This window comes from Ostrinia furnacalis, unplaced genomic scaffold (assembly GCF_004193835.3).
Source record: "Ostrinia furnacalis isolate ACB-3 unplaced genomic scaffold, ASM419383v2 OfSCF0450, whole genome shotgun sequence".
NCBI lineage: Eukaryota > Metazoa > Arthropoda > Insecta > Lepidoptera > Crambidae > Ostrinia > Ostrinia furnacalis.
In genome coordinates, this window is record NW_021130689.1 from 318812 (window position 1) to 462990 (window position 144179).

Sequence of the window (144179 nt, forward strand, 5' to 3'; positions counted from 1 at the left end):
TAAGTAGGTACGTGCTATGAAATGTATGGCTGGGGGCCCAAGCGAGTGTGTGGCGCGCTCGGCGGACGGCGCGCTGCTCGTGGTGGTGGGATTCCTCCCGCACGTCTCCTCCCGTGCGTCAAGACCGGTCCGCGACAGAAACATTTTTTGGTATTTATAAGCTATATTTTTTTAGCGAATTTTTAAAGCACTATCACCTAGTCGGTTAAATTGTACCACATCAAGTTGTATGGAAATTTACCAACGGATTTTGAAAATTTTTGTATCGTATAATGTGTTTCCAAAGTTTTTTTATAGGCTTGAAATTTATTTAAATCCAATTTAGTAACCCTGCCAGTACAAATTATCGAACCAGTTGGCTAAATTGGACCGAAGCTCTGAGCTCGTATTTTGTTTATTTGTGCTAAATATACAACAATCATGTTGATTAATACCTATAAAATAGTTAGTTGAATAATTTACCTTTTATTATTACAGTGTGAGTCACGTTAAAGTGTACATATGAAAATAGATGAAACTAGACCTATTTTTATCGACAAAAAAGAGGTCGAAAAATTTTTGAGATTTTTTTTTTATTTTTTTATAGAATTTTTTTCTTCCAATTTCTTATTGTAAAGAAAACGTAATAACTTTTAAACTAAGCGGTATATCCTGATAAAATAAAAACAGTAATAATGCTAAATAACAGCAGGCCTCCGTCACTCGCCTATGTCGGCCGAGATAATTACCTACAGCGCGCGACAACTTCAAGTTGCAAATCAGTCCGGGCCGCCACGCGCCTGTTTGCACACGCGTATCTATACACGCTCGGTCGATCATAGTCGCAATCAAGGTTTATTGTTCCAACAGCACTGTTATTCTTCTTTAATGAAAAATTTTAATATTTAGGAATAATAATTAACTGTAGTGATTTAAATAATTAAAAAAAAAACTACACTTTTTAAATAATAAATTATTTTGAAATACTTATGACAAAAACCTATAGCAAAAAAATTATTTTAGCTAATAAAAACATTAACTTTACTTCACCGTGTCTATTTTCCGACACTAAACGTCACGGCGGGAAAAATGACACAGGTCCTGCCTTGACGGGCGCTCGCGCCATACTAATCGATGTCGGCTTGCGCATTGTAATTTATACTGATATTCACATCAATATTTTGACAAAGTGGTTACTAATATTTAAACAATAACTGTAGAAATTAATTCTACAATGAATATTCTTTATTTTGGGATACTTTTATTGCAGTTATTGCTGTGTTTTTAAACCAAAAACCACGATCAAAATGTGACGTTAATCTTCAAATTTGCCAAATTATTTTTAGATTTTACTCAATAATGGTAATGAAATTCAAGAATCTATTTCATTAATGGACTACAAGAATATATGTCCGATGATTACTATATATTTTTAAGCTTATTATATGAGCATAAATAATAGATACAGGACTTTGAAAATGAGTCTGCGGCAATTTTTTCGTAAAATGGTTGTGGGAGATGGGGCACTGTGAATTAAGCAAAAGAGTTTTAGTAAATCCGTTTCATTAATGGTCAACAATAAGGATTGACCTATCTTTCGCAGTTATTAAATAATCTCTGGGTGTTGCTTAAGATAGTAATTCATGCTTCCAAAATCTTAGAAATTCGCACGAAAATGTAAAATGGCTCTTAATAATAATGAAGTTTTTGTGAATAGTGCCACTAAAGTTGACTAAAGTTTATATTTGATCAGCATAGCATAAGTTACGTCGTTGTTACCTTTTTTTAATCCACAACGAGGAAGCTCTTGGCCTGTATCTTACCTGATGGTAAGTGACGATCAGGCCGAAGGTGGAAGCGAGCCACCTGGAATCCTCAACCACGGAGGAACTGGCTATCTTACCTCTAACTTCCGGAACACAACAATGCTGTTAACATTGTTGTTATGGTGACAGACTTAGGTAAGATGGTGGTAGCTAGCCAGGCGGACCTGTTACCTTTGCTACGGTAATCATACTTATTTGTTTTTGCTGCGGTGTTATCCACGCTTAATTCATTCGACCGGATTCGTTTCCAAGCGGATAGTTAATTCGAGTCCAAGATAGAAAACCGGTGGGATTGAAAATTTATCAAAGAACCCCACATCGCGCCATTTGTCTGCGGCGAGCGGTGCAGTTAGTTCGAACTGATTCAGGTAATTTCTTTTTATCAACAAACCCGGACCAAGTATCGTTATGTTAAATGTACATTTTACTTTCATAATTAGTTATTCATTTATCATCATCATCATCATCATTTCAGCCACAGGACGTCCACTGCTGAACATAGGCCTCCCCCAATGACTTCCACATCGCACGGTTGGTAGCGGCCTGCATCCGGCCGACGGATTAGCAAGCTGAAGTGGCAGTGGGCAGGGCACATAGTACGCAGAACTGACAGCCGATGGGGCAGCAAGATTCTGGAATGGAGGCCGCGTATCGGAAAACGCAGCGTGGGACGTCCACCCACAAGGTGGACCGACGACCTGATAAAGGTAGCAGGAAGGCGCTGAATGCAGCTATTCATTCCGTTATTATAATACATGATTAAATAAATTACTTATCTGAAAACAGCCTATGATGATGATATGATGAGATATAATAAAGATGCTAATAAATCACTTGAATTTGTTATTCATTGTTTTGGCTGGGACAGAAAAGTTATCGAGTGGCGAAGACATAGTACCCAGTGTCTGCAGGCCTCCCACTAAGCCCTCGTGGGACACTGGGCACCTAGTTAGTGACTAGGTGGACCGACGATCTGGTGAATGCCGCGGGAAGTAAATACCTTAATGTGGGTATCACAGGACCGGTCATTGTGGAAATCCTTGCGGGAGAGCTTTGTCCAGCAGTGGACGTCATTCGGATGAGACAATTGATGTTTTGCATGCGTATCTCGATCGTAAGATAAGATCGTCCTCCTTTATATGGGCTCTGGCTGTACCCGCGACTCCGTACGCGTGAAAATAGTTTGAATAATATTTCCCGTTTTTGCAACATTTTTCTTTACTACTCCGCCCCTAACGGTGGTAGGGTAATGTTATATACCTTAAAGCCTTCCTCGATAAGTAGGCTATCCAACACGAAAATATTTTTTCAAATAGGATCAGAAGTTCCTAAGATTAGTGTGTTCAGCCAAACTATTTCACATATTGTGTCCATTCTAGCGAAATGAAGAAGCCATCCGTAGTCAACGTGCCAACATCGTTAATGGGGTGGGACGAACGTGCTTAAGATAGCTTTAAACTGATTAATACAGCCTTTCCACTTGGCTTCGCCCGCGGGGTTACACTTCATCGCAGAATCCCTAACAGACCTGTAAAAACCTGTTTGCTTAAGTAACCAGAACTGGCTGTACATACATTCTATATTTTGATAGCTATATTTGAATATGACCTTTGTATTGTTTATTTATATCTGTCACTTCTCTTCTCTCTCTCTAAAAATACACGGTCTATCTCTCATCACTCTCTTCTTTTTCTTTAAATCTTAATTCTATCAGCACTCTGCACTTCTACTAGTGTTTCTAGTTCCTAGAGTTCCTAGAAGAGCTCTCTTCGGGAACTGAATATTTTCCTGAAACAAAAAGGTTCATGTCATTTGAAAGGGTTAATCACCAGTGCATCAGATTATTTTATTAATTTTATATTACTTATTAAAACTTCTAAGTAAACACCTCTTGTGGTGTTTGATCTTTGATCTGAGTCCTATTTTTAGAGCTGAAAAATAACTTGCCTGTAACATGTTTAAACTTTAACTTTTGACCTTACCAGAGTTAAGCTGAACGTGATAATTCCATAACGTCTAAGTAGGTACCGGTGCCTCCCCACATAGGTATAGCACTGAAAAAGCAACCTCATCTCAAACCTACAGAAATCCCCTTGATATAAAATTAGGTAATATTATAACCAAATATTCAAGATTAAATAAAACAAACGAATGTCTCCGCGCGGTAATAAATTCGGTTATACTTATTAAGAACCCTTCTCCTCTGCAGCCTATTACCTAAACGGATAACACCTTCATAACAATTCATAATACGGAGTGTATCATGAGATTTTCACATTAGGCTCACTTCGCAGCTCAAAGAGAACAACCAGTCAAAATAACTTGTTGTGTCTTTGTTTCGATTATATGGCCAGTTTTTAAAGAGACTACGAGTATTAAGGAGAAACTCTTAATTGTACAGGTATGTATTTAAACTACATAAATAAAACCCATCATCTCGCGGTTAAACTCACGTCGACGCAACATGATACATAACATTTGTATCTCTTTCGGATAGTCAGTCTTTACTCCGAACTAAAATGTTCGTAAAGATTTCCATTAAGATCGACCAAACTGCAGCGAGCTGTGGTATTTGGATCACAATCACTTAGGCTGAGTTGCACCACCTAACTTTGACCGTAACTAGGGTAAGTCCAGGATAGATGCCCCACTTTTTGAAACAGCTCTCTAACTCAGTCAGTAAGTTTTTATCAACAATTTGACCTTAGTATCTGTAAACTTTGGTCTTTCGTCTATGATATTACCATAATTATTTCAGTTTAAGTTATACCGATTCTTTGTAAATACCATTTTAATTGACCTCTTAAAAGTGGGATAGACGCCTAATGTGGGGGATAGAAGACTCACTGTATGATTTCTTCTAAGGATAGATGCCTGATGCAGGGATAGATGACTCGTTAATACAGTTTTTGAATTCTAAGGATCAAAAATGCATTTTGAAATCAAACAAGCCAAGTATTATTACTTAAGACTGTTAATTAAAAATGAAATTTAATATTTTGTACTAAAATAATACATACATCCAACCCGAAAAACATAACCCTCCTTCTAGCGCAGTCGGGTAAAAAGGTTATTCGATCAGAAGGGCACCCTATTTATTACTTTCCTATGGTTAGCCGTACTACATTTTTTTTCTTCTTACTTGCTACCTGTGACAAAAAGAGCAGGTTAGGATAGATGCCCCTAGGTGCATGGGACATGGCCCTAAGGGCATCTATACCCAATAAAAATTAGGCAACTATCCTTTTAGCATAGGATAGGTGCCTTTTTGAATAAAAAATATAATAACACTAAAAATCGAATTAAACATAGCTATCCCGTATAATTTATAAGATAGTCTATCAAATTTTATAAAACTCTGCTTCATTTTACAACTGACAAAAAAAATATCCATTATAAGATACTTTCCAATATTATTTCGACGCTCGATAAGGTCAGGCCGCGGAAGATTTTTGCTCTCACTGGCTAAACGAACTCACTCTTTGATAGTTTGCGAGGCTCAAAGTGGTACGGGGAGGTTCCTTTCTATTATACGTACTATAACTTTAGGCTAAGTTGCTTGTAACATAGTGAACTTAAAATCGCGGCACCTATCCCACTGGGGCATGTATCCTGGAATTACCCTATAACGATAACCGGTGCTTTTTGTATGGAGTTTGGAACATTTTTGACGTTTGTCAAAGATATAGTAAGATGGTGCAGCCTTAAGGCGCCATTAATGACGCAACGTGAATTTAACATTCATTTTGAACTGGCTGCTCTATCTGCCGTAGTGTTGGCCCTACGCGCTTCGGGTGTTCATACATAAAATATGTGGCGAAATAATATTTATTCAAATTACTGTTCCCTCGAGCATGTACCTTTTTCACAGATGATCATTTGCATAGCGGGGGTTCGGATGCTACATCGACGTGTTTGCATAAGATATGCCTACTAGAATTGGAATCATAATTGGACATTCCGGTTGAAAAAATATTTTCGTTTTTGGTTATTTTCGACTAATAAAGGCGATTATTGTTATTTCAATAAAAAGCTCTACTATAAAACTCTACTATTAAGACTTCTAATATAACTTTCGACCTTTTTCATCCCATAAAGATTTTAAAGAAGCTTTAATATATCTTTTGAATGGAAGTTAATCATCATTTCCAAACATTGAGGAAAAACATTCCTTTCCCCAGTCTCCTCTCTCAAAATCACCCCATACCCAAAACTTTTCTCCCAGACACATTGTACGAAAAAATAACGGATTACTCTTGCACATACCCTCACTCCCTCCTAAACTTTTATATTACCCACGCAACAGGCATTTGCGACAATTTTATTAAAATCCGACGCATTTCCCCAAAATTGGGCATCGACCGAGTGGACACTGATTGATTAGCTGGCAAACTAACCTGACTCTCCCCTGCAGCGGGGCAAAATTGAATTAAACGCACGGCGAAAAAATTGCGATAAAAGTACTTACGGTAAGGCCTGATTCATTGCCTAGCATTCGGAAGCAAAGCGCACTTGAAATAGTGGTGCTAGTTTTTCACAAAAAAGCTTTTGAAACAGCTTAAAGTACGAGAAGTATTCCTACCCTTTTATTTGTCCTGAATACTATTGATATTGATTTGAATTCATTTCAAATTAATCATTATTTTCCTTCTTTCTTCAAATATTAGTTATTAACGAAAATTAACTTTCTAACTACATTACATCAACAGGCATAGTTTATCAGTTTTTCATTTATAGAATTTTATTTTCAGGTAAAAAAGACAAAAGTATAAGGAATAACTTTTATGTCCGGTCTATGTATTAGCTCACAGACTTCATCAAGCCCCATCTTACCTAAGAATCCCTTCTCTATTGCATATAAATAATGTTTTTCTTCCAGTATCGATACCCTACAACCCTTATTAGCGTAGTAACGAGTACATTGTGCCCGCGGCCCGTGCACAAGAGCTCATCACGAGCCATTCGACTTGCATACTAAGTGCAAGACCCCGTCTAGCGGTGCAGAGATTTATTAGAAACCTGTATTGATAAAAAGTTCTTTGTGAAGTGAACACCATTGAAAATAGCAATAGAGCCCTTAAAGCTCAAAGTCAACGAAAAAACTACTTTGTATTTAGTACTTACTAACCTATTTTGATTAGTAAAGTTTTGTCGTCGTCTATTGACTACAGTTAAATCGGCGTTGTATAAGTCTTTTTAAATATGTTAATTAGAAATCAGTAAGTAGCTATTAAAATGAAACAAAACTGCTGTAATGTAAATTATTCTTGGATGAAATTAATCAGTGAATGTAGGCCTTGTTAAAGCGCGACACAAAAGCTCCCAATTGTACATATTTGCAGAAACTAATTAATAACGTTGAACTCATACCAAATATTTCCTATTCAATAAATAATTTAGTATTTTCAAATACAGGTCATATACCTAACTCAGTTCCAAAATTAGATCGTGTTTAATTGGCCTAAACGTCACAAATTCAATCAGCACCCAGCCTGTTCCACCACCAGTACAGTCAGTAAGTTCAAATTAATTAAAATACCTGCAAATAGGTAACTCTGGTGATTTACGGGGACCACAGAAAAGCAGCGTCATAGACACGGCCTTTGTAACATAACAGTAGAATATGACCTCTCTTAAGCCTATTAAAACAAGCACAAAAAGTATTATAAGTAGGTACGTTTACTAGCATCACTTTCTTATTTTAAAAGTAGGTCCAAACACAAATTGGAAATTATGCGTTTGATAGTTTAAGTATTTAGGACCACTTGCCAAAAATTATAACTTTGACGTTGAGTTGCATTGCAACCCTTTATATTAACCGTAACATTAACAATCAATAACCGGTGCTTTTTGTATGGAGTTTGACAGATTTTTGACGTTTGTCAAAGTTAAAGTAAGATGGTGCAACTCAGCCCTAAATGCATCCCAAATTTTGGAAAATCAGTTTGTTCTTCGGCTACTGACATAATTGCATTGATTTCGTTCTATTTAATAACTATGCGGGGTCTATCAGCAAAGTTTCTATGACGCGTCCAATCGAAATTCATTAGAGGACGCGGCCCCGCAAAACTTATTTATTAGGAAATTAATTTATATGCTAATGCAAGCATCTGAAGTACAAAGGTCCCGCGGAGTTTGCTCAGTTAATGCAGTTTATCGAAGACTTTTATTAGGGATTCAAAGCAGCTTTGTTGAGATAAGGTTTTGTTTATTAATTTACATTTGTTTGGCTTGGATGATGGCATGGAAATTCTAGCCCTGTGCCCAGAAAGGTTTCAAGCACAACCAAGGGGCATGAAAACAAAATTGAGTAATGAACTTTCTAATAAGAAGTTTAGTAAATCAACTGGGGAGATTGCCATTTCTTTTTGAGTGTCTTTCAAGATGCCTATTATATCGCCAGCACAAATAAACTTACATAATAGACATTGTTATTGCATAATATGTATACTCGTACATATTCCTATTGTACTTAATTTCTAAGTTGATATACGCTTCTCCAAATACTTGGATGAGCTTAGAAATCTCATTTTGTTCGCTACAATACCTACTGCTAGCCAACAAAATTGGCAAGGAACAAGCCAATTTGCGATGTGAAACACAGAAACTGGCGTGAATATTAGAGACGTATGCATAAAGGCAATATATTTCAGTATATCAGCGCTGAAATTCATAATACAGTGCACGGGGCGAATGGAGACAAGGAGGCAGGCGGCTTCATTTGACACTATAAAATGAAACGGAAAAGAATAACGAGTTTTATAAGGCAGGGCTGGCATTTTTAATTTTAGCTCGCTAAAATTTAAAGTGCTTTTTTGATATCACTGATGTACCTATTATGGAGGACACATCAAACTTTTAAAAATATTTTAATCAAAGTAATAATTAAGTTACGTACGTACTATGTATTTCGAGACATTACAGTTTCAACGTTATAGTTACTTGTATGAATTTGTAAGAGTTTTCTTTACGCACACAACTTACGTTTTAAACTCTTCGCATCATTCAGGCGACCGTCCGCGTCCGGGTAATCCCCGAAATTCTTAACAAATCCACTCGCTTTCTCAGAGAGATCACGGTTTTATTGTATTAAATTGTCGGCATCACGATGTGGGTTAGCCATAACTCTCGTTGTGCTCCAGACATCCAGGGCTGCGGTCCCATAAATAATGTCCTGGGGGACCAGTTACAGACCTTTACACCCTTTTATAACTCAACAACACTAGACCCCGGCATTAGATTAAGGACAAAGGGTGGAATCCTACTAAATAGGAAGTGTACGCTCGCTGTGGGGGATAGATATGCTTTCTTATTCTTCACTGAAATTTAAATGTCTAATTGTTATCTTGATGCCTAACAATGATGAGTGAACGGAAAATTTAAATAGACTACATTTGAGACCGTATTTTTACGACCCCTTAAAAAGTACGGTATCAAACCAGTGCGCAGTGTGCTTAAGGTAGCCACTGTAAACGTACTAACCTTTTTCGTTTCGTACCTACTTATTTCGACATCATCTCTTCTACAATATAACATTTGACTGAAGGTCACTATAAAATACAACACTTTCATCTCAACAGTAACCAAACCAAATTCTGCCACAACAAACATTACTCTATAGGTAAATTCCGCATCCGCACCCTATTTGTTTCGGCGCTACGCAGTCGGATCACGTTCGTCATTTCACAGAGATCCATCGGCACAGAGTTTTCACACTCTATAAATTTCACCGATCGCGGATATACGAAAGGAAATCCAGGCTCTCCCAATTCAGAAACGGGATTTAGCAGGAAACACGCATTAAGCCTGCCTTGTAAATAAATCCGTTTTCGATTTAGCTATCATTTATTCGTGTTATTCGGAATCGATTCTTAATTAATATTGCGATTTAGGTGTTACCATAAATATTAATGTTTTGTTAGGTTGTTTCATTTCTACATTTATCCCTCTATGAACGACCTAAAATTATAAAATGTAGGCAAGATTTGGAACACTGTTCGTAATTTATTTTGATAGAAGAAATAAGTAGTCTGTCATTATAAAAAAAAACATTAGCTGATGATAAAAACACGAGTAAGTATTTCTGTTTATAAAAATAGAAAGTCGACTACAAAATATGACCGAATTTTCTTACCTTTGTTACATAAATCAACCTCGGTTTCCGATTACGGAGAAATACGTAAAAGCTTTTATTTTTATGTTTAGTTAAGAGGTCACGTCCCGTGTGTTCGACCTTTGTTCGGCCCACGTCGGTAGGCCTATCTCTTGTCTACGGTACACTTTTGTTGGAGCCTTCGGGGAAATTTAATTTTGAAAGCTTTGGAGAAAAAGTCGTTTATTTAATCGATTTGCGATTAACTTTCCTTAAATTGGATTTAAATCAGAATGATTAACTGTCTTTTAAAGAAGGATTGTGTATCTCTTAGTTGAGATATGTAACTTTATAACTTTCTACTAGTGGTAAAAAGTGCCATAGCGTGCACATACCAAGGTAATATTTTCCACTAGTAGTACTTGTAGAATTTGGGACGTAGTCATTGGTACTTGCCATAATGTACTTAATATTTATACATTTTATTTATCACCGAAACACAGACAAGCAGTCGCAATGAGCAAGAAACTTTTGTACAGCCAACAAATTCTGGATGGCCATAATAAATTAGCGGAAATTTTTCGGGCAGCCAAAAACAAACCCTAATTAACTCCCGTAAAATATTTGTAATCCACGTTTAGACTTCCATTCGTACCGAGGACCCACTGACGAATAATTAAGGTAATTAGCAGCCTCCTTTGCGTTTCAGGACTGTGTACCTACTTACCACGCCATAGCAAGAAGTCTTATTTCATTAATAAGCAAAATTGCAAAATTAAGAAGCTTCTCTACTAACTGAGTTTGGACTCTATTAGACCTTTTACGCCATTTATATACAAAATTTTCCTTTAATTTACCTCTAGGAAAACTATAAAAATGCATCTACTTTGTCGTGAAACAGGTTTCCTTAACAAAAAGTACAAATTAATCTCACAGCTTACAATGTAATAAAGTATACACGACTAATCCATAGTAAACCGACCTATGCATGACTGTATTTTCCCATAGAAAAAATAATGTCTCTGATACATTATCAGTCTTTTCGACTTTTCTTGAAAAGACTAAACGATGTTAGCCAAACGTTAACCACGGCGTTAAAGTTTCGATAATGTGGTTTAAACTAGCCGAGGTGCTTACAAACACAGCGGCTAACGCTAACATGCTCGCGCAATCCGCTCGCTCGCCGCAACACAGTCATGCAAGCCGACTGTGCACCGATAGATTTCGAACTCGCGTTATGGTACAAATGTTGGACACTAACTTCGACCGGCATCTACTGGAATGGCCATCAGCCAATCACATTATTTGTACACAGCAAATACCTAGCTATAAGATGTAGGTAATCTGAAATTGAAAGACAGAGAATAGAGACATTTTATGAAATTCAAGCCTTTGAGACTTAATATTGCGAAAAACCAAATGTCCTAAATGCTCTATCATCAATACGGACTTCCACTATTGCACTTAAATTAAATCAATTCGTAATTAAATAAGACCAATATTAAGTGATTTATTCTAAAGGTTATGCTTCTCGTATTGTAACTCAGATTATGCATGCAAATAATTATAATCCATCTAATGTTAAAAAATAGGTAGGAAAGAGTTAAAAAAACGTACTGTGGGCAAAACGTTTTCGACTAAAAGACTGTGGATAAAACATTATATGGGCAAACAGTTCATAATGGGTAAAAAATTCAGCGGGTTATTGGGCGAAACGTTCTTTGGGCTAAGTGATAGTACTAGGTGAAAAATTCTGTGGATGGTATTTAGGCAAACCGTTTCAGACTCTACTTTTCAGCAGGCATTGTCCATTTATTATATTTAATTTATTAGTATTAGTGGTATTAGTTTACTGATGTAATGTAATGCCTGTTTTGCAAAATAAACTGAAAAGTATTCGTATCCAACGCGTCGTCCGCAACGGCAGAACACTTCCAGTTGTTGCCGCGCGGCTGTAGTCCCGCCGGTCGAATGCATCTGAATGGACTTCCGAGCCTTTCAGTCCGCTTTCTTTTTGCTCCCTCCCGCAATCTCCCTCTCTCTCTATCTTTCTGTTCCATAAACCTATTAGAGCGTTTGATGGAAATTTTTTACCGCACTGATTGATGTATGGACGCAAAATCGAATTTTGGAACCTACAATGGCTATGCTTTGCTTTGGTATGGTAGAGGCAGTTCACTTTTGGTAGAAAGGGTTATGAGAAATTCCCAAAACATCGTTAGGTAGGCAGCACGCCAAGCATATAGCTTTCGCCAGTACCAGTAGCTAATGTTCAGATATTATTTAGAAATCCATAATATTTGAAAACAAAAAAGAGATGAAACTTTTGTTACAGCTACTTGAAGCGCAAAATAACTTGATAAGTCAATTTAACTAAACTATACAAAACATAGATTTTTATTTTCAGTTGCGTTTCGGGATTCGTGGTGGCGTTAGTTAACAAAATACTTTTTTTACGCAATGTAGCGTTTACGAACGCGTCAAAAAAGCTATCCAGCAATTCGCTGCTCCAGCAAATTTTTATAGTTAAAGCAAAAAATCTGAACGTTTGCAGTTTTAATTTTAACGCGTTTTTCAATATTCCCTCCTGAGCTTTCGATTAGACGTAATATTTTATTACTAACGAGCAACCGCTGAAAGGAAAGAAGTAAAAACTGTAAGAGAAACATTGAGTATTTCCGCAGACTGAAAATAAAAGCTTGAATCAAAAGAAAGATCAACTGGCGGCAGCGAGCGATACAGTTGGAATAAAATCAAAGTCGCTCGGCGCGTGCAAGCGAGCGTTGAAGGAAAACTTTGCGGTAACATCTATCGCCCACACAAACGAAAGCAGCAAATCGAACGCACACGAACGGGTTTTTATGGTGGTCAAGCTGCAGATCCTGGCTACACAGGAGTTGCAGTGGTGGGAACGAGAGGTGGGAATAGTCTCGAAAACCGAACGCACACCGTTGAATAGAGCTCTGTGATTGGTTCATGAGACCAATGAGACCTAATAGTAATGTTTGTGAATACGGGCGTATGTCTCAGCGATACTACGGTTGTTGCGTTAGCAACATCTAGGTAGGTATTCGAAGATACTTGCTTAACAAATTAATAGCATGATATAAGTAGATAATACCAGTAATACTTTTACGTTGCGCGTTGTGTTTTAAACAGTAAATAATAAATAATAAATAAATATCCTTGGACATTTACACTGCGCTTCTAGTCCCAAACTAAGCAAAGCTTGTACTATGAGTACTAGACAACGGATATAAATATACTTAAATAGTTTTTTTTTTGTAAATACATACTTATTATACATAGAAAACACCCAGTCCAATACAAACAAATATGTTCATGCACACAAATGTTTGTACTGTGCGGGAATCGAACCCGCTACCTCCGGAATAGTAGTCCGTTTCGAACCACTACACCAAACGGCCGACTACTAGTAACTCGTAACATTGTTCGTACAGCCAATATTGGATTCTCTGTAAACCTTTCAATTCCTTTTAAAACTTTCTTCTAATTCGTATTTTAGGGAACTAAGCTTATCAAGGAATTCTTATTTGAATCAGGCTGAAGAATTTACCGTTCCTGAGATTCCTTGATAACTCGACAGACATAGTTTCGTCCATAAAAGGGAAATCTGTGTCTTAAATGCGGGCATACTTAAAAATTCTAAAAATAAGAACATCACCACACTTTTTTAACCTTTTAGCATTTTCTTTTGTTGGTGTGGTTTGTCAGACAGAGATTTAGCCCGTCTCATAAGTTTATTCAAATTAATACAAAGCAGTCTGTGTGTTGACTTCTCTACCACATTTTCCACTTACGAACTTTAGCAGATATTCTGATTCCGAAGTTACAGCTCACTCGTGCAACGACCAACATTTTCCATTACACGTTGCGACTGACACGTCTTATGAAAGTTTAGTGCAATAATTAAGTATAACGTCAACTCACGTCTAAATATAATTTAGTGCTCCCACTCTCTTTATACAGTATATTTATTTTTTATTTATTTATTTAGGACAACCAACAAGACAAACAAGTACAAGCAGAGGGGTTTACATACATATTCTTTCTTAGGACTAGGTGCTATCTTAATTATAGGCGGCCACGGCATGCAAAAGTATACAGTATTTTATCATGATTTTGTGCTTCACTCTCTTTATGATAATAGGTAAATGTAACAAATTATAAAGTCACAGAACATAACTTATAACTAAAACTTGTAACAAAGTCTTTCTTATTGCGTAAAATTGCAATTTTAGTCCTTTCAGACCATGTTTTAAATACGTGTGGAGGCGTAGGTATGAAGTATTTTATCCGTACCTAGGTCGCACAAATGGTTCCGCATCTCGAAATAGCACGACATCAAATTATATTTAAGTTTTTCGCCAAGATCTGGCGAAGCTCTTGGCATTCCTTGGTCCAGCTTTAACGGCGGCCATTAAGGCGGAGTGCTTCTCAGTTCGTTAGCTGTTCATTAAGGCGCGGACAATACTCGCCTCTTACCTCAGCCGACAAAAGATCTCGTATTGCTATGTCGAGTCTTTCGAGCTAGCCAGAGGTGCTCGTTTAATATTGAATTTCCCTTGTTCTATCTGTTTTTCTGATGTCTGGTAATAGTCCCCGGCCCTCAGGTCTTACTCGCATAATTAGATCTTTAATTGAAATCTGTTTTTATACCTACCTACGCGGCTTCAGCATAAGGAATATAGTCAAAGTCACAGTCAATTGTATAGACTAATAATAAATAGTACTTACAAATCGTCAAATATTTTGTACTTAAGGAGCCTCTACATGTCTCATAATCTTTTTACCCTACCTATAAAACTGTTTTCTTGAGATAGGCCATTAAAAAGGTTAAATCCTACCAGCATTTACTAAAAATTTAATGTATTATTGGCAACAATATGTAATTAAGCATAATATTCAATCTTAATACTATTATTTAAAAAAATCCTATGAGCTGAGTGAATCTCCTCTATTTACCGTTAATAAATTACGAGTTGGTTGAGAATATTAATGAAACTGTGCAACTATCGTCCATGTACAGGCGACAACGTGGACCTAAACACTGTAGCTTCTAATGCAGTTGTAATAGCTACTATTTTGGAACAAAAATGTATATTCTGATGTACTGACTGTACCGTAGTTTAAATGTAGTTTGTCTACGTCCAACGTGAGCGGATCGGAGCAATTCGCCAACTTTCTAGATGTTATGAGCACTTATAATTTAAAACATGCCCGAACTAAAAGTACTCATAGCTTAAAAGTTAAATTTTAGTTCCCTTCGTTACACAAGAAGCATCTAAGCTATAAATGAAAGCAGAATAAAGCAACTTTTATAACTAACTAGCTGACCCGGCGAACTTTGTTCCGCCTTAATGGCAATAAATAAGCAGACTTTTTTTTATTTTCAAACGGGATAAAAAGTATCCTATGTCCTTCTCCTGGCTCTAAACTACCTCCCTGGCAATTTTCAGCTAAATCGGTTCAGCCGTTCTTGAGTTATAAGTGGAGTAACTAACACGACTTCCTTTTATATATATAGAATACGAGTAGTTATACAATTCATTCATTGTATAACAAAATTTAAATTCGATTGATCCGTTGATCAGTCCGATGTAGTTACATCTCATGGTCTGAACATATAGTTTATGTGGAGGTGATACCTTATGATATACCGAACGCTAACCATTTTTTTTTCAAGTTCTGTCGTATGTTTACAGAACTTTTTTTTTCAGTCCAAACGTGATCCACTTAAATGTAGGTACCTAAACATAAAGGTTTAACTGTGCTAAGTCTGTTCATAACTCTAACAATACTTGTAGGTATTCTGTACGTAACGACAGGCTAATTCGAATAAATATCACTTATGTGAAGTTTAATTAGTCGGCGAAGTTCTGGCCGGGACGGTGCCATAATGCGCAGTATTTCACCCTAACTGCGCCCAGGGGTGATCGCACAGCAGTCGCTGGCGATAGTTTTATTTAGAGGTAGGCAATGTAGGCTTGCAAACTTCAAAGCACTGATTTGCGCTTGATAGGCAAGCACTACTTTATCCTCCTTGAAATTTGTGGACACTGAAACTGAAGGCCCGGTTTCAGTATAAAAATTCATACCTATGTTGAAGATGAGCACGCTCAAGCTAAAAATCTCAAATCCGAAATCAGTATAACAGTTGAAAGCAGTAGAACGATACGGATGATCATTTACGTCTATTATGCTCTACATTGTCTACATTACGAATTGAAACTGGAACTAACTGAAACTAACATACTTCGCGCACCGATTCCTTTTCTTTGTGAAATGATTCATGCTATACCAACCTAAATATCGTTTTAATCATTCTGGGACTATGGGAACTGTACCGACAAATACAGTTGCATTTCGAGAAATCAGGTTTTCAGAACGTAACCAATATTGGGAACGGGTGAGATGGACTACGGGTTGCGTGTGTTGCCCATTACGCAAGACACGTTCCTATTCGGAGCCTAACGATGACAGATGGAATAGAAATTCCCATGCATGTGGAGTATGTACACCTATCGATATGACCATTGAACATTATTAAATTGAAGCAAGAAATCGTTCGTTCGTTTCAGCCAAATAACGTTCACTGCTGTACAAAGGCTTCCCACCAAGGATTTTCATAACGACAAGTCTTGCGCTGCCAGCATCCTGGCGACCTTCACCAGATCGTCGGTCCACCTAGTGAGAGGCCTACCCACGCTACGTCTTCCGAACCGTGGTAGCCACTCGAGCAAGAAATAACAAGACCTTATTTTCAGCATTGGCCCACATTTCCTAGAGCTAAGCAATGGCAGTGATATATCTGGGGGCACGGCAGTGCCCCCGCCAATCATGATTTTATGTTTACGTTTTGTTTTGGAATACCTACTCATTACCAACATTACCTAAAAGGTGAAACCACACCACACTACTCTACTGCAACCCTATATAGCAAAACTGGTCCTCAAATTTAACGAAATTTAAATTGAAAGTTACATTGTCTACACAGACTTTGAATCACTCGTCCGCCCAAACGGAGTAAAGGTCGATTTATTGAAAGTAACTTAGCGACTACATTCCTACATAGTTGCATTTTTGTTCGTTCCGGTGAAAGTTTTGTATATCACCCTGTATAATTTGTCATCACACACTGTATATTGCTGAAAATTGTTTATATCACAATATCACACAATCATGTGCGTTAAACTATAAATTTTGCATACAAATGTACAATTAAGAATCATAACTGATGCAAATAAAACTCTATGAGAGCAATATCACTCGCGGTCGCATAAAATGTGTGATTTGAATTCTGTGCAGGCCTGGAACAAATATAAAAACATAGTTATGCACCTCCATCAAAAGCCGGCCGGGGGAAAACCGACCTTAAGAGAGTCACGAATAAAGTTCAGTATTTTCAGATAGTGATGTATGTTGCGGCTTTTAGCAAATCCCTTTCGTAGTGATGTAGTAAAGAGAGTGCGTCGGAAAAGCCGCATGCCGCCTACAACGTATTAGGTGGGCTATTCTGAAAACAATATTTCGCAAATTTCCCTACAAAAATAGTAACCTAGTAGTGTACCTTGGTACCTTAAGGTAGGTACTTAAAATAGTGTAAAGCTTCTCAAATACTGTTGAAATGGCAAATGGGATGTGTTCAGATAAATATCTAGAAACGGGAGAATATAGAGACGAATTGTGAGATCTATAAAAAATTCCATGAAGAATACGATTTAAGCTGAAATTCATTACCCTGAAGATAAATACTATAAATGGACAATAGTTTCGACCTTTATGGAAATGTAAATTCAGCGATTAAACGACACCCTTAAGCGACATCGTCATTTTCAACGGCACCTTATGCGCGTTTTCCTACTCCATGCTTTAAACTTACAAGTACGTGTGCGAAATTGCATTCAATCGTAATATTCTCGAGCGATTTGGGAATATCACCCCTGTTTAGAATTCAGTAGCGCAGAGGTCTACCGGCTCGTGCATGTTTCAAGCGTCGTTCGTCTTGGGGATGCAGCACTCATAATTTGTAAATAAGCGGCCGCAGATGTGTAGGCGTCTATTTTACATGTGCGTTTCTTATAGGTTATTATACAAAAAAAGGTTTACAGATCGTTTCATCCACGAAGATATGCCCTACCATTTTTCCGCTAATGTTTGAGTGTTATTGGTACACACTAATGACACTCGGATTGCTCGGATCAAACTCCCCGCACAACGCGCTTCCCTCGACCAAAAATTGGTGGGGCGCGTCTTCGTGGATGAAACGATCTATAAACCTTTTTTTGTCACCTGTAATCCGCTTTGTACTGTAAGGAAGTCGAACCTTAACTTCGAACTCCTTCTATGTTCTTCTGATTCATTTCGTTGCGGATCCAATGACAGTTGAACTTTCCTCCGATACAAACTTGACCTTCACTGGTTGGGTTTTTAATGGCGGTCAAACTGTAGATCCTGGTTACACAGGAGTCCTCACGTGCCTACCATTTCACTGTATGCAGGTCTCTAACACTCAAGAAGTTCATAAAATTGATGGTAAGGAGGTTGCATTGTCTTTCAGCTTTTAAAACAGCGCTTACTCGTATACTTCCCAAGTTGTCATGCGACGAAGATCTAATTGAACTTAACATCGAACAACATCCCATTAGCACCTTCGTAGATGCGCCTTTCATTTGTCATCAAAACAAAAATGTGGTTAAGAAAATTTTAAAGAAATGTAGCCTGAGAAACCTAATTGTCCAGTTTTTATTCTACAACTCCCAGAGCCCCATTCCTGCACTAAGAGCGCTCGTGAAATCTTTATTAAGACTGCAATGAGGGATGAAGCCACTTACCCCGCGAGTACTCCTGCTGTGACGAACTAAATCATACTTGCGGCCTTATTTCAAAGGAAATGGTAAGTATGAATTGTGTAATTTTCCCGTTTTGTATACTTTACTGCTGTTTTACGCTAAAAAGTATTATGGTTAAGTAATAACGAAATGTTCACATACATTCGAGGTTCTTCTGATAAACCTAATTGGTTACGATATTGCCACTGCTCAAAGTTGTATATCACATTATTTTCCGACTATGATCCGTTTCTGGTATTTCACCCTTCTACGAAACGTGCGTGCTACGATAAGTCACTGCGTTTTACAGCCGTAGATGAAAACTCCACCAAAGACGAAAAACAGAATTCAGAATATTATAAACTACCTACTTAATGCCTTTTAAAATATAATAAATCCAATCAACTATCAACAAAGTAACAAGAACTAACAGTAACAAAGTGAACCTTTAAACTTATGAAAATTCCAAGAAGACCCATTTGAAATATTTTCTGAAACACACTTTATCTAGTTTTTATACTTTAACTCAACTAAGAGCACTGTTCAAGCACTAAGAACGCTCGTGAAATCTTTATTAAGACCTGCAATGAGGAATGAAGCAACTAATCTCAAGTACCTGCGCTGTGAATTATAGTGAACTTTATGCAACGGAACTTAAAGTATGAATTTATTATTTAGCTCATTTCGTAGTATTTACTGAGTTGGTTCAGTTTAACTCTTCATAGAACTGGAGAAGAGCAGTGCGCTTGAGATCAAGTTAAATGCAGCAAAAAATGCAAAGGTAGAAATAAATTATAATGAAAGTTTTAGTTTTAAGTTTTTGTGTGATGTTTGTTAATAAGTTTTGGCAATGATAAATTAATGTTCTTACTATTTAATAAGATACTTATTAATAGATTAGGATATACCAACAATATGTACAACATAGTTAAAACTAAATTCGCTAGAGCTGCAAGCCTAGGCTAATATACGAGTACCTACATAATTATAACTGAATGTAGTAAATTGAACATGTTATAATTTCTCCCTGAAATTGACTTCAATATTACCTACCTACTTATTTTATGACAAAATGAAATGCTGATCACAACCGCGTATCGAATGTCACACAGCATACAATGACGGTAGCAAATAAAATGATTATTATGAAACAGCGTCAACAATGCATATCGAAATTAAAACTAAATATTTGCGGCGCGAGTCCATTCGTCATTGTCCAGGGCAGCGCGCGTTTCATTCCCATTATATTAAAATATGCAGCAACTCTATTACTGTGCTGATATTAAAAGACTTTATTTTGGAGAATAACAATGTTTTTGTAGCTAAATAACACTATTTCTATGTCTCCTTTTGCTCTCCCAAGCATCTCGTATTTATAATATGGAAAAATAAACCTCATTCTTATATTTTGATCCTTAGTATCTATGATAGCTTATTGCCTGAACAAGTGGGACGAATTTTCACGAATTTTCTTCATTATTGCACCAGTTAAACTTTTTCAGTGTTCTTTTACAGTACTTATCTGCTGAAACTGACCTTAATTTAAGATTTAATCTCCGTAATACTGGTTAATAACTTCCATTACTGAATCCGCTCTGCCTGCAGAGCCGGCTTTTAGTCGGCTGCATTGAGTGCATTATTTTAATCGGGCGTTCGGAAATGAAAGAGGCGCGGCGACAGTGACGAATAGACTTGCAAATATTTAACATCCATTTCAATATGCATTGTGGATGATCTGTTTCTTTACTATGATGCAGGTGAGATAAAAAATGTTATTGAATTAAACGGGACAAATTACGTTTTTCTATCTCAGAGACCATTTTTATGCGCTGCAAATCTTCGAGTGCCTTTTTCCATCGCTTCGACCACTTGGGATAACACACCGTCATAAATGATGACGTTAACCTGTAAACTCGCAAACTGCAGAGATACACTGGATCGTTAAGTTTCAATGTAATTTTAGTAGAGTCTGTTTAAAGTTTTCTCTCGTGAAAAACGTAACGAAACTGATTTCCTGAAGGCGACAAGCGGCACGTGACCGAGCTAAGTGTTTCCAGTCTTTTGTCTCGACGCCAGTTCTGGCACTGGCGCCTTTCTTTATCAACTGACCCACTAAATTACCGAGAAAATATTCGCAAATTTTTAACTTCTTCTGTATGAAAATTTCTTATTCACTGCATAGGGTTGTAACAAACTCCGCTTTCGCCTCTGCAAATGCGGAACATCCGCATCTCTATGTTTTTCTTTAGATTGTACAAAGTTTTTTAAAACTTATTATTAAAGCGAGTTTACATATTGAAGATTTTTTTTATATTTTGTAACAGCAGCAGGAGAAACCGCAGTATTCACTGAAATCAATAAGAGTACGCACTGTTTTAATTCTTAATGAATCACGGAATAACCTGATACATAAGCAATGGAGCTCAGATTGTGGATTCATACTTTTAAAATCTAAGAAAAATTTAAGTTAACGCTCTAAGTATGAACGTGTGCAGAATATGTATTTTGACTTACATTAATCTTGTGAAAAATGTTGGCAAACTGATTTACTGAACGCGACAAGTCGCACGTGACCGCGGTAAGTATTTCAGGCTTTGTTTTCGCGCTATTTCACTGTGAACTGAGTACGTACTAAACCTAAAGCCTATCTGCTCTCGTATGAAATGCCGAGGTAAATAGCGGTAACTCTATGAACTGAAGGTATGAAATGTTCTGTGTTTAGAAATTCCGTTTTATTAGACTTTAGCTGAAATTTTTCATTGTTAAGGCTTAATTAAACAGTAGATTGAAAATGATACAATAGTACTATAATGCCCAACATCCAGGATGCTCTACATTTTACCTACATAGTTAATGCTTACAACGTTATTGGCTTTTGTTTCTCATTATTTATTTACAGACGCTGTAAAGCCCGTCACAGACTTAGCTATAATATATATTAATATTTTTATAGCTAGGCATACTACTATACATTTTCTATAGTGACCACACACTCAGCTATAAATATATTTCTGTGACTATATGGTGTGCTATAAAAATATTAATATATTATAGCTAAGTCTGTGACGGGCTTAATTCTCTTAATCCAAGCCTTCATAGTAGGTAATCATAGTTTACACGTGCGTGAAGGCTCTGCTACTTAACGACTTCTATTTGATACTGTTTGAAAGTTAATATCTTCATGAAATCTTAACGAAACTACTAGTACATATTATAATCATCTGTGACGAAATTAAATATTTGCTTACTATTACTTAGCTTTTAAACCAAAAACTACGCCCAAGTTTCGCAAATTTCTAATAAATCGCATAACAACTAAAGCGTTACACTCGGACTGTAAAGTTATTGTACTATTCCCGGAGGTCTTCACGCGAGTTCCACACAAATCTCTTTCGGTCGAACGAACGGTATCCGAATACTATTTCGGCATTCGGGAATCTTGGAACAATGTCCGTATTTCACAAGGCGTTTGTTGAGAATTTCCCTTTTCGACAAAGTGATTTCCAATTTGCATTTTACATCAAATTCTGGAGGATCAAATCGTTTGTTTCTTGGATAATTTCCTGCGACAGACGTTGGAGGAATAAGGAGCAGAATTATGACAATATTGTTATGCCTTACTGAGAATTATTTGGCAATTATATTACCAAATTCATTAGAAACGACGTGACGTTGTTTTAAAATCTCATAGTATGTTAAAGCTCAAATTCATGTCGTTATTCCTGAACTGAATAGATGATTATTTATTGAAGTAAGTAATAGAATTAATTCTAAGGCATGCATCCTCCCAAGGCATCCTCTCATAAGTGATTAAACGTTTATTGAAAATGTAATGGATTCGGAATCCCACTCGCATACCAGGAAATTATTATTCCGACAGCAAACAAACTTATAAGATTAGGAGCGAGTTGAAAAATCCATTTCATGCAATTTTCCTTGCTGACCTAAAAACAGAATCGCACAACCATGGCTATGCATTCTAATTGCATAGTCAATGAACGCAAATAAACTGAATGGGAATCGCAAATACTGCACGTGGATTATTTTCTTTGCTTCCAGTGTATCCGAAAAATACAGGACTAAAAAATACTAGCATTTTTCATTGAGCGCCCGCGTGAAATAAGCCTCTAAGCGCATTGGGAACTTTGTGACTAAATTACCAAATGGCAATGCCAGATTTTGTACGGAAAGTGGCGTCTTTTTTTTTTAATGAAATTGCATGAAATTGCAACAAAATATTGCGCTATTTTTTTATTGCGCTGATTCTGCCCATACTGATGTCTGGAGCCTTTAATGGATGGTGTTGTTTGTTTACACATACAATGTCACTATTTTGTTGCAATTTCTTACAAAACTTTGCGCGCAAAAAGCAAATCTAGTATGAAAATCATCAAACTTCTAATGCTCGTAACTCAGTTCAGACTGAGTTTAGAGGTATACATGTCATAGTAAGTTTGGTTTATTAAACTATTTTGTAATCAAAAAACAAAGTTTGGTCGATGGCCGCGCGAAAAAAAAAGACGCCAATTTCCGGCATTGTCTTTTGTTCTGATGCTACTGAGGGTAATGTGTTTCAGTAGTTAAGGAGTTTAAGGGTGTTTGCTAAACGAAATAAAATATGGACAGCTGATATTAAATCTCAGCTTAACTCTAAATGAGCCATTTTACTTAAAAAGCTGTTGGAAACCGTTTACTTTGTTGCTATTATAAAATTTAAAGTTTATATTTGCGCAAACTAGGTAATCTAAAAACTTATTTCCCAGATGCAAGATTCGTTTTAACGCCAAGATCCGCAGCAAGTTTCCCTCGGTCTTATAACAGTTACTTTAAAAACTTCGTCGCTGCCAAACTGATTTCGATCGAAACTACTAACTTGACGGGGAACGGATAACTTGATTTGCACATCCTTTCAACAAACAACCGAACGGTATAACTTTTTCATTAGGTTAATCATTTATTTTTTATTCATTTATTTATGAATGGAAAGGTAGTAACCAATTAGGTACACTATTCAAACACGTCTCAAAGTCCTATCAAAAAGATCATTTAGGTACTTTGCCATTTCTGAACATATTGTATTAACACAGAATAAGTAATAGTNATAAATCAGTTAGAGTTCTTTTTTATTGAGGTTCTGATAATCCGTTTTTTACTTCTTTAGCATTTCAGAATGCCACCAGTGTCACCCTTAAAACCAATTGCGTAGAATCTTGTAACTTAGTAGGTGACGTAATCGGTAAAATTTTATCTTGTAATTAAGTAGGTATTATGTTATTGCTATTTATCTATGAAAATAAGACATTTACAGTAGTAAAGTTTGAAAAAAATATTGCTGTGAAGTACAGAATCACTTTCGTGGCATCAAAAAATTCAAAACGTTAAAGCTTCCAAACGAGACTTACTATTTGACTGATTTACTGAGAATACAATCTTCACATCAAGCGCTACAATTTTTGTTTAAAAAAAGTTGAAATAAGTTAGAAATAAAATTCGCCACGAAGGTGACGATGAGAACCGTGGCGATGAGAAATACCCATTTGTATTTGGCTTTGCACAAACTTAATCTAATGTTACTCGCTGTACTTTGGCAACAATTTATTTTTTATTGAATATTGTTGGGGTACCTATGCATTATGGTAAAAGAACTAGCTTGTCGTAATTTGGTGTATCTATCTTCCGTTTAATTTACCTACACGGAAAGGTAATAGTTAATATTTTAACGATAAAATTCTTAAAACATCATAAATTGTATTCAAAAGAAATTATTTATTAAAGGCAAAAGATCAAGTCCCGACGGGCGTGCGCGTGACACTCGACTGATATAATACCCGCCGGCGGGGCGCTCCGCTGTAGGTAATTATCGGATGTACCGCGCGGAGTGAGCCAGGCCTGGTATTAGTAACATTAACATATTGTATAGGTGTTGTTATTATGTTTGTTGTTACCTAACTATTTAATTACGTAATAAGGTATAAACCTGTGTAATTAAAATAAATAAATAAATATTATAATATGATATCATTAGTAGTAATATTAGTAACTAATTAGCAACAGTGTTTGTTTTGTGACCTAATTAAAACAATATTTCCCATGACCTAAATATCGTATCAGTTCCTACTTCTTTAACTGGAATAGCAGTTTTCCTGTTACAAATCAATAAATGACTAACGCAACATCTACTGCATTTATCCCAGTACTTATTTAGTCAATGCAGAGCGTGCGTAAATCAGCCATTTGAACCTAAAAGAGTATTGTGTGTTTGTCATCAAATGTAAATTCGTAGCAAATCGTCGGATAATTGCGCCGCGCACTGGAACTTCCTGCGATTTTACACATTTTCGCAACACTCCTGCGAACGCACACGCAACTACGAAAATGCAAACAAATATCCTGATTTGCTTTTTTATATTCGCAAGAACAACTTACGCGCAAATAAACGGTGATTTTTGGTGGTTAAGTGATAAACTAACGAAACTTACAGGCGAAGAACCAGCTCCTCCGAAATTCGAAGAACTGAGTGAGTTTGATACTGATGAATCTGCAAAAATAATATTTCGTGACAACTCGTTATTGATAACAAAAGATAAACTACAAAAAGCAATTTCAGAAAAAGAGAAGTGGAGAAAAGAAAAAGAAATTAATTCAATAGACTCGAATAGTATCATATGGCCGGACGACGATGATATTACAAAAACACGGCCATTACATCAATTGTCTCCTTCAGATCAAGAAGTAAATAAATTAACATCTGCGATTGATGCAAATCTTGTAACTTCAGATACTCAGAAAGTTATATCCAAACCAAGTGAAGATCTGTTCGTATTTAAATATCCAGAAGAAGATAATTTCATCGAGTATCCGTTAAAAACTGAGTTATCAGATCTTTCGACATCTCAAAACAACATTATTAATTCACTTGCAAAGCCTACATCAAAAGACGACTCGAAAAACGTCCCTGTTACAAAAAATACCATAAACGATGAAAACAATGAAAATAGGGAAGATTTATTTTTGTTTAAATTCCCTGAAGACGACACAATATTTTGGCCAACACTTTCCAACACAACTGAGTCAACTAAAGATGTTCCAAGTAAAATGGTGATTCAGATTGACGACGAAAATTTACTCCAATTCGAAAAACCATTAATTGACACAAAAGATAATTTAAACTCGGAGAATATCTGCTCCTACGTTAAGAAAAATGAATGTTACCGAAGAAATGGCGTAATTTACAACCGAGAAAGGTAAGTGACATACCTACCTACTTAATTTTTCAACGTTTTAGTTACAAAAAATAAAATTCATGCTATAGTGTATTTTTAAACCACTTTTTCAGGTCCAATACTAAGAAGCTAATTAGTGCACAATCGCACTTAATTTGTTGCATTTTACCACTAAATACAGAATCATCCAAAATAGTGTTCCCCGATTCTTCAGAAAGCCAACCAAATCGTTTTCGAAGGTCTAATAAACAAGAATCAGTTAATCCAGCATTATCACAGAGAGATTTTCTGTTACGACAAAAATTTCGGCCTCAAAACATTAAGCCAACGACGGTGACGCATACTAGAGTCGTCACTCCAGTTGATGATTATTACGAAGACCCGTATTGGAACATAAAAGGTTCTAATTTGAAGAAGCCAGGAACCCATGGCTCACAAAAACAAGATTACGACGACCCTGACTATGTTGAGGATTATGTAGTAGAGCTGCCTAAGCCAGGCCTAGTCGGTTTATACTCCGACAATCCATCCAAACCGTCATGGTCTTTTGATAGTCCTGAACCATCTTACGGTGCTAGCAGTGATGACAGTGATGAGGATGATGGAACTTCGTTTGGATACTCCACAATTGACCCCAGGAAATGTAAGCGCTTAACTATCATGCAACTTAAAAAAATAATAAACGCATTCAAATAAAAATCAAAAAGATCCGGCACTATTTTACTTCACCACGATATAAAAGAGTATTCTGTTACTCGATTAAAGCAAAAAACGTAATCGGATGAATTCGTTTCATAAATAAATTGGACTCCGGAGCTTTTGAATAAAGACCAACTGAAATAGATTTTTACTTTTACAATTTTATTTTCCAGCAAGTTCTAAAACTCCCAAGCGAGGCAGACCAGCAAAAGTATCAACAGGCTCACCGGAAGACTTCACACGAGACCCTGAGGGTCAAACTGTTAGTTTTCAGTCAAGCCCAAACTTCCAAGTTCTTCAAGGATTTAAGCTTCTGAATTTGGGGCGAAACAAGAATAAGTTTTATGCAAAGAATACGAGACGAAGTACAACTGAAGGAAGCACTGAAGATGACAGCACGGAGCCCATAAAAGTCGACTTGGGCGTTGTTGACGACAATCAACAAGTGTTTGAGAATTGTGGCAGAACTGCTCGGCACCAAATTGAAATAAATAGAAATGGTAAGCTGAATTCGTAGTCTTGCTTTACGTATAGCCGTATAGAATTTAAATTAGTAAGTAGGTATACTTTGAAAATAAGAGATCCCTTTTTGACGATGTTACTAGGTAATTGAATTACTGAGCGCAAACTTTTGCTGAGATTTTTACTTTTAATGACATCAAGCCTAAAATAAATCAACTTTTTATGAAACCATTAGAACTGAATATGCAACAATTTTATATGTAAATCGTAGTGTATATGTCACCGTAAAATTGTGAATTCCGTCAGATTACAATCTGACGTAGTTAAATTACAATCTAACCTAACCTAACCCACTGTTAGTTTACAATCTAACGCGTTATGTATTATAAACTGACAGAGTTTACAATTTCACGTTGACATATATTTACAGTAGATCCGAAGCGGTGCCGGTGCTTTGTGTGGTAATTTTCAGTAATTCAGTTTCATATAATAACGACTTGAAAGAATCTAAATTGCTCTTGAAAATGCTGAGTGTACTTTGTTATTTCAAAATCTTTTGTTCAAGATAAACAGGTCGGCGAAGCGGCTAGCGGGTCGCACCCCTGGATGGCTCTTGCGGTGTTGACTAGGAGACCGCAAGGCATTCTGTGTTACGCCACGATCGTGCATCCCCGGGCCGCGGTCACCACCGGCGATTGTGTCTATGGGTTCGTATGTCGTATAAAGTTAGGTTAAAAATGTAGCAAACAGTTTAGTAAATAGACAAGCACAGCGTAGGATGATCTTATTATATTATCTACTACTACTTATACCTACCTTTAAATACCCGATCTTAATATGAGCAATGAAGATTTTGAATTTGAATTCACCTACACAATGAACCAAGTTCTTTCGTTCGTTTTTCGTTAAATTAATAGCTTTTATTGCTTAATAGAATAATATTATTATTATTATCTGTAACAGAATGTACAACAGAATATCATACTTATTTATGCTTATGAGATGCTAATTAATTCGCGCGTGGGAACTAAAATAGGTAGATAAATAACCCCCTTACTAATATAAAGTTACACAGTTGTTGATCACTGTTTTAAAATGACATTTCCATACTAAACGTCACTTTAAAACACTGATCACCGAGCGTGTAAGTTTTATTAGTAAATCTAGAATCTAACTCATAAAATAAGATCACGTAGGTACCTACTCTGTCCCATACACTACGTGATATTAATATATTAACCTTTATTGCCCTTAAAAATATATTTATGTTATAATGTTTATTCATTTTGTATTTCAGACGAACCTCTTCAAAAGAAATTACTCTGTTAGCTGGCTTGTGGAATCTTAATGACAGATCTCGGGCTCAAAGCCGCTTCGTCGCCGTAACTCTTCACCCTCAATATCGCCCTAAAATTTTGGCACATGATCTAGCGCTTTTGGTGAGACTAAATAAATATTAAGTTTAATTTATTAAAAAACGGAACATTACCTAATATTATTTAGTTAATTATCAGGTAAGGCACTGGTAAAAACACGACGATTACCTACTTACGTAAAATAATACCTTGCGCATGTTAAACAGAAAACTGTTGTTTTTTTTGGCCCAGTAGAATCTGTGAACACCAAGGAAAATATTAAAACTACATAAAAGTATTGCACATACATTTAGCAAATAACTTAAAGCTTAACTAATAGTCGTAATCATTTACTAGTACACATAATAATAAGAATTAACTTACAAAATAATTTATTTCAGCACTGGAACAGTCCTCTCAACTTGAACGCCAAAGTGCAGCCAGCTTGTCTCGGCAGCGCGCCTACTGGTGACGACTGCATGTTCTTCGGCTGGGGTGGTTTTGATCAAGGTAGATCCTCCGATCTAGCATTTGTTCGCGACTTTAATGCCCGTTTTCACCATCAATCCCTAATTTTTAAGTGACGTTATGGTTAAGACATAACAAGAATTTGTTTGTTTTTTTTTTACCCCTAGGTCACTTAAAAATAAGGGATTGGTGGTGAAAACGGGCATAATTCACCTTACCCGATTGAAATGCCTTGAAATGTAAAAGTTGAAGAGGATGACTTAAATTACGCAAAACTGCTGAACGGATTTTGATAAGAAAGCCGAGGGGAAAAGCCAGTCACTTGTAAACTTTTGATGTTTCATGACTTCTAACGTCGATACATAAACAAATATCCTTCCAAGTTGGTGTACCTACGATCCTCGTAAAATAGTGCATTTAACCATCGAAAACAAGATAAATTTGATGTAATTCATAGTTCACTTTCTTGAGTAGGTAAAAATCAAGTTTGGCATTATGCGCCATTTTTGGTACCTATAACTTTAAAACACAATTATTTTGTTTTTAGACGTTCGCCCCAAGCCCCGCTGGCAGAGGGTCTCGCTAGCCTCCGAACAGGAGTGTGCAGCGCGCTTAAAGTCCCTCGACTTTCCGGACGATGGCTTCTGCGTCACTGTAAAGACGCGTGGCACCGTAGTGAGTATCAATATCATGTTTTTCTACACTACAACACTAGTTCGCTAAAACATTCGTAAATCGCACGCTAATTTAGTATTAAAAAATCCGTCTCACATGCCCGTGGGATATGCAATGTTTATGCCAATTTTTCTAAACAAATACTCATTGAAACTTCGTATCTTGCGACTTTTAGCGTATTAATTTATTCTTACATTTCAGGAACTGAATTTAAAGTAAATGAAGTTAACCACTACACGAATTTCAAGTATTTTCTCTGTCACATAGCCAGTATTAAGACCTGGGACTTACTATCCCAAACAATAACACCTTGAATTTTATAGTGGACAATGAGCATACATGATCTGCAAATGTCTGAGCAAGAACGTTACGTACTAAAATACATTTGAGTTCATACTCTTTCCAGACTGGGGTCGGCGGCCCATTGATTTGCAATACCAACGGCCGCAAAACAGCTGTAGGTGTGTCAGTCTGGCGTGACAACGCGTTGGTGCTACTCCCGGCTCAGGATTGGATCGTCCGAGCCTTCGAAGACCTTGGTATTGAATAGAATGGATTAATCATTCGATTTTAAACTTGACATTAAAATGTTGGGCACCCTCGGCAGCAGATTATGGAAGAAATAATAAGTATAAAAGTAGCTTTTACATAGAATGTAATTTTCAGAACATTTTCTCTAGTTTTAGCTATCCATAAATCTTTTACAAGGTCAAAAGTAACAAGGAAATGTAACTTGTTTTCTTATATTTTCTTAGTGTTAACACTTTTAACTGTGTGTTTAGTATAATTAATTAGTGTTAATTGTTAAGGAGGCTAAAATGAAAAGTAGTTGAAATATATTTTATATTCATTTTAATTCAATGTTTTTTTACAATTTTTATATGAGTCCAGCCCTCTCTATGACAGTAATTTAAACAAAAATAATATTAGAAAAAAATTGTCAAAAAGATGACGTGGCTACGAAATTTTATAGGAACTAAAGACTTAAAACGACTATGCACAGTACATTGGGAATGAAGAGATCCTTTACTAAATGTTTTAATTCTCACACAAAGTTCAACACAAACCTTAGGTTGTAATGTTAATTAAATGTACTTATAACGATCTTTGGTGTCGAACTCGAATAAATTTAATGTACGAGATAGTTGCGGTTCTATCCTACGATACGATACATCGAAATGAGCAAGCAAAATGTCTTTTTCTATCAACAATATAAAGTTCGTTGTCATAACGCACAAAAATTTGGCAAATAATAATAATAAAAAAGCATATGGCGTACACTTAACGCGTATGTCGAATGTACAGTATACAACAACTCTTCTTAAAACAACTTAAACATAGACATTTCATAACATAATAATACTCTAGGCGCGTTAAATAAATCAGTACTAGAATAACATTCTTAACGAATAATTTACTCGTGGCTGTGGTTAAATTAGATTACAATAAATCAGTGCATACATTTTGTATTTGTGAAACTGACTTCTGTACTTAAATTTAGTGTGTGACTAAAATTTGAACAACCACATTATTGAATATAATGAGTAAAGATTACCTAGACATGGACAATAAATATAAATACTATGTTACGACAAGATCACGGGTTCATCACAGGCTTACGCTATCACCAGCGGCTCGTCGTCGGAGAAGCCTTGGATGGGAGGCACGTCGTCGTCGTCTGAAACACGAAACATTACTTAATTATGTATTTCAGATACATTACTCATTTCCTTGCTCATTAATTTCTACCTAGAATCTAAGTAACTAATCTAAAATTCGCAGGTAGTATCTACCTATAACCACCTATGAATTTATGGGTTCCGTATTTAAACTATCCATTGTGCCATCGAGAGAGACTAAGCGCATGTATCGACATTTTGAGGCTGCTTGCGAGCAGACTGTTGACAGCGCGCACCGTGGTCACCAATAGTGGTGGCCGATGCGCGCGAGTTGAATGTAAGGAACCTTTTCTATGTGCATAAGGAGCTGCAATCGTAGAGTTCAAAATATCATAGTCGATAACTTACCATGGTCGCCAATAGTGGCCTGCCCGCGGCGGCTATCGTACCGCGGCGTATGCGCAGTGAACCGCAAGAAGGATCGCGCCAGTCTCCTGTGCCTTTGTAAAGCGTGGACTAGTAGCCCGCCTAGTACCACGCACGAGAGAGAATAAGACTGTTGATTGCACTCACCGTGGTCGCCAATAGTGGCCTGCCCACGGCGGCTGTCATACCGCGGCGTATGCGCAGTGAACCGTAAGAAGGAACGCGCCAGTCTCCTGTGCCTCTGTAGCGCGTGGACTAGCAATCCACCCAGGACTACGCAAGAGAGAGAATAAGACTCTTGATTGCACTCACCGTGGTCGCCAATAGTGGCCTGCCCGCGGCGGCTATCGTACCGCGGCGTATGCGCAGTGAACCGCAAGAAGGAGCGCGCCAGTCTCCTGTGCCTCTATAGCGCGTGGACTAACAATCCACCCAGGACCACGCACGAGAGAGAATAACGCTCGTATTCACAAACATTGCTATGAGGTCACACAGTGCGCGTGGACGCACAGGGTGAAAGAAACCAATCACAGAGCTCTATTCAACGATGTGCGTTCGATTTGCTACTTCACTTAAGCAAGCATAGTTTGTAAATACGGGCGTAAGACTGTTGACTGCACTCACCATGGTCGCCAATAGTGGCCTGCCCGCGGCGGCTGTCGTACCGCGGCGTATGCGCAGTGAACCGCAGGAAGGAGCGCGCCAGTCTTCTGTGCCTCTGTAGCGCGTGGACTAGCAATCCACCCAGGACCACCCAAGAGAGAGAATAAGACTTGATTGCACTCACCGTGGTCGCCAATAGTGGCCTGCCCGCGGCGGCTGTCGTATCGCGGCGTATGCGCAGTGAACCGCAAGAAGGAGCGCGCCAGTCTTCTATGCCTTTGTAGCGCGTGGACTAGCAATCCACCCAGGACCACGCACGAGAGAGAATAAGACTGTTGACAGCACTCACCGTGGTCGCCAATAGTGGCCTGCCCGCAGCGGCTATCATATCGCAGCGTATGCGCAGTGCACCGTAAGAAGGAACGCGCCAGTCTCCTGTGCCTCTGTAGCGCGTGGACTAGCAATCCACCCAGGACCACACACGAGAGAGAATAAGACTTGATTGCACTCACCGTGGTCGCCAATAGTGGCCTGCCCGCGGCGGCTGTCATACCGCGGCGTATGCGCAGTGAACCGCAGGAAGGGGCGCGCCAGTCTCCTGTGCCTCTGTAGCGCGTGGACTAGAAATCCACCCAACATTCACTAGAGAGAATAAGACTGTTGACTGCGCTTACCGTGGTCGCCAATAGTGGCCTGCCCGCGGCGGCTGTCATACCGCGGCGTATGCGCAGTGAACCGCAGGAAGGAACGCGCCAGTCTTCTATGCCTTTGCAATGCGTGGACTAGTAATCCACCCAACACTGACTAGAGAGAATAAGACTCTTGACTGCACTTACCGTGGTCGCCAATAGTGGCCTGCCCGCGGCGGCTGTCATACCGCGGCGTATGCGCAGTGAACCGTAAGAAGGAGCGCGCCAGTCTCCTGTGCCTCTGTAGCGCGTGGACTAGCAATCCACCCAGGACCACACACGAGAGAGAATAAGACTGTTGATTGCACTCACCGTGGTCGCCAATAGTGGCCTACCCGCGGCGGCTGTCGTATCGCGGCGTATGCGCAGTGAACCGCAGGAAGGAGCGCGCCAGTTTCCTGTGCCTCTGTAGCGCGTGGACCAGCAATCCGCCTAGTACCACGCACGAGAGAGAATAAGACTGTTGACTGCACTTACCATGGTTACCAATAGTGCTCCGCACGCAAGCGTCAGAATCAAAATGTTCCACAAGTCTGCAGCACGTGACCTTTCACTTGCATAGATACAGGTCACAATGAATAAAAAAGGTATCGAATGCACTCACCGTGGTCGCCAATAGTGGCCTGCCCGCGGCGGCTGTCATACCGCGGCGTATGCGCAGTGAACCGTAAGAAGGAGCGCGCCAGTCTCCTGTGCCTTTGCAATGCGTGGACTAGCAATCCACCCAGGACCACACACGAGAGCGCGGCGCCGCCCACGCCCCACCAGACTGCGTTGCCCATGCTCGCAGTCTCCGCTTCGGCCGCTGCTAAAAACAAATGAAAGTCGATTTAGTACACAGTAAACTGGAGAACACTGCAATAGGGTTGTCGATACAAATGATTTCAAGACACTATTCGAGAGTCGTATTACGACAGCTCAAAAATGGGTACACACGGCCACACTGTTAACTATCCATTTCCGTTTTTGCTCTCGCTCTCATCAAATGGTGATTCTTTGCGATATAACGAGACGACATGACAGGCAATGCACAGTTAACAGTGTGGCCGTGTGTATGTCAATTGAATAGGATGTTCACTACCCACCCTATAGCCTTAAAGAGACAGTCATGCCGCGCTCGGGGCAGGCTCGCACGGGCGTGACGTCACTCACCCTCCATGCTCAGCGTGTGCACCTCGCTGAGGTCGCTGTAGTAGCCCTGCGGCGTGACGGCGCGCACGCTGACGTAGAGCGGGCCGCGCGCCGGCGCCGTCATCAGTAGCGGCGAGAACTCCGCCGACGCCACCTTCATGTCCTCGTCGGGATGAAGCAGGTCCTCGGGGATCTCCTTATCAGATACTATCACTTGGTAGGTTGGCCTGGAAATTAATGTCTCGGTTGAAAAACATACACATTTTATAGTCTGGTCAGTGAGCTCGTAGAATTTTGTCCAATGACCCCTAGCTACCCATCCTTATCGCTCGTGCGTAATTATGTTGCTATCGCGCTCGCACACTCACTGCGGGTGCCAATCGCACAGTCGCGACCACAGATATAGATATACATAGATAACGCAAGTAACACGATCTGTATTAAAACCAAGCGTGCCGACTTTTTAATACCTACTGTGACGTCACAGCCAACTTTTAGTGACGGGAAATCATAATCGATTCAAAGATGCCGATGCCGCCGTTGCCCCAACGCACCGCTACGATCACAGAAATGGCATCGATTATATCTGACAGACGAATGAGATACACAGACTAATGAGATATACAGACGAATGATTTTTTTTTTTGGTTTCGTTCTTTCCTCTTGCAGGAAAAGGCAAAGGCATTCGCCATACAGNCCACCACAGTGTGGAATTATTAATATCCATTATTTTATTCCATTTATTCCAGAAACCGCATAAGAAACGACTCCCAAAGCATCAACACGGAACGCAACGGGCGCGTTATGCGGAAAATAGAGCGGCGGCCCGTCATACACGCGCCCTCGCCTGCCCGGCCCGCCGGCGCCGGGCCCGTCACCTGTGAGCAGGTAAGGACCCCCGTGTGATGGACCTTGGACCCCTAGTGAGAGGAGGGGGGCTGTGGACCGTGGACCCCCAGTAGGAGGAGGGCCATGGACCTTGGACCCCCATATTGAAGGAGGCTGTGGACCCTGGACCCCCAGTAAAATGGACCCCCCGTGTGAGGAGCCGTGGTCCCCCATGTGAGGGGGCCTTTGACCCCCGTGTGTTAGGTCGTGGATGCCCCATGTGATGAGCAGTGGACCCCCCATGTGATGGGCAGTGGACTCCCGTGTGAGGGAGACGTGGACCCCCATGAAAGGAGGCGTGGACCTCGGTGTAAGGGGGGCCGTGGACCCCCATTTAAGGAGGGCTACCCCACCATAGATTAGGCATCGACACAGGTCGCAACGGGTGGGCGATGTGGAAAATAGAGCGGCGGCCCGTCATACACGCGCCCTCGCCTGCCCGGCCCGCGGGCGCCGGGCCCGTCACCTGTGAGCAGGTAAGGGACCCCCGTCATGGACCCTGGACCCCCAGTAGGAGGGGGGCCGTGGACCCTGGACCCCCAGTGAAGTGGACCCCCATATAAAGGGGGACGTGGACCCCCGTGTGAGAGGATGTGAAAGTGTGAACCCCCCATGTGATAGGTCGTGGACCCCAGGGGCCAGTCCACCATAGACAAGTGTCAAAATAGAGCGGCGGCCCGTCATACACGCTCCCTCGCCGGGCCCGTCACCTGCGAGCAGGTAAGGCCGTGGACCCCCGTGTGTACCCTGGACCCCCATTGGACCCCCCATATGATAGGCGATGGACCCCCGTTTGATTGGGTCGTGGACCCCCTTGTGATGAGAGTCATGGACCCCCCATATGAAGGCGGTCGTGGACCCCCATGTGAGGAGGGCTACCACACCATAGAGTAGCTGCATCGAGACAGGTCGCAACGGGTGGGCGATGTGGAAAATAGAGCGGCGGCCCGTCATACACGCGCCCTCGCCTGCCCGGCCCGCGGGCGCCGGGCCCGTCACCTGCGAGCAGGTAAGGGACCCCCGTCATGGACCCTGGACCCCCAGTAGGAGGGGCGTGGACCATGGACCCCCAGTGGGAGGAGCGTGGACCATGGACCCTAGTGGGAGAGGGGACGTGGGCCCTGGACCCCCAGTAGGAGGGGGGCCGTGGACTCTGGACCCCCAGTCAGAGAGGGGCCGTGGACTTTGGACCCCCCGTGTGATGGGCCGTGGTCCCCCGTGTGAGGGGCCATGGACTCAGATCCCCAGTAGATGGGGGGCCGTGGACTCCCATATAAAGGGGGCTTGGACCCCCATATAAAGGGGGCGTGGACCACCGTGCGAGAGGCTGTGGAAGTGTGGACCCCCCATGTGATAGGTTCATAGGTCGTGGACCCCAGGGGCCAGTCCACCATAGACCAGTAGTGTCAAGATAGAGAGGCGGACCGTCATACACGCACCCTCGCCCGCTCGGCCCGCCGGCGCCGGGCCCGTCACCTGCGAGCAGGTAAGGGACCCCCGTGTGATGGGGCCGTGGACCCCCCTTGGTGGTGGTGGACCCTCGTGTGAGGGAATTATGGACCCCCGTGTGAGGGGGCCGTGGACCCTGGACCCCCAGTGAGAGGGGGGCCATGGACTCTGGACCCCCAGTGGGAAGAGGGCCGTGGACGCTGGACCCCCAGTGGGAAGAGGGCCGTGGACCCTGGACCCCCAGTGAAGTGGACCCCCCGTGTGAGGAGCCGTGGACCCCCATATAAAGGGGGGCGTGGTGGACCTTCATTTGCGGAGGGCTACCCTACTATAGAGTAGGCATCAATACGGAACGCAACGGGCCCGTCATACACGCGCTCTCGCCGGCGCCGGGCCCGTCACCTGCGAGCAGGTAAGGCCGTGGACCCCCGTGTGTACCCTGGACCCCCATTGGACCCCCCATATGATAGGCGATGGACCCCCGTTTGATTGGGTCGTGGACCCCCTTGTGATGAGAGTCATGGACCCCCCATATGAAGGCGGTCGTGGACCCCCATGTGAGGAGGGCTACCACACCATAGAGTAGCTGCATCGAGACAGGTCGCAACGGGTGGGCGATGTGGAAAATAGAGCGGCGGCCCGTCATACACGCGCCCTCGCCTGCCCGGCCCGCGGGCGCCGGGCCCGTCACCTGCGAGCAGGTAAGGGACCCCCGTCATGGACCCTGGACCCCCAGTAGGAGGGGCGTGGACCATGGACCCCCAGTGGGAGGAGCGTGGACCATGGACCCTAGTGGGAGAGGGGACGTGGGCCCTGGACCCCCAGTAGGAGGGGGGCCGTGGACTCTGGACCCCCAGTCAGAGAGGGGCCGTGGACTTTGGACCCCCCGTGTGATGGGCCGTGGTCCCCCGTGTGAGGGGCCATGGACTCAGATCCCCAGTAGATGGGGGGCCGTGGACTCCCATATAAAGGGGGCTTGGACCCCCATATAAAGGGGGCGTGGACCACCGTGCGAGAGGCTGTGGAAGTGTGGACCCCCCATGTGATAGGTTCATAGGTCGTGGACCCCAGGGGCCAGTCCACCATAGACCAGTAGTGTCAAGATAGAGAGGCGGACCGTCATACACGCACCCTCGCCCGCTCGGCCCGCCGGCGCCGGGCCCGTCACCTGCGAGCAGGTAAGGGACCCCCGTGTGATGGGGCCGTGGACCCCCCTTGGTGGTGGTGGACCCTCGTGTGAGGGAATTATGGACCCCCGTGTGAGGGGGCCGTGGACCCTGGACCCCCAGTGAGAGGGGGGCCATGGACTCTGGACCCCCAGTGGGAAGAGGGCCGTGGACGCTGGACCCCCAGTGGGAAGAGGGCCGTGGACCCTGGACCCCCAGTGAAGTGGACCCCCCGTGTGAGGAGCCGTGGACCCCCATATAAAGGGGGGCGTGGTGGACCTTCATTTGCGGAGGGCTACCCTACTATAGAGTAGGCATCAATACGGAACGCAACGGGCCCGTCATACACGCGCTCTCGCCGGCGCCGGGCCCGTCACCTGCGAGCAGGTAAGGCCGTGGACCCCCGTGTGTACCCTGGACCCCCATTGGACCCCCCATATGATAGGCGATGGACCCCCGTTTGATTGGGTCGTGGACCCCCCATGTGATGGGCAGTGGACCCCCCATGTGATGGGCAATGGACCGTGTAAGGGGGCTGTGGACCCCCGTGTGATAGGGCCTTGCACTCCCATTTGATTGAGGCGTGAACCCCCCATATGAAGGAACTATGGACCCTCCGTGTGAGGAGGCGTGGACCCCCTGTGAAAAGGGGGCCACACCATAATAGATTAGGCATCGATAGGTCGCAACGGGTGGGCGATGTGGAAGATAGAGCGGCGGCCCGTCATACACGCGCCTTCGCCTGCCCGGCCCGCGGGCGCCGGGCCCGTCACCTGCGAGCAGGTAAGGGACCCCCGTGTGTACCCTGGACCCCCATTGGACCCCCATATGATAGGCGATGGAACCCCGTTTTATTGGGTCGTGGACCCCCTTGTGATGAGAGTCATGGACCCCCCATATGAAGGGGGTCGTGGACCCCCATGTGAGGAGGGCTACCACACCATAGAGTAGCTGCATCGAGACAGGTCGCAACGGGTGGGCGATGTGGAAAATAGAGCGGCGGCCCGTCACCTGCGAAATATTCCCACCTCTCGTTCCCACCGCTGCAACTCCTGTGTAGCCAGGATCTACAGCTTGACCGCCAATAACCCAACCAGTGAAGGTCAAGTTTGTCCCGGGGGAAAGTTAAACTGTCATTAGACCCGCAACGAAATTAATCAGAAGAACATGGGAGTTCGAAGTTAAGTGCAGGTATCCCATATCCCCGTGTGAGGGGCCATGGACCTTGGACCCCCAGTAGGAGGCGGGCCGTGGGCCCTGGACCCCCGTGTGATGGGGCCGTGGAATCCTGTGTAAGGGATGATGGACGCCCCATCTGTAAAGGAGACCGTGGACCACCCGATGCCACCCCGCCATAAACTAGCATCGACACAGAGCAAGCCGGGCATGAAAAGCGAATTATGTACCCTACTGTATGAAATAATACTTTGGGGTATTTTTGCACCCCACCGTTAAAGTCTTTAGTGTTGTGGCGTTCAATGCACACCCATACGGGGTCAAAATGACTTTTTTTTTACCCCACAGTTTACAAGTCACTGGATATATTTTTGGATTCTACTACATATTTACTAGGGATGTTATGGATATGTAGTTTCGGTTATGGATACGGTTACGGATATAGGAATAATATTATACCGGTTTCGGTTACGGTTATTTTTTTATTTCGGATATCCGAAAGTTTCGGTTACGGTTACGGATATCCATAACATCCCTGATATTTACCGATAACCTTTTTTTGGGGTGATTTGCACCCCACCTTTTTTGTTTATTTTACTCAGTATTTTTTTGCAATTTCTTTTAGTGCGGAGTCCAGCTCCGCGATTTGCGACTGTACGCGCAGCACTTCCGCCGCGCGCACCCCGACAAGAATCGAACCAAGTACCCCGCTATGAAGACGCCGTGCATGTGCGAGCAGTGCGGCAGGATATTCCAGGTTCGTTGTCTCGCTCTACTAGAACTAGGATTGGTCTACATCAGTGTTTTTCGACCTTTTTCAGGACACGAACGTATGAAAACATATTTGACGACCCCCGACCGTTCACTTTTTTTTTCATGCATTTTATAATGTTACAAATATGTTTGTAGGGACTGGATACTTTAATCCATTTAACATTTTAATGCATTTGCATAATTAGATTTCGGATAAATATGTCTTTATAACTAATGTATTTGAACCTTACCGTCCCATCCAAAAGCAATGCAAAATACACGTTCACCATATCAAATTAAAGCTCAATTTCCTTCCAGAGCATGGCGCTCCTAAAGGACCATATGTGGGTGCACACAGGCGAGAAACGATTCAAATGCGACCGATGCGAGAAGAGTTTCACTCAGAAAACGAATTTGGTCTTCCATATGAGGGTGCATGGCGCTTCGAGACCTACGTACGAATGTCCATTGTGTGGGAAACACTTTGCTTTCTACAATAATAGAAGAAGGCACATGTTTGTGAGTATTTAATACTTTTTTTTTGCGTCGGGGTCTGGAGTCACCCTACAAATTATCCACCTTTTTATTTAGCGCTGGGGTCTGGATTCACCCCACTCATTTTACGCGTGGGGTATTGGTGCACCCCAACAGTTGTGGTTGCTCACTGTTGAAATGAAACACTCTTGTAGGTTGTTCTTTAGCGCTGGGGTCTGAAGTCACCCCATTAATTTTACGCGTGGGGTATTAGTGCACCCCAATAGTTGTGGTCGCATCTCACTATATTACACGCAGATGACTAATGGTCTTCCATGAGGGTACACGGCGCTTCGAGACCTACTTATGAGTGTCCATTGTGTGGGAAACACTTTGCTTTCTATAATAATAGAAGACGACACATGTTTGTGAGTATCTTATCTATCCACCTTTTTATTTAGCGCTGGGGTCTGGATTCACCCCACTCATTTTATGCGTGGGGTATTGGTGCACCCCAACAGTTGTAGTTGCTCACTATGTTTCACTCAGAAGACGAATCTGGTCTTCCATAATGAGGGTACACGGCGCTTCGAGACCTACTTACGAGTGTCCGCTGTGTGGGAAACACTTTGCTTTCTATAATAATAGAAGACGACACATGTTTGTGAGTATATATCACCTTTTGTTTCTAATTTAGACACCTTTTCTCATATTGGGGCCTGTATGCACTCCATCCTTCCTGCCCCGTATAACCAAACTGTGGAATGGGTTGTCGTCTGCGGTATTTCCGGACCGATACGACCTGCAAGCTTTCAAGAAGAATGCGTATCTTCACCTTAAAGGCCGGCAACGCACCTGTAACGCCCCTGGGTCTGCGGGTGTCTATGGGCGACGGTAATCACTTACCATCCAGTGATCCGTCTGCTCGTTTGCCTCCTGTCACATAAAAAAAAATCAATTTGGCAAAGTATCTGTTGTGCCCGAAACGATTTGTTAGATGCATTTTTCAATATTTTTATTTTCTTGTATAAAAATTTCCGAACGCCTTTTTTCTCTGTATTTCTTTTTAACGTACGCAAAATTTTGTAGTCGTTCATTTTACTTGGGGAAAAACTTGTTATTCGTTTTTTGTGACCTTGTTTGCCAAATTGTAGGGTCATGCTGCACGCGATTAATTTAGCATGTAGGGATGCAAAAAACCTGTACAGAAAGTTTTCACCCCGAAGAATATCTGAATGGATGCAGAGATTACATGTCATGTTTGTATCTGGAAGTATAAGCGTTTATCTTGCACTGGGGTATGAATGCACCCCATCAATTCGAGGAGAATGAATGACCTGGTATGATTTGTTTCAGATCCACACCGGCCTAAAGCCGTTCAAATGCGAGACGTGCGGCAAATGTTTCACGACCGCGGGCGAGCAGAGAGCCCACGTAGAACATGTGCATTTGAAGAAGCCGTGGCCTAAACGCGCGCGCGGACAACGCGGCCCGAGGGACCCCGCGCCGTGGCAGAAGGGGCCGCTGCATGAAGACTAGCTGGGGTAGGCTTACACCCCATTATTACCCGACTGCGCCAGAAGGGACTTATGTTTCATAGGTAGTGTGAAGTGTCACCCCGCCAACTGTTAGATAGACTGTTAAATACAACTGGGGATTGCGCGCTATTACTATAATGTCTCATAAATTGCCGCTTGGGGTACAAATGCACCCCACCAATGAAAATAGCAGCTGCTGAGGACTAGCGGTCTACGCACTGACTGGGGTAACTTAGCACCCCACCAACTAAATACTCAAGTGGGATACGTATACATCTCCTATCCCCGGAATAGTAATCAGGGGGTACGTATGCACCCCCTTACTAAATAGTCACATGGGGTAACGATGCACCCCATTACAATTAGACGCATGCGATAAGAATGCAGTGCATGTGATGTAGCGGGGCTTCTGGGGCGTATTGGCCTTCGACAATAAGAATCTCAAATAAAAATTAGCACCTCGATTACGTTTATCCTATTATACATTTGCACTCCCAACTAAATACTCGCGTGGGGTAAATGAGGACCCCACAAATAGTCTGAGAGGGGTATAATAATATACTGATGTGCGATGTTCTTTAATGATTAGAATTAAGGATAGTGTGTCTATATTTAAACGAATGTATTTATAAGCTATAAACTGCCTTATAACTATAGGCATTTGTGAAAGTATTATTTTCAATAATTTTGCGTCTCAACATTCACAAACTCATTTATTTATTATTTTTATAACAATAGTGATACATAAAGTAAGCTGTAGTACATAACTGTGTAAAAGTAAATAATAATAATATAATCTCAAACGTCTACCCACAAGGTGGACCGACGACCTGATAAAGGTAGCAGGAAGGCGCTGGATGCAGGCCGCTACTAACCGGGCGATGTGAAAGTCATTGGGGGAGGCCTATGTTCAGCAGTGGACGTCCTGTGGCTGAAATGATGATGATGATGATGAAACGTCTCTATAGTTGTAATTATGTATTTATTAAGTTGAGTATTACTTTATAGACTCATTTACTTTATTTTAATTACTCTTTAAATATTTATACAGGGTGTAAAAAAACNTCGCGACAGTAATATATAATTACGCGCGAGCGATAAGGATGGGTAGCTAGGGGTCATTGGACAAAATTCTACGTGCTCACGGACCGGGATTTAGATACACACAAGTATTATCAATGCCATTGCCTCGGATTAATTCGGGCACGCACCCCAGTGCGCGTCACTGCCACTGTCCAAAACATACTAAAGTCACTGACCACCATGTCACAGAGCAATACAAAACACTTTTATACACCGGACTGCTGGACAAAGACCTCCCCCAAAGTTTTTCACAATGAATGGTCCTGCGCCGACCGCATCCAGGCTCTTCCCGCGACCTTTACCAGATCGTCGGTCCACCTAGTAAAGCCCGGTCTGTAAGCACGCAGAATTTTGTCCAATGACCCCAAGCTACCTATCCTTATAGCTCGCGCGTAATTATATTATTGTCGCGACTGTGCGACGGGCGCCCGCAGTGAGTGTGGGAACGCTACAGCAACATAATAAGTATGGGTAGCTTGGGGTCATTGGACGAAATTCTACGTGCTCGTAGACCATGCACCTTGGGGGAGGCCTTTGTCCAGGAGTGGACGTCATTTGGCTGAAACGAACGAACGAACGAAATACATGTCATAAAATCGATCTTATCACGACTACTTAAAATGCACAATATATGACATACTTGTGCGGGTTGGTGTGGTCGTGCGCGTCGTTCCAGCTGACCATGACGTGTCCGTTGGGCGACTGCCACGCCACCACGCCGCGCGGCGCCGCCACCTCGCCGGCGCGCACTTTGGTGCACACTACGGATGCGTTGGTTATCTTCGACTGCAAATGTTAACACAGATTAGTTAAAGCATTGGTTCCCAAAGTGGGGGGCGCAGACCTTTAAAGGGACCATCTGTGTACTTAAATATAAAAAACCTGCGACCGCTGAAAGAATGCATTCCAGACTGCTCGATACGACCAATAAATAAACTTGACTGGAGGAGGGGGCGCGGAATTTTTTGTATGGTCGAAAGGGGGCGCGTCTCAAATAAGTTTGGGAACCAATGAGTTAGTAATGGTACAAGTATAAGTGAAGCTTGTTATATTGGAATTTGTACACTTTGAAGTGTAGAAATAGTGCCCTACATGAAACAGTCAAAGTAAATCTCTCACTCACTCAGTACACATCTAATAAACACAGGAGTATAAGGTGCAGAGCAGGCGCAAAGTTAATGAATGTATTATAAATGTTGATAAGAGAATGTTTCATTAAATTTTATGTAAATTTTATCGGTCACACATCGTCACTAACGTTGGTGTAAGAACCAAACCTTTTGTTTTCTATCAAAACCATTTTTACGTTCGCATGTCACACCCGCGGATACTGAATGTTTATTAATTCATAATTTTACAAAAGATGAAAGGATTCTTATCGATTATCCTTGTATCAAGTACCTGAACACAGATGTGATAGCGGGCGCCGACAGGCACGCCCTCTAATACGTGAGAGAGCTTGGCGTTCTTGGTCGGCAGTAACTCATAACTGCTAGTCTTTTCGCGAGTCTCTTCGGTCACGTCCAACTGTAAACAATGCTTTCTTTAATATTTCATAGAAGTTTCTACCTGCCTAAGGCAGACGCTATTCCGAGCACATCTTTGCTGATTCAAATAGCCGCATAGCTTACATAACCACAAGATTGTATAGCCATGAGTGAATGATGAAATTATTGTATAAATCCTTCTAACATTGGAAAATAGACTCTTTCTAACATTGGCAATTATTATAAAATATTTTTTAACAAAACCAACTGAAACATTATATAACACTATTTTAGTGGTTCTTTATTTACTTACCATGTAAGTAACTGCCTCGCTCAACACATCGCAGTTGCCGTCCCACAAGATGGTGAGTTTCCCGGTTTTCTCGTCATAGTTAGCACGCAGGTTTTTCACTGGAGCTCTAATAACATGAAATCGATGTTTTAAAATCATGGCAATTAATATTTTCCTCACATACATTTCTGAAGTACGTATAAAAATAATTAAGTATTTTATTTTTATAGTTATTTCTTCAAGGTTTAACCTGATTTTTTTTCAAGGTTTAAGGAAAAAAAATCTTTTCAACTAAAACACATATAAATTTTAATCATGACGAAATTAGGCACCAAGTTATAAAGCAGTTATTAGCTTTAAACTAGCAACTTTATGTTACTCTCTCAGACAAAAAAAATGCTTATTTCATATCTATCAAATTCTCAATCTTTGATTTTATAACTTACTTGGGATTCTCTCTAGTGATGACTTCCGTGAGCTTGGACAGCGGGCCGCCCACCATTCCTACGGCAAACACGTAGCTCTCGCAAGAATTCAGGCCGTCTAACTGAATACTGGTCTGAGACGTCACCACTTTGGTATCTGGAAAGTTATAACTCTTAGTGGCAGAATAGATTTAATAGATCTATGGTCAAGACTAAGGTTTTGTATGTAAAGAAAACGAAATTCTGATAAAACTGTACGTCCTTTTTCTACGGGATTTTCTCTACTAGCAAATATCGTTTGACAATGTCATATTCATACAAGACATTGGGTGCGTTTGGCGGAAAATAGAAATAGTAAGAGCTTATAAGCAAAATGGTAATGGTATGCTCTGTCACTGCAAAAAAAATAATGAAACACATCACTATTGAAGTTAGCAAACGTGTCCTCGCCGAAAACAGCCGAAAGTTTTGGGAGTTGCCATAGCGATTGTTATTTTGCTTATAAACGCTTACGATTTATATTTACTGTCGAGGCAGCAAATTAGAAAGAAAAAGTACTAACCGTTATTCATCGCTCCAGGTTGCAGCCTCTTCACGACATTAGTGTAATGCACTTCATAAGTAAGGTTCTTGTCTTTATATCTATCACCCGTAGGCGGGGCCCAGCGCAGCTGTACCGAAGTGCCCTTATCCTTCAACAAGATGGCGGTCAGGTTCAAAGTCTCATCGGGTTCGCCGAATGTATGTAACGGGATCGTGAAAGGTTCGCCGATGAATGAGGCTTTGAAAGCTCGGATGTCGATGAAGAGGTCTACGCCCGGTGGGAGGTTCGTCACTGAAAATAAAAAACTTATTAGAATACTAAATTAATATATCCTAGATGACTAAGAAATTAAAAGAGTAACTGAAACATTGCATTGGTTATTTTTTTGTTTTATTGATTGAATTAGTTAAATCATTGTTCAATCATCATGTTTCCTTGTATCACCTTCCTGTATCACAAACACCTGGGCTGGTTTAGGATCAGGTATGATTGATATACTAGAAACACAAATGAAAAAGTTGATTTTATGGTCTATAATTTAATTATTTTCAGACTGAAGTCCGGTCGCTGAGCAGGTATAATTACCCATCCTTATCGGCGACCGGACTTTAACCACTCTTTTGCCAAATCTTTTACAACTTACCAGTAATGTTATGTGCTTTAGTCTCCGTCGGCTCTCTCCTAGGATACTGAGGCGGCAGCCTGACTTGCACCTTGTATCCCTCCACGCCTCGAATGTGGAACCAAGACAGGAACACAGCAGATGTGTTAAGTCGCGTCATACTGACGTTGGTAAGATCGTCTACGTCACCGAACTCTTCGAACGTTATGTTGGCCACTTCTGAAGAGTTCGACGTGTATGCGTTATTTGATGCTGTTACCTGTTTATAAGAAGGAGATAGGTGTTAATAAGGCTCATTTCAAAAAAATAACAATAGGCGCATGTTGCAAGTGTCAAACGAAGAAACAATGAGGGCTATCGTTTTTATACTTAACAGTTGGCACCCCTGGCGATTGACAGGACCTTACTCTACAATGGCGCCAACTGGTGAGCGCTAAAACGATAGCCCTCATTGGTCAATAGCTGATGTGGAATGCACTCCCAGAGACGATCATGACTTACTACTCTTGCTTGTACTATCGGCCACAGTTTCAGCTACCCATTTCTGGTCATGTCGTCTCCTTCTATCGCAAAGAATCACCATTTGATGAGAGCGATAGAAAAGACGGAAATTGGTAGCTGGAACTGTGGCCGATAGTATATTATGTGCACAATCTAAAAAATCTTGATGCATTCCATTTTTTTATTCAATAAGCTTACATGCAAAATACAGCGCTCTGGTGGCGACGGTAATAAAGAAAAGGTGTTAAAGCCTGGTCCGTGAGCACGTAGAATCCCGTCCAATAACCCCAAGCTGCCCATCCTTATCCCTCGCACGTAATTATGTTGCTGTCGCGCTCGCACACTCACTGCGGGCGTGCGTCGCACAGTCGCGACAGCAATATAATTACGCGCGAGCGATAAGGATGGGTAGCTTGGGGTCATTGGACGGGATTCTACGTGCTCACGGACCAGGCTTTAGACTTACCCAGAAGGAGTAATTGCTGTTCGGTTTAAACAGGCCCTTGATGGTGATAGCCATGGTGTTAGACGCGTTAGCGGCCACAGTGCTCTGTATGGGCGGCAGCGGCGGCGCGTAGTGCACTGTGTAGTATTGGATGACACCGCGAGGTTGCTTCGGCGCGTCCCATACCACTTGCACGCGGCTGCCGATCATTTGGCGGACCGTCATGCGCTCTGGTGGTGATGGTACTAGAAAAAGAACATTAATTAATAAGACATTTTATTAGGAAACTTTTGTAATATAGGAGAAAACTCCTGAAAATGGGGAGATTATTACTCTGGTGTTGCGATTGATTTGAAGAAGTGTTAATAATAAGACATTTCATTAGAAAACTATTGTAATATAGGAGAAAACTCCTGAAAATGGGGAGATTGTTACTCTGGTGTTGCGATTCAGTTGAAGAAGTGTTAAAAATAACACTCTTACTCTCAGATTTCGATGTTGATCCCACACAAAAATATATTGTATTCGAGCACCGGAATTAGTATCTTTAACTTGATTGGCCAGGAAAAACAACAAAAAAGTACCACATCATCAACCTATGAAAATACAATAATGACTATGGCTTACCTCCTTCTCCCGTGGTGGTATTGACGAATTTGAGTGACGCGTATGTCTTGTTCGACTTGCTGTCTTGGATGTAGAAAGTCACGTTGTAATTCGTGTACGGCTCCAAATCTCTGAATCTGTGATAATAAAACATTAGGGTTGAGTACCTTTAAAGTATATTCTACTGATAACGTTCATTCATTCATTTAAATAAATAAGGAAAAATTCTTGCAATCACTTGGGTCGTAAATAAGGGCGTGAATTTTAAACTGCCCTCGGAATGAAAACAGAATTTGTTTAGAACAATATAATATGAGCTATATGTTTCATGAAATGAAACAACTCTCAAAATAAGGGGCAGAGACTCAAAATGAACAAAAAACTGACAGCGACCTAAAAAGGGGTTAAATCAATTTAAATAATCAGTGGGCTGAGTGTGAATTTTTATCTCAGCAGCTTTTAGCAGCTCACTAGTGAGCGCGTCTAAAAAATGTATGATAATTTTAGTTTTTCAACGTTTCCCGCTAGGGGCGCTGTACAATCCGTCATACATTTAATGTCATTTTTTGACGCGCGTTTGATGTAAACTCACACTAGGCCCTCAGCTGTACCACACTTTAACTTTGAACATCTCGCTTAAAAATCATTCTCACCTATAAATGCAGTCGTTGGACCAGGTCATATTGTGCCAGACGCCGTCCGACACCTTGGCGATGGACGGCAGGAAGTTGTAGAGCACCATCTTCTGCTGCGCCATCCAGCACGACACCAGGAAGCTGCTCGAGTTTATCGACGACAGGCCCACGCCGATGCTGATCAACTATAAAAGAAGATTGAGTTAAAAATGATAATACAGAGCTTGTTTCTTACTCAAAATATTTTTCTTGTTCTTTTGCTTACGTCATGAAATACCAATAACTGTCATTCGTTCATACTTTCTGAATAAAACTATTTGTGTAATAGTTTAAGTCTGAGTTGCACCACCTAACTTTGACGGTAACTATTACGATAACCGGTGTTTTTTGTATGGAGTTTGACAGATTTTTGACGTTTGTCACAGTTAAAATAAAATGGTGCAACCCAGCCTAAAAGTTGTATGGCACGGATAGTTAAATAAACATGAGTATTAACATTTTTATTTTAAATAATCGTTCGATTGTATTTGTTACGTAATGACATCCGCTGCTGGACAAAACGTTTCCTCAATCGGTCCAGCACCATGAAGTCAAACATAATGAAAAGTCTAATAAGATTTCATATGTTTGAGTACAACGCGCCGCGCCCGCATTAGCAGTCTGGCCAAGCACTAATAGTTACCACTTAATTTGAATCTTACTGCTCAAGCTATAAGCCTCACCTGATGCACGTGCGAGTCGCCGCCGGTGCAGTTGGCCTCGTCGCTCTCGTCGTAGCAGTCCTGCTGGCCGTCGCACACCTTGACACGCGGCAGGCACGCGTGGAGGTACCACTTAATTTGAACCTTACTGCTCAGGCTATAAGCCTCACCTGATGCACGTGCGAGTCGCCGCCGGTGCAGTTGGCCTCGTCGCTCTCGTCGTAGCAGTCCTGCTGCCCGTCGCACACCTTGACACGCGGCAGGCACAGCGTGGAGCTACCACTTAATTTGAACCTTATTGCTCGAGCTATAAGCCTCACCTGATGCACGTGCGAGTCGCCGCCGGTGCAGTTGGCCTCGTCGCTCTCGTCGTAGCAGTCCTGCTGCCCGTCGCACACCTTGATTCGCGGCAGGCACAGCGTGGCCTCATCGCACACGAACAACTCGGAAGGACACTCCAGGACTGGCTTGTTGCTCTAGGAAGAGACACGATAAATAGATAGAACACACTTTATTGTGCACCACACAAGATAAGAAAGAAAAGAGAGAAATATACAACAAAAGATACGGCACAATTTAGCCGGTCGTATCGCTATTTACAATATTTTTTGATAAACAATAGAACCAAAAGTCTTCTCCCATCCCGTCTGGTCAGCGTATGGAATGTAGGCCAAATCATTTTCTTCTTGTAAATTAGATACGGTCGTGCCCATATAGTGGAGACTAAATAACATGATGATAATGAAGCAATTACAAAAACAGTACACCAAGAACGATAGGGTTATAATGAACCCTATCCGTAGCCATTAGGGTTCCTTGGTCACTAGGTGGGCGTAGCTAACAAGTATGTAATTAATCTTTAGCAGTTTCCCTAACCCTATTGGGCTAGTTCTACAATCGATAAGGACTTTTGTCCAGTTTTAACCAAATTACTACATAGGTAAAGGGAGCATATCGACTCAGTCTCGATGGAGCGTAAGATTCAAAGCACTTACTATGTGAGACCCGCACAGAGCTTCATCACTGCCATCAGCACACTGCGATATCCCGTCACAGAACTGGTCGTCCTTGATGCATCCTTTGCCGTCAGCGCAGGCCGCTTCGTCGGCAGCACAGGTGGGCGTGGTGTCGATGGTGGAAGGCCGAGAACAGCCGAGCTCGTCCGAGCCGTCGGCGCAATCCTCGCGGTGGTCGCAAACCCAGCTGAGCGGGATGCATACGCCTGGGCGGATTATAAAGTAGGCTTAAGGTTCTGTTATAAGCCCAACTTTAGGGCTCTTATAATGAGTTTAAATTAAACGTCATGCTAGAGTGCGTCAAAAAAACCTATGAAGATTTTAGTTCTTGAAAGTAACCGCTAGGGGCGCTGCACAATCTGTCGTACATTTTATGTCATTTTTTTACGGAGGCGCACCTAATGTAAACTCATGGTAAGCACATAGCTAAAGCAGATTGGTGCACTGTACCTACATTTATGGCATTGATAATAATTAATAGAAATAAAAACAACAAAGTAAATTAGTTTAGATGACATAAAAAAGCTAAACGATCATAAGGTGCAAATCACTTCTTTAAAGTCATAATTTCATAACGGAGCCTGTCATTTACTATTGTTAAGATTTAATAAAGAGAAAAACAATAACAAAGATAAAAAAAATATGATAACAAAATTAGACATTATGAAAAAAAGCAGATAAATAACATTTTACTAACCTGGTTGGCACGTGAACTGACTTTTGCCGCACTTAGCCTTCGTGGCCCCGTGATCAGGCGCTACCGACGTGGTCTCCGGTATCATTCCACAGCCAGCCTCGTCCGAGTGGTCGCCGCAATCATCGACGCCATCGCAACGCCACCAATACGGTAAGCAGTTGCCATTCTCGCAACGGAACATCCAATCCAAACAGGTGGTAGGGAAATCTATCTTCTCTGTAGTCGGCCGAGGAAGCAGTTTCGTGTGGCCAGTCGAGTTGCAATTCTTTTCGTCCGATTCTTCGGCGTCGCCGCAGTCGTTTTCGCCGTCACATACCTAAGAACATGATATTTGTGGTCAAAGGCAGTTGTTACATACTGGCGTAACAACTCCATGGATTAGTGCTAAAGGGTGAGACAAGACTCGGAGTCAAGCTTGATCCCACTCTTTTTTTTTTAAATTAAGGTTCCGTACTTATTAATCCGACCTAATTTAGCCATATCAGACTTCCCTGTGACCCTTAGTTGAAATAATCCAAAAAATATAGGAAGAAGACTTGCGTAAAGTTTTAAAATATTCTGTCACTTTACAGGTATTGAATTAACATTCAGACAACGCGAAGAATTAAGTATCAACTTACTAACGAAAGGAGCAACTACACCTTGATATTGCATCACTTACCCAAGATTTGAACACGCATTTTCCGTTCGGGCATCTAAACATGTAAGGCGCGCAGGTGGAGTGCTTGCATTTTTCGTCCTTCTCATCTTCCCCACTCAAACAATCTCTCTCTCCGTCGCACACCCACGAGTTGGGAATGCAATGGCGGGAACTGTCGTTGTTGCAAGCGAAACTGTCCGCCGAACAGTTGGCGCCGTCGCGAACGATGGGGTTCATTGGAGTTATCTATAGAATTATAAGCATCAATTTGAACCTTATGTATAGCGTTGTAAAGTAATAACATTTACTAACAACATGTTAGTACGCTATAAAGTTTTAATACCGTGGACCTTTATAGGTATGGTCGGCCATATCGAAGTGATTATGCATTGTCATATGCCTGTCATGACTTCGTGACTTATCCGTGATAAGGAAGGACGAAGGACGGATGAATTATATGCGGTTAAGGCATAAAACATTTGAACGTGAACTGGGACTACGATGGAATATGATCTAAAGTTTAGATTCTAAACATTATAGCACTAATAAATAAATGTCGCTTTTGAGTCCCAAATACTTATTTCTTGATTGTAAATTATTTCAAGGTCGATAAAACAGCAAAGAGATAATTGTCGCCATTTAAAATGACTAAATATCTGCGTTGCGTACAACACTTATTATCATGCATACAGGGTGGAAACGATAAGTGATCTCACCCGATTATTTCTAAACTATACAAGATATCGAAAAACTGGTTACTGATCCTGAAAGTGCTTCACGAGCTCTTTCAAACGGTGCTAATAATAGGTTTCAGAATAATCTGGAACTATCCGAAAATTCAATGTTTCCAGCTTCCATACATTTGGTAAAGTTACATAATTTTAAAAACTACACAAGATATCGTAAAACTGGTTACTGATCCTAAAAGTGCTTCACGAGCTCTATCCAACAGTATCAATATCAAGTTACAGAATAAACTGGATCTATTCTAAAATTCAATGTTTCTGTCTTCCATACATTTTGTACTATCACAGTCATTGCACTCATCTCTTGATAATTTTATAGCAAGTAAAACCTAAAAGTAATGTATTTCACAAATAATTTTAAATAAGATGCAAGTTACAAGTTTATTTAACCGACTTTTTAAGTTTATTATTTAACAAAAAATAAATTACACTTCTAATATTGTGTCATCGCCATACATTTAGTATGGAAGGAAACATTGAATTTTGGGGTAATTCCAGTTTATTCTGTAACCTATTATTGGTATCGTTTGAAAGAGCTTATGAAGCACTTTCAGGATCAGTAACCAGTTTTTCGATATCTTGTATAGTTTAGAAATAATCGAGTGAGATCACTTATCGTTTCCACCCTGTATAATTCGTCACTTTTCATATCAACTGTAGTCCGGAAAACATCAGTTGCACTGACATTGAAATAAATTTTTACACATTAATTTCCTCCGGATATAGTCGAGACATAATTATAACAATTTGCATAATTGATTAGTCATAATAATTTGTTTCAGTTATGATACAATAGATAAAAACAGAAAAACCGTTAGGGCTATATTTCACCGGGACACCATGGCGGCGCAACCAGTCGCCGGCTACCAACAAAATGTATGCAGTTTTGCGCAACCAAACGGACACCAGTAGGCCTAAAATGCGCACCGTGATAACTTTTATCGACGTCAAAATGTATGGGCAAAATCGATAAAATGGCGTGATAACCGCTTATCGCGGCGCGAACAGGTGAGTAACTCTCTATAGAGCCGTATACATTTTGTTGGTAGCCGGCGACTGGTTGCGCCGCCATGGTGTCCCAGTGAAATATAGCCCTTACTTGTATGTAGTATGTATGTAATGTTACTGTAAGTAAATAATATCTTATCTTTATAAACTTACGGGGCAGTTTCCTTCGTCCGAGCCGTCCTTGCAATCGTTGTCTCCGTCGCACACCCATCGCTTCTCGATGCAGTTGCCGTTGGTGCATTGGAACTGATCGGCCGTGCAGTTATTGCGGTCGCAATCTACAATTTTATAAGCATAGTTAATATAATACACGCACTGTCACTTACAATAAAACGAAAATGAATAGTATCAACTTTACATGAAATCAGTTACACAATGTAAGACGGTTTTAGCATCACATGCCCAATATCACTATTAAAAGCAGCGGCGAGCGGCAAATACACAGGCAAGCTTTACATCTAACTTGATCAATCGTATCGACTGATCTATCAATTTCTAGCTGTAGTGCTTAACTGTTAGTGCCGGCACGGGCTGGTGTTTCAGAGACTTCAGATCTGTATGCTCTGTCACGTCATAATATGTCAAAATCTCTCCTCCCATATCTCAGGCAGTTAAACCAGGCCTGTTCATCTCCGCGAGTTTACATCGAAAACAAAACACGCACGATGGCCCACCTACAGGATACTATTCGACAAGGCCTCACATACGAGCGAACATTGACTCACGCACGCGTATTCTTGTGTATGATGGAAGAAAATAAAGAAAATGGTGTACTAAATACTGTGCAGTATTTAACTGCCTAAATAATAATAAAAACACAAAGTGTACTTTTTTAAGTTGCCTCAAGACACTGAGAGGTAAATAAGTAGTTAATATTATTTATGATAATTCATGCTAAATCATGTATTTCCTCCGCCATTTCCGCAGTTTGGCACCTCACGTACCGAAGTCAGCCCTATAGCTTCGGCGCAGTGCCGATCACTGACGTTTGTCAACAAAATGGTGCTTGACTCTTGAGACAGGCTAAACTACACCATATTGTTAATGACATTGAGCATACATTTTTTTAAATACCTTCGCGAAGTAAAACTTCTGTACGTAGTACTTATTATTATTCTGTGGTTAAACGCTAAATGTATAATAGGTTTGACCTGACCTTTTTCGTCGCTCATGTCGGCGCAGTCGATATCGCCGTCGCACTTCCAATGCGGCAGGTAGCAGCTAGTATCGGCGCAAGGGATCATGGGCGGCGTACACAGGCAGCCGACTTCATCCGAATGGTCGCCGCAGTCGTTGTTGCCGTCGCAGCGCCACGTCGCCGTAATACAGAGACCGTTTTTGCACGTGAACTGGTCCTGTTAGAAAATCATTATTATGAAATTTAGAATTAAACAAACAAGAGTATAAAATAGGTGTTCAAATAATAGGTGAAGTCTTATGCTTCAACTACTCCAACGTGTGCCTATCGCCATCGGCGCGATCATATACCAATGACAGGTCGCACAGACTGTCTTGGGTCGCGCGACGTGTCATTGGCCTTTGATCGCGCCAGCAATGGCGATCTGCACGCGTTAGTGTGATTGAAGCTTTAGTAAAACTTAAAAATACTCACTGGTCCGCAAGTCAAGCCAGGTTTCTTGGGGCAGGTCATGTTAGCCGCTGGTCGCTCTCCGTTCGGGCACATGCATTTCCCATTGATTTTTGTAAAGCCATCTGGACATAGACAACTTGATCCGCCCCCGGGACGGCCCAAGCATAAAGCTTCGCAAGGGGGATTTTTGATAGAGCAGCCGTTAGATCCATGTTGTACAAAATGAGCGAAGACCTTCAAGTCCATTAATCCGGTGAAAGTATCGTTGATCGTTAAGATGTCAGTTCCAGTGTTCTTATCCGCTACAAAGATAGATTTCGCTTTCCAGTCGTCCCAATACATTTTGTCTTTCAACACAGCAACAGCGAACGGATGCGAAACCGTTTCATCATTCCATAATATTCTCTTAAGGTAACCTCCGTTCAAATCTGCACTAGCGATGTAATCTTCCATAGCGTCCACCCAGTAAATCCTCTCCGACATCTGATCAATTGTTATACCATTTGGCCATTGTACTATTGGTTTTCCAAAGAGTTTCTTCACCTCGGTACCGTCGAGGTTTGATCGGGAAATGGAAGGCTTCTCCCTATCCCAATCGGTCCAGAACAGATACCCTGCCTTAGGGTGCACGGCAATTCCTCTTGGTTTAGTCAGCACTCTGGAGTCTAAGATAGTCGTTCGCATTCTACCAGCGTGATTTAAATCTGTTCTGACCGCTTCGATCTTCTTCCTCATACCGTCAACGAAGAACAAGACATTCGAAATCCAGTCGAGAGCCATACCCTCAATGCTGGACAAATCAGTGTCCACAACAATCTCCTGGGTGGTTCCGTTATTGAAACATTGACGACTAATTTTATCTAACTCAATATCGGCCCAGTAGATGCAGTTATTCTTCATATCAAACTCTATCGCGACAATGTTTTTCTGATTAGTTACCGGCATTATGGTGCTGTTATCGGTCAAGTCAATGCGAGCGATTTTGTCCCTTAAAGCGACGAGTAAGAATTCCGTGGGTTCCTCGATTGGGCACGGGATGGTATCTGGTAAGTACGGCAAGTAGGAAGCCCTGTAGCAAATATCCCCGTCTATCCTTCTATAGCCCTTGGTGCGTTGATACGTTTTTCCGGGACGGCAATCCGATGGAATAGCGTATGGGTCAAAATTAACGCTCTTATTGCGAACGCACTCGCTGCCTTGACGCCTGAAGCCGAAGTCGCATTCGAAGTCACGCCTACTACATTCGCATATCTCTTTCTTGACGGGTCTTTCATAATCAATGCCATTATAGCAATTAGTGTGAGCGAAACGTCGCTGATAAGTTTCCCTGACCCCGAGAACGCACGATACCGACGAGTTGAGCGCGGAAGGCGACCAGAATTTATAGTCGTCAGGCGTGCAATTACGAGAGAACGTGTTACGCAGATCTATAGTTATGATAATCCATTGATGCTGGTCGTTAGCTGACCCGAACATAGTGAACGTCGTAGTGTTTTCGCCGGGCTCGGTCATTAGCCCGTATATGCGAAGGTCATTTTGGTTGAACCTGCGAATGAATGCAATCGTTTGTATTGGCATAATAATCGATTGAGATAATTTATTATATGAATGCATTGTGTGACTCACTGATAAGAGTTCCATTCGATGCCTTCATTGGTCGAGTAGAGGATCCTGCGTGTCTCGCCGCGGGATTTGAAGTACTTGACGGCAACGAGAACGCCTCCGTGGTCTCCGTAGTTGAAGAAGTAGTAGTCTTTGAGGATTCTCTTCCAGGTCAAGCCGGCGTCTCTGCTGATGTAGACCCCGGGGATTCCCTTCAGTGACTTGCCCATGACGCCTGTTGCCATGATGATGCCAGGTGCTGACTTGGAACTCATAATGCTAGCTGACCTGTAAATAAATAGCTTTTATTACTCTCAGAGTAGCACGCTAAGGGTTACGTATTATTTACAAAACGATATCTATCACATGTCAAAGCAATGAAAACACTATTTTGAAAACGGGACAATATCGTTCAATAATTCAATGGCAATATATGCTATGTTAAACTTAACATGGTTTTTAAAATAAATACGATATGTATGCAAAGCCTACTTCTAACCACGACTGAACACTACAATGTCATTCAACAAAATAATAACTATAATAGTATTTCAACATCACTCATTTTAGAAACTCATATTTTATTCATGCCATCACCAATGTGCAACGCATAACACCCGTCAAAAATACAAATCGACGTTTAGAAAGATAAACTAAAGCGGAGTTGCACCACCTAACTTTGACCGTAACTATAACGACAATCGGTGTTTTTTAGAGTGGAGTTTGACAGATTTTTGATGTTTGTCAAAGTTAAAGTAAGATGGTGCAACCCAGCCTAATACTACTAGCCAACGGGCCTGTACATAATAGAAACTTTCAGAATGCGCAAAACATGTTATTAAACTGATCACAGCAGTACATCGTCCAAGTGGTCTTAAAACTATAGGTTTTAACACAATAGCCTCTGGATTTATAAGGTCTATTTTAAGGTCTTTCTGAAGGTCGATGTGTGGATGTCTCAGGTATGGGAGGGTATGAAACATGAACAAAATGTCACACAACCACACAACACATACAACCACGTCACAGTTACCTTGACACAGCGGCTACAACATTTCCTGGCGGGCTGCAAGTAACGTTACACTATGAAATTGATTTCTCAACGGCTTGTGGGAACAAGTGGCCAAGCTAGACATTAATAAAGCTAAGGACTTAAGCACATTTAGAGACTACATAAAACGAAGACGACGATCACGGTAAATAAGCAGTATTTTATTGTAATATTTTCACTATTTAATTTATGCCACTGTGTTAGATTTATCATTTTGTTTAACCTGAATGGTACAACTTCGTGTAAATAGCGAAAAAAATCTTTAGGCTAAGTTGCACCAACTAACTTTAACGGTAACTATGACGATAACCGATGCTTTTTGTATGGAGTTGGACAGATTTTTGACGTTTGTTAAAGTTAAAGTAAAATGGTGCAACCCAGCCTTAGTATACCTACTAAAACAAGCAAAGTAACTACTAGTTACTTTGTGCTACTAGAGTTAGATAATGAAGTTAAATTTATGCCTACAGCAAACTACGCTTACGTCATATTTAAAACAACTAAAGAAGCGTCACAATTTCAGCCAACTGGTGTTAGTCATGTAAAGACGCCCAAAGATAATATCAACACAGCGCAGACAAAAATATACAATTTACAGAAGTCAATGACCATAATCAGTATCATCACACATGCACTCGGTAGATCGTGACTATGCTAAGATGTTATCAAAATAAATATACCAAATTAGTACACAAATACGTTCGTCCGAACTTTAAGTAGGAACTAACTAGTAAAACGATGTACAAAATGGTACTAATTTTAATTGACTTAATTTTCACGTGTTTGAAAGACTAGAAGGTTCCTCAATAACAGAGGTAAATGTAAAAAGATGTTGACTGGTTGATAACAGGACAAAGGGCATTCAAGCACACTTACTTGGAACATACAGTGCTTTCTTGTGATTCAATTGACATAGGATAACAAGACTCAACAAGAGTCGTTTATCAACCTCATCATAATGGGGACATTGTGCGGTTCTAAGAATTCGGTGTAATATTTCATATGCGTAGACCAAGACATGCTGCGACCGCAAATTAAATTATTATGCAGCATTGGCTATCCTAGCTTGTTGTTTGAGGAAAATCAGAGGTCACGAAATTACTGTGTACCTATTCCTTTTGCAATATAAGGAAGGAAAACGCTACACTAAAATTTAAAATCAAAGGTAACAGCAACAAAAAAGTATCTATATTTAGACAAAAAACATATCCGTATTATTACCACAACTATACCACAAATATGGTAAATTCCCAACCTAAATAAATTGATTCGACACATCAGCAACTATTATATTAAATTACTTACGAAGTCACTGATGATATCTCGTATTAAATTGATTTCAATTCATAAAAATAGAATTGTTAGAGTTATAGGTATACCGAACAGTATTTAACTATTCAAATACTAGCGTTGTAAGCATAGGGCAAAAGGATCAGGTGACATGTAAGGTAATTCGCTCACCTTGTGACTGGATACAGCTGACTGAACTTCTGGCACAAGTGCAGGCTGCAGGATTGGTTCAGGTAGCAATCGAGGCGGTTACCTGGGAAAAAATGTACAGGTAAGTTTTCGGAGCATTTTTCTAAAATTATACATAATACTAGCGGCCGCCCTTGGAACTGGAAACCGATTTACCCAAGGAGTGGAGTTCCGTAAAATCCGTTCTTAGCAGATGTCTACACTCTATAAGGAACCTACCTGGCTCAAGTTTGTAGTTGTTATATTATAGTGTCTGAGATTTCGTAATTGATCAGGGAGTGGTATTTCACAAGTAATAAACACGAAAGAATTATCGAACTGTAAATATTTTGCTCTGGCAATTTTTTTATCTACATAATATAAAAAGCATTTTATTCGTTTATCTATTGTCTGGTATCCACTGTAAACGATTTCCTTAGTGTGATGACGCAGTGTAAATCTACTTGGACATTTTTACACTGTAAAATGTCCAAGTAGATTTTTTCATGTTATACAAATTCAGTCAACAACAAAAAAAGATTAACGTTACGCCCTATTGACCTCATAATCACGTGATATTGATATCAGCTTTCACATACCTACCTACATGTTTTTTTTTTACCGATTTTTTCAGGAAACCATTATAGTTCTGCGTTCACAAGCAAATACCTATACTGGTAACAGGAATTAGGTAGACAAATTTATTTTCAGATAACATTTCAAATGTACAAACCATAACATAAACATTTTTTTTTTATCCTTCAAGCTCACATTACATACATGTTGACATCATAGTCATTATCAGCTACATTGTATTGTGGTAATGAAATCCATTATAAACTAATAATTAATTTATTGTAAACATAATTACCTATGTTTGATTAGATGAAGAAGCTACATCACTAGAAGTTATTATATCTATGGGCTCGGCTAACGGACTATTAATGTATGTATTTATGTTCTCTAAAGTGGTAATAAAATGATACATAATGACAAAACGTCATACGATAACCGCATAATAATATTAGAGTCTACTAACACTTTTCAATTATTTTAATACCATATCGTCAAATAGTCCCTAACTAAAGCATATCTCTACGAGTAGAAATACACACGACGGTATATCAATGTAAATACTGTGTCAGGTTAGCACCCAAAAAGTATAATAGTCTCATGGCCGTTTTCACCATCAATCCCTAATTTTTAAGTGACCCCTATGGAAACACATAACAAGAATTTTGTTTTCATAGGGGTCACTTAAAAATTAGGGATTGATGGTGAAACTCTGATGTGCTGTCGACTGTAGAATATTTTAATCCAAATTGCACTAATAGAATGAACCGATGTCTCGGTGAAAGGTTTGAAACCATACAAAACCGAGAACAGTTGCCAGATTTTACTTGTTACATAAGAAGATACTCGTAAGAGTCATTTAATATTTATTTATAACATTTTTATCATCTTGAATGGGTAGATATGGATATCATTTTAATATCAACGACTATGTAGCAAAGTAATTGCTTCATCTTAACTACACAAATAAACATAAACAACATAAACCTGATTCGCCTGTATGACGAGTTTTTGTGAGTTGTATGAAATCCACGAGAAAGGTTAAATTTAATAACATACTTATTATTATTTAGCGATGGCAACAAACTGACATGACTGTTATTATTTAAGTAGTAATTATTGAGTAAAGAAGTTTTCGTTGTACAGCTGGTTTTTTTGTAGTTCACATTGCGGGTTAGAATTCCACAGGTGACAATTATCATTCGTATATCGAGCAATAGCGTTTATACCGGGAGCTGTAGCACCTATATTAAATTATTATCTTCTATATCTATAAAAGCTTAAGGTCACTGATTGACTGACTCACTCATCACGAAATCTCAGAAACTACAAGTGCTAGGAGTCTCAAATTTTGCATTGGGGTTCCTTTTAGAACGTAGGTGCTCACTAAGAACGGATTTTACGAAACTCCACCCCTAATGGGGTAAAACGGGATCCACGCGTACGAAGTCGTATCCGTTATCTAATCGCCATAACACGCTCTACTTATTTTGGAACCAAGAATTGATATAATAGTTTGAACAGTTTATTTATTCTGTAACTGCCCGTCGTTTTGTTTATTTTTACCAACACGATACGGGGAATTCCCGCAAGACCACAGCAATACATTACCTATTTAGCAATTGGAGCACTATGGTGTTTAAAAAAACGGAATGTACGGCTGTTTATGTTAAAGTAATAACTGAGGCGCAAGGTAGGGTTTGACCTATCCTTTGTTCCATAATGCTGAGTTGCTAATTGATTAGACCGAACAACCGTGTCTTTGTTAAAGTCAAGATGGGACAATGGAATAGGGTTTGATTGAGGAGAATGTTTCGTAGTCACGTACCAACCGCTCCTTGTGTATTATATGGTTAAATTTATTGGTCTAGTTCTTAACTGAATCAGTACTTGAGGTACGGCAGGATGTTTTTATTTGAGACGTCTAACGTCAGCGAGACTACAAATGTGCTTCAGACTTGTACACTGCCACGTCATATTATGTTATTACGTCACCCCTTCCGTGCCACTCACATACCTCAGGGCCTGAGCTATGTTATCCCATACCTGTTATACATATGCTAGATGAGGCTAGACCTGTAGGCTGTAATTAAATAATGGATTATTTACTTACCATTCTCATCCATGGTGGGTGGGTTGATGAGCGACCAAGTGACACCGTGATCGAACGTGATCATGGAGACGAGGTGTTCCGGCCCAATGTTGGACACGAGCGATGTGGAATTCACTTTGGACGCGATGTACACCCCTTTCAAACCCTCCACGCGGTATAAATCCGTGAACGGGTCTTCTGTTACGTCCCTGAAAACAAATATAATAATGAAATATGTCGGATCTATTGAATCAGAGAGTTTCTTCCTTTTGATGGATTTTCAAAGATTGTACAATGTTCAGAACCCCATTTAAGTAGACTATAAGTAATTTATCGTAATCAAAAGAGTACAACAGAAACCAGTAATAAATAATCCGGAGGAAACAGAACCTACAAAAAAGTTTTACAAGAAAAACTGATAATAGGACTATGTGTTATTCAATGTGAGGTTCATAACAACACCCATAATAAAAGGCCTTCGAACTAATTAGTTTTCCATACAAGCATAGTTATTATTCTGATAATGTGACCTTTACCAGTAGCTAACGACTTCATGGGGTAATTAATTTATTTTTATTATCAAATCAACACTAAGATACTCGTTATCGTATCCAAAAGAAGAACAAAGAAATTCGTTCGCAATTTCGTAAAGCAAAACATATGAATCATGCCAAGAATTTTAGATTAACGATCAGTGACACTTAACATATCTGCTGATTGATAAGTTCTTCGTGATCATAGACGTCACATAACCAGTTTCTGATTTCGGAGGCATTAAAAATATATTATTACACATTGTACCTACAGCAGTAAAAAGAATAGGAATCGAAACCGGCTTATTCATTAATTGGGGCGTAGAACGTCCTAGAGGTCATTCAGAAAGACCTAGGTCCTATTGCATTAATCTACATATAGTATGTTTTCAACTTACAAATCGCAGCGAGCGAAAATTCACTGTTTCTGAAAGAAGGACTTAAGCCCTTTCATATAAAGTAGAAAATTAGCGTACATTATAATGAGCTGGGCAGAATTACCGCCTTATCTGGCGAGGCTACTATTAGTATTTACATGAACTTCATTTCGCTGGTAATTTTCTTTAAACCTATAGCAATAAGGGCGACAAGTGGTCGTTCGCCTGCCATCAGTCACCAAACGAGTTCCAGAGATAATAGACTTTGCAAATCATTCTACTTACTCTAGAAAGCTGTCCTTCCAGTTGCCATCGGGGAAATAGCACAATATCTGCTCCAGGCTCAATACGAAGTTGTATTGTGAGAAGTTATTGTTGATTTCCGACACGAACAAATTGGCTAAAGAGTCGGTGTGCATGACAGAGACGAATATACGTTTGTCAGTGACATCTGCTATGTGGAACTTCTTCAGATCCAGTTCGGTCTGGAACTCTGCCTTGTAGAACGGGCCTCGTTGGTGGGAGATGTAGAGGTGCAGTGTGTTTCGCTGCAACAAAACGTTCATGTTATTACGAAACTGAGGCATTGTACGCGCATTCGACCCCAAACTCGTAGGTTCGGTGTACTTGTCGTAACTAAGCTTGTTAGCCGAATAAATTATACTGAGTAACTCCAGGGCGTTTTAGGTCAAACATACATACGTTCCCGTTTATTTACGAAAGTATGCTTGACTCAGGCAATAACAACTTTTTTGTGGAAGTTTTTACAAGCACGGCCAATTACATCCATTATGAAAACTAAAATACAAAGATCAATTTTGCATTGAAACCAGTTTTAAAAATAGCAAAACTCAATATCTTCCGCAAAATGTTCAATACAATGGAAATAAACACAAAATTATCTTGACACCAAGTAAACAACCAACCAATACATCGAACTCGAATATTCAATTTACATATTTACTTGTTCTATATTCCTTTAGGACATTGACATTACCATAAAATAAATATCGAATGATCAATAACATATTGTACATAGGTACTTTCACAATGTCTTTGTTCTTTTCAATTGCCTGCAAAGCGGTTTAATGTATTTTCAGTTTAGTCTTTCAATGTGTTAGGTTTGCATTACACAACAAATTAATATACCGACTTAAATATTGCTTATTGTTATCAACACTTGGCAATTTACCTAAGCATTTTTACAAGACCTACTGTGGTAATTTATGTTTATAGTTTAGGAAAACCCAGCCATATTACATTTAGTTAGAGCTGATTATCTGTTAACAATCCTTTAGATATTCCACTACTTTTTATAATCAGTTTTAAAAGTATGATTCACTTTCCAGTACCTACTTGCAAATGATTCATTCTAATTTAACTTTATTTACTTCAGTTTTATTGTCGTTGAGGCGGTAGTACCTACTTATTTTATACTGAAATTAATTAATATGCATCGTTCAATGTATTATGTTTTCGTCAAGAGAGAAGATGAATCGCAGTTCTATAAATAAAATTGTGGTTATATGGTATGTTCTGTATTGTAAAGATAAAAAGTTACATTATAAATAAAATTAATTACTTATAATAGTTTCTCAATGTAAAAGTATCGGTAATGTAAAACTTTAGTAGTTATGAAAACGATTACTCTAGCGAACATAATTAATTATATTCATGACCTACTATCGGGAGAGGGGAACATACAAAATCAAATAACAGCGTCATGAATCATAACAATATTGAACTTGGAAACAGTTACTGATACTAATGTTAGTAGTCAAGTCCATTGACACGATTCTTCAACTCGATTCCAAATTCTTTAATAGTAGGTATATAGGCCTTTTTAGGGCACATATACATACTAGTTCCAAATATAGCTTGCACCATCTATCATCATCTATCTAATCTACTACCACTTCGGAACAACATGTCGGCTGGAGACGACCCAGTCAACTTTGTCAGCCCCTGATAATATGAATCATGAAAACATGATGGACGTAGCTTTGAGTTTCAAATCCTAAATATTCCAGAAACAAATACAATACTTGGAACAGATAATTAATTTAATTAAATTATGACTAACCGCAAAATAGGTTATGGTTGTTCGCAGTGAGTACCTAAATCCGCAACACCCACTGTTTAGCATATTAGCATGAATCATGAAATCCAAAATTTCCGTCTAGTTAGGCATCTGAACAACTCAATTTGATGTGCAAAAAATCAGCTAGTCAATGAAACTATGAATGAATATGAAGATAATGACGGTCATCAACAGCGTTACGTTACTTGGCTCAACGTAACAGTGACTGGACCGTTAGTTTGCTAGGGCTACCTACCACCAGCACCAACCAGAGTTGGCTTTCAGACCTTGAAGCTTGATACTTCAATGACTATTATACCGATGTATAAATGTTGATCAAAATTAATAAAACGACCTTTAAAAGTAGATTATACTAAAGATTGGATTACGTCCTGTGATTTATATAAATAAACATAGAAATTCAATGAAGCAAAAACTTCACTCTATGTTTACGATTAAATAAATACGGGTCTAGGAAACAAATAGGAAACAAGTAGTTTCAATAAACTTAAATCAAATCCAAAGTCCTTGTAATTATACTAATTGATGTTATAAAAATAGACAACCAGCAATAAAAATAATTGGCAGCAAAATATTAATTCGTGCGTAGTTGTATAATTCAAAGTGGCCAATTTTGAAATATTCAATAATTAAAATTAGTTTTGGTAGCCCTACACAGCGCACATCTGTCCGAATAGAAGTAAACGACCACGTTACAAATCACCGTTGTAATTGTTTTTTTCAAGCGATTCGCCGTAGTAACCAACAATATTTATTTGGAGGATGCATATTTCAGAAATTTTGTCTTATTTAACTTTGTTTAATAAGAATGGATACTGTATATTTAAACATACAAAGTTACCATTAACTATCTTAATATCCTGATCGTAAACTAGCAGAACCCTATAAAATATTAACACTGTAAGTATGTGAGAATGTATGTTTTTATGTTCGCACCAGAATAAACATGGAATAAACTATGAACTTGAATTTGCTATAACATTCATAAATAAATTGCAATTCCTGATTTATATTATTATGGCCTTTGCTATTAATTCTAGATTTATGGACTAGGATATTTCTATGTCGTTCATATTCACTTATAAGTAAGTCATTTACGTTTAAACTTGGACAAAGAAGGAAGGTGACCGATTATTTTGAGATGTCCGACATGATGAATTGTCGTCAAGAAGATACAACGAACTTTCATCCTCTGAAGGTCAAAGAAATTTACGTAGTCGTTTTGTCGTTTTAACAAAATCGAGTTACGACTTCCTAAATCGGTTACGCTTAATTCTTGAAATAGTGGTTTAGTGGCTCACCCACTTGAGATGGTATTTTTGAAATCACTACCTGCTTCTTTGAGTGTGTGGTTACATAAATCTTTAGCAATTAAGTAGATAAAGATGATAAATATGAAAGTAACTCTGTTTGTTACTTTTTGCGGTAATCAGTTTGCTTAATGTTGGAATGAAATATGTATGAAAGTTCATGGATATTTCACGACATTTAACAGAATATCGAACTAGAATGAACAAAGGCACATTATGTTGTAGGTTTTCCTTATACGGTGTATCGTATAACAACAAAGGCAACAATGTTCTCGTAAACGATTTATAACTGCTGTTCTGTGAAAAAAACACTTCATTGAATTTAATGGAATTATATTGAAACTTGATTTTAATTAATTTAGTAATATTTATTAGTTCAAAACTCTTGTTCCATTTATTGATACAGCTGTATCAAAGTTTTATACATAGACAGATTTATAATAAGTACATTTAAATTTGATTATAATGAAATGAGCCTAATTCGTTCGTCTGGTAGCTAATTATTAATTAATTATACTTTTTAGCTAAAAATAAACGGACTTTTTATAATTTTCTCTAATACAAAAACTGCCGAATACCCTACCTACGAGTTATCGGCCGATTAAATATCGCCCATAACACAAACAAATCAAAACACAATAATTTGCCTGAGGGCTAAATATCTTCTATCTAAAGGTCACCAAGCTTCGTCGTAATCTTTAGTCGTTAGTTTGTGCGATTTAGTAAGTTACGTGGTGAATTTATAAAATGCTTCGCGCTTGCTGTATGGTCGGAATACAAGACCCTCTTAATTTCGACAAGCTTAATCGTAGGTCACAAAAAATCGTTTTGTAGGATTTGAAAAGTGGCGCAACATGAATTATTAGATGCTTTAAGTGTTTAAAATGTATGACTCTTCACTCATCCATTTCAAATTTCAAGTAGAAACCTCTCGAGGGACCAAACAAGAGCCCATTCAATGTGTTAACGGAACGTCTCGAACGCTACAAGGCGAGAGACAAGCCAGGTAATTCAGTGCGTATTATTCACTTACATCGTTTCCTTGCACTGGTATCAAGTACCTTTAACTAGTCATCGCGGACCTGAAATATGTACCTACTAGACCTCCAGCAGGTTAGTTAGGTATTTGTTTGGTTGCTGTTTTTAACTGACTTATATCATTTTTATTCGAATCGGTTCTAGTACATCAGAAAGAGTTCTGTCGAACTATTTTTGAGTAAACAAACAGAAGAAATTAAATAAATAAATAATAAATAACGTTTATTGCTTTTTTAATACATTATTGAAATATAATATCAAATGAGTGTGACAAAGGTCACAACTTCCCACCAAATTAGTATGTTAATTGAGGAAAAATAAATCTCTATCAACAGGTTATTATTTAACAATAAAATCATTCATTACTGCTACAATTCATTACAAGTTATTATCTGGATTGTTATCGACTCTGCAATTTTATGAATTACATTTATCCGCGGTGGAAATGCCCGCATACAATATGACACGTAACATGAAAAATTCTAGATAATGATAGAATAACGTCACTATCTCAATTAATATTTATTGGCTTCCAAGTATTGTGTGAGGTTGAAGACATCAGAAACGTTATCATAAATAAATAAATCATGATAACATGGCTAAGAGAGGCACCAACTTTTCGTCTACGTTTACTGCATACATTATAAGTAAATTAAAGATTTTTATTACTTTTTAAATGCAGGATACGGTCTGGGGCATTGTTCAGGAAGAGAACACTACATACAATCAATTGAAATTGAATTAACAAAAAGCATATGGATTTAATTGTAGGGCTGAGGCAGACATCCGATTAGTTTAATACGAGTGCCTGCCTATTAAAACTTTGGGATGATATTATGTTGCTTGGTGATGAACAAAGACTTGACTGGAAACCGCCGCGTGTTGGAAGAATAAACGAATTCTTGGTCTCTGTTTTAATTGTTTATTAGATTATGTAAAAACAAATCGAAATAGAATTGATCCATTTGAGTTAATCTGCTCAAGTACATATAGGGCTTTAGATAGCTTACTATATTAAACTCAAGAATCTACACTCAAAAATAGATACCTAGCCAATATGTGTCCAACCACAGGCTTCCATCTATAAGAATACTTAGTCTAGTCTAGTTTACATCGTCGGTTGACGGTCAATTAAGTATACGGTCTAATTACTGTTTTAGTAAAAGTAGGCACAAATAAAACAGAAAGAAACATTACACCTCACACGTGTCAGCATAGCTGTTTACATGTAAATAGAACACCTACTTATGTAAACAATAGTACCTACCAACTTATCGGCAGTGTCATGATACCACCTATTTAAAAACATCGCACATACTAAATCGATTACCTTCGTAAGTATTCGTAGGAGTAATGCCTGATAAGATTGCGATAATCGAAAGGAAACTAATATGGACTTAGTCTGATGAGGATCAGAGAACAAATAAATTCGTTGTAAACAATAACATCGATGCCGGCGACTGTAGGGTAGACGGCGGGTCGCGATTTCAGTAAGATGTAGCACGGTAATACCTATAGTTAGGTAGGTAAGCATTAAACTTACGTAAGACATTGATGATGATCTCAACATGATTTTTAGTTTAATTTTATGTGAATTATGCTACAAGAAGCTAGAAATATACACATACAGTCTTTAAGTCATATTTGGTCATGGATTTTTTTTTTGTGTTATTACCAAATCATTTTTGCCAAATCAATAGAACAAATACTCACCTCTTTAGACTGCTTCGTCGCAAACATGAAGTCTCCTTTTATCTGAAAGTCTTTGGCCTCTTCGAACAACACGTCGGCGTTGTTCAAGTCCGCCGGATCACTCGCGCTGAATACTGTACTCGTTCTATCTGGCTTCCATCTTTCCACATAGAAAACCTTCGAGAAGCCAGGGCCAGATGACCAGAAAAATGTCTTTACGAAGCCATTGATCATCTTGAAAGTCTTCCCGCCATCAACAGTGAGATACAACTGCAAGCATTTGTTATCGTTAAATGAAATCACACCAAGAACAAACATCGTACTACAATGATAATTTTATAGTATAAAGTACTTACTTTACGACTAGTGTCAATTTTATCCAAAATGACATATCGATCAGGGAATTCTTCATCAAAAGCCAGCTCACTGGGGTGGAATGTCAGGTCTGATCTGTGGATATTACGGCCATTGTCGCTTGTGTAATACAGCTTTTTGTTGGTAGAGTCCACAAATACACACTGTAAAAAAAGCTGTACTTAGTATCTCTGAAGTTTAGAATACACTGGATTTTTCTACAATCAATACTTACAAATTCTGGGTATTTTGGGTGGTTGAAGAACTTATCCAACTGTGCATATCCACTATCAGCTGTGTCTCCCAAACGGAAGCTCTCAGTCTTGTTCGTAAAGTTCTTGCCATAGTTGTAAGATATGAACAGGGCTGACGGTGAGATCACGCCTTTGCTCCGGGGAGTGGAGTCCCGGGCCAGGCAGATTATGACATTGGAGCCTTCACCCACCCAGTGTACCATCAGCTGCTGATGACTGTCAGTCAGGTTGGTTGTCTGTCAAATACATTAATTTTACCAAATGGTATAAATGTATACTTCACTCAATAATAAAGTAATAACAAAACTTCAAATTAATTAAAAAAATTCTAGCTTATTCATAGATTATGAAATCAAAATTAACTTGATAACATACACTCCGTTTATCTAATCAGATGTAATCAAATTAATAAAAATAATCAGATGAATTTGTTGTTAGATTAATTAGCTATAAAAATGGCATAATTGAGGCGTCTAGTTTCAAATCCCGCTAAAACGATTTTGATAAGATTTCGAGAAATTGAAAAAAACCGCTTATCCATATAGCTTTGGCCTTAGGCAAAAAAAAAATGATACGAATTATTATTGTCATCTGGCAATACTAACAGTAATTGCTATTTATCTTTAAATTAAATACAATTTGAATTATAATGAAAACTATTTTCATTTTGGCGTATTTTGTTACGAACATTCGGTTTTAATGGGATTTGAAACGGACATGTTGTATTTTAGCGGGATTTGATAAGAGCAAATTATGAAGCAACCACGTTATAAAAAAATCTCCATACTGATTTCGCAGTCACGTGACCAAAATACCGTGCTACCATTGGTCAATCAACTTTTAGAGGGTTTTGAAAGAAACGGACGGCGTTTTAGCGGAGTTTGTAACACAAACCTAATTTTAAGTGCTAGTTTAGTAGTCTTTTAGTGTATTTTGATCGAAAATGATTGAACAGTATGATGAGAAAATTGCAGTAGCATCATTTAGAGATATAAACAGAAATTAGTTGCAGGAGCGTTTTAGCGGGTTTTGAAACTAGACGACTCAATTATTATGAATTTTTAAAGCAGGAAAAAACATTAGTATATGTAAAATTTTGAATAACCTTTGTTTTTGATAAAACCTTAATCAAAAAAAAAAGCTACTTAGTTATCATGGACCTATAAAACTAAAAAATGTAGATCATATTTATTTACAAAAAATTATAAGATGGTACCTATCCTGAAAAAAGTTCTTCATTCAATTTATTGTCTAATAAGACTTGTCCACTAGGGCCCCTAACCATTGTTATCTAAGGAAAAATGCTAAAAAAATAACTAAGGAGCTATACTGACACTATGACAATGGACTCAAGGGCAAGGACTAGTTCAATATTACCCAACTATAATCATCAACTAATTCAAATTGGTAAATATTTAAAATCATTAACAATACAGTCTTTGTTATCATTGTTATGTAGGTAGGTACTTAATGTCATAAATTTACTTTAAAAATTAATTCATCAAGTACTAGCCTACTTTCTATTTAGCTTAGTCATGGCATATGTTAATTGATGTATCTTCATAACTAACATTTTTTGGCAACTGTACAGTATTTTCTCAACAATGAAAAAATAAAATCAATGCCGCGCGGCGAGAGTACGACGTCATAATAAGTAATAATAGAAAGTACACAAGTAAATAAACAAGATACGTAGACCCACTATTATATTGTCCGAGGGTACGGCAGTAAAAATTACAAACAACAAAGGGGACGTGGTCTTAACAAGGAAATGGATCGTTACCCATGTACTTATGTTTGCTGCGACTGCGGGAGGTGTTGAAGGAGCCACATCGCGTTTTCTCCTCTCTAGCTGGGAGTTCTCCTCCTCCGAAAATCTGTTTATTACAGTCAATTTTCCAGTAGTTTCCTCTCCACCTGCCACGTACAAAGTGTCTCCTGGATCCCCATATTGCCGGAGACACAATACACACGAAATTACATTCACTAACACTATCAATATAGTGCGACGTCCGAATGTCACAAACATTTTGTGATCACTGCATATTATTATTTAGAATACATCCAATCAAATCTGTGAAGCGAATTGAACTGAGGAACTAGGGATATTCGATATACATCGATGTATCGAAAACATCGATGTTTACAATGCGATACATCGAATGGATCCGATGTTTTGAAAAGCTATTGAAATACTCGATGTATCGATGTTTTTAAGTTTTCAGTGTTAAAACATCGAATCGATGATAACCAATTAAAATTTCATAAAACTCAAGTCTGACCACTAAAATTTTACTTATACGGACAACCCAACTTGTATTTTAAAAACGTTGGCAACACTGCGTACGAGTGCAGTGAGTAGTGTCTCTAGTGACAATAAAAAAAAACTGTTATGTCAATGTCGCGTCACGCGTGTCGGTTGGCGAGTTTGTTTGTGTCAATCAACAAAGAAATAGGCTGAAAGGCAAACGTTTAAATAAACTGTTATTTTTGCAAAGTCTTCCAAAAGAACACTGGAAATACTTAGGATATAACAAACTTATAAAAATAAATGCGGATGTTTTTTTTTGTTCTTACTTTAATATACAGTGTGAGTCACGTTAAAGTGTACATATGAAAATATGTGAAACTAGACCTATTTTTATCGACAAAAAAAAGGTCAAAAATTTTTTGAGATTTTTTTTAATTTTTTAAAGAATTTTTTTTCTTAGAATTACTTCTCGCTAAAAAAAAACATAAAATACCCAGAAAATGCCAACAAATAATAAAAAATTATACTTTTTGAAAAAAATCTGCTTTTAAATTCGTGTTTTTTTGGTTATTTGATAAATTTCTCCAAAAAATGCCCCTATAACAGGTATTTTTTATTACTTTGTATTATTCTCTATCGTATTACTTTTGTAAAACCAAAAATTGCATGTCTCTATCCCTATCACAACATTTGCTATGATCGTTTAAACAAAGGCCTGCCACCACATTATTCTCCACTACAGGTGGAGACAATTTTAATTTTAACTAAAATGCTTATTTTACTTCGAAATCTTTTGTTTTTATTTGAAATGTAACTCGTCTTTATCAAAATTACAAATCTAGAGCCAGTTTCAGTTTCGTTGTTAACGAAGCGTTGAATGGCCCGCCCGGAGAGGCTTAGTTCAAACGATCATTGCAAACATTGTGATAGGGATAGAGACATGCGATTTTTGGTTTTACAAAGGTAATACGATAAAAAATAATACAAAGTAATAAAAACCACCTGTTATGGGGGCATTATTTGGAGATCAAATAACCAAAAAAACACGAATTTTAAAGCAGATTTTTTTCAAAAAGTATATTTTTTTATTATTTGTTGGCATTTTCTAGGTATTTTATGTATTTTTTTAGTATCGCTTATTATTTAGCATTATTACTATTTTCATTTGATAAGGATATACTTCTTAGTTTAAAAGTTATTACGTTTTCTTTACGAGAAGTAATTGGAAGAAAAAAAAATCTAAAAAAAATAAAAAAAAATCTCAAAAATTTTTGACCTCTTTTTTGTCGATAAAAATAGGTCTAGTTTCACCTATTTTCATATGTGCACTTTAACGTGACTCACACTGTATAATGAAGATTTTTCTCATGTATGGCTTTTACTGTTTTTTAATAATACAATGCTTAAATTAGTGGATTATAAAAAATCTTAAAAAAGTACTCGATTTATACAAAACATCGATGTTTTCTTCCAATACATCGAAAGAAATCGATGTACAGTTTTAAAATATCGAATCGAAAAAAACATCGATGTTTTTTCAAAGTGGACACCCCTATGAGGAACGCGAAACGAAAATAAAATTTGAAGTCAGCATCGGATTGCGAACGACTTGACGTTGTTGATGGATGTCACCAAAATGTCACTGTCAAAATCACCAATGACAGGCTAGTGATGTACCCTATAACCCAGTTTTGTACCTTTTGTAACCAAATAATAATATGAGCTCAATGAATAGCTTAAATATTATTTTGATATCCACCAAAATAATTTTTTTCGTGTTGATATAAATAAATGGATGGTCGAACCCACGGTTTATTATTTGTGCACACCACACCTGTGGAGACGAGATTTTAATAAAATAATAAAAACAATTGTTTTTCATTTCCATTGTACCATCCTCCGACCGGTGGGGAAGGGTGGGGACAGTGGGAATAAAATAAAAATAATTTAAGTCTACCAATGGGGACAAGCCCGATCGATAGGAACAACCCGAACAACGGGAATAAACCAAACCCACTTTTTCATCTATAAACCATCGCGTTACCTTCTCTTTTTGAGATTTCTTTTTTGCCATAATTAGGCATGACACGCGATGCATTCTGTTCATAAGAAAATTGAAAAAAATGCTAGTAGGTTTATGCAAATAACTTTTTCCGTGCTTTCGTAGTTTTATGTTACCTGACTCAGATTTTTAAGTCTAGTTCCAATCCAATTCAGAAAAAAAATCAGTGTGATAATAAAAAAGAAAATGTTTTTCACTTTTTTTTTATTCGTAAATTAAATTACAGAACAATGACACTCTGCTTGGCAGCCTGCTTGGCCTTTAGGCGGACTTGGGCGGCGATTCTGTCGAGGTCACGGCGACCCTGCACCGTGAGGACGCGACCACCGTCGGCGACCTTCTCCACCAGCTTGAGGGCTTCGAGGGCCTGCAGCGCCTTGCGGGCGATGCTGCCTGATGATCTGGAATTGACAATCATCAGTTGTAGTTATTTATGTACTAGCGGCCTCCCACGACTTTGTACGCGTGGATCCCGTTTTACCCTCTTAGGGGGTTGAATATTGCAAAATCCCGTCTTAGTGAGCACCCACGTTCTAAAAGGAACCCCCATGGAAAATTTGAGACTATTGAGATTTTTTATTCCTAGCACTTGTAGTTTCTGAGATTTCGTGATGAGTGAGTCAGTCAGTGACTTTTCGCTTTTATAGATATGTCGCAGTCAGATTGTATAATCCGCCGTTTCACATTACAGCTAGGCATTTTGCATTACAGCTCTGTTTTGTAATACGGCGGATTAACGTTTAGCCGGATTGAATACGGCTGAATGAAAATCCGCCGGAATGTATTCGGCGCCAAACGTTCTTCAATACGGCTAGCCGTAATGTAAAACAGCGTGTCATTACCCGCCGCTTTGACAGTTTTTAGTTCCTATTTTCAATACCGTGGCGCTGCCGGACAAAGTGGCTATGGATTCTGGTGTTCGGCGGAATCCTACACAATATTATTAGTGTAAAAATATGAAATCATGGCTGTGGCCGGTGAAAATAATTTTATCTTAAAGAAAAATAACCCAGAAAAAATGACTAAAACTTTATAGTTTTGAGTTACCTGTTCCCTTAGATAATTTTTAATGTCTAAAAAAGACTAAAGCCAAGTATCTAATTAATTCTTAAAATGTTTAGAAGTCTAATTGTTTTGAGTTACTTTTTTTTAGATGGCTATCCCTTGTGATTTTTATATAAGTAAAAAAAAAATACTGAAGCCAAATATATTATTTAGTATACAGTAACGAAGGTAATAATTCTTAAAATCTGCCTTATTACAATTTATTTTCATTAAACATTGTTTTATTTTGTAAGTATGGTCACCCTACAATATGTAGTAGTACGATGCGGCTAAACGTGGGCCGCCGTATTGAAGAACGTATCGCAATGACAATCCGCCTAAACGTTGAACCGCCGTATTACAAAACAGAGCTGTAATGTAAAATGCCTAGTGGTAATGTAAAACGGCGGATTATACAATCCGACTGCGACAGATATAACATTTTAAGAACCACATGACATTAGGCCTTTATTTGGCAAATACAATACTGACAACAAGAACCAGTATTTTTTTACTAAATGGACATGGATTGGGTTTGTTGGCATTTGTTTCTAAAATCTTAAGGTATTCTCTGTAGGAGACCAGTTCTGTGTGTCATCATAATCATAACATTCATAATTTCAAATAAAATAAATACAAAAACAGTTACTAAACATAAATACTGTAACACTGGATAGAAATAAATAAGTACAGCAAAACATTGAGTGAAAAAACAAATAATTAAACTTGGGGGTTTAAAATAATTAAAATTCCAGAAACAAGAAAAATTTTAAAGGTGAGCTGCAATCTACATTATGAAATTAAAAGCACAAGTAAAAGATAAAAATAAACTATTGAAATGGCATTTTTTGCCAGTTGAGATTGAAGCCATGAACTAAAAATACCTACTTCAAATTAAAATAAATTGTACATTGAAAACTAATGTGCAACTCAGGATTAATCACATTTTTTCTGATTCTTCACATAAATGAATTTAAATACAAAGCACACCACCATAAGTTTAAAAATTAAGACATTTACCTGCAGAAGTGTGAGGGAGTGACACCATTGCGTTTGCGACCACCGAAGATTTTGGTGACTGTCTTTACTCCAACAGGGGAGCGGATGTAGATGTGACGGAGAACGGCAGCGCAACGTACGTAGAACCAGTCAGGGTCATAGGGGGCCAACTCCTTGAAACGGGCCGTCTTGACGAGGTCCATGTGTTCTGGGACCTTGACTTTGCCGGTCCTGAAAGGAAAATAAGAATATAAATAAGTAAAGGCACTACATTTCAAATAAGATTTACCCAATTTAATATTGATGTTTGGAACAAGTGATACAGAGCAAGGTAGAAATTATTATTCAAGGAATTTTACTTACTTCTTCAAGTGAGCAGCTACGGTCTTGACGACCTTGTCTTGTTCGACATCCTTGAGCGTGACGGAACGCATCTGGAATTGTTAAGAGGTAATGGTCAGTTAAACCCTGAGATATCCCATGAAATTGACTACCCGCCAAACTATAGCAGAGATAATAAAAACACATATTCTACATAAGTTTGTAATTAGGTGCCACTTTACGTAGTAACAAGCTGTGTTTTCTACGGTACACTGTTGGTATGAGCTGGAGTATGGCTTGTATTGATACGAAGTTAGGTTATGTAAAATTTGTGATCATATCCAGACATTACCAATGGGTAAATAAGTTGCATCAGGTTTTAAATAATTAAACAGGTAATGCTTTACACTTCAGCGTGTATTTAACTCAATAATAAACTTTGTTAGTCCATTACATGGAAGTATTGGCATGGTGCTTCGTGGTAGATTTGCGGTCTATACCAAAATATTAATATTGTGAATTGGAGTCAAACCAGCACGTATGTTTAATCTACGTTACCTTTTATGTTTTTGACCGTATTTACGATACAATAACCAGAGATTTCACTATTTATTTCACTGAAAAACCATGTGGCGTACGCACCTTGTCCACAGTTGACAGCCGGAAAGAAAGAGAAGAAAACTACCAATGGGTAGTAGCTAGTGATGCTTTTGGACAGTAATCTGGTCACTATCGATATCTATCTAACGTGACTATGGTTAACTTAACATAGTCCGTCCATTTTAATTAAATTAAATTATGGACTTCGTTAATTTATCAAATGTGTCATAACATTTTGTAAGTAATAACATAAAATCAATTCATTCAGTTTGTTGCACTTTTACTTTTTGATCGAATCTAAAATCAAATCCGTCAAATCTCCATACAAAAAAAGGGATTTCAAATATTTTTCGACTAATTAGCGTTTATAATGTGCACTTTGTCTAGCACACAAATTAGTGGGTACTTTGTTGATCGTCATGATTGTAAGAAAGAACCCAATCTAAAATCGAAATGTCGAAGCCGAGGGCATAAATAAGTGTAATTAGATCCTTCCTTCCTACCATACTAAAACAATACATTTTAAAATTTGAGAGGATGGAAGAACAATTTTGATATTCTTTACAACCATTGAACATTTGAACCGATTTCAAGACAGTTTGAGACCCAGGGAAAACATAGAACGGTTTTTAGAGGAATTCCCATGTTGAAGTCGCGAGCACTGTTAGTTAACTGAAGCCCATTTTAACCCGAGCCCGAGCCCGTAATTCAACATAGCATCTGATAAAAGAAGTTGATTCCTTACGATTGGTTAATAGTTTCATTACCAAAAGTAATAACGAGGCAAACAAAAAAGAAATTTTATTGAATACAACATCAAATTAATAATAAAATAGTGAATTTATGGTCCGTAGGGATCAAGTGGGAAAATGAGAACTGAGCCCCGATTACGGTAACTTTTAACGTCTACAATCCAGACGCGTTTCTGATGCGTTTCTGATTCTGCAATACGATTGGTCAAAACAGCTGACGTGCGCTGTTGAACGACCAATCGTATCGCAGAATCGAGAAGCGTGTCTGGATTGTTGACGTTAAAAATTACCGTAATCGGGACTCAGGCGCATTTCTTGGCTAACGAATCAGTTTGGCCATTCATCGCGGAAATGTAGCCAGCATTCTAGGCATCATGCATGTCGCGTTGTAGTAGGAGAACGATTTAGAACATACCTAATAATATTTTTATTTCGTCAATATGCCCGCTGCACGTTTGATATTGTATAATTATGTAGGTACTGAGCCCCGATTACGGTAATTTTTAACGTCTCCAATCCAGACCCTGACAGCTGACGTACGCTGTTGAACGACCAATCGTATCGCAGAATCGAGAAGCGTGTCTGGATTGGAGACGTTAAAAATTACCGTAATCGGGGCTCTGGTTTAAAACTACTTGTGACTTGTTTTATGGCTTGTTGACTATTATCCCACTTTATCAGCATGCGTCCAAAATTGCTCATTCAGAAAGATTAATGTATTTTATTCATCTTTCTCTTGTTGTCTGATCATAAGATAACATTTTCTATTAGCTGTAGCCGTATCGATAGTCTCACTATACTGACGACAAATGTGCACTACACTATTTCTGGGAGAACATCTCAAAACTTTGGTTTCTACCAAAAGTATATTTTAAATATTTTTCAGCTTGGCAATAATTACAACGTGTCTATAGATCTTTTTTGATCTATGGTTTGTCTATGAATGGAATTAATGTTGTCAAAAATTGGAAAATGGCCGCGAAACAGAATTCTTTTGTGCAGGAAGGTAAAATAGCTTCTTATTCGGAATTAATTCGTGGAATTGATCGAAAAATAACACCATTTTAAATAATCGTTTGTGACTTTTAACAATTGAAGCAGTTCCATCTATTTTCAGTGGTAATTTCATGGTGAATGTTTGTTTTGTTGTAGGCCAAACCACATCTGATGATATTCCTCTGACATCATTGGAAGAAAGTCTTCTCAGTTTAGAGAAGCTCGATCGTGCATCACCGGAGCTATGGCCTGAACAGAGTATGTGTTTAATATCAATTAAAATAATCATAACCAAAGTAATCGATTGTTGTGATTTTCAAAAATCGCGGGATTTGTGATGTCATTCCATTCATCGTCCGTTCTCCATGGCGTTGTTGTATTTTGTTGTTTGGCATTTCGGTTGTAACCGTTCATAATTTTAAACTTTTGGTTTGCTATGGATGATGGAAATAACATAACGAAATGTGATGAGGAGTCTAAATCTTCAAATGACTCGTTTACAGTACCTGGAGTATCGGAGTTTGCGCCAGTGCAGAATGCCAATCAATCTCCCCCATCCTGGAATAAAGGCTTGACCAAGGAAGACTACACTTATATGCAACGTAAGTCATAACTCTAAGCATTTGGTTAATTCTTTCAAAACTAGAAATAATCATTTTAGCTATTTTAAGCCGTGTTGGTTGCTCTACATGTGGTAAATTCTTCACTAAACATCAAATCTGTTAGACCCAGAAGATGCAAATTCTAAAATAATACCTAGCCTAGGTTTTTTAAAACAAGTTTAGCTGATAACAAAGTACCTATGTTTCAACATTTCTTGTTTCTATTTTCAGAACTGAACTCTTTGTCTGCGAGTGGTCTAATTTTGGAAGTGAAGAAGCTTCACGACATGGCATATCAACTGGGACTAGAGGAGGCCAAGGAAATGACGAGAGGGAAATACTTGAACATATTTACATCAAGGCGCCACAGGTAGTCATCATGGCAATATTAGCTCTAGGTTTAATATAGTTTTATTAGATGACCTACTTAGGTACCAAATGGTATGCAATGTAATACACTAGGTATCTGAGCAATATTGTTTACCTATATCATTATGAAACTTTGTAATCAGCCTACGTATTATCCTTTAATTTTTATAATCACTTTAGTGCTAAACAAAAATCCTTTTTATCCATTAAAAATCTAGCTGTGTGATAAATAAACAATGTATGTCATATTTTTAAATTTTATTAGCAAGTTATAATAATAAAATTAATCTATAAACACATTTGTTTGAATTTACTTCAAGCTTAAGCTCTTGTTAAGTATCAGTCGCACTATTGGGTCCTATCAATAAATCTTATCTTTAGAGCTCTGTTCGGTTTAGCAATAAAAGTCTTAGTTGGCTCAATGTCTCCATAATGGTATTCCAGCTTGTACTTCTGCACCAACTGAAATAATAGAGATAAAACCACTAATTATAACATAGGAGCAGTGACATAACCCAAAGACTATGGGCTAGGACCAACAAATCTAGTAAAATAATATTTATACTCTAAAAATGAAACAAATGCAGTACAGCAAATACCTACCCTAATCGTCAGCAGGGTCATCATGGTTTCTGCAACGTTCTGGCCTAAGCATTTTCTTGCACCATGACCAAACGGAATAGAAGCAAAAGCATGGTAATCTTTAGCATCAGGGCTGTTCCATCTCTCAGGCTTGAACGCATTGGCATCTTCAAAGTTGCTCTCTTTGAGGGCTGTGTCTTGCGCTGACATTATGATAAGAGTGCCACGTGGTATACTGTAATCAATGTCCAATAATTAGTATCTTCATTAATGGAAAATTAACTTTTCAGATATTTTTTTAAACTTAAATGTAGAGCATAGCTGCCAGAAATTAATAATAGTGTTAGAATTAATTTAGGCATCTATGCCTATCTATGAATTTACTTTATGTTTTTACACAGAATAAAAATAATATAAAGCACTCACTTGTATCGGTCCAATATTATATTCTTGGGCAAAATTCTTGTAAGTACTGGGATTGGAGGCACTAATCTGAAACAAAAATATCTCAATTATAATTTTATTCCTTTCTAATAAAATTTCAGGGATTGTGTTTAACTGAGGGGTGACATGTGATGTGACAGAGCTGTCCTTAAAAAAACACATTGGCAGCCTCGCGGCATTAATTTTGACCCAGACAGGAACCCCCCAGTTGTACATTAGGGGGCGTCCATAAATTACGTGAGGCTTTTAGGGGGGGGAGGGGGTCACCGAAAATCTCACTAAATCTCACGTGGGGGAGAGGGGGGGTCTCGGAAAATATCACGTAATTTTTCCCGCAAGAAATAGAGTAAAATTACCAGAAAACTGGGTTATTGAAGTAAAAAAAAAGGATTTTTTTTATGATGATAATGACAATTTATTCCAAACCGTCTAGTCAAATTAAACTAAAAATGCCTCCATCTGCATTTGTGAACACTAAAGAAGCAGAACAAATGTCGAAGTTAAGAAAATTCGAACTTAAAAAAAAACGTCATCAGCATCGCTATTGCGTAATAAATTGGCCAAGTGCGTGTCGTCCCACGCGCAGTGTAGGGCTCCGTAGTTGTCTGTCGTTACCACAATATGTATATTTCAGAAGCAAGCAATTACTTCATCTAAAGTCACTTTTCATATTTTCTTCTAAGGAATTTTTACTGGTTAAGAAATTGTCTAATACATGAGTCAAATGACTATTACTCTTAAACTAAGTAATGTATCTTAACCGTTATAGTTTTCCTTGAAAAAAAATCATCCCCACTTTACATGCAGGGGAGCTACCCTAGAAATTTTATTTTATCGTTTTGTCGGCGTGATTAATATACATACCTTCACAAAATTACAGCTCCTCAGTGCCAATAATTTCCAAGCGAAACCCCAGACAGACAGACATATCGAAACTATAAGGGTTTCTTGTCAGGACTACGGAACCCTAAAAATGTATGTCATAAGTATGAAAATATTATGTATTCGTAGTTAAAGTAACCAATAGTCAAATTTGACAGATATCAAATGACAAGTGGTTAAATAACAGAAAAAAATGTTTTTTTAACAATGTTTAAATTGAGTAGTTTTAGTACATCTTTTAACTATTAGTTTACATTTTATTAATATTTAACCATTAGTAGCAAAATTTAACAATTAGTTATTTTAACTATGAATCAAAAAACTGGTCCTAGGTTGAAGCAATTGCTTGTCTTACTAAACGACGGGAAGCTACGGAACCCTGCACTGCGTGTGGCACGACACTGGGTTACTGATTTTTTCATATAAATCTAATATACTCGAAGCATAGACATTGCAAAATGGGCATTTTATTAAATATCACGTGAGATTAGGGGGGTGGGGGAGGGGGTCAGGCAAAATCTCACCAAATCTACACTGGGTTACTGATTTTTTCATATAAATCTAATATACTCGAAGCATAGACATTGCAAAATGGGCATTTTATTAAATATCACGTGAGATTAGGGGGGTGGGGGAGGGGGTCAGGCAAAATCTCACCAAATCTCACCAAGGGGGGCGGGGGGGTTGAAAAATGGCCAAAATTGTCTCACGTAATTTATGGACGCCCCCTTATGCCTATAGCACTTTATTTGATCATCACCTTAGATTCTCCTTGATGCATGCTTGGAGATAAGGTGTCTTCTCCTTTATATTTTTAAAATCTTTTAGATCTATTGACAGATCACCAATTTCTTCATGGAGATGTTTTTGAGCCCTCTGATATTTAGCTAAATGGTATAAGAGGAATGCCATTGATGAGGTAATCTGGAACAAGAATGTGTGAGTTGCAGACGAAAACATAACCTCCTGAGACCCCCGGTGTCACTCGTGACACTTGTGTATATATTTTTTTTACAGCGCCATTTATTAGTATTTATGAAAATTAATAAAAGTGTGTAAAACGTTGGAATATGTCACATATCCAAAAAATTGCTATGCCTCGCACGAAAGGGTTTTTGATTTTGTAAACATTAATTGAAATTTTGAATTCGCGCGACCTCCGACATGACACATTCCAAAAAAAGAAAATATTATTTAAAACAAGTTTTTTGGTATTGTTTTGTGTTTTCTGTGTGCTACGGTAATATATCTCTCAGATTGTGCGATAAAACTATTAAAATGTTTCTATTGTAATAAGTATTTTCGTCAATTAATTCGAGTGTCACTGGTGACACTTTGGGCACTCGTGATTTGAAATATGGTCCTTTTTAGGATTGTCTGATGGTAACGTCAAGTCAATTATATGATACTGATGATGAAAAAATTGATGCTCCATCCTCAGATCAGACCCTGGATATCATCCAAGACCAGAGTACTTGTCAATACCAATCAAATGAGTCAAAACTCGACAGAGTTACATCGTTTAGTCACAGAGTTTCTATGGCTACCTTCCGTCTCCATCATCAGATCAGCTCCATGACCTCATTATATTGAAGTCTCATCTGAGTTACATGTCTATGCAAAATTTCAGCTCAATCGGTTGGCAGGAAGTAGCTCTAATTCAGCTTCCAAGATTTTACTCAAACATACATTCACACATTTATAGCAAGTTAAATTAAAGTTTGTAGTAACAAGTTCAATAAAAGCTGTTAAAAAGTAAATCTTATATGATTCTAAACAATTGCAGATCAATTTGAAACTGAAAACACCTATTTTACCATACCTGAAGTAATTAAAATATTAATTAATTTAATGTCTTTGAAACCCGTAGTGTCACTGGTGACACCCCCCATTTTGGCGTATGTAGGGGGGCTAGATTTTTTTTCGCATTTTTTGTTAGTTGTACATATGAAACTTAGCCTGCCTTCCAAAATTCAAGACAATCCGACAATTTTTAGGGGTCTGGGTCTCAGGAGGATAAAGAAGAATCTAAAATTCTAAATACATCATATCGCTCCTTTTAAATTTTTGTACGTTCAAAATCATTACCGTGTTGACTCCAATTAGTAGCATATCCATAATTACTGTGGTTATATCCTCTGCATTCATTCTCTCCTCTCCCAGTAACATGGTGTCAATCAAAGAATGTTGACCTGAAAATACATTTGTTTAGAATAGTTATTCTGTTCAACTAAACAATTACCCTAAGATAGTTATATTAGAAATCTTCGTTATCTCAGCTAATGGCATAAGGTTCTAATTAGTGATGTTAATATTTACGCTATGCTATCTGTAAATTTTGTAGATTCTTACTTGAAACATTTTCAGTTTTGTTTTTAATTGAAATTGACTGTTCTGCCTCCATGACATGCTTTCCTATCAAACTGCAACAAAATATAAGTGCGTTAAACATTTCTCTAAATATGTAAAAAAAATCTGCTGAGACACTGAGTGAGAGCAGTCACCCGGCACGCGAAAGGTTGGGTTCAATTCCCATCTGAGACATTGCTTTCGTTGTTCATGTTAAAAAATGGTCTATTAAAATTTGATCACCCAGGTGACCAAAGTGGACTCCAGGCGACACTGGTATCCTTTGATCACCCATGGATAAGATCACCTCCTAGGTGATCAAAATAGACTTATCCATGTGTGATCAAAAGACACCAAAATGTCGCTTGGGGTCCACTTTGATCACCTGGAATAGACAAAAAAAGTTTGGAAATGATGACAAATAGATGTTAAGTACCTGTCCAAACTATCGCAGTTCTTCACCAGCGAATACCAAGCCGGGGTGGTGAACAACTTCCAGAGGTGCATGCCCGACTCGCACTTGACGATCGCTTCCGTGGCCTTCTCCAGGCTGTGGTACAGCCACGACATGTCGCACTGGCTGTAGATGAGCTCCGTATCCAACATCGTGAACCGCTTCGAGAATACGATTAACCCTGAATAAACGTGATTAGTTGGATTGTCTTATTTCTTAAAGGGAATCGGGAAATCGGAAGGAGTCAAATAGCTCGTGTCACCCAAAGTAGCCAAAAAGTTTGCAACGTCTACATTTTAACGACTTGCCTGCATCCAGCGCGTTCTGCTCCTGCTAAGATCTGGTCGCGGAACACGTAGAATTTTGTCCAATGACCCCAAGCCACCTATCCTTATCGCTCGCGCGTAATTATATTGTTGTCGCGACTGTGCGACCGGCGGCAGCAGTGAGTGTGCGACCGGCGGCAGCAGTGAGTGTGCGAGCGCAACAGCAATATAATTACGCGCGAGCGATAAGTAAGGATGGGTAGCTTGGGGTCATTGGACAAAATTCTACGTGCTTAGGGACCAGACTATACCTAAAAGGTCGACTGTTCACCTCGTGAATGGGCGTGGTGCCACACTATATTTTTTACTGGTTCGGGAATACTGCCTGATGAAGAAAGACCCTGTCATAAATCGACCAGCGGTGCTGGCATCTCAAAATACAAAGATTAATACTAGCTAAGAATACTGACCAATGCAATCAAACGCCCACTTATGGATATCCTTCATAAGGTCCTTGGGCACCTCGTCCTGGTGGTTCCTCATATTGTAGACCTTCTGCACGAAACTCTCGCAGACGTCGTTGAGGCCGTGCATGTGGAGCGCGACCGCGTCGTGCAGCGGGCTCGACACGGTGCTCCTTTGGCGGATCCATTCGGGGCCGTGGCTGGGAGAAAATAAATAAATAATAATATGTACTTTTTAAGTACATACATACATAGTACTTAACACCCAGCAGATCCGTCACAAAAATTAAAATTCATCTATTCAATTTCTGCCCCGCCGGGAATCGAACCCGGGACCTCTCGGAATAGTAGTCCGTTCTGAACCACTACACCAAACGGCCGATTATAAGTATCTTAGCAACTGCAGGAGCAGCAGCAGTTTTAGACGTATACAGCATTTTAATGAAGATAGTTTAACATCCAGGGAAAAGTTACGGGACTATTCCCAGCGCTGCAACTCCTGTGTAGCCAGGATCTACAGCTTCTAACAATAAAATCCCAACCAGTGAAAAGTTAGGACAGTTTGTATTACGGCGACCGACCGACACTTACGCGGGAAAAACTATTGATTTAAAATAATTTGTGTAATGTTTTAGTGTCGCCCACAACAACTGCGAGATAAAGCGTACGATAGGGATTTTACTTACACTGAATAAATTCCGCTAAATGCATGATTCCTATGTTCCAGCCTGTATTTCTCTAAGGAGTCCAGAGCGGATCTGACGGGGCTTTCTCCTTCCATGGTGTACACTTTCTGGATGTGGTCCGGGTGGTTTATGAGGACTATGTCTCCTCCCATGGGGCTGACGAAGCGAACTACTGGGCCATATTCGTCGAACAGCACGGATAGGCTTTTTAGCGGCTTTCGGTTGTTGATATATGTTCCTGAGAGATTTTTAAAGGTAGAAAATCCCTATTGGTAACATGTTACACGTAAATTGAAGTATTTAAAGGTAATTTCAACTTACCAATATTTAGCCCAACCGTCAGAGCCCCAGCCATGAGTTGAGTACCAACTTGTGACAAATATTGCCGCACATTCGACAAGTATTTCAACGTCTTCGGACCAGGCACATCGTCGAAGGATAAAATAACCGGCTCCTTGTTAGACAAAACCATTGGCACCACTCTAGTTGTTGAGAAAATTTCACCCAGTATTCGGCTGTTAGGAGGGCTTATTTCAACATTTTTCACTGTGGTTGTGTCGGCGTTTGGAGACATACGAGCTTCGTGAGACGTAGCAAGTTGGTATCTTGCTCGATCTAAAGTATGAAACTTCTGATTATGCACGAAATTATTGAAGTTTGCTTTAGACCTCACATGTCGCAACTGATTTAGTAACATTTTGCGCAAACGATAAGAATTGATAACGAAATTATCGTTTTTTAGAAGAATTTCAGAAGTATGTGACGTTTTACAAATGAAACAATTGAATTACGATGTTTTTTCGAATCACCGCGCCATTTTATTTTTGTAAAGGTAAAATGCATGGGATTAGGGATGAGCCGGGGCCCGGGATGAGCTCTTGAGCTCACGCGTAATTTGACAACATTTGCGATATTTTTCCTTTGCCTACAAAAGTAATTTTATAGTCTATGGCATATTACTACTCGGTTTCTGAACGCTTTTTTTATTGCGCTATAAGATTTCTGAACGAAAGCTACAGAATTGCCAGTAAAGAATATTCGTTGCATTTAGTAGTTTAATGTATTATTTCATATTTTTCTCCTTTCATCTTCAATGTTGATTTATAAAAAATTAAAAGCCCTTTATGCATTGTCGCTCTGTTAACATGCAGTTTGTAACATATGTTTACTGTTTGTAGGTCATACTGTTTCGGAAAAAGGCGTAAATAGTTGATAAATTATATTATCATCTTTTGTAAGCTGAGCGAATTATAATATTTGAATAGCAGCATGGTAACATTAAAGTCTGCTGTCAAAAATAATGGCGAACAGAGCGACAGCTAGTGGCAGATGGCGGGATTGATCTCGTGTGATATAACTGTGTTAAATGGTTAGATTAGTTTTAAAATTGTAGTGTTTTTATTAGAATAGTTATTAAAATGACTAGGTAAGTAACATTTTCACTCAGCGTTGTATTTAATAGTCATTTATCCTTATCACTCGATAGATTTGTTCAAATCTAGCAAGTCCTAATTGCAACCTCGTTGATACCGAAATTGTGCAAATTTATTGTATAAAAATCATCTTTACACTTCCAGAGCTAAAATAGAACTTGGCGACGTGACACCGCATAATATAAAGCAGTTGAAAAAGCTGAATACAGTCGTGTTTCCAGTGTCTTACAACGACAAGTTCTACAAAGACGTTTTAGAAGCTGGTGAATTAGCAAAACTAGCTTATTACAATGACATTGTCGTTGGGGCAGTGTGCTGTAGGATAGATACGTCGGAGAACTCCCGGCGGTTGTATATAATGACGCTGGGATGCTTGTACCCATACAGAAGACTGGGCATAGGAACATTGATGGTAGAACATGTGCTCAAGTATGTTGAACAAGATGGAAATTTCGACAGCATTTTCTTGTAAGTACTCATATTCAACACGTGAATTGCTAATTAAATTACTGAACACTTCAACTGCATAATTGGTAACCTGCTAAGCCCTTTTTGATGTTGTAACAATGATTCAAGGTTATGTATCTGTTATTTGGTTAAGGAAATCTGTTGTTAAGGCAAGGCTAAGCTAGTGACTGCTTTTAGCATAATAATGCTGTCTACTTTGATGTTATCATGCGAAATATAATATAGCGTGCAATGGCAGTGTAAATTACAATAGTTTATGAATTAAAGCTGATTCAATTAGATTTTCAATAGCGTTTAGCTATATTTCCTTATCTGTTAGCTGGACTGGTGTGAATTGTACTTGTGACACAGTTCTACATAACCACTCATGTTAGATTGATACTGTTATCAGAACTAAAAGTATAAAGCTGTTATTGTTTAAATTTTACACCATCAATATATTAATGATTTGTCCTTATTTGTTGGGCATATAGTTTGTTCATAGCTGAAGGTGTGGAAAAGTTTTAAATCTGCTTTTTATTTCAATATTCAGTTTGAAATACAATTCCCAAGTAATCCTTATTTTTATGAATGCCATGTTCATTAATATTGTCATAATATGTATTGCTTTCATTTTTCAGGCATGTCCAAGTAAATAATGAAGGCGCAATAGATTTTTACAAGAAGTTTGGGTTTGAAATTGTGGAGACGAAAGAACACTACTACAAGCGAATAGAACCTGCAGACGCTCATGTACTCCTCAAGACAATCAGAAAGACAACCCCCGCTGCACCATTACTCAATGGGTCGATTCCACATGCGAAAACCAATGGTCACGATTGAGCTCCATGGAACCCCAAATAGTTACTCCTAAAAGCCTCAACTTGGTTGTTATTGTGAAAAAGCAAGTGATTAAATAATAAGTCTTAAGTCACTTTGTTAACATACAGTTTTGAATAAAAATAAGACATTAATGAATGAGTTTACAATAAGTCATGGTTTAGAGGCCATAAAGTTAAAACTAAAATGACTGATCATTTCAGGACTCTTTTCATTCATGTTGTACAGAATACTTCCATAGTTAATGCTTGTCGACGAAAGGAGCTCACTGAATGCGTATTGCATTTTGAAGTGTGTTTTGAATAATTTAGTATCATTTTGTACAGGAAATGACATCTGACTTTTGTCATTCATGATAGCTTTGAATTTGTAAATGAACTCTCTTGGTAATTTCATTCTAATGATATGTGTAAAAATATATGATAATGCTTAGCTCTAGGCATTCTTTTAACTATATCATAAATATCATTCTAAGTTATCTGTCCATTTTTTTACTGTCTTTATAATGTAATAAATAATGTAGCAGATTTGAAGATCTTCTAAATCCTCTTCTAGTATACATTTGTCGATATAATATTGAGCAGTTATTATAAGTAATTATCTCACAGTCGATTGTAAATGACCATTGATTTGTTTGTTCAAGTTACTAGGTGAGGAACTTGTTTTAATTGTGCTGGCGTTAATAAGCTTTGGTTTCGAATTCAATTTATTTCAACCAGTTTGGCTTATTCTGCACCATATCCACAAATTGGTTCTCAAAGAATTTTTTATAATTTTTGTTGTTTTGTTTAAATTTTTTGTATTATTTAATATTTTAGCCTGATTTCTATACACATAAATTATAATAATTGTAACTAAGTCATTGTATTATAACATGAACTGTTACCAAAAAGTCAATTGTGTCTCATACACTGCTCTTTCTAAACCGTATCTGTTAAACATCATGTTCACTGCAAATTTAGCATTAGCATAAAATAAACATAATTAACAATATCATTGAGATTTTATTGTTATTCAAATTACTTCCCAGAATTGGTTGGCACTTGGCAGTAATGCAGTTTAGTTAGTTCGACACAACAATATCAGTATTAGTAATCTTTAAAATAACAATCGGGAACACGGCCATCAAGATTATGCTTACGCATTACGCAGATGGTATGTATACTATCAAGGACAGGCTTTTATGAAGTAACAGGAAATCGAATAATCATCGAGAAAAATTATAGGTACCTATTAGGAAAACAAATGAACCTGAGCTATCTTTTTCTAACTTTGGTAAATGGTACAAAATGTGGAGTTGTAAGTAAATAAAACAAAAGATTTTTAGCATTAGTTTAATTAAATATAAGACGTACAATGTTGTCGAACTGACTAGTAGACATTTTTGCTATGGACTTCTTTGGTCGAAATACAATTTTCTCATTTCCAATTTAAGGCCTGACATATTTGCGTCCTTTAAAATTATTTAGTAGTATGATTATGTTTTCCACAAGTAATTTATATAATTTTTCATGTACGTGGACAGTTATCTTTATGCTATAAAAATATCGTTTAAATACATTTTTACAAATTCTTTAATTACACTAACAGATATAACAACATACAATATATTTTACAAGTTGATTTTATAATCGTGCATTTTAGAATACTGTTATGCTTTCACAAAGCCTCATTTCACTATCACAGACAATGTCATATTGCATTCATTTAACGATAAAATAAACAATGAAATGTAACATCCAAAGCCAATACCGACTCAAGTATTTCAATGCTTTTCTAGTTTTAAAACCGCAATTTAGTTAATCAAATACTATTTAGTTGCATTACACATAGATTTGTGAGATAGGTTAGAAATAATTTTATATTTCGCTAGTCTAGGTAAACATGGTATTAAAATTTTGTAGATACAACTCTAAACGAACATCTAAAGCACTATTCTACAAAACGATTTTAATATTCTTATCTATATTTGTCTCTCTTGCTCACTATATTATATCAACCGCACAAGTGTGTGAAAAGGATAGGTAGAGCGGAAATGTAGAAATCATTTTGCAGAATAGACCAACTAATTAATATTTTAAAGATACTAAAAATGAGATAAGGTTTTAAAGTATTTACTTCTAGCTCTCTAACAAAACGAGTACGGTACATTCGACGTCATAATTATCATAAAAAACTACAAATAAACACAACAAGTAAAAGTATTTTACGTAGCATCTACGATTCGGTTAATACTTCATTTAAAAATCTTAATTACTTCTCGTAATAACATCATCGTGTAAGTTTATACAGTACAGGTACTTCGATTTCATCAATTCCATTATTCAAATCGCAACTCCAAAACTATTTAATAAACATCGATAAAATATTAGGTACATAATTCGTTACGTAAAGTAAAAAGATTTAATAACTAAATAGTTTATTTTTATTAAAACTATAATTGGTTGATAAATTTTGTTTTTAAAGCGTTATGTAATATGTAGTTATTAGAGTTGTTTAATATTCTACGAGCTATTGAAGAATTCACTCTCTGCTTTTCAGTGACGAGCATCAAATATACATTTTGTTTATGTTATATGGAATCGATTATTATTTTACTTAACATAACGAATTGGACATTAGAACATTACTTTCAATATCATATTAATATTTACTATCTCGTTCGTAATAAATACATCTTAGGAACTCAACAATGATTTAAAATGCATTTACAATATTCCCTTTTAAAATCCTGAACATGGATATGGGTATTCGCACGTACGTAAGTTAATTAAGCTTTCAACTATCAACGAAACATGATTGTATTTGAGTTTTAAACCTACTTGTGAATGTCATGTGCCGTACGTAGTACATTGGATTTTGTAATTTACTGTAGGTATGAAGCATCTGAATAGATTCCAGCGGAGAGGTGCGTGAGGGGTGACATAATATGACGTAACAGAGATGGCCTAGTATACATGTCAGAAAGCACATTTAAAGTCTCACTATAAGAGTAGGCGGACACCGTTTGATTTTTCGTCGGCCGATAGTTTAGTCGGGCAGTTGATCAGTATGGGCATGTATGGCAGTGCGCACACTATGCCGATTCGATTTGGCCGATTCTTCATACAATTTAAAATCGGGCACAACTATCGGCCAACTAAAAATCAACGGTGTGCGCGCCTACTAATAATGTATGATGTGATACATACAATCAGCGTCTAATAGTTCGTGACACCCAAAGATGTTAAAAGTAGACAACAGAACCTGCATTTTCAAATTGTAACAAAGACGTGTTGCAAACTTTTTGGTTACTTTGGGTGTCATGAACTATTTGACGCTGACTGTACACATTCACGCACCTCTTCCCTACCATGCGTTATACCAGTAGATAAGTAGTAGTAGTAGATAGAATATAATACACAAATACGAATACAGTGGGTTTGAGACCACAGAAAAAACAATCGATTTACAAAACACTCGATTTGAACTCTTACTTTGGCAACATGCATTTTGAATTTTTTTACACACATTTCAAAAAAACGTTCGGACAAAACGACACGCTGTTTATAAATAACTAAATGCTCATATTTGTATTGCATGCTTTCTTTCTTACGTTAAATGATAAAGTATGTATGTGATGTTAGTAATTAGTAAATTGTGATTTATGTATGGATGGATTAAGAAGATTCATGTCACTCAAATCTTTGTTTATCTACATGTCTTTAGCTCATTTTAGAGCTCAAATTTGCTAATGAAATAAATAAATAAAACTTATTTTGAGTATAATAAATACTCACCAATTGAAATATGGTATAGCACAATAATAAATAGACAGAAGAAGCAAACGTCAATAATCAAGGCAACTTACTGATGACAATGGATTTACACAGTCAATAGATTAAAATATCCGAAAACTCACGTCCTTTTACAACTATCACGACCTTTACTGTGCGAGTATGACGAAGTCACCGACGTCATAGTTGTAAGTTCGCCAGCGCATGACACATCACAAAATTACAAGTACTTAATTGATTTTGCGTCTTATGATACAGATCTAAAGTTCAAAATTCCTTGAAGAAATTCCTCATTTTGTAGGTCGACGGGTTAGCGACATTTCATTATGTATTGTTTACATATTCGCCGTTGGACCATTACATTAAAATTAAGATGTATGTGTGGTCGATCTACACTCATGAATTTTTCACTCGTAAGTTTTGTAATTCCAAAATCGTACCCGGTCCCGAGACCCGAAAAGCCCTTCCAGCAGGGCCATTTCATAATGGCCCTGGTTGATTGGTATTTTTTGTTAACTTACCATTCCTTTCAATTTAGTTCATTCACTTTAAGAACTGATGCAAAAAACGGGAGATCATCTGTATTTTACGACCATAAAGTACGCAATGTGACGTCTCTATGTCTCACACCAATTTTCTATATCAGGTGTCACAAACATGCGCACCAAAAACGCACGAATCTTTCAATGCAAACAGAGGCGAAATTCCTATGAACCCAATGCTATTCCCACGTGTGCTCCCGTAATTTGGGTCGTATGACATTACCATAAGGCTTATTTCATTCTGGACTAGCTAGGGAATGTCCTACGGTGTTACTTGGCGTCCTAAGGGTGCCACGCGTCAGGCTACGTGTGGCAGCAGAGGCCGCACATTCATAAGTCGCGGTCGGGCGCCGGCGCCGCCTCGAGGTCTAGAAGTTGCTTGATGCGCTCAACGCATAGCTTCGATCCTTCGTTCGCTTCTTTGGCCATCTGTGGAACAAACATTAATTAACGTAGGTATTTAACACAGATCACAGAAACTAATGGGAGACGTGACAAGGGGGCGGGGCCGGTGTCGCAACAATATGCCCAAAAACAGAACACATTGCTCGTGAAAGCAATGATGACAGCAGAGACGTCATAATGTAATGTACTAAAGATTATTCGAATGTTGAGTGCTGATACCGCAGAGGATATTAAGCACATACGAGGGCGGCACTGAAAATTTCGGGAATCAAGGAAGTGAAACAACATTACTATTTAAAAATGTATTTCTTTTTAAAGTATTCTCCGCGAAATTTGACACATTTTTCCATACACGAAACCAATCATTGAAGCAACCATTGCATTCGGAAGTTTGGGTCTCCAAAATGGCCGTTTTGTAGGCTTCCACAGCTTCTTCAGGTGATGAAAATCTCTGACCACGCAATTTATTCTTTATTTAAGGGAAAGTATAGAAATCATTAGGGCTTAGGTCGAGGCTGTACGGCGGATGGACTAATAATTCTATGTTTTCTTGCTCTAAAAACTCCTTTGTTCAGTGCGCGGTGTGAGAACTCGCATTGTCGTGATGGAGGATGATGCGGCGGTTGCAGTTCTCTTTACGGAGTTCAGAAACGACCTGTGGCAAACAAATGCTAGCATACTAATCTGCATTAACCGTTCTTTGTCCCCCAAGAGGAATAGTCGCAACATGGCCGGTTTTGGAGACAAACGTGGCCACCATTTTTTTTGCAACACTCCGTGAACGAACAATTTTTGTTGGCTTTAATTCATTTTCGAACACCCAAACTCGTGACTGGTTTTTTGTTTCGGGTTCGTACGCGTATATCCATGATTCGTCACCTGATACGATGTTGTATACAGCATTTGAGGATCCTGCATGTAATCTCCCGAGAGTTCTGACGCACCAAGTAACGCGAGCTGCTTTTTGCTCTTCACAGAGCGAATGCGGTATCCATCGGGAAAACAACTTTTTTACACCTAATTGTTCATGCAAGATTATTTGTATTTGACTCATGCCAATGTCTAAAGTTGCCTGAATTTCGCGGTATATCACATGTCGATCTTCTTCAATCAGCTTACGCACAGCATCAACGTTTTCTTAGGTGACTGCAGTTTTTGGACGACCTTGACGGGGATCATCACTGAGCTTGACACGTCCACGTTGAAATTCAGGAAACTAGCGATAAATTGTGGTTTTGGATGGGGCTTCATTACCAAATGCAGAAATCATCCGGTCAACACACTGTTTTTGTGTTAAACCACTTCAAAAGTCATAATAAATCATCGCTCTTGAATTTTCTCGAGTCAATTCCATTTTCTCAACGACTAAACAAGTTTGACAAGACCTTGTGATACGACCGAGAATCTTTTTTTAAATAAATAAATGGTATACGATTTTTAAAACCCTGGACTTTGCAATTAAATAGATTTTAATATGACTGGAACAGTGGAAATATTCCATTCCCGATACTTTTAGTGCAGCCCTCGTATTTTGATTACTTTGTGTGTGTGAATTTCTAATGCGACATTGAGTTTCGAACTCAGCGCATTAGTTGCATCTCTCTATATCTCTATGGTATTTAAGATTTCGTGTCTTGAGGGTTTCATCAGTTGGCGCCACTGGCGAGAAGGTACTGTCACTTAAATTAAATTGCTTGTGGTGGCTAAGACAGTGGCGCCAACTGGTAAGCGCAATCAAGGAAACCCTTATTGACACATTATCTATCTATATATATAAAAGAAAGTCGTGTTAGTTACTCCACTTATAACTCAAGAACGGCTGAACCGATTTAGCTGAAAATTGTCAGGGAGGTAGTTTAGAGCCAGGAGAAGGACATAGGATACTATTTATCCCGTTCGAAATTTAAAAAAAAAGTCTGCTTATTTATTGCCATTAAGGCGGAACAAAGTTCGCCGGGTCAGCTAGTTGATAATATAAGCGATATTTCTACAGTGTACAGTGAACACAATATCTCCAATGCTTTAGTGTAACTAAATGTGGCGTCCGTACTTTTCTGTATTTAATTTTAGTCTTATAAGATGGACATATTAAAACCGCGAGGCCGTGGCGTATAACCCCTATAAGTTTATACCAGATTTACATGTAATGCAAATTCAGAGTATACATTTCTGATGAAAATTTGGTTTTATTACATCAGTTACGGTGAGTATTGTAAAGGAACTCACCAATGAGAAATTAAGGAATCCATGAGGCAGTCCCTCTAGCACGTCGATGCCCACGACGTTGCCCAATCTCTTCAACTTCTTCGCGAACATCACGCAGTCATCCAGGCACGGGTCCAAATGCACGGTCTGCAATAACATATGGTAGGTAGAGTAGATAACATCGCTTCAAAGAGCGCCATAAAACGAATTATGTCAATACAGATACGTATTATGCTTCAACCACGCGCTCTGCACGCATTGATGTGGTTGAAGCTTTACTGTAGTTTTATGCACGGGCATAGTGCTATGTGCTATTGAGCTATAAAATGGAAAGAAGTTTTTTGAAACCATCACATGTCATAAATGAAAACCGCGGAAACTTTATAAAGGCAAAGTTTTCAACTGCTGTTAACTAGATTTGTATTTGGTTAATTTTAGGTCGGTAAGTTTATCAAATTCATTTTCATTATTTTGTCTCCATTGCAAGAGGATAACCCATTCTAATTTACTCTCTGCTTAAACGGATTGGAGTGGCCTGATGTTCGCTTTTTCCTCCTTTACGACATCCTCTGGAAGAGTAGGGATGGTCTTTTTTTACTCTGCCGGGACCACACAGCTAAGGCTGAGTTGCACCACCTAACTAACGGTAACTATAACGATAACCGGTGCTTTTTGTATGGAGTTTCGACAGATTTTTGACGTTTGTTACAGTTAAAGTAAGATGGTGCAAATCAGCCTAATACCAGGCCTGTTCATCTCCGCGAGTTTACATCGAAAACAAAACACGCACGATATCCCACCTACAGGATGCTATTCGACAAGGCCTCACATACGAGCGAACACTGAATCACGCACGCGTATTCTTGTGTATGATGGAATAAAAGAAAGAAAGAAAATGGTGTACTAAATACTGTGCAGTATTTAACTGCCTAAATAATAATAAAAACACAGAATGTACTTTTATAAGTTACCTCAAGACACTGAGAGGTAAATAAGTAGTTAATATTATTCATGATAATTCATTCTAAATCATGTATTTCCTCCGCCATTTTCCGCAGTTTGGCACCTCACGTCACATCATTTTACCGAAGTCAGCCCTATAGCTTCGGCGCAGTGCCGATCACTGACGTTTGTCAACAAAATGGTGCTTGACTCTTAAGACAGGCTAAATTACACCATATTGTTAATGACATTGAGCATACATTTTTTTAAATACCTTCGCGAAGTAAAACTTCTGTACGTAGTACTTATTATTATTCTGTGCTAATACTTTTATCTGCTACAGACCTAAATTAAGTGGGTACTCACGAGTATTCTAACTGGCGGGAACTGGTGAAGCAGCTGGTCGTCGGCCCAGTACGGCGACAGGTAGGGGTCTCGTGGCACCGAGAATATGAACTCGTCGGACGGACTGCGGGCGATTAGCGCGTCGAGATTCGACCGCACAGCCAGGCTAGAATGAAAAGCATTATACCTGTAGGAAAACTTGCGGATTAAATGATGTAATGATTGAACATGGAATTAAAATGCCTAAAGCCCGGTCTGTGAGCACGTAGAATGACCAATGACCCCAAGCTACCCATCCTTATCGCTCGCGCGTAATTATGATGCTGTCGCGCTCGCACACTCACTGCGGCCGCCCGTTGTACATTCGCGACAGCAATATAATTACGAGCGAGCGATAAGGATGGGTAGCTTGGGGTCATTGGACAAAATTCTACGTGCTCGCAGACCAGACTATAGAAATGGAGTAAGCGCAAAAAAGTGTTATTGTTTATTTATTTAAACTAGACTGTTGGCTCAGTTTCTAAAGTCCAACACTAGTGAAAATGTATGTAAAATGATTTCGTGACATTATTGCCTCACTTCAGTGTGCCTACCATGAGTTTACGTTAGGTGTGCTCGCTAGCGACTGCGTAAAAAAATGACATTTAAATGTATGACATATTGTACAGCGCCCCTAGCGGCTACTTTCAAGAAATAAAATCTTCATAGAAATTTTTGACGTATTCGCTAGCGAGCTCACCTAACGTAAACTCATGGTAGGCACACAGATGAAATGTAAAGTATTTTACAACTAAAAAAGAATTTAATTTCGTAAAGAATTCCGATACCGATATGTAGATGGAGTTATTATTATTGATTTCATATTGAATACTTTTACGTTCACTAAATGATGCGTCAGATGATCACGCGCATGTCATCAACATAATCATCGAATTATCTACGTATGAAGGTGATTACAACTAAAACCTAGCCATACTGAGAATGAACCCGCTGTAAGGTACCGTATTCTACAGTACCAACTATCTAACATGCATATTATACCAAAAATAAGATGGCTTTTGCAGTAAGTATATAAACTGACAAATTAGTTATTTTTACGACTGTTAAATGTTTCGCATGGTAGTTCTATCGCGTAAGCAAACTTTGCATGTGTATCGATGAAAGTGTACTTCTAGGATTCACGAATATGTAGTTTACTCACCTCAATAGGCAGTGCCTTGATCATTGAAAGTTACAATCAGATATAAAAACGTTTTTACATAAAATGTGTTTTTACAGATGCTTTAAAAATTAACTGTTCAATAGCTAAATGGGCAATATTACTCACTCTTCCTGTGTGGGTCTAGATATCGTATTTGACCCTGTGATGTATGCCAGGCGAGACGACATCGCACCCATTATTCCAGTGGCTGCTTCGCTTATTCTGTAAATAAACAAAAAGTAAAATAACTCAAATGATACCAGGACGTATGTGCTTCCCATTAGTTTACATTAGGTGTGCTCGCTAGCGAATGGGCAGTTGGGTAAAAAATTACATGAATGTATGATAGATTGTACAGCGCCCACGGGCTGGAAAACGTAGCGTGGGCAGGCCTCCTACTAGGTGGACCGACGATCTGGTAAAGGTCGCGGGAAGAGCCTGGATGCGGGCAGCGCAGGACCGTTCATTGTGGAAAACCTTGGGGGAGGCCTTTGTCCAGCAGTGGACGTCATTTGGCTGAAACGAACGAACGAACAGCGCCCCTACTTTCAAGAACTAAAATTTTCATAGATTTATGTCGCACTCGCGAGCGATGACGTTAAAGGCTTCCACAGACCAAACGCGGGTCAGAAGCAGTGCGGGCAGTTGCAGCGCGGCTGAGGCACACTGAAAGCAGCACAGTTTCAAAGCAGTTGCAACGCGGGCGGTTGTCAAAAATTTAAATATTCGAAAACCGCTTTCAACGCGCTGCTACCGCCCTGCGTCCGGTGTGTCTTGCTAATATGGCCGCCATAGTAATACAACAGCGCGGGCCCGCGTTCGCGCCGCTTCTGTCCTGCACCCGCGCCGCCTCGTTTGTAGTTCGGCAGTTGCAGTGCGGCGCGGTTGGAGCGCGGGCCCGCGTTCAAATTTGGTGTGACATACTTCAAAGAATTTCTTGTATTACAACTTGCGCGGGCCCGCATTCAAACTGCGCTGCTACTGCCCCGCGTTTGGTCTGCCCAAGGCTTTAATCTAAGTTCATGGTAAGGGCCCTGTATTTCACGCGAGTAAGTGAGACAAGGTTATACAAAGTTAAGAATTAATGGAGCATTGTCTCTTTTTAACAATTATCAACTTACTTAATTATGCTACATGACATTCCTTACCGTGTCTTTATCCTTTTCTTATTTTCTTTTTCTAAGTCGTCTACGAGCGGCGGCTCGCCTACTAACGTACTTGAATTCTCTGATTCTCCTTCTCTGAAAGTTATTAATTGTTAGTTAGTTAGTTACATAGGAGAAAAATATTAATAACACACAAGCGTTTGTTTTTGGTTTGTAAAACTTCACTCTTATTTTGTTGAACTGTATTCTGTATCGCCTGAAAAAGTTAGCATCGTGAAAAATTTATTAAACCTGAGTTAAATTAGTATTTTTAAGTCAAACTCTTGACAAAATGTGTCAGTCGACCAGAGCAAGAATGAGTACAGATAGGTTTAGTAGAAAAAAAACAGTTTAATTTCACAATTGGGTATTTGCCATCCACTCCTCAAACTTTTTTTAAAAAGGCACTTCATTCTGGTCTTAAAAACTTAATTAATTTTAAGTTACCTGTATATTAAGATTTTTGGTTGTGTTGTAATTGAAAAAAGTAGTTTATTTGAGTTGTCAAAATAGTGACGTCACCGGCTTGTATTGTCATAAAAAATCTATGGGAGTCTCGTTTTGACAGTTTAAAAAAGTACGTCAATGGAGAAGTTTCGTGATGTTGAAAACATTAGATTTCACTGAATGGGATTAAAATATATTTTTTTATTTTATTTTCGAGACGCATTGTCGAGAATGACATTATAATGTCAAAGTCTTCTTTTCTTTTTAAATATGGTCAGCCCCCCTAGACAAAACGCACTTTTTGATCGAATCGAAAACCGAATCCGTCAAAAAAAATTTCGACTGGTTTGCGATTATAATTTGCACTTTGTCTAGACCCACAGGTCTTGGATATGTCAAAAAAGGTTACACAATTTTACTAAGAAAGAATCTTGAGTGATCCTGGCTGAAAAATAAAAAACTAGATTTAAAAAAAAATGGATCTGTCAACAGCAATGGACCAGGGGTGATTTACTGTCTTTACTCCGAATGACTGTCGTGACTGCACCGATCAAAATGGCGCGAATATTTGTTATGCGCAACTTTAGGGCACTGTAACTTTTGTATTTGTAGAGGTATTTTCATGATTCTTTCACAATTATTATAACTTATACTTATATTTTCAAGATTCATTATAAGAAAAAAATTGGAAACTAGTCCATTGATTGGTGGTGGCAAATAACCTATTACTGCAACAAGAAGTTATGAATACGTTGACAACACTACAGTACCTCTAGTAGGAAAAACTTTCGAGTTCGTTTCGTTGCGTATTCAAAGTGTCATCGAAAAATTTTGTATGAAAAATTAAACAGCGCCCCCTATATTATAGCCGCCCTAGGGGGCGCTGTTTAATTTTTCATACAAAATTTTTCGATGACACTTTGAATACGCAACGAAACGAACTCGAAAGTTTTTCCTACTAGAGGTACAGTACTCACTTATGCGACTCGTCCCGGTTCTTGTTGGGCTTGATGATGGGTATCCGGCGGCCTTCCGAGTCAGTGTCGCTGTCGAGCACGTAACGTTCCAAGAAGTCTGACACGTACTGCTGAGACTTGTCCTCGGGCGGGGTCACACCTGGACAGTGGAAATATATTTGAAAATCCTACTACTATTATAAATGCGAAAGTTTGGATGTCTGGATGTTTGTTACTCTTTCACGCAAAAACTACTGAACGGATTTTGATGAAACTACAGTATTGTTGTTTATAACCCAGAATAACATATAGGCTATAATTTATGACGATCTGTGACAAACGAAATTTCACGCGAGTGAAGCCGCGGGCAAAAGCTAAATAACTTGAAAAAATGGAACTGCCTAGGGCGGGAATTGAATCCACGACCTTCCACTTGCCGTGCTGCTCTTCCAAGTTATTTATAATTTTCAAATTAGTTTGAGATGCGACTCTTAACGCTAAAAAATAAATAACTAGTGGGAATATATGTATTTTGATTAATTATTTATTTACGTAAACCTTCTGTGAAATATCAATTTCTTTACCGTCTATTGCCCGTACGACTACGACTCAATCGACGTATGCGCACGTTAGCGTTAGCTTACACACAAAACAAACTCTTTCGATGGAGCGGCAGTGTCGCGTACGCGATATTGTATGCAGGCGTACAAATAAGCGTATGTGTCTTCTAGTACAGGGATTCCCAATTTTTTTTGCCAAGGAACCCTAATTGATTATACTTTTCCTAGCGGAACCCCCGTACTACTCCGCCCGCACGCCCTGCCCCTCCCTTGTGCGTAAACAAGTCGGAGCGCGCGAACAACGTCGGTCACGAAACGTGGGATAATATTTTTTACGGAACCCTTGCGGCCTTTCCACGGAACCCCAGGGTTCCGCACTTTCGGGAACCGCTGTTCTAGTACACTATACACTACGCAGCAGTGGACATGGTGACGAATATTATATTTTCACACCTTAACCACTAAAGATACATATTCGATATTGGATAAAGATATCGCTACAACTTGAATAGGTGACGATTTGTATGTTATTGAAAACTAGCGGCCGCCGCCCGCGACTTCGTACGCGTGGACCTCGTTTAATTACTGATAATGTTGATAGATGGCGTTTCACGGCTTCCCCCCGCATGAATAATTTACGAACGTCAAAATGTTTTGTCCAGCGCTGTAGATTTTGACCAATGACGATAGATGGCGCTTTTTACCCACGTCTTATTTATTTATTGAAATTAAGTTGGTCACATATCGTCATAAATTATAGCCGGTATGTAAAGTTTCAACAAAATCCGTTCAGTAGTTTTTGCGTGAAAGAGTAACAAACATCCAGACATCCAAACTTTTGCATTTATAATATTAGTAGGATTAAGTAAGGAACAAAGTGTTATGACTTATGATACGGTAAGCGAGCGTACCGGTAGCAGTGTGCTCGCTCTGCAGCGAAGCGGCACTGATGGTAGTGTCGGAAGACTGTCTGCGCTCGCTGCCCGACTTGTGGGCTTGCAGCTCCGCCAGGTCAGACGGAGACACTTCTTCGAAAGACGACGGTCCCTCGCTTATGCCTTCTGTAATAGGGTAATGATACAATCAATGAAATGACAGGCATGACGTCATTAAGCACTTCATCTTAACTCTGACAGCACACTTTAGGTCCTACGCACAGAATAATAATAAGTACTACGTACAGAAGTTTTACTTCGCAAAAGTATTTAAAAAAATGTATGCACAATGTCATTAACAATATGGTGTAATTTAGCCTGTCTCAAGAGTCAAGCACCATTTTGTTGACAAACGTCAGTGATCGGCACTGCGCCGAAGCTATAGGGCTGACTTCGGTAAAATGATGTGACGCACATACGTAGATTTCAATGATTTAGGCGGCCAAAAATATTTTTTGCTTGAAATTGGTTATAAGTACAAAATTAAATTAAAATAAACTATTTTTGACTGATTTCTTTTATTATTAATGACAATAAAACATTTTTTCACTTAAATATAGAAATTTAAAAAAAATATATATTAAAAAGTTTTATTGTTATCATTGATACCCCATCGTGTGTGGTATAGTTGGATAGGTCATTTAAAATGACTTAGGGGTTTTAAGACTAAGACTATTTTTTGATTTAGTGATCCGTTTGCAAAATATTAAAGTTTAAAGTGATAATTTTTTTTTCGAAAATGGCGTCCCCCCCTCTAAAAACTAAAGTGTTGGTTTGAAAAATCTGGAAAAATTCATAATAATAGTGCTTTTCATGAACTTTTAAGGAAAACTATGACGGTTAAGATAGATCAGTTAGTTCAAGAGTAATAGTCGTTTAACTCGTGTAAAAGGACATTGTCAGAAACCGCCTTAGATTCCTGGGCACAGCAGTAAAGTATCAAAATTAATCTCTTACTTTTTGAATACTTAAATATTAATTAGATTGTAACGGACACTTGAGGATTAAAAAATGAAATAATAAAAGTATTTTATATGTATTCCATAATACTATGACGACATCCGGACATTTTAGGGCGTGGCCTGCTCCATATCCTATGAAGTTCCATAATTTGTGTCGATAAAATCTATGTAAAATCGGCACAAGGCAATGCCGTACTTCATTGTTAGGAATCCATGTAATAGTGATGTTGACTGCGGTCATCATAGACAATAAGATACCGATCTTGTAAATAAAATAAATCGTCCAAATTGCTACAGTATGACTAGATTTTAATTAAAAGTTAAAAATATATTGCACGATACTACAAGAAGCTATCTAATGTGTCCAACTGGTCGAAGGTCATGAATAAAATAAAAAGAATTGTGATCATAACACTGATATAGACAATGACAACAATATGGGATCATCTTTAATAAATACCATAATTTAAATAATCATAAATGTAAAGAACATAATTTTTATATACATAAAGTTTGTTTTTAATAAAATACTATAAACATAATTTAATTATTTATAACATTTAAAGTCATAAATATTGTCTATAAGCAACCAACATTGAAGAGTAAATAATTATGTATTTGTGATGTTGCGAACGAGCCAATTTTATACTCTTTGGGCCTATAGGTTTGCAACAACTAAATTCTCTGTATCATTGTCATTTTTGTTCTTAATTTTTGATCTGTCTCTAGAAAACTTAAGCTCGTAAAAATACATTCTGTTTGATCTCGAATCCCTCTTATCTATTATAACGCACATATTATACAGTCCACATTTCTTTTACAACATTAAGCTTGCCTGGTCTGAAATTACGTTGATCCCGACTGGCCGTGGTCTCTTCCACGTGGTACTAGTCTGCCCTATACTAGAGTGTAATTTAAAAGCCGGAGGCGCGAAGGGAGTGCGGTCCTCGCTCGCTGTAACATATATCCGGCAGCCATGCGAGCTGGAGCGGCTGAGGCTGGTCGCCTAAGGCGACCAGCAAGCCGAAGCTGCGGAAGCGAGCATATAGTTACGCCAGAGCGGAAGGACCGCGCTTCCCGCAGCGCCGGAGATAAGGCAATTCTAATGCTTGCTTGCATGCTTGCTTGCTTGCTTGCTTGCATGCATGCTTCCTTGCTGCTTGCTTGCATGGTTGCTCGCTTCTTGCTTGCATGCTTGCGTGCTTGCTGCTTGATTGCATGCTTGCTGCTTGCATGCTTGCTTGCTGCTTGCTTGCTGCTTGCTTGCAGGCTTGCTTGCATGTTTGCATTCTTGCTGTTTGATTGCATGCCTGCTGCTTGCTTGCATGCTTGCTTGTCTATTTATATTTGTTAACTTATATTTTATGTGTAACATTTTTATATTTCATATTTGTGAAAATTATGGTATTTTATATATTATGAATGGTAATATTTATGGCATTGGTTTAGATGCCTATAAATGTTATGCCTAGAAATCGTTATTAAAAAAACAAGAATACAAAAAAAATATATACTAAAATATTATTATAATAAAAGTGGTTATGGCAAAAAAATATATGCCTTATGATTTATTCTGTATGAACGTTATGCGAAATGATGAGTATGCCAAAAAACTTTATGCACTCTTAAATTATGACAATATTTTTTATGCAACCGAATATGGACCCGCTATAAATATCACCTCATTATATCGTGAAGCGTTGTCCCCATGGGACAGGCTCGTTAAGCTCTATTCACACATATCAGTGAAGCCACAGTTCCGTCACAGTGTCCGCTCAGTTCAGTATCAGTGTAGCACTGATGCGTCAGTGAAATATTTTGAATATTTTAAAATGTCAGAGAGCTGTTTCAATATTCTTGTCCAGAAACTATGAAGTAAGTTATTTTGTTTTTGATGCCGCAGCGGCGTCCGTGATCCGACAAAAAATATCCGTCCGTGATTGCCGGTGTCAGCACTGACACTGAGAGCACTGTGTCGTCACTGACACTGACAAGTGGGGATGCGTTCATAGAAACAGTATGAAAGAATATTTCGCACTGTGCCGGTAATGAGCCTGAACTGTGACTTCACTGATATGTGTGAATCGAGCTTTACTCTTTATCCAAAACGACGATACACTTCCGAGCCAGCTTTAGCGTTTGCTAATTAAAATTGGCTTAAACCCGTGTCTGATGAATTGAAAACCTCCATTAAAAGTTCTGGAGCAATTTCGGAGCGGAGTAGATGTCGGCATTACACTTGGATTATGAGGACGTTTGTGTCAGTTTAAACGGGTTCTACTATTTTATTGGAGGGATAGCAACTTAACGGTTAGCAAGTGAGTTAATGTAATCATTTAGGGGCTAAGATTTAAAATGTAAGCATTTTTAACCGTGTGCTTATTACGTAAGATTATAAATTTACATTGAACGAAGGACATGCAATTACAGACAAGGACAGGTTTTCCTTGTTACCGCAATATTAAAAAAAAAAAATTGTGACTGTTGAAAGTTTTTTTTTTAGTTTTTGTGGTAAGACATAGCATGTGTTTCATAATAGCTTAGATTTTAACCATATTACGTTTGTGAAGAATTAACTTCTCATGGTCTTTCTATGGCAGACTGAAATTATAAACGCGGACTAAACCACAAAGTTTCATTTCAATAATCCAATGACTAAAAGATGAACAGGATAAAAATCATATAGATATAGTAATAAAGAGAGTGGGGGTAAATCATAAGTGGTACAAAAACCAGCCAAAGTGATGTTGAGCGATTGTGTGGACAGACCAGAGCCACCATTAGCGCCGCATTGCTTTGTAGCATTAATAACACAGTGTAAAAATATCCAGTACTTAAAAACGTACGTAATCGCTAGGTAACTTACAAAAAAGATAAGTACAGTCGAATAGAACCTNAACATTGTCCTTTCATACTTAATAAAAAATCCTTAGAAGAAAATATTAAAAGTGACTTTAGATGAAGTAATTGCTTGCTTATGAAATATATTATGGTAACGACTGACAACTACGGAACCCTACACTGCGCTTGGAACGACAAGCACTTGGCAAATTTTTGTATTTTTAGAAAATAACAATAAGTAGGTAGGTATATCAATCTCACTTTGAGAGCATTCTTCATTGGGTCAATCTGTACGGTCTTGACCGCACATTCCGCGCCATCAGCATTTTCACCCTAATTGTATCTCTTTTCATCCATCAAATCAGTGCACAATCAACCGCTACGGCGTGTACTCGTATACTATCAATATCAATAAATCAAAGCAAATCATCAAGTCTAAAATCGTATCATTTCTATCAATTCTAAAGATGTGCAGTAAGCAGCTCGTACACAATCAATCTACGTATGTGTGACGTGAGGTGCCAAACTGCGGAAAATGGCGGAGGAAATACATGATTTAGCATGAATAATATTAACTAGGTACTTATTTACCTCTCACTCAGTGTCTTGAGGCAACTTAAAAAAGTACATTATCTGTGTTTTTATTATTATTTAGGCAGTTAAATACTGCACAGTATTTAATACACCATTTTCTTTATTTTCATCCATCATACACAAGAATACGCGTGCGTTCGCTCGTATGTGAGGCCTTGTCGAATACCTAGTATCTTGTAGGTGGGCCATCGTGCGTGTTTTGTTTTCGATGTAAACTCGCGGAGATGAACAGGCCTGGCCTACGCTAAAACTACGTGCCCTTTCTGGCCGTATCCAGATTACGCGTTTGTACTCGCGCTATCGTTAAGATACTAGATTTTCATACATTCTGCACACGTGCTGTCGCGCGTTTTGCCTCTTTGAAAACTTTCCCGTGTCTTTTGAAAACGCGCGAGTGCATATGAACAGAATGTATAACCTCCAGGACCTCATGATTGCGAGATTCTAAACGCGCGAGTAAAAACGCGTTATCTGGACAAGCTTTATAAGTATGCTCTTGGGCCTCCTCGGTGGGAGGACATTGTATTTGGTCAGCTCATAATTATAAATCACAGTTAGAAAATATGGTACCTACACAATACCTACAGACAGTAAGTTCTTACCTTGTGACGGGCTGACTTTGAGAAAACCGTTGCTGTCAAGAGGCGTGGTCGCATTTGACACGGCATTTTGTGTGTTATTAGCCCCGTGTTTGTCGTCCTTTTTACTCGTATTCGGGCTTGCATATGCTGGAATATTTTGATATTATTAAAATCAAGCATTAAGTGTGCGGAATAAGTTTGCCTATCCCATAAAAGAAAAATTTGAAAATCCCTATAATAAGTGATCTCCAGCAATATCACGAAAAGACCTTGTACTCAAAATCTTCACACATAGAACTTAGTGCCTCATGGCATTAAGTTCGCCTAATGTTAAAATTTTGGCATTAAAGTATAAATAAATAGTACAGACAGCAGTTTATCTAGTGTAAGAAAAATTGAAATATATTGCAATAGACAAGCATACATAATTAATTTACACACAATATAGCTGGGATGCATCATCTTACTTTAACCGACAGATTTTGAGGTTTGTTATAAAACATCAAAGTCTGTAAAACTACATCCAAAAACACCGATTATAGTTACTGTTAAAGTTAAGGTAACTGAGTATAAGAAAGCCAAATACATTCCAGTCTTACCTTTCAGACACCTCATCATAAACCCAAAAGGCAGTAGTGGGTCCATCAAACACAGTAGCCTCGCTGGGCTAGGTATAAAGCTGACCAATAGTGGGGCATAAGCCATGAATAACCCTTCTGGTCTTCGAAGACCGGTGGAGAGGATCTTTAGAGTGCAGCCGGCTATGAGATTCGCGCCGGCCGAGTCGCCGGCAAATACTATTCGTTTACCTAAAAAAAAATGCAAATGTCAATTCTGTGAATGGTGTGCGTGACTATTTTGCGTCATATACTTGGAGCGAGATCAAACGCGAAGCTCAAGACCGAACGCGATGAAGGACTGTTGTGGACGCCCTCTGCCCCATCTAGGGGACATAGGACCTAGTCAAATATATTTTGAAGTACTTAAAAGGTTGAAAATAACTTGATTGGTTCACAAAATACGAAATTTCTTGAAGTCTCTCTTTTGGGGACTCAATATTATAATAGGACATTAAGATAGAGGCATATTCTTGTACAATTTATTAAGACTTACCCGTAGTTCCGATTTCCTTAAAATTATTCACCATCCAGCAGTAAGCATAAAAAACCTCTTCCAGTGCCCTTGGGAAGGGTGCTTGCGGCGCTAAACTGTAGTCTATGGACAGTATGGGCACATTCAGCTTGGCCGCCCATTCTCGGAGGTAAGTCTCATGGGACTTAGAGCTTTGGGCCACGAAGCCCCCTCCGTGGCAGTGGAATACTATGCCTTCAGCTGGGGGCAAGGTTGATGTGCCTTCTCCTGCCTAAAAAGCAAATAATGTTAATTCATCATCATCATTTTAACCATAGGACGTCCACTGCGGAACATAGGCCTCCCCCAATGATTTCCACAATGGCCGGTTGGTGGCAGCCGGCATCCAGCCCCTTCCCGCTATCTTTATGAGGTCTATTTAATAATGAATAATGTTATTTATTTTTACAAAATTATTTTAGTTACTTTATAATAACTAAAGCTACATAACTTATCAGAGAGCTGTCATCGACTCGTGTCGGTTACATAAACAATTAATAACGTGAGAAAATCAGTAAATACTTAATTAACACACATTTTCTTTTCAATGCAATTGGTTTGCAACACGAAAAGAATATAAATTGCTTTTGTCCGTGAAACTGGCGATAGGAATATTTTTTTTTAGTACAACATCATGCCCATGTGCAATATCTCCATTAAGTTAAAAAAATCTAGTATTAGTTATGTTTAAGGCACCTGAGTGAATGAGACTATCACCTGAAAAAACTGTACACAGAAATAGCACTTAATAATATTCTATCCTAATGCCACGCAGCAAATTGATTTTCAACTTTATACACAAGTAGCTTAAGTTCAAAATAATGTTCTAATCTTAGGCTGAGTTGCACCACCTAAATAACGATAGCCGGTGTTTTTTGTATGGAGTTTGACAGATTTTTGACGTTTGTCAAAGCTAAAGTAAGATGGTGAAACCCAGCCTTAGTCATACAAATAGTTTCACATACCATTCCCATACGTTTATTGACACTGATCAGCCTAACGTTTAGTCCTTGCAAGCCTATATGCACCGTAGGGGGCAGCACTGTCACCTCTTTGCCTTCAGTCGTGGTCACCGTGATAGGTTCCGGGGGTATCGTGATAAGCTTATTTACAGCCACCGTTGAAGACATAAGACTCGGCACTCGCTTCATTATTTCTACAAAAATACAAGTGTTAGTTATGTGCGGTTTATAGGCGAACTAGTGCGAAATAGTGATTGGCGAGCTTGAAAGATTGAATCAACTAGGGAAAAATAACCCAGGAAACACCTGGGTAAAAAAGTAAGAGTTTGAATTACTCCGTCGGTTAACTTATCAAAAAATACTCGACACTTATTTTTTTTACTTTTCAAACTGATGGAAATTGAAAGAGATAAAGCGCGCAAAAATTCAAGAGGCCCGTGACGTCAAGGCGTGCTAGAAGTGTAGCACTTTATGACGTCACGCCGAACTTCTTAATTACTTGTTTGATTGACAAATAAAAGTATACGTGTCCAATATTTTTTGATAATGTAATTGACGGACTAAAAGTTATTTTTTGGGAAACTAGCCTATTGCGAAGTTTGCTTCAAAAAACGCACATGTGCGGTCACTTGAGCAAACTAATTGTCACAGTGAAAAACTAAAAAGGCAGCTTGTGCAATTTATTGTACCATAACAAGGCTTACACAGGGCTGTATTGTTAAATTAATATGGTATTGAGAAATGTTTAAACCAAGTGCGTGATAAAGATGCTTAATGGCTTATATTTTGTATGCCTGACTTACAAAGCAGTAAAATAATCACCCAGAATCTAGACAGGTAGGAATCATAGCATTTTAAGTCTTTGCAGAGAATAAACACTTGTGATTTTTTAAGAAGAAATTCTTCTCTTTCATAAAATTGCTGTCATCATAATTTCAAAATTGTATAGTCCGATGTGATACCAACTTTACATAGTAACAAAAAATCCACATACCACTCTCAGCAAGAAACCAGAACGCCTTGCAGAACTCGACACTGGCCGACTGGGATATATTTACTATTCTCCGTGCCCTCATTTCGGGGTCGATGAGGTACTGTCCTCCGGTCCAGACCGAGCTGATGAGGTTCCCGTGGCTGTAGTACGCTTCGGAGAACCCGGCCATGCATATGGATATGCCTTTGAGGATGCCACGCATGGATGGTAGGAACTGAAAGTGAAGTTTGTGTTTGTATAATTTTATAACTAATGCTGAGTCAGGGACCTTTTTGGCACAGGGCACTTAAAATCTATTTTTATTTTTCTTTTTTGTTTTTTTCTATGTTTTAATCTTGTATTGTGCCTATATCATGTACCTATTGTGTATTGTGCCAAATAAATAATATTCTATTCTATTCTATTCTTATAGGAAACTTAACAAATAAAAGTCGGTTTGCTTGGAAAGGTGGTGATTATAGTGCTAAATCAGGCTACAACAACTTAGACCAACATTGAAAGCTCAAAAAATGCGTTATTTTTAATTGACCAAGGAAGTGTTTCTTTTAACTTGATGGTTGCTAGCACCAGACATGGACCTATAAAAAAAGGCGGACGGAACTCGCGCTACAACAAAACTGTGACGCAAAATTTTGGCGTTTGTCTATTGTGTGAGTGAATTTAGGGATGCCATGTTAGCCAAAACATTTTACCCATTTATTTTAAGAAAAACATAGATCGGCAGATGTTACTTGGAAATGTAGACAGAATTATTCCGTGCCATTTTAAAAGGATGAAAGATGAATGCGTTGAGGTAGGCGCGAAATTTTCAATGTTCAAATTTTCTTACATTGTTTGCAAGTCAGTGTGTCAGGGTATGTACATAATGTTGATCAAAAATGATTCACGCAGTTACAAATTACGAATCTTGTGTACATTATAATCATAATCTTATGCATCATCAATATATTATTATTATCTCTGATAGATTTTTTTTAACATACAACCTGACACTGACTTGCAATCAATGTAAGAAAATTTGAATTTTGCAGTTCCACATTTTTGGGAAGGATCAAATTTGCCTATGAAAATATATCCCATTAAAACACAATTATTATGATAAATTATTTTATTTCCATAGTATGCGTAATAAATAACTAAAAAGTCCTAAAATATTATTAATTTCCCATATTTCGGGTAATTTTCCCACGTAAATAACTGAGAACACTGGTCTTTGACGTATTATTTTTTCGAGTGAATGACGTTTGATTTCAATTAATTTCAATATTTTAATGTCGGGAAATAAGTGATTGGATTATTATTTTGCCTGTGAAATGTGATTCCTTAATTTTTGTTTGTTCGAACAGAACGGTTTTTACACAATTTCATCACACAAGACATGTCGTATTCGTGTTGTTTTTTCGCTGCTTAAATGTGTCAACTGTGTGAAGTTTGCACTTGAAGTGGTGTATCAGGATGTGAATGTGTGCGTGCCGGCCTGTACGTACAGGCAAGCTGGTGTATCCTAATGTCACAGTATTTTGTTGATGAGAATCCGTCCGACTTTTTTTATAGGTCCATGGCACCAGAATCACCATCTTTCAAATCAGCCATGTTTTTTTTTTATCACTGTTAAGTTTCAACTAAAATAAAATCTTATACTGTTAAGTTTAATAAAGAGGAAAATTTGGCCTAGTAAAACTGTGATACTAAGAAAACATGGCATTTTGTGCTACTTTGTGCATTAGTGTCAGGTTAAACGGAAATATTTAATATAATCATTATCCTGTCCATAAGAGAAATTGATGATAGATAAGCGACCAGTAGCACACGTTACACGTAACGCACAATAAAATAGATTAAGGAATATACTTAATCAGAAAACTTATTATAATTTGAAAGAATTTTTAGACGATAAGTTTTTGACATGATTTAACATTTTGACATGTTTTTACATTTTTGACATGATTTTACATTTTTGACATTATTTAATTTATACACTTATTTATTTATATTTATTTTGAAAATTTCTTGACATTTAAGGATTTTTAGGTTATTATTTATTAATGTTGACCTGAATAATAAATTAGTAGGACCTAACTGCTTACCACTTGATATTTAACATGACATTTCAACACTTGACAATAATTAGCATGACATTTTAACAATATTTTTCCATTTTTAATAATTCATTAATTCTAACTTTATTTTATAATTATCGAAACGTTTAATAATGACATTTCCACCAAACTCAATCTGTACATTAATTTCTTTTGACTAGTAAGATCGTCGTTCTGTCTCCTTCCTAAAGTTGCTGTGCCCTAACTGGGTCCACATTGTATAACTGCCTAAATTGTAAGACCTATAAATGTGAATGCTAATGTGGTTATGCAATAAAAGTATTGAGTATTGAGTATTAATCGCATTAATTATAATGTAATCAATATAATTACACACATAATTGATACGGTATGATTTAATATCATTGGGTTATCTTTTGCAATTAAGTTACTATGAGCAAAACGACCTTACACATACATTATAGTACTAAGATATTAACATGTCTCTGGAGTAACGAAAAAGATCTTCGGTTACTTATCTCCCTTATAATAAGGTGCATTATACTTTTAATGTGCTTTACTCTAGCTGGACTCAAGATAAGTAGCTTTGAGTTTTACTAGGAGGCTATAAAGCGAGGTGATATATGCTCTAGGGCAGTGTTTTTCAACCTTTTTCATTACGCGACCCCCATAGCATGAAAAAAATTTTTGCGACCCCGACCCTTCGCTATTTTTCATGCCTTTTACGAAGATGTTGCAGGGACCGAATTCTTCAATCTATACAACATTTATGCATTTGCATCATTAGATTTCGGATAAATCTAGCTTTAAAACTTTACTGTATTTTTTTACTGAGGTAGTTTTTACGGCCTCTCGCGACCCCCTATAGAGGCTTCCACCCACAGGTTGAAAAACACTGCTCTAGGGAAACGTTTTTAAACATTATTCTTTTTCTTTAACCTGTTCTCTGTCTAAATTTTTTACACTAGATATTTTTTTAGGAGGTTTCGTTACAAATTCCGACTTCACTTTTGAGCATGGCGAACTTTAGCACACTTGCCTTTTGCATTGTGGTTTTGCGGTAGATATAGGTACAAAATACTGATGAACAAACTAGTTCACTTACTTGAAATCCGAGACATCTTCCATAGAAACAATACTGATTGATCGTGTCTGCTTGAGAGAACAGCTCCTCTGGTGAGTGTGGTTCCGTAGGGAACAGGTCTCCCGCCGGTGCCCAGGATAGCAACGTGTGAAGGTGGTGGAGACATGTCCCTAAGGACGCTAGAAGCTGGCCGCAAGATTCGATTTCCCTAAAAAGTAAATAAATAAGAACGTTAACAATATTATTGTGTTTCGGCAGTTACAGGTAAGATATCCAGTTGCTCTGTGATTGAGGATTTTGGGTAAAGTTCTTCTATCTTCGACCTGATCATCAATTTCTAACAGGTGAGATGCAGGCCAAAGAGCTTTCTGTTGTGGATAAAATAGTAGTATCCGTAATAAAGAAAGCACTCTCTTCGTTCGCTGAAATATAATGTAATCAAAACGTGCTAACACATTTTCAACCTTGTTTCTATTACATTATGATCTCAAAAACGACGAATTTGGAAATGATTAGTCGGTTCGGTAAGCATTTTCAATAGCACAAAGTAATTAAGAATTGCCTCATACATCGAAAATATCTCAATTTTAGCTAAAATGAATCACAGGAGTGAAATGCGAAATCTTTTTCAGCAGTAATGTAAACAAATTGATTGCGAATATAGATAGCAATGGAAGTCACGTATAGGTACGGATAGTCACGTAGCAGACACGCAAATGTCACGTACCTAAGATGCCAATGCGTAAGAGAACATTTGGGTATACAAAGAATACCTAGTGCCTGTTCCAAACTGCGCTTTTATGTTGGTTCATACTTAATACATAGCAATATAACGTGCATTTAAAATTCTAGGCCACCGGTCCCTGGGTCTGATATATCTGCCCTATTACATAAAGGGAATGAAATAGGATTAAAGTAACGAGTATTTGATTCACTTTCATTTAAGCGACAGTAGCCCTTGGTGTCGATGTTGGACTGGCAAAATCTCTTTTGAGGTGATATCCTAGAAACTTCGAACCCCGCCGCCGCCTCTGGATATTGTGGTAATAATTAAGCTTACCACAAAGGCTTAACGAGTTAAAAATATCTTAAAAACTGCTATATTAAGGATTTTAAGGCAGGTGTTCCTATAGTCCTGGGTAGCACAGTTCATGGGGTAGGTACCGCCCATGAACCAAATACCAGCCTATCGGTACCTACTTTGCTGAATTAGAGCAAAGTTATCTTTTCTGGTTAGAAGTTTGCAAGTTCTACAAAATAGCAAGTCCTACCTATCACGGTTCGGTCGCCTTGTATTTTCGTATTTCATCCTCGGGTCGTGGAATGTCAGACCACCGAATCGATGCAACTATTTTATATGCAAACTGAATATGCGATGCTTTTCAACGCTTCACTTCACTTTCTATTGTATGTATCACAAATCTGATAAGAATAACGCGATAGTGCAACCTTTAAAATAATGCGCGACCTCTAAAGATTATACATTAGTGTTTTTAATATTATTGTAGATTTGAAAGTCAAGTCGTTAATCCAAGAACATCAACAATGAATAATAATAATAATCAATGAATCACCGATTTCGATGCATTGACTGCGAAATGCTAAAAACCATAAGTGTTGATTCGATTTTTTTGGGAAAGGGGTTAAGATTAAATATTGATTTATTTATTTTACAGTACCTCTTATGAGGAACCATGCTTTCAAAGCTGTAATAAAAATAAATGGAGCGCAGGCATATTTTAACGCAACTGCGAAAAATCAATCATCACTTATTCATGAAAATATGATGGCTATCATACTTACTTAACGAAGTACCCCTTTCTAAAAAGCAGAGCATCTCGGCCAGTACAGACTTGTCTGCTCAGCTTCAGACCGTGAAGAACACACGAGTCCACGACAGAGACGAAGCTGCGATAACCGTTGCCAGGCGACTTCGCGTCGAAATCGTACATTGGAGCCACCTACAACAATGGAGACTGATTAAGTAAACAATGGTTATAATTACATTATAGTCATAGTTAGTTAAAAAGATAAAGTTAACTTACATTTAATTCTTAATAATTACCTACATGCTAATTATACCTACATTAAAAGTTTTCAGTACCAATTACTAATTTTTAAATGTCCTATCTCCATCAGCCAAGATCATTACGTATGATATAATTAGAAATAAAACTCAATAAGAAACAGTTACATAAATCAACACTAGGTATTATCATCATTCATTAATCATGCACTATTAAAATAACGAAGAAATGCTCAGTCAAAGTTCATAATCTGCACATGTGTATGATGTCATACAAACAATGTCGAGTAATCTCTTCACATACACATAAATCTTGTTTAGAACATGCCATAACAAGCAGACTTGTGTTCTCCAGCAAGTGTTTTTAAAACAGAAAATAAACATGATCAGTCTTGGAAAATTACTAACGTAAACCTAGAACTTTATGTGTAATAGTTTGTTTAAGATTATGGTAAATGCTTGAAAAAGTATTGTTTTATTTAAATGAGAGTTTATCCCAATGGGGTTCTAATTATTTGAAATGTGGGTCAACAGTTTCATCTATTATTAGTAAAGGATGCAAAATCCTATACTAATATCATGTTTAAATATATTTTTTATTTGAATGAGAAGAAAGTTTCATTAAGGCTTGGTATTTCTGCTAAAGTAGGTATTTCGCGCTGTCAAAATCTGCGCGCGCAATACTTCGCCGAAGACAGCGCGCCAAAGAGCTCTCGCGGCTACACAGTATAGAAATACGCAGTTTAGAAATACGCAGTTGGTTAGGTTAGGTTGACTTCCTTCCGTTCAAGCGTCACACTCACTTTCTAATNAAATCCGTTAACATTTGCTGCATCTGTCATCTTTATGGCTAGAAGATTCTTCTATCTTACAGCTTAGACCTTTAGCTACAGACCTTAGACAGTATTTTTTATTATTTATTTGTGTCAGTGTGCTCTTCTAAAGAGTGTAAGACTAGGTAGTATTAAAATTAGGTACTAGTAAAAGTAGGTACTATTAAAATGTAATTTTAACTCATCGGTTTTGTCTCATATTTGAGGAATGTACTATGTATCATGAGTAGAGTCTTCGTTTAAAAGGATGCGAACGATTTAAATTTCAATAGGTAGACAAAATTGATAATTCTTAATTATCAAAAATTTAAGCTTTCTCCAGTAACACTGATATTATTATACTGTGACGGCCAAAAAACTGACACGCGTCCGTCCTCCGTAAGCGCCACCGCGCGACTGATTGAGATTGTCCAAGCCGTCATGGACGATTTTTTCCACATTTTTTAACATAGTAACTAAATAAGACGCAATATAAAAATTTCATCCGTTAAAAGCCCTCAAGTTATTTCTGAACCTTAGTTTAGTAAAAGATTTAGAATCTCAAATCGCTTATTTTAAAAATAAAACCATAAATAGAAAACGAATAGAGGTAACTTTGGGAATATATTCTATCGAGTCAACTTCATCAAATCGTGTTTCCATCCGTTAATAGCCCTAGAAAATATCCTCAACTATGCCCAATAAAAATCTTAGCCTTTAATTTTACTGTTTAGTACCTCAAAAATGAAAAATGAAAACCTCATTTTCGCCATTTTCTCTGCTACCCGGCCTTAATTTAATTAATAAAACTTCACAATTACAGTTCAGTATTGATATAATCTAAACAAATGATTATTGTTGGAAACATCAAGAGAATGGCCCGTGAGACCTTGTGTTGAGCCATTATAGTGTTTTAGAAACAGCTGCCAATTTTTTCTTGCTGTAATTGCCAGATGTAGGAAGGAAAAAGAAAATGTATTACTAGATCAATTTAAATATAGGTGTATTTATGGCTTAAAGGGTATTCAGTAATATAATGATGAGGAATTCTTAAATTAGATTTTCAAGGATAGACATTCTATGTGTATTTTCTTAGCATATCATATAGCATCACATTTCAGCATTATATTAATTAAAGTTGGCCTTGTAGTTTCTACAGTTAGCCATTCTACCACATTTTATTAATAAAATTTGCAACTTCATAAGCCCGAATGTAGGTACTATCTATTCCAAGAAGCAAAACAAGATATAAAAATATATATCAAAACAAAGTATGTAGGTAGATGATTTGAAAGCTAAAACCGTTTTAAATTAAGGACAAAATTTGCAACACAATAATAAAGATAAAAAGATTAGCTGACTGAAAGAGTATTACTGAGTTTGTCCTTTACTCAAGGAATTTTCATAGATAAAAAACATTGTTCCTCTATACAAAATATACATATTTGCCTTCTTAATGCTGAGGCTGGTTACCCTAAATACATTGATGCATTATCTGCATTACTGCACAGCAAAAGTATTATGCAGTGAATAAGTTTGTGAAGATAATAATATTTTAAAGCTTGCAACTGCTACTACAATATTAGAGATTAGATCAGTACTAGCATCTCAAATGGATATTCAAAACATTACATACCCTTCTCACATGATCAACAAGGGGCCACACGGTGTCAATGTGGTCTATCAGCGTCATGAACCCCTGGTACAGGCGCTGGCCGTTCTCACTGTCGTCCGGCTGGAAGTACGTCGCGTTGTTCTGGCACGAGTCCTTTAGAGCCTCGTACATCGCGAACGTAGGAGGAGGGACATCGCCAGAGTCCTCGCAGCACAACGAAGCCTTAGCCGGGGTCTCCGTGTATGACATCTTGCTTCTATACAAATTCACCGCAGCCAAACGGAACCCGCTACCGAACCACTTAAGCCTCATCTGCAAATACCTCAACATAAACATCTAAAACTTACACGATATTCACATAACAATACACGGATAAAAAAACATATTTACAAAAAACTTCGCGCAGATATTTTTTTATCATTGTACCATTTTTATAAATTCGTTTCTAATCAATATTAGGTGTTATTGAAGCACAATTTTAAATATTTTTCTTTCCAAAACTCGCGTTTTCCATCGAGTTGCGATTCGTGAATGAATGAAATGAAAATTGACAGATGATGGAAGGGGTGACAGCTGATTTGCAATGTTGCCAATAATTATAAATATCAGCAGTTTTAAAATCAAGTGATATTAGAAAGTATATAACGTGATACTTATTGTACACTGTATTTGGTTCGTGTTCGTCTAGCCTAACTGACCATAGACACACAAATTGATAAGACTGACATTGACAACTTTGACAAGTTCATTCATCAACCGCTTCACACTGTGCGTGTTGTTTTTGTGGTGATAGAAAATGAAATAATTGTGAAAATGGAGGAAATATCAATGGAGACTGATATTTCGTCAATGTCGGGCCAAAGCTTTCCTTCTGAAATGCTTATTGATGATACTAGTCATTATGGAAACGGCGATAAACCGCCAGAACCAACTGAAGAAAATCTCGGTGCAGCAAGGGTCTTTGAGTATCCTACTCTGTTTGCTGGTAAAACTTTACTTGAACTTTGCAGTTCTTCTTGGTCACGGTCTTATAAAGCCAAAAACGACGTCCAGCCTTATCTAAGAGGCTGCAAGTGGTCTCCCGACGGCACTTGCTGTCTGACTGTAGTGAATAACGATGGGATGCACCTATGTGAATTACCTAGAGATCTTTATGAAGGTACACCTACCTATAATAGAACAATAAATATATTAGATTCAGTGATTCACGTAAAAGAAGCTGGTATGATCTATGATTTTTGTTGGTACCCTGGTATGAACAGTGGATACCCAGAGACATGCTGGTATGTATTACAACATTTTAAAGTGCCAAAAATTGCTTAAAAAATTTAAGCTCTGCTGCAGTAAATCTGTAAAAAATATTGGTGAATTATATCCCATCCAGCTCCTTGTTACTACTCTCGCTTTAAATTTTCATAATTAAATGTTTAAAATATTTTTTCAGTTGGATAACCACAAAGCAAAATGGCCCTATACAAATGTGGGATGCATTTGATGGCTCCTTGCGATGCTCATACAGAGGATTCGATGTTGTAGATGAAATGGAACCAGCTCTATCCTTAACTTTTAACCAACAAGGCACTAGAATTGTGGCAGGCTACAAAAAATGCTTGCGCACATTTGAAGTAGAAAGGTTGGTACATTTTCCATAACCTTGGTTTAAAAAGGTTACATACATTTTTAACCGATTTCAACAAAAGGAGGAGGTTCTCAATTTAGCTGTTATTAACATACTTCTTTATTTTTATTGAGTTTGTTTACCAAATAGTATTTTTGTTTACTTACAGGCCTGGTAGAGACTATGTAGAGCATAAAATATCAAATCCAGCATCATGCATCGCAACCCATGGTAATTTGATGGCAGTAGGCTCATGGAACACCACAATTAGTTTGTTTAATGTCAATGAAGTAGGAAACTATAAAAGTATTGGGAATATGCATGGTCATGGAGGTACAGTTTCATTTATTAGAGCTTGTTTTAATTAGAAAAAAAAAACAACATTAAGCTAAAAAAGCACAGATAGCTTTTACATAATTGCAATGAATGCTGTTTTGCAATATAACTATTTCTAAATGTTATAAATGCTTCTTAGTTTGCTTATTCCCAGTGTGTGTTGTTGCCACATCACTGTATAAAATATCATTATTAAATTAATTCTTAATAACAGGAGGAGTTACCCACATGAAATTCACACCAGATGGCTTCAGACTTGTGTCTGGCGCTCGAAAAGACCACCGATTGCTGGTTTGGGACATACGGTACTATCGGCGACCCTTAAACATACTGTCCAGAGCAGTCGATACAAACCAAAGAGTTTACTTTGATGTGTCTCCGTGCGGAAGATACATAGTCACAGGAGGAACTGATGGAATAGTAAAAGTCTGGGACGTTAAACAAGCCAACTGGAAGGAAAGTTTGGATGTAACTGAGGGTATTGGAGATAATGTAACTTACAAGGTAAATAGAGAAAACCAAATTGCGTACACTGTACAGGATTCTGTTTTTCTCAAAACAGATTTAATACTTACTCCTTAATGCTGAAGCATGTCTTCATGTAATTTTTTTTATCCTTAACCACCAACCCTTACCATGGTGTATGGAGTGCCTAAATCCATTATTGGCTAACGTACTTAGCAAAGTTCCCTATAATTGCTCAGCCTAGAGATTAGTGGCCACTAGTATCTTAGCTGTGTTGTGCACTCTAAGGCTTAGTTGCAACACCTAACTTTGATCGTAACTATGACGATAACTGGTGTTTTTTGTATGGATTTTGACAGATTTTTGACGTTTGTCATAGTTAAAGTAAGATGGTGCAACCCAGCCTAAGATTCTACAATTCGTAACTAATTTAATTAATTAAATCATATTAGTTGCCTCAAACTGCTATTTATTTATTTCAGTTCCCACTGCACAGAGATTGCTGCAACAGTGTCTCCATACATCCCCTCAGACCGATCTTGGCTACCGGTTCAGGGCAGTATCACTTCATTGACCCCATAAACACCATAGAAGACGAAAATTTGAAGCCTGAAAGTATGAAGAAAGAAGAAAATGGGCAAATTAATGGTGTAGTGCATAAAGAGATCACAGATATGAAATATTCAGAAGAAGCCGAAAACAGTTTAGTGTTTTGGTGGATAGGAGATATGGACTTGACATAGGTTTAAGGATACTTTGTTACCTCAATTATTTTATAATAATAAATATTTTTTGACTTGTACTTGATTTTTGTCTTTGTGTTGTTCTGCCCTGTACTTCACACAGGTAGGTACTTAGGTAGGTACCCTTGCATTCATTGCGTAGGAGTGTTTGAGTAGTTTACAAACACTTTCCGTTACCGCACTCTTGGGAAGCGCCTCGGCAAACATTCGTTTAGGCTTGCTTTGAGGATCTTCACCTTGAAAGGTTTTTGATCCGACCCGGTTGTTTCTTACTTTAAAAAATGTTTTGTGACTCGAAATACGGATCGTTAACATTTTCTAGGTAACTTATTATTATACGAGTGGTGAATCACCACTCGTATGGGAAAAAATGAAGGAAAAAAGTACGCCCATGCAAACTACATTAATTATTTTGATTCCTGAAACAATTATAAGAGTGATTCAAGAGGAAGGTGCGAAGCCGGGGCCGGTCGCTAGTCATTTTATAAAAACACGGTCGTTCGTGACCGATTCGTTGGAATATGACAATGTAATAGACGTATGAATCCAAAATTTAAGCCCGACTAGCTTCACGAATGATCGCCCTAAGCCAGGCTGTTTTATTGCCACTTACCCACTATCAGCCGTTTTGGGTACGTAAACCTTTATTATAGAATAAAGAACCCGGGGATTTCCAATGGATAGTGTTTTTCATCGTTACGACTGACCGTTTGTCTTCGGTAAACGATTCTGTTACATTACCAATCGATTTCATTCGAATAAGCATGTTTATCTCTAGGGCGGCGTATGTAGAAGCGCTCCCCGCTGTTAAAACATAAATTAGCTAATTGATGTTTATTTAAGTTGATGATGATTTACTAGACTCGGTAGTTAATTGATAGAAAAATGGATAGAAATCAATATAAGAGGTAAACTAAATGGAAAATTTAATAGGAAGAAAAAGTGGTCTTAGAGAATCTAAGTAGGGGCCAAATATTGGCAAACGACGCTCGAGGCTCTAATAAACTCAATTTCTGTAGGTATCTTATTTCCCTCCTGTGATTACCTAGTCTAAATATTGTAACTACAGAATATACAGACTAATCAAAGGTTTCATGCTTAGTCACTTGGTGTACCTACCTATCATCCATTATGGTTCGAAGACTACCTAAGTTTCCTTGTCCTAAGTACTGTAGGCTGGCACTTTGATTGGTCTTCCAACTAGTTCTAGTATCAGTTACGCAAATTGATATGCTAGCTATACGACTTATCATTACATTTCCATAAAGCAGGTGCTTCAAAGCAAACTTGCTCTAAGCTTATACATAGGTTATGAGATATTCGTAATTAGAAAGTGATCTCGAGCATAAATCCGATTGAAATTCCCAGAACATGTTATTAGATAGTTAAGTTACCCTATGCGAGGTATTTCATTGCCCTACTGACTACAGTCAATTTGTATAGTGACGACTTAAACAAGACAATTATTTTTACCTTCTTATTACAAGTTGGTATTTTGATGATAAAAGGGATCTCTTCGTGACAACCTTAAGGTGGCGAATTTCTACTAATATTGGCAAATAATAGGGTAGCAAAAACCTCAAACTGTGAATTCTGTCTATGCTTCCCAGTGGAATTTCCTATCAGAAAATTGACGAGAGTTACGAGGGAGGAATGCGTCTATTTACGTGCAAGTTCTTTTACTAATACCACATTATTAATCTACCTTACCTACATGAAGAGTTACTCCGTGACTATTTATGGGGGTTTTTCGCCAAATATTAGATAATCGTTTCAACCACCACCCAGTGCTGCAGTGGTGGCAGATTTAGTGGTGGTCGTTGGAAATAAACCTTTTTACGACAGTACGTCTTTCAAAAACAGTTACTGAACCGCTGTTATTTAAATATTGTGGACTCTCCAAAGTTAACTGAAGAAAGTGACAGACGGACTTGTATTGTTTTATTTATGTGACCCTAATGGGCTATTTACATATTAAACTCCCGTTCAAAAGTTTCCGACTTGACTGGAGTGAGCCCAAACGGAGTAGGCTGTTTCTAATTCTAATTTAATAGTCGACTGCTAAACTTCGCGGTAGCTACATAGTTATAGGGGCTATTAGTGCTTGACAGATACCTATTCGGTTTCGGCCGCATGATTTGGTATCAGTAAAATCCCTGAAATTACGGTATTTTGGTACTTCACAGTTCACTAACCTTTCTGGTGAAAGCTAAAGCTTCTGGCACACAGCCGGTGTTATTGAAGCGTGACGATGCTTCCATAGATACAAGGTATTTTGACTGGTGTCGTCGGGCATACTCGCACTACAACTCGTCAGAAAGTATGCAGGTACTTGAGCTTAAAAACACTTTTCATTTTACTTTGGTAGTAGCTATGCACTGAGTAAATCTCTACATTTTGCGTTTTTTGGAGCTATGTAGGAGCTACGAGTAAAACCCTGGTGTTAGGCTTTAAGTACTTACTCGTATAGTTACAACGGGTGAACTATGGATGTAAAATATTTGAAGACGTTTAATTTTCAGTTAAAGCTGAAACCATTAAATAACTTTATGGCCGAAAACTTCACTCTCTATCAGGGACATGATCGAGTTATGTCCCTCACATCTTTAGCCCTTAAATGGCCGGCTCACCCGACCTTAAAATTGCATTCCGCTATTTAATATTGGGATTGGGGTTATTAGCCCCTGATCTAATCAGGGAGACTCAGGAGAGTTATCTATTAAACTTCTAAAATAATTAAGTTAAATAGGTATTTGCTTGGTTTTAGAGGTATAATATTCCTTGATTTTTAAAAAATATGAATAACTTTTCATAATTTGTCAACACCCACGCAAATGGAGCCCTAAAAGGCTGGTCAATTTACAAAGCCTTTCACAATTCAATTTATTCACGATACGGCTTCCCTTTCGGTATTATTTATTGCTTTTCTTTACTTGTAACAAGGTGATTGCACGCTCAACGAAATAACAAGACCTAAACTAGTAAGATAGCTAATAAATATAAACAATATCCGCAAAACTTCGTGAAAAACACCATAAAGTTATAAATATGCTTCTGAAAGTTTCTGGGCTGTGAAAGTTACGTGGTTCCATGTAACTTTGCGAGGCAATTTGTAAAATACTATAATTCTATACGTACCTAATATTATTTGTTTAGTATAGCTATAGCGATGAAATATGTTTTGATGGATGACCTGTTTTTGTATTTAAAATTACCTACATGTGACATTGATTACGGTCTGTACGAAAATTAGGCCGTTAGAATTAAGTTGTAAACCTATTTCCAAAATTGCGAGCTCTAGTTATTTATTAGGATTCTATAGAAGTTTTTGGTCTACTTATGAGGGTTACCTACTTTTAAAGTAAGTTGTAGATGTCGACGTTGTTTTTTGCCTATTATGTAGTGCTGATTACTCGTAGGTTAACGAGGTAAACTTAAGACTTAAATGTCCATTATATTCTCATACGTTGATACATTCACGTTCACAGCTAAGGTTGCTAAGCCTAAACGTTTAACTACTAGTATTATCATGTTTACTCTAGTCAGAGTCGTTCATTTTATAGGCCAGTAGAATTAAACACAAAAATTGATTAAATCGGAAATAATTCCTACAAAAGATTTTTTTGCTTTAATGGCTTCATTGGTTGCCCATTAAGACTCTCCTAAGTTTTCGACTTCGACGGAGTTGTGCTTAAGTGGTGGGGGCCCCCGAAAGCGGCGTTTTTTCGGTTTTCCGGTTATACCGCGTAAAGGACTTACCCTATCGAAAAGTGGTCTTCATGACGGTTAAAGGGCACTTAATCCTGCATTGAATAAGACCAAATTCATATGTTTTGGACAAACCGTTCTCGCGCTAAAGTTCGGCAAAGTAGAAAATATACGTATAATTAATGACCCTCTCCACGTCCAATGGCTTGTTACCCACATGCTTCCAAGCCTTGTAAAGGGTCGCCTTAATCAGTGTAACCCTAACAAGGCTCACGAGTTTGATTCGCTTATCCTTGTTCGTCCCAGCCGTTCCTTAACTGCGGTTGCTGCACCTCTTCCTGACACTCTCCTGAACGACTCTGTGTTACCTAATGTGGCTGCCTCTCTTCCTTGTACCCTCCTGTACCAGCAACCGCAGTTAAGGAACGGCTGGGACGAACAAGGATAGGCGCATCAAGCTCGTAAGCCTTGATAGGGTTACACTGGTTGAGGTGGCCCTTTTCAAGACTTGGAAGCCTGTGGGTAACAAACCATTGGACGTGGAGAGGGTCATTAATTATACGTATATTTTCTACTTTGCCGAACATTAGCTCGAGAACGGTTTGTCCAAAACATATGAATTTGGTCTTATTCAATGCAGGATTAAGTGCCCTTCAACCGTCATGAAGACCACTTTTTGATAGCGTAAAGGACACGCGGTATATCCGGAAAACCGAAAAAATGCCTCTTTCGGGGGCCCCCACCACTTAAGCACATCTCCGTCGAAGTCGAAAACTTAGGAGAGTCTTAATGGGCAACCAATGAAGCCATTAAAACAATAAAATCTTTTGAAGGAATTATTTCCGATTTAAAAGCTAATTCTACTGGACTATTAAAGGGATAGCGTGTTTACTTCCAGATAGGGATTTTATACATTACCACTAATTTAATTAACAGCTCGTCTCTAAAAGCAATTTATATTCTGAGAATTAGGCATAATTGCGAAAATGTAAGGCGTCACTTAGCGTTGAATCTGGGAAGGATTTATCAAAATATGCCGCGGTAATGACAGCTGCCTTAATATCTGTTTTGAGTGAAATGTTATTCAGTGAATATTTTGCTTAGGCGTTATATTAAATTCGATGTTCAGTAGAAGAGGTGAAGTAGAGTTCTATTTGTTATTTTTGAGCTATATTCTAAGCTACAAATGAAATAAAGTATCGTAAAGATTTTACTACAGTTGAATTCTATTTCAATATTTAAAATCATATGTTACCTATACTAAGGTAATGGTTAATTTTACTAATTTACCACCCTACTCTCGTTGTTTTAGGAAGCCCTTTGTTTTCAGAAGCGACGTTTTCCGAGATTGTATTCCTCTAAACGAAATAGGCTTTGCCTAGAGTTTTGAAAATTATCGATATAATATTTCCGAAATGCTGTCAAATAAAGAAAAACGCACGCCATAACTTATACCGCTATCCGAGACGCTGTTTGAATATCGATGTGGGAATTTATTGTTATAGGAATTTTGTTTTTTGTATCGCCTACAAAATTGGGGATATTCCAGGAGTAAACAGCACAGTGGGATAGTTCTAAAAGTGAAAAATCTACTTACAAAGTACCTACATTTTTAATGCAAATCCAGTGGTTTACAAGAGAGAACAGAAAAACACCTGGACTTTTCGTGGAAAAAACCTAACAGAATAATTTTAGACGTTATTATAGCATTATCAAATGTTTTTATAATTTCACTAGCGGCCGCCCGCGACTTCGTACGCGTGGATCCCGTTTTACCCCCTTCATCTATCTTACGCGGTTTACATTTTTTCATACAAATGTTCTTTCCCGCTAACTCCCGTTCCCGTGGGAATTTTGCAATATCCTGTTGTAACTAAGCTTTGAGTTTACTAAGGTACCTGCATGCCAAATTTCAAGCGTCTAACTTAAGCCGTGGGAATTTTGCAATATCCTGTTGTAACTAAGCTTTGAGTTTACTAAGGTACCTGCATGCCAAATTTCAAGCGTCTAACTTAAGCGGTTTAGATTTTTCATACAAATGTTTTTTCCCGCTAACTCCCGTTCCCGTGGGAATTTTGCAATATCCTGTTGTAACTAAGCTTTAAGTTTACTAAGGTACCTGCATGCCAAATTTCAAGCGTCTAACTTAAGCAGTTTAGATTTTTCATACAAAAGGATTTTCCCGCTAATTCCCGTGCCCGTGGGAATTCCTAAGTATCCTATAACCTGCCCAGGAGTACGAAGAATAATTGTACCAAGTTTCGTTAAAATCCGTCAAGTAGTTTTTGTTTCTATAAGGAACATACAGACAGACAGACAGACAGACAGACAGACAAAAATTTTACTGATTGCATTTTTGGCATCAGTATCGATCACTAATCACCCCCTGATAGTTATTTTGAAAATATATTTCATGTACAGAATTGACCTCTCTACAGATTTATTATAAGTATAGATTTGCGCGGTACTTTTTCAGAAAGGCCTTTAATAATTTCATGCAACATCTATTTCAGTAGATACTTGTTTGGCTACCAGTCTATAGTAGTCATTAGTATCTAGGCCTACTTAATGTGTGTCATTTGTGAGGTTTGAACTTAACTTGTAAGAATTGTAATACAAAAATACTGTTAATTGATTTAATACTTAATTTATTTACACCTGTATATGATACAGACACAGTATTAACCTTGATGTGTCTTCTTATATTGAAGGACAAATCGGTAATTCAAGACCACATCAAATACTTTGTAAAAGATCTCTATCAATTAATTGAAAAGCTAATCACGAATTCTACGAAGAGAAAATTTAATACTCTGAGCTTGTGATGTCTTCAACATACGGCTTCAAATATATATCGTTATTATGGCTCAAAAGATTTCATCATTATGAAAACAACATTCTGTTTTTTTTAAATAACTTGGAAAAATCGAACTGCCTAAGGTGGGAATAGAGCCCATGACCTTTCGCTTGCCGGGAATCGAGAGGCGACTCTTAACGCCGGTAAATTTTAATAACTTTCTGAAGCTCGTGTAACGCGCGAGTGTGAAAAGCAGTTCTTTTCAACAGTGAATTTGTAGGGTTGCTTTGCTAGAACTGTTTGGAAACCTAACGAGCGCCGCAAGTGCATAAATTGAATTTCAAATGTTAAAGGTGAGTGTTATTTACAATTTATTCGTGACTCAACCCGTGTAAGTTGCAGTTTACCACAGTATAACATTATTTACTTAAAGTAATGTGTGACTTACATTTCATTTTCAAATTAAGTTGTAGAGTCGATAAGCTAAGGACATGAACGGATGAACTGATTTGGCGACGCTAAAAGGGATTCTTTTGTAATCTACGTTCTTTACCATAAAAGCCTTACAAAAATTGGAAGGTCACTTTCGATGTTAAATATTAATTAACTTAATAAAGTGCGACGTTTAATTATGTATTACGTTTTAACGTCGTGTTAGTTTAGTAGGTAACATAAAAATCTAAATGGGTTTTTCACATCAAAAAGCAATCAATTGGCACGGAACAAAAAATGCCTAATCCAGCGCCAGTTCAGCGAATTCAGAATTAATTTAGTAAATTCAGAAATAGCTTTCAAAACACAGATTGTTTGCTCCCCATTTAGGCCAGTAGAATTAAACACAAAAATTGATTAAATCGGAAATAATTCAAACAAAAGATTTACTTGCTTTAACGGCTTCATTGGTTGCCCATTAAGACTCTCCTAGGTTTTCGACTTCGACGGAGTTGTGCTTAAGTGGTGGGGGCCCCGGAAAGGGGCGCTTTTTCGGTTTTCCGTTTATACCGCGTAAAGGACTTACCCTATCGAAAAGTGGTCTTCCTGACGGTTGAAGGGCATTTAATCCTGCATTAAATAAGACCAAATTCATATGTTTTGAACAAACCGTTCTCGTGCAAATGTTCGGCAAAGTAGAAAATATGTGTATAATTAATTACCCTCTCCACGTCCAATGGCTCGTTACCCACAGGCTTCCAAGTCTTGAAAAGGAGCGCCTCAACCAGTGTAACCCTATCAAGGCTTACGAGCTGGATGCGCCTATCCTTGTTCGTCCCAGCCGTTCCTTAACTGCGGTTGCTGCACCTCTTCCTGGCACTCATTTTTGGAGTCGGTGCTGGTAAATTTAAAACCATTTCTTGAGCTTGGCACTAAGATATGACCGACTGACAGCATATTTTCTAATTTTGGTGCTTTAATATAAATTTTGGTGTTCTCTTAATTTTGGTGTAAGGAAAATCTAAAAAACTACTGGACAAAATTTAATGTCTTAATCATTTTAGAAACAGTATAAGTTTCCAATAAATTTGATCTATAATTAAAGAATAAAAATACACAAATAACAATTTCCACCAAAATTAGGCAAAAATATGCACTTGTTGAAATTCACCCCATTAAAGCAATAAAATCTTTTGTAGGAATTATTTCCGATTTAAAAGCTAATTCTACTGGACTAATTGCGTTCAAATAAAGCTTTGAAATATTTTTTGTTCAACGTATTTTGTCAAAGATTAGCAGAATTCTGAATTCCCGTTTCCATTTTCATTCATTTTCAGGTGTCGCAAACGTGGTGTTTGATTTGTAAATGCTTTGGAAGTAATCTTCGGGTCAAATTCAAATTAAGGATGTAAAGGAGATCTATTTGTAGGTACAAATAGAACACGTCAATGAGAGCAAGCGTAGAGAGCGTAATTACATTGTAGGGTCTTTTTGAGGCGCGTACTTTTATGTTTATTACATGACTTTTGGTTTACAAAGTTTTAAAACTTCACAATTATCTCAAGTTCGTGTACAAATCGTTGCAGCGTGAAAAATATCCCACAAAACTTTATTTCGGCAAAGTTAAGGCTTGGTATTTCTTCTAAAGTAGGTATTTCGCGCTGTCAAAATCTGCGCGCGCAATTCTTCGCCGAAAACAGCGCGTCAAAGAGCTCCCGCCACAATTCCCAGCTACACAGTATAGAAATACGCAGTTGGTTAGGTTAGGTTGACTTCCTTCCCTTCAAGCGTCACACTCACAACACTTTCTAATAGAAATCATATCCAAGTGATACAAATTAAAACACCTTTCAGACTTTTTGGGAATATATTCTAGAATCGAATAAATATAAAATATAACTGCAGAAGTAAACACGGTTCAAAGCGGCCGTGGCGTCGCCCGACCTTCTGGAAGTTCTGCGCCAGCTTAAAGAATTTCAAGATTACGTCACCCGACCTATCGGTAGGCCCTTGGGAGCTTGAGCGATTGGAATTTTTTTTTATGATAAGTTACTCTTAGTAGCGATTATTTAGAGCTTGGATAATAAATTTAATTATAGTTGTTGCAATTCACGAAGCTTTGCATGTGGTTAATAACATTAATCAGTATAGGTACGCATCAATTTTGTTCAGTCTCTTTGTTTATTAATAAATAAAAATATCATACTAAAATTGCNTTTTAACATAGTAACTAAATAAGACGCAATATAAAAATTTCATCCGTTAAAAGCCCTCAAGTTATTTCTGAACTTTAGTTTAGTAAAAGATTCAGAATCTCAAATCGCTTATTTTAAAAATAAAACCATAATTAGAAAACGAATAGAGGTAACTTTGGGAATTTATTCTATCGAGTCAACTTCATCAAATCGTGTTTCCATCCGTTAATAGCCCTAGAAAATATCCTCAACTATGCCCAAAAAAAATCTTAGCCTTTTATTTTACTGTTTAGTACCTCAAAAATGAAAAATGAAAACCTCATTTTCGCCATTTTCTCTGTTACCCGGCCTTAACACGTTGTGACAAAACGTCGTGTGGTGTCACCTTCAATTTAGCGAAGTTTTTGTCGCAGAAGTCGTGACGTCGGGACTATGAGTAACATAACTCGTAACTTCCAAAAAGTTGTTACGTCCGACTTGAAAGGGTATTTTACAAGCTTATTGTTACTTCGGAAGTAATTTACATGCGTACATTTCCCGTTTCCTTTTGATCAATACTTTATTCAGTCATTAGTTACTTACGCGTGTTTGTTGTTACAGTGGATCATGATAATTAATGTGAAATTACACATCAATACCCATGGCTGTCACCTTTACGAAGTGTGGAAACAAACAATGAACGAGCTTGCATGTTTTCACCACTTTTCAACCGACTTAAAAAAAAGGAGGAGGTTCTCAATTCGACCCGTATGTTTTTTGTTTCTTCTTAAATAAGTTTGGAAAATTAAAACCAACATTAAGATTGTTATACAAGGTGTAGTCCAGTAGAATTAGCTTTTAAATCCCAACTAATATTATAAATGCGAAAGTAACTCTGTCTGTCTGTCTGTCTGTCTGTCTGTCTGTCTGTCTGTCTGTCTGTCTGTTACGCTTTCCCGCTTAAACCTTGCAACCGATTTTGATGAAAATTGGCATAGAGATAGTTTGAGTCCCGGGAAAGAACATAGGATAGTTTTTATCCCGGTTTTTGAAACAGGGACGCGCGCGATAAAGTTTTTCTGTGACAGACAAAATTCCACGCGGGCGAAGCCGCGGGCGGAAAGCTAGTAGTCTAATAAATTAAAGCCTAAACCTTCCACTTTAAATAATTTTCTAGACTCAAACCACAAACGGAAAAATTTTAATAATGACAAATCGATGAAAGAAGTGTAAATCTTAAATTGCATCTCACTTAAAAAAAATTAGATGTGATTGCGGTCAAATACCTGCCTTGTTCAACATTAAAAAAAAGACAAATATTCAGCTAATCAATGTTTAAACTGAGAATAAAGCAAGTGTCAGCTGTAAAATCCTACTGTCTATGGGACAACATATTGGTTGGTTCTGAGAAGAAGCGTCGCTAGAAACTCGGTCACCTTTGTCAGCATTTTGTTGATGGAAACACAATTTAAAAGATATGTAGGTTATGCTGACGAGTGAAGCCTAATCACTCTTATCATTTTACTCATCATCTACAAAACAGTGGGAATTTTTTTTGTGAAAAAAAAAACTATTCAAATTGGCCATTAACTCAAAACTCATGAAACTTCTCTATGGACATCAGGGTGTCAATGTGACGTGATAATTTTGGGACAACCTGTATAAAGTATTAACAATCCGACATAAAAAAAAACGTTCTAAAAATACTTTATTTTCATAGCATAATAACTGTTTCCAGGAAATTCTTGGTCGCAGCTTTTGTTAAAATAATGACTTGGATTGGAACTCAATTTTGAAATTTAATTCGAACAGAGAAAAAAAACTCATTTAAAAAAGAGTTTATAATAACAAGCGAGTAATAATACCTAGTAATGACTACCTATTTAGTCCTACTTTGTCGTATGGGTTGTGGTTTGGGTAACAATATCTGAGGTTACAATCCTGTAGGTTATGGTGGCATTGTATTAAGATTAGATTTTTTGATACTTAATAAGACGTTTGAAAAAAATCAACCATAGGTAACACAAGTTTTCTAAAGTTAATCTATCTATACAGGGTGTTAGGTAAATGGGTATATGAGCCGACACTAGCCCATGTTAACATGGTCATATAAGTGGTATGGTGAAGTCAGAAATTTGATATCATCAATTTTTTTTTTAATTGTGATACAAAATAAATTTAATAAAATCCGATTTGTATGAAAATTAAAATAATTAAAATGAAGATATCGATTTTCTGACTTCACCATACCATTTATATGNAAAAAATCTTTTGTAGGAATTATTTCCGATTTAATCAATTTTTGTGTTTAATTCTACTGGCCTAGTGGTACTTATTGGTTTTGGCGGTACAAAATGGGTTCGAGGCCTGATGCCAAAATTAAAATTAACGTGTCTAATTTTGTAATGGGATTATCATGACGAAACTAGACAATAAAAACATAAAAAAACTCATAAAACTCATTTATTTCTGTAAGTAGGCTTTAAAAGCACTTTTACACGTACTACAATAATGGAATGCGAATAAATCCTTCCTTTAGATAGATAAACCGTTCAGACTTTTTTAAAGTCACCATTCACTAATTATTTCATTAATTAATTAGTTAGAGACTCATTAAACTTTAACACCATTTATTTTCCGCATCAGAACGGAATCATTAGACGTTAATCTTATGTTTAAAACTAAGAAATTTCTATCAGGTATGGATCACGCATTTCTTTGTTATTCGCATTGCAATCCGTAAAAGAGTCTTGTGAAGTTTAAAAACTGATATCGGAGTAAAACAAACAAACTTATTCCGTTTCATCGGATCAATGGAGGGTAAGAAATCTTTCAAAACAATGCGAAGGACGCGCGAGGGTCTGCACAAAAACGGAAAAATGCTTATTGATAAAGTTGCCTGTCAACATCTCCTTTGAAGCCTTGTTTCAATAAGCTTATTCAACATTGATTTCGCGTCCGCGTAAACAAAATGAGCGAGAGATATGAGATTTTTGCCCTATATTAGGTATCTGAGATTTGAAGTTGAAATGAGACTATTTTATCGATGTGTGTGTTTTTTAAATGTAGGTAGGTATCTATACTAGGTATACTGTTTTATTTAATGTAATATAGTGATCAAACTATTTTTTTATAAAAGTTTGTTTTTAAGTTAGTCAAATTACTGTAGAAACAAAAAGAAACTGGCTCTACTTTCGCAAAGCACGCTAATTTTATAAGCAGAAGGTTATGCAAATCTTTACTAATCCAAGATAATATTGTGGCGACGAACACCAAAGATTGGTGTACATTAAGCAGCATGCCAACAACCCCTTTAAGGAAAAACATTTTTCAAGCAGAATACAAAGGAGGCACTTAAAGCTTACCATCTACAAAATATCACAATAGGCTTGGTGTATTGTTATTAAAAGTATGCGAGTAATTCACGAGCATTTTCGTTATAATTATTTATAGCCGCGTTGAGTTTATCGCAAATTTCAGAAAGCGTGATATTCCATTTTTTGCTGTTACTTAAGATAGCTTAAATTACTCAAGTCTCAGGGATAAAATAATATTTGTTAATGCCTACAAAGTAGGTTAGAGCCAATTTTATTTCAATGTTTGTTTAGGTTTACTTTAAGACAGGACTTCCAGGCAGCCTAATGAAGGCAAACAATTAAGATTTGAAAAGCACTAAAGTTAAATTAACTTCTAGTATGTATTCTTAGCTCGGAATAAAAGATTTCGCTCAGTTGAGTTTTCTTTCAACCAAACTTAGCGTGGAAAATATTGCAAATAATGTCGTCCACACAATAGCTGTAACAACTCGCCCAGATCCGGTTATTATCTACTCTTTATGAGGTTTAGTACGTTGTAGAAATAATTACGTAGCCATAAATAATGTTGTGTGCGTGATCTGCGCATAGCCAAGCGCCATAAAGAGCATTCTGGGGCCATTTAGCGGGCATAGACATTGATATGAGGCAGCTCTTCACTGTGGCCGCGCCCTTTCATGGGAATTTTATTCCGGTGACACGCTAAATGGGCAAATTATTCAAGTTGGCACTAACAAATTGCATGTAGGTGCAAATGTAGGGCCCGCGTGATTTGTTTCGTGCCGCTCGCAACAGATGTCGCTGTTCGGAAGTAGCGCCATAAAAGTAGGCTAATCCTGAATTTCTAAGAAGCACAGGGCCTTATATTTTCGAAAATGTTAGCGTCGTATTTTATGGGCCATTTTGTTTCAATCGGGTATGGTTACTTTGTAAAAATTTTGCAAAAAAGGTGTTTGTGGAATTTCCTTACAATTTTTTTTTGCTCACTACATAGTTACATACTGAAAACAGCAAAACAAAACCTACCTACTTCATAAAAATACGATTTCGAAACGAAACGAAACGGTTAATATTTTACAAAATTTCTGTTAGCAAGGAAAATATACAAGGAAAATTATTATACAGTGTGAGTCACGTTAAAGTGTACATACTTATGAAAATAGATGAAACTAGACCTATTTTTATCGACAAAAAAGAGGTCAAAATTTTTTTGAGATTTAAAAAAAAATATATCGATTTTTTTTTCTTCCAATTACTTCAAACGATCATAGCAAACGTTGTGATAGGGATAGAGACATGTGATTTTTGGTTTTACAAAAGTAATACGATAGAGAATAATAAAAAGTAATAAAAACCACTTGTTATAGGGACATTTTTTGGAGAAAGGATGATGGGCACAAATGTATGGAAAGTGGTACCCGCTCCAATAGCCATAACCAATATATATTTTAAAATGCCTTTAGATGTAGGAAAATGTCTGCTATGGGGCCAGATCTAATTCACGTATTGAAAGCAGTAATTCCACTAAGTATTATAATGAAAGTATAACACAATCATCCATGTATACGAGTATGTATTATGACTACAATGTACAATCTATTAATATAACTAAAAGAAGCATTGAAAAGGAAAGGATTATACCTACGATGAACTATCCAAGCTATTAGACCTTTATTCGCTTTCATCATCATCATCGTGATCATTTTAGCCATAGGACGTCCAGTTGAACATAGGCCTCCCCCAATGATTTCCACAATGGCCGGTTGGTGGCGGCCTGCATCTAGCGCCTTCCCGCTACCTTTGTGAGGTCGTCGCTCCATCTTGTGGGTGGACTTGTTGGGTCTTGTGGGTTTATTCGCTTTAGCAACCCATAATAAAACCCTTAAGAAGTAATAAAACTTTAACCCCTTTATTAATAAAAGTTATACCTTAGTTGAACTCTGGCTTAAATTGTCATTTGGTATGGAAATGTCATTTTAATCCAAGGTTCTTCCTAGGTGTAACTTTTTATTAATAAGGGGGTAGTACTTCTTTAAATAAAAATATTTATTTCACAATATCCCCATCAATAATTATAGAGTTAAGGAAGGATGCTGGAACAGTAAACCCTTCCTGATTCGCAAAACCTAAGTACCATACGATGGACACGTATGATACTTCTTCTTTTTCTTCCTCGGTCTCTTCCTTCCTCACTGATAAGGATCGCGACCACAGATAGTGTTCCTCCACAGACTGCGGTCATAAGCTGTGTGGACCGCACGATGCAAACTCCCACCCACCGTCTTCCTCACCGCGTCCGACCATCTCGTCGGTGCCCTGCCCCGAGCGCGTCCCCCTTCATACTGTATGATACTTAGGTTACACAAAAAGTATCTTTATCTTCGAACGCAACCAGATCTGAGGCTGGTGGTCATAGTAAAAGTTTTTCATCTTGGTAAGACCTTTCAAACGATACTAGACACATATCTATTGGAGCCGGGTACCATTTTGCCCATTGTCCTTTATCAAATAACCAAAAAAATAAGAATTTTTAAGCAGATTTTTTTCAAAAAGTATCATTTTTTATTATTTGTTGGCATTTTTTGTGTATTTCATGTATTTTTTTAGTATCGCCTGTTATTTAGCATTATTACTGTTTTTATTTTATCAGGATATACCGCTTAGTTTAAAAGTTATTACGTTTTCTTTACAATAAGTAATTGGAAGAAAAAAAATTCTATAAAAAATAAAAAAAAATCTCAAAAATTTTTTGACCTCTTTTTTGTCGATAAAAATAGATCTAGTATCATATATTTTCATATGTACACTTTAACGTGACTCACACTGTATTTGGTAAAATTATTAGCGCCTACTCTGTTTGTATTACCGATAATTTTAATTTATATTTGATGAAACATAATATATTTAACGCATAATCTTGTGTAAAAATCTTCTGGTTTCATAAGCAATAATTGGAGGGTCTATAAATTTTAGGGAGTACGTAGAACTTGCAAGGGGCGCGTATCTAAGTAAGTAGGTAATATGAATGTTTGTTAGTTTGTTTATTCTATTTACACGCCTAACAGGTGGACTTAATTTATTTAAATTTTAGTTAAGATGTAGATAGAACTGGATATTTTGTTGAAAAAGTATTTGAAAAGGAAGTAAATCCACTAGGTACTTCCAAATTATATTCATGCATTTACAAAATTACCCATTAGATTTTTTTTATCTTTACGAGTACAACATTGTGTCACATTGAAATCCATGTAGGCGAAGTCATGGACAAAAGTTAGTATAAAATAATTTCGCCAACTTTTTGCTCGTGAGTGCTCTGTTCGCTATAATTCGTGCCGAAAAAGAAAATGAGAAAACCTTATATTGCAAATTTATTATCTGGAAAGAGGCAATAATAGCGAAAACGGCACGCAATAAAACGTCATTTGATTTTATTTCACATGTTTTTTACCAGTTAATTTCTCGTATACTCTTAAGTACCAATATATGTTTCTTTTACCCACATACAAATGTTTTTAAGGTTTGTTTCGCAATTTACTGTCGAAAACAAAGAGCGACATTCATTTGTTATTTCTTTTATTCCATTAACTTTTTCAAACAATGTTTTGTTTCTATCTGATATGAAATAAGCTATACATTGTTTACTTGTTCATTATTTTCTAGAAATCAACTAAACATCTTATTTCTAAACTTTTACTCTGTGACCTGCTTAGTGAAGGCTAAGCCTATGGGCATATTTCCTTTAGCTCTGTACCGCTTTTTGTAGAAGTCTGTGAACAGGCAGATAAAGAGAGCGAGGTTTGACAGTCCGATCCAGTACGAGCTGGCGTGCATGGGACACTCGGAGGTGTAGGTTTGGATGACCACGTGACCGATCACCAGCACAAATTGTATCTGAAAAAGAAATAAGAATAAGTGACGTTATACCACCAGCTGGCGCTACTGGCAAGCAAGCTTCTGGCACACGTTAATAGCTACGATAGTGGCGCTAAATAAGCACAAATATGATCTATCTATCGCATTTCGACATAGGCTTGCCTAGTGTGGAGTCCAACGTTATTAAGAGAAAATATGTAATTGTTATTTTGGTAATGAACGATTTTTTTTATTTATTTACACCTTCCAGGTTGGAAGGTTGGAAGCTTGGAGCCATTTGTGAGTAAGGTCCTGTCACTCGAGTGCCGCTAATTAGAGAGCACTAGAGAAGAGTAAAAACGCGTTATCGATTGTAAACGCGAATAAACGCGTCATATGGATCAGCTTTATAATGTCAAAAAGTAATGGTGAAAATTATAGTGACTAATAAGTTTGATTTTAGAAATATCTTTGTCTATCTCTATCTATATTTTTCGCATATTACTTGCAACTCAAAGCTACAACAGCGCACCCGCGGCCGAATGCTAGTGATAGAGTAACTTTGTCCACTTATTTAAAACAAAAGCAGATACTTCCAAAGTGGACACCGAAAACAAAAGCAATAACCATGCTTGGATAATATCACAAAGTATACAGTTCCCTAATACAAGTCTGAAAGTTCTTTGAAGTTGTGATGTTCCAAAGAACGCTCGCCTCTTTAAGCACTTTAGGATTGCAAAATATGTAAATTGTTGGAAAGCATACATAATAAGATTGTTGCTTTACAGTTATTAAACAAATCTAAACTGATTTTAATAAAATTTATACAGTTTGTCTTTTTTATTTTTCTGGTAGAGTTTGAAACTAAAGATTCTTTTATCGATTTTAAATATTTGAGGTCGTTTCAAGTAATATGAATATTTTTTTTGTATTGAATAACTTAGGTTAATCAATAGAAATGAGTATCATACAGACTAGAAATGAGTACCATATTAGACAATAGAATAAGTTATCAGAAAATAGATCCATGGTAAGATTGTAAGATCACCGTTAAAGCTACACGTTACAGAATCGCGTTGTATTGCTACGGTGTTTCGTAGTCCGTAGCCTACAGACAGACTACAGCTACGAAGATCATTCTGCGCGTGAGTGCAGTGCAATACAAAGTGTACATCGTAGTAGGTAGCAACTCTTCATTGTAAATTGTTAATGGTTAATGTAAAAGTTGCATTTCAATTTACAAACTTTGTGTATTACTACTAGTATTTTGGACATTGAAGCACAATTTAAGGATGATCTTTGAAGAAAGAGCTTATTTTATAAGGTTTTCTATTTCTATTGTTATTCATTTTTTGACGCTTAGAAGTTTATTAGTATGTTTCATAAATAAACTCTTTCGTGCTAATAGACTTGTTCGAGTACGATAGGGTGAATATTCATTGAAACGAGACGCGCGAAAAGAAGCGGGACTACGAAATATAGACGGGTGTGTCTACTATTGTGTACTATACTTTAGTTTAGTTAGGCCAATGACCTATCGCTTCTTTTCAGAATCTTCCCGTTTTGACGTCTGCGTAGGAGAAAATTAATGGATAACCAAATCTGCAAGGGATTGTGATGCTTGAATTTAAAAGGCTACGGACGGAGCCTCGCTAGTACTGAGACTTAACTAAAATTCTCTCGACATAGCAATCCTTATCTTCACATAGCTTCAGTAGTCGCACCTTTATGTCTGCATCTCAGAGTTAATTTTCTTAGAAACAAAAAGGTTGATAAGGCCCCGTTTATTTACTTAATAAGAGCTTAGCTCCGCGCATTATTACAGAAAATTGATAATTTCCCTCGCATAATGTGCTCCGCGAGTCAAGAGAGTTCAAAGAATTTGATGTTTTAGCTTTGAAGAGTTAATTATTGTCTTTCAAGTTACGGCTTGCAATTAAGTCTGATAAAAAGATATACAGAATAGAGGTCTTAACTTAAATTAAAAATAAATATTTTTGAATAGCGAGGCGTGTACTTGGGTCTTTTACGGTCAATAATAGCACAAATGTTCGCTGAAATTAGATAATGGCCTAGTCATTCGTAATCATCATACTCGTACTTTATGCAATATACAGTACATAGCGTAAATACTTTGATGTCTTTGACGAAAACAAAGATAACGCACTTACCAACTGCATCATAGTTAAGTACTTCTTCCACCACAAGTACCTCGCGTACCGTGGTCCCAGGGCTGCCACTCCATAGTAAGTGTACATGACCGAATGTATCAGACAGTTCATGACCGCCATGAAGGCCCAGTGGTCCGACGGGTCGTATTTGAGACACACCCACGTGATCACCACCATGAACGAATGGTGGTAGACATGGAGGAACGTCACCTGGTTGTACTTCTTGCGGATGACGAAGAATATCGTGTCGAACAGATCTAGGATCTTTGTGGCCATGTATTTCCAGTAGAGAGCGGCGATTGTCTGCAATAAAATATGAATGCATCTTTGGAGTGGATAGAGTTATGCTGTCTCGATCCGGAGGTTCGGTTCCCAGGTGGGACAAATTGATGAATCGCTTTGTGATACGATATTGCTTGAAGTTTAAATTTAATTGATGGTCTTTGGGGGCTACCTCACGTTAGTCTGGCAATCTGAGCCATGTCAAAAGCTCATAAAGTCTGGCCCCAGAGTTGTGACCTATATTAATATTACTACTACGTGGTTTTTATCCAAGAATTCTAAAGGTCAACTGTCATTTCCATCATCTAATTAACGGAATCAAAATCAAACTCCGATAAAAATATTAAGATACAAATAAAAATGTTATGACAAATCACATAATCTTATTAAACACCCACGTAAATTGCTCACAATACACTTACGTATAAAGTTACTTCATCATGTTCACATTTTCTCGGAAATAGACCCTTATCGACAATGTAAGAAAAGAACTGAAAAGGAGAAAAATATTATTAGATACTTAATGGTTATTTTGCTTCGCAATAAATGTTGTGATTGAGTCTCAGAATTAATTTGTCAAAGGCTCAATATGATTCCAATTGCAATCATGATTTAAGACTTTAATCAACGTAATAAATGGCCCATTCATTGAGCTTAAATCACGAATCAGGGAACATTTTTTGTCGACAGCCAACCATTCTTTTAAATCCGAGTTTATATAAATCCTATTGGGTATTCAATGTAGATTTAGTGCCATTTGAAAACTGTGGTTTTTGTACGATTCACAAGGGTATCATCGTGTGCAAATATTGACATTAACAAAGGAAAGCATAAAGGCTGTATTATTCAATATCTAAGCTGTAAGCGTTGCATCCAATAAAATTAGCGTGTGATCAAACAACGGGGCGGTATGGTAGGATTATAAGCTAGATCAGAAATTAAGATTAAAAAGTTAAGTGAAAGGTTTACAGGAAAACTTTCAATATAAACATATTCTGAAAATTATCTTCTTGTTTTGAACATGTTTAACAATGATTGCTGTAGGCTACAGTTATGAGCGCATGCATTTGATGCCTCTATAATGAGTTTCCAATTAGCGAGCGTTGAGCTATCCAGTCCAGTGTTGCTTACAAATTAGAATTGCATTTAAACGCGATATAAAGGTAGAATATCAGTGGAAGTTAATATTCATTTCCACTTCAACATTGACATGAGAGAGTATGAGAGAGTAATAAAAATTATTTTACTTTCTGATCGACTACATAATTTTACGTGACTGTTTCAAGTAGTTTTAGATAATTTAAAACAATAAATATTATTTTACTTTCTGATCGACTACATAATTTTACGCGACTGTTTCGAGTAGTTTTAGATAATATAAATCAAGAGATACTTAATCTATTGTTTGATAATATACAAAACCAAATATTTCAGCTTTCTATGTCTTGAATCTTGATAAATGTTACTAGCAGTCAAACCCATATCAGACTGGAAATGTTAGGTACCTAAGCCTAAAGTTTTTAGATAAACTAGTCTTTTCTGACACGCACAAGAGTTAGCTTAAAACTTATTTACAGTCGGGAAAACAAACAAGACTGTTCCTAGATTTCAGGTAATATGTTTTATTTCTATAAATAAAATCCTTTCCCGATTGCTAGTAACCTTGACTCTACCTTACCTTATACGCTAAAACGGCGGAATTGATAACTTTGATCACGTTGTAAAATATGAGGAAGCCCTTTATCTGGACCGGAGGGCGGCCCTCCATTAAGGCGGGCCCGACCTTCAGGACAAAGGCGAGGTACGAGGCCAGTATGAAGAGCGGCTCGCTGGGGTTCAAGAGGGGCCATTGGTCCACGAAGCGCACTGCCGACAAAGGGGAAGTATCAAATTATACTTACATATTATGAACAGCATTACATAGCATTTCGTGGCACGTAAATTACTTTCAAAACCATTTTTACGCGTACATAATGTTATTATATCTATGGAATAATTCTAAGTCAATGTAATATTGAGTTAAAATATGTTGGTAACACTGATCGCTTCCGGTTAGGAAGCCATTACACTTTTCAAAAAGCTCTGTACGCTCTCGTTTGTCCTAGTACAATAAATAAAACTACACAAGTTTATAACCTGCGTTTTACTCAAGATAACAGGTTATGGGCCCAGAACACCCAGACTCATAACGCTGGTGTNCCGAAAATACCACAGTTAAAAAAAATAAGATAAAGTGGTATTGATAATTTTTTCTATAGAGCTTATTAAAAAATGTGGATACTGATTACAAATGCCCGTATATCATGATTGATATTTTCGGAGTCGGTGACAGCCTACCTTTTGGTGATTCGTTTTGGAGTTGGTTTTAATTTTTGGTGAACATTAATTTATTTCATGCCTTTAGTAGACTATAGGTACTCAGTAGACCTTGTTGTTGCCACTGAAGGTGCATAGGTACACAGTACATTGATACCATATTTTTCATGTTAAGTGCAAATAAACTTCCCTAAATTACCTAACCGTGTCCAATATTTTTTGATGGTGTAATTGACGGACTAAAAGTGTTTTTTAAGAAACTAGCCTATTCCTACGGCCACATTCCAGCTCCATCATCAGACCCTGTTTGCCTTTGAGAATTGAAGTAGGTAGGTACTCGTGATTTTTAAAGTAGCTTACTTACATAATATTACTTACTTATATTTATACTAGCGGCCGCCCGCGACTTTGTACGCGTGGACCTCGTTTTACTCCATTAGGGGTGGAGTTTCGTAAAATCCGCTCTTAGCATCTATAGCGCATACATTTTAAATTTCAACTCTCTTACTTTAAACACATAGGACTTTCAATATAAACTTCCAAGCCTACTTTTATCTCCTTAGCTCNACATAAGATGCAAGCATAGCTAGTCTAAATAAATATTAGAGTTTTTGACACTACTAATAAATAGATGTACTTTTAAGGAGCTGTTGCTTCAGCTCTTTTCCCTCAGATTTTGTATACCAACACCAGGCGATATCGTCACTTTTAACCAACTCGGTGGACCAACATTGGGACCAACATTCTGGTCAATCATCATCATCATCAATCATGTTCTTTTAGGAAAGTTAAACTTTGGGTTTATTAGTTTTCACCCACTGTTTCTGAAAAGGTATTTTCTAAAGTGTTCTAGATAGGTAAGTAAATAACACTGTCGACGCCGGCCATCGAGATTTTTTGGTTTTTCTGTTTCACCCGCGTATTATAGAGATTGATGAGATTTAAATTATTTAAAGTATTTACAAATATCTTACATTGTCCTTTAGGAAGATTCAATCCTACATGAAAGCACCACGTCATTGTCTTTTCTTTCTTTCTTTCCGTTTAATTTATTTTGAACTTTTGAACATTCAGTAGGCAAATTTTAGTATTTTGACACTTACTTAACTGTCAAAAATATATGACATTCAGTTTTTTGTTTTTCTTGGTCATAAACAAAAGGATACCTAAATATGAGTAAAAAGGTTAATATACATAGCCTTTTTTTATTAATCAATTTACAGTAGTATAAAAAGACGGGTAGGTATGTAATTTATGAGAAAATCAAATAAATTGTGACCCAAGGATCCTTTCTTAGAATTTATTACGAGACGTGACGTGTGGGGCACGTTTTTGTGTACATCGTAAAATATATGGATGTGTTCCGTTGGGTTTCAACGGAGAAGGTTCAGTACACTATACAATTAATGAGGATAAAGCTAAGATAATGCAGGTAAATTTCTTAATCTATAATAACATACACAATGATTTGCGCATTTGCTACGAAAAAGAAATGTTTTTAAACTTAAAGGAACGTCGTGTTTTATTAGTACCTACTCGTAAATATTGTTCGGGAAAACTCTTTAAATAATAGTTATTTTTATTTTTCTTTGTTTTTAGTACTTTAAAAATTAAATTATGCTTCACTAGTAAAATACAGAACCCTGAAACGGTTATAATAAAACGTGTAAAAAGGCTAATAACAATTTGGGATGCGTGTGCTTGTGTCGGCGATAAGGATTCCGGGGGCTACGAGATTGATAGAGCCTGCTGCCGTCCTGTCACTAATTTATCGACACTCGATAAATATCGATAATATGTTCGGATTTTTTATCGACACGTCATAAATATCGATATGCTGGGATGTTATTGGGTAATGTTGATATTGATAACATGGCAATAGCTAATATTAATGTAGATCTAAAAAACATCAAAGGATGTGACAAGGCGTTTTGCCCAAGGGATAATTTAATTTAACACAATTTTCATGAAACGGATGGTTACTTACTGAACAGAAACGTTTTCGAGTGGCGACTACACATTAGAAGATTTAATGTGAATTTGCTTCCCATTCGGTGGACCGATGATCTGGTGAAGGTCGCGTGAAGAGCCCGAATGCGGGCATCGCGGGTCACGGTCGGTTGGAAGGGGCCTCTCCTATGGATTTCCAAGAAAGTTTTCGCACAAAAGATAGTTTAACAAAAGGTGCCTCATCGATAATTACACATCACCATTTGACTACAGATAACAATTTGTTGGTTCACCGATTTTAAACGAGGGTTTAGTTTAGTGCCCGCAAGTCGTAACACGAGAACCGCTGAAAAGCGGTTAGAAGACAAGGTTTATGGCTAATTAAAAGGGTTCGGATATCGGTGTAATATTTGAGAAATGAATATGATATGATGAAGGACCATTAAGGTCGGCGCACATTTAGCATCCCGGAAAGACATAGTATAGTTCCAAAATACTGGACTGTCCTGTCGATGAAATTGACAGTGGGGCGCCACCGTCAATACCGGATCGCTGGTTCAGATTTTTGCCATGTTGGAAACCATATAGTTGAACGATGGTAGCGCCCCCCTGTCATTGAGTTTGGTGGGACAGTTCAGCGTGGGTCATCTATAACAGGGTAACAGTGTCAACTCGAGGCGGTCAGTATTCTTTGTATGTAACTTCATAGTCTTCATACTGCAACGTTCCGCACCGTCGTAAACGCGTGCATCATTATGACAGCTCGCGAAAAGCGATACGGTGTTGTTGATCCTTTTCCGAGTTGATAAGTCTGCTATGAGCTTTAGTGCCCTTTTCCTGTGATGCGGATTTATTTCGCATCACAGGAAAAAGGCACTTAAATAAAATAAATAATTAATAAATATCCTTGGTCATTTTACACTGCGCCGCTAGCCCCAAACTAAGCAAAGCTTGTACTATGTTTGTCACGACCAGTAATAACTCCGCGCTCTTGGGTAAGTTAACAAGGAAGGAATCAACTAAGAATTAATTTTAAAAAT

General features: G+C 38.1%; 8 protein-coding genes across 10 annotated transcripts; 4 read left to right on the forward strand and 4 right to left on the reverse strand.

Moving 5' to 3' along the window:
• The first annotated feature begins 24951 nt into the window (after positions 1 to 24951).
• LOC114365480 (uncharacterized) lies at positions 24952 to 30631 on the forward strand. Its single transcript, XM_028322066.1, has 8 exons — positions 24952 to 25993; positions 26086 to 26615; positions 26845 to 27171; positions 27699 to 27840; positions 28431 to 28572; positions 28890 to 28998; positions 29504 to 29631; positions 30038 to 30631. The coding sequence occupies exons 1-8, from the start codon at positions 25125 to 25127 to the stop codon at positions 30179 to 30181; spliced, it is 2391 nt and encodes a 796-aa protein (XP_028177867.1). The 5' UTR covers positions 24952 to 25124; the 3' UTR covers positions 30182 to 30631.
• An 85-nt stretch (positions 30632 to 30716) lies between these two features.
• Positions 30717 to 76436, reverse strand: RpS19a (Ribosomal protein S19a). The gene is made up of 32 exons (XM_028321977.1): positions 76337 to 76436; positions 75737 to 75807; positions 75395 to 75604; positions 73555 to 73731; positions 70801 to 71068; positions 68999 to 69253; positions 68766 to 68927; positions 68431 to 68679; positions 62554 to 62816; positions 61380 to 61567; positions 58697 to 58778; positions 56209 to 56472; positions 54604 to 56128; positions 54148 to 54346; positions 53145 to 53269; positions 51259 to 51483; positions 50598 to 50913; positions 49880 to 50106; positions 49205 to 49360; positions 48202 to 48368; positions 47570 to 47685; positions 46964 to 47187; positions 46018 to 46255; positions 45393 to 45665; positions 44852 to 44987; positions 44427 to 44532; positions 44028 to 44153; positions 43267 to 43412; positions 34121 to 34326; positions 33712 to 33776; positions 31824 to 31962; positions 30717 to 31309 (listed from the first exon to the last, which is right to left on the reverse strand). Exons 2-32 carry the CDS (start codon positions 75805 to 75807, stop codon positions 31248 to 31250), a joined length of 6966 nt encoding a protein of 2321 aa, XP_028177778.1. The 5' UTR covers positions 76337 to 76436; the 3' UTR covers positions 30717 to 31247.
• Positions 76437 to 77942: 1506 nt separating this feature from the next.
• lin-52 (DREAM core complex component lin-52) lies at positions 77943 to 79275 on the forward strand. The gene is made up of 4 exons (XM_028322035.1): positions 77943 to 78052; positions 78199 to 78300; positions 78546 to 78644; positions 78876 to 79275. Exons 1-4 carry the CDS (start codon positions 77986 to 77988, stop codon positions 79016 to 79018), a joined length of 411 nt encoding a protein of 136 aa, XP_028177836.1. The 5' UTR covers positions 77943 to 77985; the 3' UTR covers positions 79019 to 79275.
• Cyp339a1 (cytochrome P450 CYP339A1) lies at positions 79134 to 85944 on the reverse strand. Its single transcript, XM_028322010.1, has 10 exons — positions 85462 to 85944; positions 85141 to 85378; positions 84461 to 84654; positions 83707 to 83905; positions 83274 to 83344; positions 83010 to 83113; positions 81682 to 81845; positions 80022 to 80087; positions 79617 to 79830; positions 79134 to 79475 (listed from the first exon to the last, which is right to left on the reverse strand). Exons 1-10 carry the CDS (start codon positions 85835 to 85837, stop codon positions 79362 to 79364), a joined length of 1740 nt encoding a protein of 579 aa, XP_028177811.1. The 5' UTR covers positions 85838 to 85944; the 3' UTR covers positions 79134 to 79361.
• A 493-nt stretch (positions 85945 to 86437) lies between these two features.
• Positions 86438 to 88738, forward strand: san (Probable N-acetyltransferase san). Its single transcript, XM_028322022.1, has 3 exons — positions 86438 to 86566; positions 86718 to 87041; positions 87662 to 88738. The coding sequence occupies exons 1-3, from the start codon at positions 86559 to 86561 to the stop codon at positions 87861 to 87863; spliced, it is 534 nt and encodes a 177-aa protein (XP_028177823.1). The 5' UTR covers positions 86438 to 86558; the 3' UTR covers positions 87864 to 88738.
• Positions 88739 to 89271: 533 nt separating this feature from the next.
• Hsl (hormone-sensitive lipase) lies at positions 89272 to 117522 on the reverse strand. Of its 3 annotated transcripts, none has more exons than XM_028321986.1 (16): positions 117408 to 117522; positions 117003 to 117293; positions 114332 to 114489; positions 112550 to 112736; positions 109385 to 109598; positions 108394 to 108584; positions 107411 to 107660; positions 106897 to 107106; positions 106319 to 106444; positions 101296 to 101445; positions 99846 to 99984; positions 98425 to 98517; positions 97403 to 97498; positions 96097 to 96262; positions 94810 to 94935; positions 89272 to 92607 (listed from the first exon to the last, which is right to left on the reverse strand). In XM_028321986.1, the coding sequence occupies exons 1-16, from the start codon at positions 117408 to 117410 to the stop codon at positions 92509 to 92511; spliced, it is 2499 nt and encodes an 832-aa protein (XP_028177787.1). In that variant the 5' UTR covers positions 117411 to 117522; the 3' UTR covers positions 89272 to 92508. The 3 variants fall into 3 exon arrangements, with proteins under 3 accessions (XP_028177787.1, XP_028177795.1, XP_028177803.1); XM_028321994.1 differs by having other exon boundaries at positions 117372 to 117522; XM_028322002.1 differs by having other exon boundaries at positions 96097 to 96241; positions 117408 to 117521.
• A 242-nt stretch (positions 117523 to 117764) lies between these two features.
• Positions 117765 to 120202, forward strand: WDR79 (Telomerase Cajal body protein 1 homolog). Its single transcript, XM_028322108.1, has 5 exons — positions 117765 to 118264; positions 118426 to 118614; positions 118769 to 118932; positions 119150 to 119439; positions 119883 to 120202. The coding sequence occupies exons 1-5, from the start codon at positions 117795 to 117797 to the stop codon at positions 120141 to 120143; spliced, it is 1374 nt and encodes a 457-aa protein (XP_028177909.1). The 5' UTR covers positions 117765 to 117794; the 3' UTR covers positions 120144 to 120202.
• A 15996-nt stretch (positions 120203 to 136198) lies between these two features.
• LOC114365540 (elongation of very long chain fatty acids protein 4) lies at positions 136199 to 142248 on the reverse strand. Its single transcript, XM_028322145.1, has 5 exons — positions 142164 to 142248; positions 140552 to 140739; positions 139296 to 139364; positions 138592 to 138894; positions 136199 to 136459 (listed from the first exon to the last, which is right to left on the reverse strand). The coding sequence occupies exons 1-5, from the start codon at positions 142207 to 142209 to the stop codon at positions 136259 to 136261; spliced, it is 807 nt and encodes a 268-aa protein (XP_028177946.1). The 5' UTR covers positions 142210 to 142248; the 3' UTR covers positions 136199 to 136258.
• Positions 142249 to 144179: the final 1931 nt, after the last annotated feature.

What these genes read in the sequence shown, in the direction of transcription:
- LOC114365480 (XM_028322066.1), top strand. Translation starts at nt 25,125, where the DNA reads ATGCAAACAAATATCCTGATTTGCTTTTTTATATTCGCAAGAACAACT. An exon ending in GTAATTTACAACCGAGAAAG is followed by an intron (nt 25,994 to 26,085) that starts GTAAGTGACATA and finishes CCACTTTTTCAG; the next exon opens with GTCCAATACTAAGAAGCTAA. An exon ending in CACAATTGACCCCAGGAAAT is followed by an intron (nt 26,616 to 26,844) that starts GTAAGCGCTTAA and finishes TTTATTTTCCAG; the next exon opens with CAAGTTCTAAAACTCCCAAG.
- RpS19a (XM_028321977.1), bottom strand. Translation starts at nt 75,807, where the DNA reads ATGCGTTCCGTCACGCTCAAGGATGTCGAACAAGACAAGGTCGTCAAG. An exon ending in CGACGAAGCAGTCTAAAGAG is followed by an intron (nt 62,817 to 68,430) that starts GTGAGTATTTGT and finishes GTTTTGTTGCAG; the next exon opens with CGAAACACACTGCACCTCTA. An exon ending in CGGACGAAGGAAACTGCCCC is followed by an intron (nt 51,484 to 53,144) that starts GTAAGTTTATAA and finishes ATAATTCTATAG; the next exon opens with ATAACTCCAATGAACCCCAT.
- lin-52 (XM_028322035.1), top strand. Translation starts at nt 77,986, where the DNA reads ATGAATGGAATTAATGTTGTCAAAAATTGGAAAATGGCCGCGAAACAG. An exon ending in GAATTCTTTTGTGCAGGAAG is followed by an intron (nt 78,053 to 78,198) that starts GTAAAATAGCTT and finishes GTTTTGTTGTAG; the next exon opens with GCCAAACCACATCTGATGAT. An exon ending in AGACTACACTTATATGCAAC is followed by an intron (nt 78,645 to 78,875) that starts GTAAGTCATAAC and finishes TTCTATTTTCAG; the next exon opens with AACTGAACTCTTTGTCTGCG.
- Cyp339a1 (XM_028322010.1), bottom strand. Translation starts at nt 85,837, where the DNA reads ATGTTACTAAATCAGTTGCGACATGTGAGGTCTAAAGCAAACTTCAAT. An exon ending in AACTGCGATAGTTTGGACAG is followed by an intron (nt 83,345 to 83,706) that starts GTACTTAACATC and finishes ATTTTGTTGCAG; the next exon opens with TTTGATAGGAAAGCATGTCA. An exon ending in TGCATCAAGGAGAATCTAAG is followed by an intron (nt 80,088 to 81,681) that starts GTGATGATCAAA and finishes TTTTTGTTTCAG; the next exon opens with ATTAGTGCCTCCAATCCCAG.
- san (XM_028322022.1), top strand. An exon ending in AATTTCGACAGCATTTTCTT is followed by an intron (nt 87,042 to 87,661) that starts GTAAGTACTCAT and finishes TTCATTTTTCAG; the next exon opens with GCATGTCCAAGTAAATAATG.
- Hsl (XM_028321986.1), bottom strand. An exon ending in TCAATAAACGTATGGGAATG is followed by an intron (nt 107,661 to 108,393) that starts GTATGTGAAACT and finishes TTTGCTTTTTAG; the next exon opens with GCAGGAGAAGGCACATCAAC. An exon ending in GAGCGAGCACACTGCTACCG is followed by an intron (nt 99,985 to 101,295) that starts GTACGCTCGCTT and finishes TCCACTGTCCAG; the next exon opens with GTGTGACCCCGCCCGAGGAC.
- WDR79 (XM_028322108.1), top strand. Translation starts at nt 117,795, where the DNA reads ATGGAGGAAATATCAATGGAGACTGATATTTCGTCAATGTCGGGCCAA. An exon ending in GGATACCCAGAGACATGCTG is followed by an intron (nt 118,265 to 118,425) that starts GTATGTATTACA and finishes ATATTTTTTCAG; the next exon opens with TTGGATAACCACAAAGCAAA. An exon ending in GAATATGCATGGTCATGGAG is followed by an intron (nt 118,933 to 119,149) that starts GTACAGTTTCAT and finishes TCTTAATAACAG; the next exon opens with GAGGAGTTACCCACATGAAA.
- LOC114365540 (XM_028322145.1), bottom strand. Translation starts at nt 142,209, where the DNA reads ATGACGTGGTGCTTTCATGTAGGATTGAATCTTCCTAAAGGACAAT. An exon ending in GAATCTTCCTAAAGGACAAT is followed by an intron (nt 140,740 to 142,163) that starts GTAAGATATTTG and finishes CTTTGTCGGCAG; the next exon opens with TGCGCTTCGTGGACCAATGG. An exon ending in CCGCCGTTTTAGCGTATAAG is followed by an intron (nt 139,365 to 140,551) that starts GTAAGGTAGAGT and finishes TCTCCTTTTCAG; the next exon opens with TTCTTTTCTTACATTGTCGA.